This window comes from Marmota flaviventris, chromosome 9 (assembly GCF_047511675.1).
Source record: "Marmota flaviventris isolate mMarFla1 chromosome 9, mMarFla1.hap1, whole genome shotgun sequence".
Taxonomy (NCBI): Eukaryota; Metazoa; Chordata; class Mammalia; order Rodentia; family Sciuridae; genus Marmota; species Marmota flaviventris.
Window position 1 is genome coordinate 102,764,260 of NC_092506.1, and position 138,496 is coordinate 102,902,755.

A 138,496-nucleotide genomic window follows, 5' to 3' on the forward strand; every position below is an offset into this window, starting at 1 on the left:
GTCCCTCTCTGAAGCCATTGCCAGACCAGGCCCCGGCTGTACCACCACTGCCCACCTCCCCCATCCTCTGTGGGACCTCACAGGCCTCCTGCCTCCTCACGGAGACTGGCAGGTTGGAGCCCCTTCTGTCCTCTCCCCAGGGCCCACACATCCCAGACGCCATGGCAGGTTCTCAGATGGAAGAGAGGTGGGTCACCCCTGGTGCAGGGTGGTGGGGTACGAAGTGAGGGGTTCAGGAGGCCCCAGGTCAACCCTGGGGTCCTGCTCAAGAAAAGCACACCAAGAGGGCAGGCAGGGTCACGCTGTACAGGGCAGAGGTGGGAGGAGACAGGACGCGGGGAGGGGCTGCAGGGCGGCTGCCCGTTACTTGGCACCGTCATCCGCGTTGCCCTCGCCATCCGTCTTGCCGTCCTCCTCGGTCTTCAGGTCATCCGTGCTTAGTTTCTGCTCCTTTTTCCTCCTCACGCACTTGACCACCATCAGCACTAAGATGACCACAGCCAGGAACCCCCCTACGGAGGCCCCCACGATCACCGCGACCGTGGAGTCCCGCTCCGGAGGCTCTGGTGGGGGGTGGGAAAAGAAAGTTTGACTCAGCTGGGGCTGGAAAGGGGGCCCCTGGCCAGCCCAGGTCTCCCGGCCTGTGTGTGCTGTGGGGGTCCTGACTTGACTCTCTGCATAGGAATTGAGGCCAAGCCAAAAATCAATTGGGGCAACTGACCTCCAAGAACCACACCAAATCCCAGCTCACCAAAAAGCCCCCAGAGGAGGCAGCTCTTATCTAACAGTGAGGACTTTGAGATCAGACTGACCCAAAATTGAGTCCTAAATATATGCCTTATGAATTGTATGACCTTAGGTTAACTTACCCTTTCTCACCCTGGTGTCCTCATCTGTAAAATGGGGATAATAATAGTCCCTCCCCCAGGAGGTTTTCATGAGGATAAATGCGATACAGCATAAATCAAAGTGTGTTCAGCCCGGTGGCTGGAATATATTTGGTGCTCAATAACCTAAAAATGTCAGGATCATTAAGGTGATAATCACAGTCCACACCATTCTAGGGACTGTATTGACATCTGTTCCCTTGGGAACCAGAAGAAGAAAACAGATGGCCCATCCCCTGCAAGGCCTCCCCATGGTGCCCTGAGCTACTACTACAGAGAAAGGTCAGGGACCCCCACAGCAGCCTGGCTCCCCTCTCACCTTCCAAGAGGACCTGCAGCTGGATCCTGCCATGGCCGCGGTGGCGGTCAGGTGGGTTGGTGACGTAGCAGTTGTAGAAACCCTCGTCCTCGAGTTGCACATTTTTCAGCGTCACTGACACATCGTACTTGCTGGGGTTCCCCGAGAACTCCACACGGTCTCGGAACCTCTCTAGCTTCAGGTTAATGATCTTCATGCGGAACTGGAGGAACTGAGGAGTGGGACAGGGGACAGGATGGGTGGCTGCACAGGCAAGGAACTACGAGGACAGTGAGAAGTGCCCTCCACCCATGCACCCTTTCACCGAGATGGAGAGACAGTTACCCCCAGAAAGGCCACGCAGGTGTGGCAACATGCCTCCCGTCAAAGCCCTGTGCAGCAGACAGCCCACCCAGGTCCTCTGGGTCCAAGCGCACCTGCAAGGGCAGGTGGTAGGAAAGGGGGGCTTCATGCCGGAAGGCTCCTGCTTCCCCCACCCCTGCCCACCCGGGAACTCACCATCTCCTCTGAGCAGTTGTTGCACTCCTGGTAGGTCCAGTTCAGGGAGAACTGTTTGTGGTTCACGGTGTAGCAGGAGTTGAAGGTGCAGGACAGGCGGGCATCAGATCCATTGAGAATATTCAGGACGGTAGGGACTGTGACTTCCATGCTCTGCCCTGGTGGCACTGAAGAAAAAGCCACAGGCTGATGAGGATTCTGGCTGACAGGGCCAGGGGGGAAGTGGAAGAGGTAAGGTAACCCTGCCGTCTGCCCCAGTCTGTTTGGTGCCATTTGCCAGCTGAACAAGGGACTTCACTGTGCTTGCCTCAGCTTCCCCCTTCTTCTTCACCCCTTTAACCATCTTTGTGGGCCAAAACCCTTTCAGCCAAGGCTGCAGCGACCCCATGGGCCAGGAGGATGCATGGAGATTCAGAAGGCACTGCTTGCTCTCCATGCCCAGGGCAGGGTGACACAGCGTCCCAGCCCAGCCTGGCCACCTCATCTTCCCTAGGTCGACAGGCAGACAAGAGAGCGGATGAGCAGTGGGAAGGGAGGGTGCCCCAGAAGAAGAGGCAGCATTCCAAGGACCTGCTGATGGTAAGGGGACGAAACCAGGCCTGGCCACATCACAGTGAAGAGCTGTGAGAGGCTGACAGGTGGCAAGGTGAGAACCACAGGTTCCGCACGGTCCTATAAGAGGCACCAGGGTTGGACCAGGAGACTAGGAGTTGGGGTGTCACAGCTGAGAAAAGTCCCTCCCACACAAGCATTCTAAGTACAGCTGTCTAGGGGAGGCAAGTGAGGAGCATAGGAAGTGACAGTTAAGGAGACTCCTGCTTTCAGGGTCACAGAAATACCTCCATAAAAGTTGTGCCCCAGACACGATGCCTCCCGAGTCCTGGCCTTAACTGCCAATACTGTCAAAACCTCATCCCAAATGAGTAACCGAATATTAACAGGGCTGGAGATGTAGCTCAGTGGCAGAGTGCTTGCCTAGTGAGGCCCTGGGTTTCACTCCCAACATCGCCAAAAAGAATAATAACAGTAATGTGAAGCATCAGTCATTCACTCATTTATCAGATATCTTTAATTTTTTAAATTTTATGTATTTACTCATTCATTTTTGGTACTGGGGATTGAACCTAGGGGTGCTTAATCACTGAGCCACATCCCAGCCCTTTTTTGTATTTTATTTAGAGACAGGGTCTCACTGAGTTGCTTAGGGCCTTGCTAAGTTGCTGAGGCTGGTTTGGAACTTGCGATCCTCCTGCCTCAGCCTCCTGAGCCACAGGGATTACAGGTGTGCACCACCATGTCCATCTTATTAGATATTTATAAATCATTTGCTATGTGCCAGGCACTTAGTCTAGGCCCTGGGGAATGCCGTGGGACAGAGTCACTGCATCGTGGAGCTTGTATTCTGGTGAGGGGGACAGTCAGTCACAAGGAAAAGAATCTGGATGAGACTGTCTGGAGTGCTCCTAGGCCGGAGCCTTAAGGAGTGAACTGATGGGCCGGGAGCTGTTTCATTCAGAGGGTTCCCAATGCTATGACCTGAGAAGCAGCCCTCCAGGCAGGGCCTAACTCAAGTGAGGAAGTGAACCTCTTGATGTCTTGAGGGAATGGAGTTCCAAGGCACAGGGAATGTCAAGGGCAAAGTCTCTGTGGCAGACCAAGCAGAGTGACCAAGGGAGTGAATGGCAAGACCTGAGGTCAGGGAGTGAGATAGGGACCAGGCCACAAAGGGCCAGAGCACAGAGTTGGGCATCTTCTAAAAGTAATAGGAAGACATTAAAGAGCTTGAGGGGGAGAAGGAGAGAGCTGAGGGCACCGTAAGAATTATAGCAGTAATTTGGTGATGGACAAGGGGACCCGATTAGACTTGGTCTACTCCCAGTTCAGACCTCCATCAGCTGCAGAACGCAGGAAGCCCCTCACCTCTCTAATCTTCCTCTTCCTCCTCAGTAAAACACTTGTTATGATAATTAAAATAAGCCCCAAGTATTCAGCTAATAGTGGCTTTTATTATCCTAGATTTTCCTTAGTTCTGTGGCAGGAATAGCAAGGGCTTCAGAGATGGGGCAGCAGGGAGCCTTGAGGCCTGAGAGTACATTGGAGACTGACCCCTCAAGCCAGTCCCTTGGAATTCCCCCAGATCTGGCAAAAGACTCAGATTGCAAAGCTTCCAGGTTTTCAGGTTTGTCGTACAAAGCTACTGAGCCCCACCCTGGAGGCAGCAGCCCCTATCAGAGCTCAGCTCCCATCCTTCTGCTCAACCCATCCGCATGGGTGAGGGACAAGGGCAAGCCACAGGACTGAAGGATAGGAAATGCCCTGAACTACTGGTCCTGGGGGTCTCCACCAAGCCCTGAATGGGGGATAGCCTCTCAAACCTCACCTGAAGGGCCAAGGACTCCAGGTGTGCATTTAAGTGCTCATGAGGGAAGTACCAACTAGAGGGGCTGAACAGGCCCCAATCAGGAGGAGAAAAGCCCAGTTCCCAACTCCTTCACTTTCATAGCCATTTTGAATGGATGTGCCAGGCAAGTGTGCGGGAGATATCAACACCACCCCCACTCTGCAGAGCCTGAGAAATCTGAGGGAAGGAGCCAATGGCAGCTTGTCCTGAGTTCACCTTCTGTCCCAGGAATGCCTTGTTTCTCTAGCCCCTTCCCTTGGAAGGGCTGCCACTTCCCAGGGTCCACACCAAAAAAAGAAAATGCTTTGTGAAGCCTGGCTGGCCCTGTGGGTCCCACCCTCCTTGTTCCTCTGCCTCACCCCAGCAGCCCCAGGCAACATGCAAACTTGAACCCCACTGGACAGCTCCCCACTCCCGAGGGAGCCTGCACTCTGCTGCATGAGAGGGCAGAGCTGTCGGGAGAGATGCCTTTCCTGGCTAAAAGCAGGGGACAGAGAGAGGTGCATTGCGGGCTCCCTGCTCCACCCTCCCTGCGCCAGGAGGAAACAGGCAAGGCGCAGTGCCCTCTAGCGGTCATAGGGGTCAAACATCAAGTCCCATCTACAGAGAGAGAGAAGGTGGGTGGGAGTCACCAAATCAAAGGAATCCAGAGCTGGGGGAACCTCAGGGCTTGGAGATCTAACACCATGGTCTTACCTGTGATTAAAAAAAAAAGGATCACAAAAGAGACACAGAGAACAGGGACAATGGAGGCCAGAATCACAGTTCCTGAATGCTTGTCCAAGATGCTGCCTGAGGCCTCACCAGAACCATACCAGGCTCTGAAGTTTTGGGGGCTGGGCCTCCCCCCACCAATCTAAGACCTATTATAGATCGGAAAACTAATGCTGGAGATCTGGGCTGTGAGCAAAATCCGGGTCTCAGGATTAATTCTGCTGCTTTAGGGAAGTAGCTCATCTAGACCCACAGAGAGGCTTTTATAATAAACACGAACACCAAAAAAGTGCCTCGGTACTCGGTAATGGTTTAGCACTGTGTGAATATTACCTGTCATCACCCCACTTTCCAGATGAGGAAAAGGAGCACAAAGAAGTTAAGTGAATAGTCCAAGTTCACAGCTATAAATGACTAAGTTAAAATTTTCAGGTTTTACAGCCTGGCTCCAGTGCTGAGGGTCCAAGCAGAAGGGGATGTGATTGTCATTCCAGGTTATCTGATGGCTACTTGGTAGGTCCAGCCCAAGCTCCAGGCACCTTCACCAGAAGGGTGTTTAAAGCAACATCTCTGCAAGAGGAACTCACAGTCTTCCTATAGTCCCCCTTGGGGACAGGTCTGAGGCCTGGGTCTCCTGATCTCCAAATGACATAAAGGAAATACTGATCAGCAGAATACAGTAAGGATGTGGCTTTTGCTCTTAGCTCCAAAACATCCCAGTGATGGGCACACCCTTTCCAAAGTATATCTGACCCCCACAGGCCACTTATCATCCAGTATTCTAACTGGCCTATCTTGCTGACACCCTGAAAATTTTGTCATCTGCCAAACACTATCTGTTGCAGAGACTAAAAGTGAATTTTCTTCACTCCTCTTTCCCATCCTGTAACAACCTAAGATGTAGGTTTATTTTAGTCTCAGGTTTCAAAAAAAAAAAAAAAAAAGAGAGAGAGAGTAAGCAAGAAATTGCCTCCTGGGCAGTCCCTGCCTCCCAGGGGTGTGTGATGTCCAGCCCCACCTCCTCACCATTCAGACCCTCCCACCGAGCTCTCCTCTCCCAGCCCTGTTCATTCCCACACAGCCTGTCCTCATCAACCTGTCCTCATCCTCCCTCACTTCCAAACCTCCCATGGCTCCCTGCTGCTTTCAGGGACTGAGTCCAGGCTCCTGTGCTCATAGCTTCCAAGCCCTTTGCCATCTGGGATCAACCTACATCCCAACCTCTTCTGCCAGCCTCCGTCCTTCCATACATCTTTGACTACAGTGACCCTGGAGTTCTGATTTTTCCTGAGACTACCATCTTATTTTCCTCCTCCAGGCCCTAGCTCATGTTCTTGCTTCAGGTTGGGAAGCTCTTTCACCCTCTCTCTGGGGCTCGCCTACGCATCCCTCAGATGCCAGCTCATAAGGCATAGCCCGAGTGACAGCTTCCCCAGTGTTCTTGTCCTCCCCCCGCCAGGCCTGTTCCTATCTCTTCCCCACTACTGGGAGGCAGAATGGCACAGTGGCCAAGACCAGGGCTCCAGTGCTCTTGTCTGATCTTAGGCAACATGGTTAACCTTCCAGGGCCTGTTTCCTCATCAGTGATATAGGGACCATCGGTACAATAGGGTCTGCCTCCTGGGACCATTTTGAGGATTAAGTGACCTCCCCCTTGAATAAAGCTCAGTACAGTGCCTGGCTCACAGCCCTTGACGAAAGGTAGCTACTTTATTATCATTATTGCTGATATTATAGCACATACAATTTTGCATGGCTGTTATTTGTTTATGTGCCTATGGCCCTTAAGAAGCTCTGGGGAACTGATTCTTGTTCACCTTAGTATTCTGGACACCCAGAACAGCAGGCACTCAATAAAACTCTGTTGATAAAAAAGAAGACTTTTTCTCCTCCACATCTAGGTCCCAGATGCCAGTAGCAGATACATGCAGTAAGCTTGAGTGAAGACCAGGTTCTACTTTATGAGCCTCCCCTAACACAGCCCAGACGTCAGAAATCAGGCCAGTGACTGCAGATTCAAGGAACTTGAGAAGAACTCTAAGGAAGAATGTTTTGAGCTAAAAAACCACCCTCCTGTGCTTCTGTGTGGGTACCAGTTGCCCAGTCTGCCCTCCTCTTCACCAGCTCTACAGTCATCCCTACAAGCCCCACCCTGATACAGTCCCCTCATCAACATTTGTGGCATCCCTCCATCCTGGTGATCCAGGCTACTACAACCACCAGTTTTGTTGTTCCCAGAGCCCTCAGCCTTGGAGGTCAGGGGCATGCCTCATCGAAGGTCCAGCCAAGTTCAAGTTCAAAGTCTTTATTCCTATTCACTCAGGACTGTTGAAGCTTTAGCTTCCTCGTGACCCTTCACAACTTCCTCCCCATCTCTTCATCCCAGAGTCCACCTTCCCCTAAGCCAGGGTTCCTTGTCCTGATCACTGAACACTTACTTTCTTCGCTGAGGTATGGTTCTACATTGGCTGCCTTTCCCTGAAAGGAAGCTCCCCCTAACTCCTGAAGAAAGGTGCCTCTCCTCCAGCTCTGGCTCCTCAAATACAGGTTATTCCCCTAACTGCCCCCTTTATTCTGCACTTGAGATTCTACCATCACAGTTTGTACTGCAGTACCATTTCTTGAACATTGGGGGCAGTCAAGCCCAACATTTAAGATGATGTACTGAAGTCAGACTACAGGAGAGTTCAAATCTCAGCTCCCCTTTGGGGGCAAGTTACTTCACTTCTCTGTGCCCATTTCCTCCCTTGTAGCATGAGTATGATAATCATATCTACCTCATACAACTGCTGTGAGAATTAAATACGATACACTGTGTCTGGGCTCATAAAAAGGGCTTAAAAGGTTTTATTGAGGCCCTGCTATGTGCCAGATCCTTAAACCAGCAAGAGAGACCCTCCAGTTAACCCACGAGAAAACTGCAACTCAAAGGGATTGAGTAACTTGCCCATGTCATTAAATAAACAATTATGTTGGCTTCAAACCTCGGTCCAATTCTAAGCTTATTAACAATGTAACTGTACTGTTGTTAATGTGCCAAATAACTCAACAAAGCTAATAGGCCTTATATACAGTCTTACCGGGGGCACTGAATGTTTCTGCTTAGCATTCCTGCCCAATATCATGGTTCAAAGAGAGAGAGGGCGAGAAGGAGAAAGAAACTTGGTGATGAGGAACATTCCTACCAACAATTCTTGAACTTGACTCTGTCGCTGCACCAGCAATGAGTAAGTTTAGGAGCAAGAATGAAACTATCTACAAGGCAGGTTGACAGCTAACTTTCTAGTCCACCTGCTCACCAGGAAGTCTATGAGTGGTTCAAAATGAAATCGACATTTGGGACCAATTTGACAGGGCAGTCCGTGAGACTGCTGGACAGTTCCAAGCCTGGTTTCAAAGGGCCACACCCTTGCTTAGCTCATGGGTTCCATTTATCTCTCTTTCTCTTTTTCTGAATCTCTTCACCTGACCCCTCCTCATTCCATCTGGCCAAAACCAAAGGTGCCTTCTCCATCATCCCCCAGTGCCTGCTTGAGCGGTTCTCCCAATCCAGAGATCATTCCTCAAGCCTGCTTCCCACCTACTCCCACACACATTCCAACGAATCAGTGGGGCAGATTTTCCCGGGGAACCAGACCCAGACTCAACTTTCCACTCCTCACTCTCCCTCACAGTCTGTTCTATACCCTAAGTCCACCAGATTTCAAAAATCAAGGTTCACTACACAAACCTTAAAAGAAGCCATAAGTGCCAGGACCCCATATTTCCAGCAGCTTTAAAAAGATAAAAATTTAAACAACAACAACAAAATCTTCCAAGAGACTCTGCAGATCAGCCTACCGGCTGCCCCACCCCCACATCGGTCCACTTCAGAGAAATTAAAAAAAAAAAAAAAATCACCTCCCTTGATCATTTTCATCCCTGAGCAACACTCAGATACCCTGACCCAACATTTCTGTGACCAAGTTGTCCCAGCATTGTGCAGTCCCAGCAACGTCCCCCCAAGTCCCCAGCACCTCCTTTCCCAAGGACACAGAGGGAAGCGCTAACAATGTCTGCCTTCCTGCCCCCGCCCCCTCCTCCTCCAGCTGCAGCTGCACTTCTGAACCCTCAGGAGCATGCAGATGTGGGTCTAACTTACCCAAAGTGAAAAAGAGACTGAGCCCCGTGAGACTGAAGGCAGGGCGAGGTAGCCAGGCATCCCTGTGCATTTTCAGAGACTGAGATGTCAGGCGGGTGGGCTATGGGAGAGGGTGATTTGAGGGACCAAGGACTACAGGGGAGGAATGGTTAGATGCTAAAAAAGAAAATGCACGGATGTACTTCAAAGACATATACAACATTAAGGAAGCTTTATTTCCATCTCTCTAATATGGCCGACTTGTATGTTGCTGCTAAAAAGAGAGAGAGGGGGAGTGTGTAAGGGAGAGAGAGAAAAAGGGGGATGGAGTAAATATTATGGTTGGTGGATTTCAAAGAGCAGGTGGGAGGGCATAAAAAAGTCTTTCTGGAAAGAACAAAGTTCCCAGAAAGTTTCACCTTTCAAACAAGAACTAAAGCAAATCCTGCCTTTCTGTTTCTCTTGGAGTGCTTTTTAAATTTGAAAACTGTTAGAGGAATACATTTATTCCAAAGCTTCTGTAAGGAGGGAGCTCTTTTCATCATTTAATCCCCCCCCCAAAAAAAAAAAAAGACCAAAAAAGGAAATGCTTATTTTTATGTTGTTTGGGAAGGGTTCGGGGAAGTGAGCTGAAGAGACTTTTCAGGAAGTAATGACTTCCCCGTTGTTCTGGCATTTCCACGGAAAACAGAACATGCAAAAGGAGGCTGGTGCAAAAACATCTAAGAGACCCTATAGTCAGAAGGAGCCTGAATGCTTGGGGACCCTGATGCAAACAAATCAACAGGAAGAAGACATTTTTGAGACAATTTAAAAAATGAAAATATGGACTGAGTATTAGATACCCAAAATGAATAATTCTTTATTTTGGGAGATGGGATAAAAGTACTGCGGTTACGTTCTTTAGCATCTTGGTTAAAGATACACATTGGAGTGCTGATAGGAGAAATGATATGACTAGAATTTGTTTTAAAATATTCCAGGGGTTAAAAAAAAGGGTGGAAGAAGTAGGGGATCAACAGAGTAGACAAGGCTGACGATGGTCCAGACAGACTGGAGACCAGTGTGAGGTGTTCATTAAACAGTTCTCTCTTCTGTTATGGAGGTTTGAAACTTTTTTCTTTTAAAGAAGGAGAAAAAAATAGGCTAAGGACACAAGTAGGTGAACTTAGAGGCAAAGTAGCAAGGTATCCCTAGGGAACATGGTCAAATAGAATACAGAGCCTCATAGGCAATCCCAAGCATTTGTAAAGGGCCAATTATGTGCCAAAGAGGATCGAGGAATATGAATTTCTAAAAGGATATGAACTCTGTGCCAAGTACGTGATATGTGATAGCTCAACTTGATCTTTACTCTAGGAGAGGTGTTTTCTTTCTTTTTTAAATTGCAAATGAGGAAACAGAGGCTGCTGTGGCTTAACCTACCCCAGTTTACACGTGGTAGTTAAGGACCAGGATTCAAACTCAGATCTTTGTGAAGCACTGAGCCCTCCCATGTCTAGATTGCTTATCGCCCAAGGAGGGAGATGGGCCCACATTGAGGTTATTTTAAGAGACACAGGAAAGGGCTGGGGATGTAATCCAGTGGTAGAGTACTTGCTTAGCACGTGTGAGGCACTGGGTTTGATCCTCAGCACCACATAAAAATAAATAAAGGTAATGTGGCCATCTACAATTAAAAATATTTTAAAAGAGAGAGACAGGGAAAAGACTGGGGTGGTGGGGGGCAGATGAAGCAATCATCCTCTGCAGATTTATGTAAACAGAGATGCTAAGGGGCAGAAAGTGGAGGTGGATGTGGGAGTCCTGCACAGTGCCTGGCAGAGAGTAGACAATCAATAAACAGGGGTGACTGACTGCACAGGGGCACGCCTGAAAGAATGAATGAATTTGGAGACTGAATAGGAGAAAATAGACATCATGGAGAAAGTGAAATCTAGCCAGACCCCTGAAGCTCTTCTAGGCAGGGAAGGAGCAAAGGAGGGCACAGCTTGGAGGGAGAGCTGCCAGGAAGCAGAGAGGTGGAAGATCTAGGCGCTCTCTGTGCTTGGCCAAGCCTGGACCATGCACAGACCGTCCCCAGGTGCCTCTGTCTCTTCAGTAGGGTCTGACTCTGGAGGGCTCCCCCCCCCACCCCCCGCCCCAGTGCACAGCCCAGGGGAGGAATTGTAGAGGAAGAGAGGAGAGCTTAGCCCAGGGAGAAAAGTCTCCTCCAGTGGCGTTGCGGCCCTGGCCCCACTGCCCCTCAAGGCCCGAGGTCTCCTCCACTGTCAGCAGCTCACAGGTGTGCCCAGAGGGTCCACTGGCACATGCAGCGCCCCAGCTCCTGCTCAGGCCCGTCCCGCCAAGTCCCAGTCTGCAGCACCGCCATCCACGCTGCCGCAGACACTTTTCAGCCTAGCCCTGTTGCCAGAGATTTTTGGTTTGACGTAGCCGGCTTCCTCCTTTTTTCTTACAGCAGCCAAGGGTGCTGGTGAGGCCCATCTGCTTCCCTGTCTCAATTTGAAATCACACTTAGGTCCAGAAGTTTCTGTCTTGGAGGCAACTGAGGCAAGAAATGGATCCAGAAGTTTTTAGACTTCTATTCAGAATTTGGCTAAAAGAAACTAAGTATCCGGAATTCAAATAACCTTTATCCAACTCAGCTCTCCAGGACCCCAAGGGTCAGTAGAAATCAGATCAGAGGTGAGTGTAGGGGAGATTGGAGAGAGCTGTCTCAGCACCTCCATAGCCCACTTGGGCCTCCAGATTTCCATTTGCTCCAAAAGAGTAAGCCTTCCCTGGAAGCCAACAAAAGCTGAGGAAGCAGAAATTTCAAAGAGGTGTTTTACAGAATGAAGACACCAATATCAAAGATAGGCTTGGAGGGGGGGCGGGGGAGGGGTAATAGTGAAGTTCTGTGGTTTTGGCATTTCTGCCTGGTGCCATTTATCACTGAAGCTTTTATTGGACAACAATCAATTACCTACCCTGCTGAGAAAAGCAGTGTTACAAATAATCCAAAGGAGGGCCCTTTCCTTTTGTCTTTGGAATGTCTAGTCAAGGCTCCAGAGAGCCTCCCAATTTACTTTCGCCTTAGAGTCTAACTTCTCAAAGTATATTCCTAGCCAGCATCATCAGCATCACCTTGGGACTTGTTAAAAATACAGAGTCACAGGCCTAAGGAATAGAATCTGCACCTTTTAGCAAAACCTCTAGGTGATTTTTTTTTTTTTTTTTTTTTTTTTTTTTTGGTGTCCCGGTGATTGCAGCCAGGGCCTCATCCCCAGCCCCTCCAGGCTCTAGGTGATTCTTGAGCATGTTACATTTTGAGAAGCACTACTTTCAACCAGTATTAAATAGCTCAATGTGAAGCTCGGTTTCGGGGCTTGGGGAAAGGAGAACAGTACACAGGAACAGGCCTGGGATTAAATGCCAACATCGTTGATCTACAGAGCACACAGCAGTCTGCTCATGGGTTCAAGGTAGGGATTCATTTCACTCGCCTCTCTTTGCCACCCCTGGTGCATCTCAGGCCTTTCTATACCAAGTACACAATATACACTGCCGCAGTCTGGCTGGGCACAAAATCACGAGCCACTCAAGCAGGAACAAACTTTATTTTTTGAAACTGCTGCCAATGTCCGGTACGCGCCCGGGAAGATTTTCGATCCACCCACGCGGCCTCCTCCCGGACCACAGAGAGCGCTCCTCCCCCAGAACTCCCTCCTACTCTACTTCCCCAACCAATGGGAACTCTCCAGGAGTCCCATAGCCGGCCTAGGTGAACAGCAGGAGTCCAATATCCATATGAATGCAAATCTTAACATAATCATATCATCTCAATGGCTAGCTGGCGTCACCTTTCGACCAAAAATGCCATGCATCATATACTTGGCTCTTAGCATCTCCCCCCTTCTGTTTAAGTAACAAGCAATCTGGCTAGGGACCCTGCCTGTTAGGTTTGTCCAATTCAACATATGGTTCTTACCCGTCATCGGAAAACTGACTTTTAGGCGTCAGCCTCCTGTCTTAGGTTGATACCACTGCAATTGGATCATACCCTTCACTGACTACCGGTCCAGCATATAGCCATACTTGTGGATAGGCCTATGTACCAGTGGGGGGGGTGAGGTTCTTTGCCTCACCTCTGTTGGCCCCCAAATTTGGCCTTGGTGCCGGTGGGGGGGTGAGGTTCTTTACCTCACCTCTGTTGGCCCCCAAAATTAGACCATCACTAGTAGAAGGGAGGAGGATACAGAAATGTCATGACACCAAGTCAATTAACGGCTCCTAGGAAAAATTGCATCACTGGTGACACATCAGCAAAGATACGCTAGCACTACCATAATTCGCTGCATCAACAAATAGATCACAAAGCATACAAGTGATACATAGTCCAGGCAAGTTCTGTAAGCAGTTCAAAGCAGAGGAATCTATCAATATGTCCATATCCTCCCAAAATAAAGCATACAAGTGATATCCAGGCAAGTTTTGTAAGCAGTTCAAAGCAGAGGAATCTATCAATATGTCCATATCCTTCCAAAATAAATCGACTCATTGATTGAGCATTACTTGTTGAGTTATAAATCATTGATGTATCAGTTTACACGGTTTGTTGTGATAACTCTCGAAGAAGTTGTAGTTTGGTTTTATCTTTGTCTTCACCGGCACTGGGATGAAAATAGGAATTTTGACAATGATGCTAAAAAAAAATATGTAACATTTCAACAGGTACTAAGAAAACAATATTTAGAACAATTTACATTATCCTGAACAGAATTATTAAATATAATGAAAAGGAAAGGTGAAAGTAAACAAACAGATCTGTTAACCTTCTATTTGTTCATATATTAAAACAATCCTCAACAGCTGTTTACCCAAATTAAATTAAACTATTAAAATCACGTGAATAATAAAAAAAAATTTTTGGATCCATGTGCATGAGCGCTCCTCATATGTGATATATGGACATACGCACATACAGACATACAATACAAAACAGAAGTGTGCACACGTAACATATAACACATAAGACAATAGTAAAGGCCTTGTAGCTTTACCTAGGTGAAATCTCCATTGCAATGTTCAAAAACTCCACAGTCAAAAAATAAAACTGATCAGAAAAAACATTAACCTAGGTCTGTATGAGCTCAAAAATAAAATAGAACTTTATGATGTGGGAAAAAGCAATAATAAAATAGATATTGAAAAATGTATCCTGGTTAATCACTGTCGCAGATGTAAGAATAGTCAAGCTGGAGATCTGGATATCAGCTGTTATGGATTTGAGTCGAATCATCTTCCTTTTGGTCTGTAGAAATTGTTTTAGTTAGTCTCTCTGGAATCCAAATCGGCTGCTGTTCTTCCTGTGGAAAAACACAAACAGAGCCCCGACTCCAGACTATCACTGGGTCAGGACCTTTCCATTGTCCTGTTAGAATATCTTTCCAAAGTACCTTAGGCTTATGTACATTTTTTGGATACAAATGTCTTTCCACAGCACTAAGCCCTGATGAATCCAAATTTAAAAAGTTTAGAGTAAAAAGGGTTATTTTAAGTTTATCTTTGGGGGATATATACCCCTTTCCAATTCCCTCCTTTTGTTTTAATAAGTACATTTTAATAGTTTGATGAGCTCTTTCAACTATGCCTTGTCCTTGTGGATTGTATGGAATTCCTGTTATGTGAGTAATGCCAAATGATGAGCAAAATTGTTTAAAAGAGGTGGACGCATAACCAGGACCATTATCGGTTTTTAACTGTTTTGGAATGCCCACAGTGGCAAAATTTTGTAAGCAATGAGCTATAACATCTTTAGTTTTTTCTCCGGCATGAAGGGAGCCCATCAGAAATCCGGAAGAAGTATCAACTGTAACATGTAAATATTTTAATTTTCCAAATTCTGGCAAGTGTGTGACATCCATCTGCCAAATATGGTTAGGTATCAGTCCTCTAGGATTGACTCCAAGATTAACTTGTGGTAAAAATGTCACACAATTTTGACATTGTTTTATTATATGTCGGGCTTGTTCTTTAGTTATTTTAAAACGCTTTTGTAAAGTATTAGCATTGACATGGAACCTTTTATGAAAATTTATAGCTTCTTCTATTGTGGAGAAAATATGTATGTCATGTGTAGATTTATCTGCTAACTCATTGCCCAAACTAAGGGCTCCAGGCAATCCTGTATGTGCCCTGATATGTCCTATAAAGAATAGATCTTTTTTGTCCCAGATTAGACTTTGTATAGTGGAAAACAAAGAGAAAACAGTAGAAGAAGGGGAAATCCTACCAGCATCTTCAAGGGATACTATAGCATTAACTACATACTGACTATCAGAAAATAAATTAAATACAGAATCTTTAAACATCATAAAAGCTTGTAATACTGCATTAAGCTCTACCTTTTGAGCTGATTGTTTGGGTACTAAAAATGTAAAAGTTTGATCAGGGGTAACTACTGCTGCTGTACCATTATTTGACCCATCAGTGAATATATTTGGAGCATTCATGATAGGGTTGTTTTTTTTTTTTTTTTTTTTTTGTCATCTTTGGAAAAACTACAGGATGTTTAGACCAAAAAGACAACAAAGGATTAGACGGTAAGTGATTATCAAATGAAACATTAGATTTACACATGATTATTGCCCAAGTATTTAACTCATTAGCTAACTCATCAATTTGATCCATAGTATATGGAGTAATAATTTTATTGGGAGAAATCCCAAACACTCCCTTGGCTGCTTTTATTCCTTTGAGTATTAATTGTCCTACAGCCTCAGGATATCTAGTAAGAATAGTGTTAGGAGAATAAGATAAATGTATCCACAATAATGGACCTTCTTGCCAGAATACTCCTGTAGGAATATTTTTTGCTGGCAGTACAATAAATAATAAAGGCAAACTTATATCAATTCTATCCAAATGCATATTTTCCATATATGTTTCAATGATTTTTAATGCCTTTCTTGCTTCAGGCGTCAACATGCGGGGTGAATTTGGATCTGATGGACCTTTTAGAATATCAAATAAAGGTCCCAACTCTCCTGTTGGTATGCCTAGATAAGGCCTTATCCAATTTATGTCTCCTAATAACTTTTGAAAGTCGTTAAGTGATTTGAGTTGATCTACTCGTATTTGAATTTTGGGTGGACGGACCATGGTTGAGGATAATAAAACCCCTAAATAATTAATTGGAAGATTTAATTGTACTTTATCTATTGCTATCTCTAGATTATAATTTTTTAATAAATTTGTAAGTGTGGCATAACATTCTAGCAATGTGTTTTTATCTTTATGTGCCAATAACACATCATCCATATAGTGAAATATTTGTAGTTCAGGATTTTGATTTCTAAGTGGCTGGATTGCTTTGTTAACATAAATTTGACACATAGTTGGACTATTAGCCATCCCTTGAGGGAGTACTTTCCATTCATATCTCTGATCAGGACCTTCATGATTTAGTGCAGGGATAGTAAATGCAAAATGTGGACTATCCTCGGGATGAATTGGAATTGAAAAAAAACAATCTTTAATATCTATAGCTAAAACATACCAGGTTTTTGGTAAAGCAGACAATTGGGGAATCCCTGATTGAGCAGGTCCCATAATAACCATCTCATTATTAATGGCTCTTAAATCTTGCAATAATCTCCATTTACCAGATTTTTTTTTAATGACAAAAATGGGAGTATTATGGGGAGATACGGAAGGTTGTATATGTCCCTCCGCTAATTGTTGTTTGACCAGGTCATGGGCTATTTGTATCTTTTCTTTAGTCAGGGGCCACTGAGGAACCCACACTGGTCTTTCTGATTTCCAAGTAATTTTGATTGTCTCAGTGGCCCTTTCTGAAAACCCAATCCATGTCTATTTGTTTCTTGATCTATTTGAATTGGTGCTGTCATACCTTGTTCTTGTTTTCTTAATCTTTCTTCTTTCCTAAAGCCTTGTCTAGCCCTAGTAGTGGGCGCATTAGGATTGATGTTATTTGTTAATGTCAAACCTAATTGATCTAGGACATCTCATCCCCATAAATTTATAGGAAGATGATCCAATACATAGGGCTGTATAGTTCCTTCACATCCTTCAGGATCCTTCCAATCTAATACCATTGCACTTCTATGGGGATTAGTTGCCACTCCTAGGCCTTGAAGCGTTTGAGTGGCTTGTTGTAATGGCCAATGTTTCGGCCATTCTTGATGAGATATGATGCTAAGGTCTGCACCTGTATCAAGTAGCCCATTAAAGTCATGTCCTTGAATATTTAGTTTTAGCATGGGGCGAGAATCTAGATTTAAAGACAGCATAGCCCAATCTACACCTGTGGAGCCTAATCCCTTGGAACCTCTTTCTACAGTACGACTGGAAAATTTATCATGTAGGCTGGGTATTATTAATAACTGTGCTATTCTATCTCCTGGTGAAATTACTGATATACCTCTTGGAGAACTAGCTATAATTTTTATTTCACCCTCATAATCGGGATCAATTACCCCAGGACTTATCATAAGTCCTTTTAGTGTTGAAGAACTGCGTCCCAATAATAAGCCTACTGTTCCTTGGGGAAGAGGTCCTTTTACTCCTGTGGGAATGATTTGAACTCCCATCTCTGGAGTTAGTACTGCTCTGGCAGAGGCGCAGATGTCCAACCCTGCGCTCCCTCTAGTTTGTCTGATGAGGGATTTAATGGATAATGCGTCCTGGGCACTACCTTGATGGTGCTGCTGGGTTCCTCCATTGCCCCGTATATTTGTGGTTTTGGGCCCCGGAGCATTGGGCCCTCCAGTCCGTTTTTTGGCAATGGAGCCTGATGTCTTTCTCCACAATATCGTGGGCAAACACTTGGTCCTTGTTTTTTGATAACGGAATACCCTCTATGGTGGTTTGAGAACGGCATTCATTAGCCCAATGCTTCCCTCTTCGGCATCGTGGGCAAATACCCGGTATTCTATTCCTTTGATACCTAGCCTTGTTAAACCCTCCTCCTATGGGGCAACTCCTTTTAAAATGTCCTGTTTGATCACAATTATAGCATGTTTTTGGCCTGGCATCTAAAGCCTGTTGTACTGCTGCTAAGACTTGCCCTTGTTCATTAATGTCTCTACATAATTTAATATATGTGTTTAAATCTTCATGTTTCCATGGTCTGATGACCTCTCTGCAGCAACGATTTGCTTGGTCATAAGCCAGTTGTTTTATAAATGGCATTGCCTGTTCTGTATCTCCAAATACTCTAGAAGCTGTCTGAATAAGCCTATCTACAAATTCAGCGTAAGGTTCATTAGCTCCTTGTATTACCTTAGATAATTGTCCTTGTAAATCTCCATGCCCCTGTAAAGTTTTCCATGCCCTAACTGCATCTACAGCAATTTGTGCGTATACGCCAGGATCATATTCAATTTGTTGCCGTTGACCCTTATAAGGTCCTTTTCCTAATAACATATCTAGATTTCTTTGAGGGTAACTGGCTGCTGCATTTCGCCTAGCTGTCTCCATGCAAAATTCCTCATTGGCAACCTTCCATAACAAATATTGTCCTCCATTTAGCACAGATCGACACATGTTAGCCCAATCTGCTGGCGTCATGTCTAAGTTGGTAATGGATTCGACCATGCTCACAGTGAAGGGTGCTTGTGGCCCGTAGGTTGTTACAGCCTCCTTTAATTGCTTCACTGTTTTGAAATCTAAAGCACGGTGAATTCGTTGCCCTCCTGCCTGCTCAAGTACAGGGCATGCTAATCTTTGGGGTCCTGCCTCAGGATTCCGTCCATCAACTATGGGAGTTGAGGGCCGCTCAGCTGTAGATGGAGCTGTTGGTTGAATTACGCCCTCTGGTGATAGAACGGGGTTAGTAGCAGCCTCCTGTTGTAATTCCCCGCCTGATGGTTGTTTTTCCTCTAAGCTTTCTTTCTTCAAATCTTCCTCTGTCTGACTAGCTTGAGAGACCTTCTCTTTCGCTTGACCTAACATGTTTTCTACCATAGCCTGGACCTCTAACAATTTACTTAACAGTCTTTCGGTTTGTTTTTTACTAGTTTCTAATCTACTATAAAGGTAACGCAACCCAATAAGATAGCATAAAACAAAACCGAAACAGAATGAAACAAAAACAGAACAAAGAATAGTTGTATCAATTTTCTCTTTCTCAGGGCCGAACAACTTCAAACCTTGAGCCAACCATTTTTCCCAGTTTGCCTGAGAAAATTCTAGGGATAGGCAGCTTGAAACAAAAACAAGATAAATCAAAACGAGAACACATTGTTTTTTGAAATGGTCACCCATTTTGTTGCCTTCCCTCAGGGGCGAGCAATTTTACTCACCTCCAAGCTTCAGGCGTTCCCCGTACGGGCCGCCAGTTGCCGCAGTCTGGCTGGGCACAAAATCACGAGCCACTCAAGCAGGAACAAACTTTATTTTTTGAAACTGCCGCCAATGTCCGGTACGCGCCCGGGAAGATTTTCGATCCACCCACGTGGCCTCCTCCTGGACCCGCAGAGGGCGCGCCTCCCCCGGAACTCCCTCCTACTCTACTTCCCCAACCAATGGGAACTCTCCAGGAGTCCTGTAGCCGGCCTAGGTGAACAGCAGGAGTCCAATATCCATATGAATGCAAATCTTAACATAATCATATCATCTCAATGGCTAGCTGGCGTCACCTTTCGACCAAAAATGCCATGCATCATATACTTGGCTCTTAGCAATACACAGCACCTAGCATCTTGTCTTTGCCTTTGCACTTTCCTTGTCTAGGAATGCCCTTCCTCTCTTGCCTGCTCAGAAGGCTCATGGTCTGTCTTCAAACATCTGTTCCAGCAGGGCATGGTGATACACAGCTGTAATCCCAGTGACTCAGGAGCCTGAGCAGGAAGATCACAAAGTTGAGGCCAGCCACAACAGCTTAGCAAGACCCTCTCTCAAAATTAAAATAAAATAAAAAGGACTAGAGATGTAGCTGAGTGGTAGAGTGCCCCTGGGTTCAATCCCTGGTGCTGAAAAAAAAAAAAAAAAAAAAAAAAAAGATCTGCTTCAAGTTCACCTATTCCTGATCTTCACATTACTTCTTTCTTCTGTGCACCTGTGTGTAGCACTGGGTACATTTACTCATTTATAAATCAAGTCACTCATTCAAGAAGTTCAAATATTGTAGTCTCACATTATCTGTGGAAGATGCATCCTAAGACCCTTGCTGATGCCTGAAACCACGAATAAAACCAAACCCTATCTACAATCACTGTGAATTCCATGGCAGTGGATCTGCTACCCAAGAAAACTACTAATTAACTGATGGACAGGTCACATACACATCATGGATTTGCTGGACAAGGGAATCACATGTATGCTTCCTAGGAAGAAACAGGACTAAGTACAAGATTTCATCACATTACTCAATTTAAAACTTATGAATTGTTTATTCTGGAATTTTCCATTTCATATTTTCAGACCACAGTTAACTGTGGCTAATTGAAACTGCAGAAAGCAAAACCAGGGATAAAAGAGATTACTATGCCTATTTAATGGCCCGATGTGCTTAATACTGGGCTAGAAACTGTACACCTGGAAATGACTGAGAAACAGCTTCCCATGAGTGCTCACTTTCTAGACAAGGAAATAAGTGCACAAATTCAGGCACAGTACATCATGATGAGTGCAATCCTGTCTGCAGGGAGAGAACTAAGTTCTCCTGGTGTTGTAGGAGTTGCCATGCTAACAGGATCAAAGAGTATTGTCATTATTTATTTCCCAACTCACTTTCCAACTTCATTCTGAGTATGGGCTAGGCCTCTGATGGTCCCTGAGCAGAAAGAGAATGAGCAATGTCTATGTCATGATCCAGGCAAGGGCAGAAATTCCACCAGCCTGACCCTACCCAGCCAGGGTGTGGGGGAACTGGTCCAGAGGCTTCCTGTGCAGGCTGCTCCACTCCACTCACTAGGACTTCCATTCAAGAAGGATTGTACCTTGTGGAGGTGGAGGCTGCAAGAGTCACAGAAAACACCTAAAGCAGGGTCTCTAAGCGCTTAAGGTCTCTGAGAGAAGATAAAGTGCCACATCTATGAAACAATTAGAGGACAACAGAAGATAAAAATCTGATCAAGTGTAGACATATCGAGGGAGGTGCAAAAACTCAAGAGATCACCCAGGCAGGACTTTCGGAGACTTGGGCAGGCAAGAAGGGAAAGGATAGCTCATGAGGCAAGAATGCACCAAGAGCAAAGGCTTAAATGCAGGATAGACAAGATATATAAAGCAGAAGATTTTATTTAAAAAAAAAAATAAAAGTGGGAGGATATATGGATGGGTAGACAAGATAGCACCCGAACACAGAAGGCCAGAAACATAGTTCCAGCACAGGAAAATCACCAGTGCTGACAAAACGAAAGAAAGGTCTTAGCTTTGGGAGAAACTCTGAGTTCCTTTAATTTTTGATTAAAAAAACAAAAAAAAAGATGTTTTGAGAGTCTGGTTTTACAGAAGTGGTCATGAATTGCCTGACCTCCCTTAAAGAAGCCTAGACCACATCTGCAAACCAGCTGGTCAGAAGGTCAGTGGTCCTGAGAAACTTTCTTTCAACTTAGGAAGAGGCTTACTGGTCTGTGTTGGAATGCAACTTACAGCCTAGGGCTCCTCAGCTCTCAGAAACCACTAATTCCGTGTCAGCATGGGCCCCTCTAACCACACACACACAGAGAGAGCTGGTATTTCACGAAAGGAAATTTCCAATGTAGACATGTGAGCACACTGTGGAGCCAAAATGGGAAGAGGAGTGGAGTTGCAAGGAACAGGGAGAGACAAAGGGTTGGCAGGGTCCTAAAGAAGGACCATCTAGGGGCTAGGGTTGTGGCTCAGTGGTAGAGTGCTCACCTAGCATTCACGAGGCACTGGGTTCAATCCTCAGCACCACATAAATGTAAAATAAAGATATTGTGTTCACCTAAAACTTAAGAATAAACATTAAAAAAAGAAGAAGAAGAAGAAGGACAGTCTATCTGCTAGTCCAGTGGACAGTCTGGCTGTTTCCAATTCCAGTAGCAACATTCTGTTTGTTTGAGGGTTTTTGTTTTGTTGCTCATTGTTTTGGTGTTGTTTTTGTTTTTTAAGGGGGCAGGGTCTCACTCTGTTTCCTCTCTGGCCTAGAACTCACTGGATCTGCCTGCCTCAGGCTCCCAAGTAGCTGGGATCACAGGCTTGTGCCACCAGCCTTCAACAGCCAAATTCTGGAGCTGCTAGATCCTGCATTATTCATGGGCGGCCCACCCCCTCCGGGCTTTCTCTTGGCAAGGACCTGTGTGCTTCTGGAAACCTTCAAATATGGGAGCATCTGGTGTTCTAGGGACCTAACATACTGAAAATTCAAGTAACAAAAGCGCTTGCTGAAGGATCTTCTACACCAGGGGACCCAGCTTGATCCCTTTCCAGCAGTTTTCCTGCCCTTCAGAATGTCACCCCTTGAACCCTTTGCCTAAGCTCAGCTTCCTAACTCTCTCTTTGAGTTAGAGGGACTTAGGTGTCTGAGTTTGTTTCCTGCCCATAGAAATAAAAATCAACAGGAGAGGGGCACTGAGTCACCAGAAGATATTGTCATCCATTCTGCTCAATTTTGTTATTAATGGCACAGACTGGTTAGCATGGCATTAAAAAAGAAAGAACCCGTTTCTGAATAGCAAGAGCTGGAAAAGATAAATCCAACTGAGGGCTCAGACCAGCACTGTTGTCTAAGCTATCTCATTTAGTAATTGCAAAAGAGAGAGAGAAAAAAATCCTACAGTCCCAAATTTACATGTACAGTCCCCAATTTACTATAGTTCAGTTTATGATTTTCAGCTTTTCAATGGTGCAAAAGCAATATGCATTCGGTAGAAACCATACTCTGAGTTTTGAATTGCAATCTGTTCTCAGGCTAGCGATCTGTGGTAAGATCCTCTCTCTCAGTGCTGAGCAATGGCAGCAAGCTGCAGCTTCCAGTCAGCCACATGATCCCAAAGGGGAACAACTCATCTTCCAGTGTTGCTACGTTATGATATTCTGTGGGTTATGCATATTGAATGCATTTTCAACTGATGATAATTTCAATTTATAATGGATATAACCACATCTCAGACAAGAAGCATCTGCATAGGGAAAACAGCCTCAGAGAATCTAAGAAAACTTTGCAGTATTGACAAGTAAGAGCCAGAACCTAGATTTGAACCAAACCATTTGACTTTGAAGCCTACTCCCTACACCGTCCACCTTTATGTTCCTGGATTTAATAGACAGTCCCTTGTAAGAAAATGACATAAGAGAACAAGTAAATCTTTTCCATGGTCTCCTACAGGAATGTGTTAGTTTTCAGCAAAGTTGGTATTTGACAACCATGGATTCCATCCTCAGCAGCAAATTCATGCCTAGGTATGAGAAGAAGGTTTGTGAGAGACAGGTAGGTTTCCTCTTCCTCCTCCCCAGACTCAACTGCTGAACCCAGAATGGAATCAAATTCAAATTTGGGTATGTTCACACTTCCACAATCAAAGTACCCTGAGAGGATGCAGTGGATAAGCTGTCCAGCCCACCCTCCAGCTCTTATTCCAGTGATTCTGTATCTTGAAGGCTGTCCAATGCATACATTTAGGGAAGTAGAAAAGGGCCCCTTAATGGCTCAGGAGGCAGAGGCAGGAAAATCATGAGTTCAAAGCCAGCCTCAGCAAAAAGCAAAGCACTAAGCAACTCAGTGAGACCCTGTCTCTAGATAAGATACCAAAAAAGGACTGCAGATGTGGTTCAGTGGTCAAGTTCAATCCCCAGTTACTGCCCCCCCCCTTATAAAAGGGGCTCCTTAACCCAAAGAAAAAAATGTGGAGGGTGGCCAGAAATGAAACCACTTCTTCCCCATAAACACTCTGGTTATGAAGAGTCCTTCCAGAGTCAAATTATAGTGCCAATATGTGTCCCTGGTATGTCTTGGACAGGATAGCACCTTCTATACGCATGTTGACATACTCCTTATTTAGAGCCAACAGAGCTCTGTCGCTAAACAAGAACAAAAAGAAAACTCTCAATGACTCTTCTTCATGGTTAAACAAGAAAAACTGGTATAAAAGAAAGAGCTCATAATGCCATGAGAGGGCCCCAATACTTGGAGGGCTTGAGGAATCATTCAAAATTGTAGCCCTGCTTGAGACTGGATCAGAAATCAGAGATGTGGAAAAGATCTCTTCTTTATTTGGGCCCTGAATGGCTCAATGTGGGGAAAAAGGGGTGCAGAGAATGAGAAAAGGCCTGTGGTAGCTGAGGAAAGGAGACAGGAGCTGAGTCCAGGCTGATCCCTAGAGACCAGAAGTCAGAGGTCAGAACCAAAGGATTTTTAAGACCAACTTATCAAATCTTACAATAGTAACCAAAAAGTGTTCAAACCTCACATTTCAGACCAAGAATTAAATCAGGGGTTGTCCATTTTTGCATTACTGCAGCATCACCTTTGAAAAAGACACACAAGTTGAGTGCAGTGGTGCACACCTGCAATCCCAGTGGCTCAGGAGGCTGAGGCAGGAGGATCACGAGTTCAAAGCCAGCCTCAGCAACTTAGTGAGGCCCTAAGCAACTCAGTGAGACCCTGTCTCTAAATAAAATACAAAAAAAGGGCTGAGGGGCTGAGGTTGTAGTTCAGTGGTAGAGTGGTTGCCTAGCACATGTGAGGCATTGGGTTCAATCCTTAGCACCACATAAAAATAAATAAATAAATGCATAAAAAGGGGAGTGGCTGGGGATGTAGCTCAGTGATTGAACACCCCTGGGTTCATTCCCCTGTACCAAAGAAAAAGACACTCCATGAGGAATTAGGAGGCCTATGGTGAGGCCCTGCAAGGACCAATGCTAATACCCAGGTGGAAGGAAGAACCACTAGTTCAAATCCCCAATCTGTGCTCAGACCTCACTTCCAACATGTTCCTGCTGTATGTTCCCAGGACCAACACCAGCCCAGCATGCAGAGTCACCATGAGGCTTCCCTCCAGGTGCTACAGTTGTTCCAGGAGTTCCAAACTATGGATTCCTTACCCAAACTCCACTTACCCCTCAGGCAGGGCATAAGAATGAATGATTTTCACAAACCATGTTTATTTAGGCATCATTTATTGATGGAATCATTTGCATTGGTTTTTATCTCTGTGATTCTTCTCAGTAGCTCAACCACAAAGCACATTGTCCATATGACGGGTCTGATCCGATGGAGTGCTTGAGGCCACCACAGTGCCTCAGCCAACTTCCTCTGGGCCCTTCTAGCCAGCCAAGTTCATTCTCTCCCTCTCCTCAGCAGAGCCTGCTCCTCCAGAGCTGTTCAGTCCTTCTGCCAGGCTCCAAACCCTCCATCTTCAGCCCTTTGATAAAAGCCAAGGATACCTGGAGGGCAGGGGTCTGAAATAACTGGTACAGTATCTCAGCAACACAGAGGGAGGACAGAGTCCCTGCCGCTGCTAAATTGAAGGAAACTCTCCTTTCTTCTCAAAAAGCATGCTCTGGTTTTGGAATTCCCCCAGCTGGAACTGACCTCAGAGAGGGCCAAACTGGGTGCTGTGGGGGAAGAGAAGAAAAAAACAAAGCACTGTAAGTAGTTCAGGGCCAGAAAAACAGCTCAGTGACAGTGTTAGAGCACTTGTCTAGTATGTGTGAGACCCTGGGTTCAGTCCCCAGGACAGGGGGAAAAAAAGGAAGGAAGGAAGGAAAGCTGTTTTCATGTGCCTGGCCCTGTACTGAATTTCACATGCATTGTCCTATTTGGTCCTCACCCCTGGGAAGGTAGGAATTATAATTTCCATTTTAAGGATAAGGAAATTGAGGTTCAGAGAGGCTAAATGACCTGCCTCTAAGTTAACATCTTGCTGCTAAGAGTCAGGAGTTGGAGCCAGGTGTGCCCAGCTCCAAAGCTTGTAATCTGAACCATTGTGTGTCCCGCTTTAGAAAGGGAGATCAGCATGGTGCTGGGAATCTATGGGAGATCTGTTCCAAGAATCCACAAATACCAAAATCCAGGGACACTCAACTCCCTCATATAAAAGGAGTTGTAATATTTGCATATAACCTACATCCATCCTCCTGTTCACTTCAAATCATCTCCAGATTACTTATAATACTTAATGCAATGGAAATACTATGTAAATTAGTGTTATGCTGTATTGTCTAGGGAATAGTGCAAGAAAAACCGTCGGCAAATGTCATTATAGATGCAACTTTTCCCCAAATACTTTCAGTCCATTGTTGGTTGAATCCATGGATGAAGAAAACACAGATACAGAGAAATAACTATACATTTAAGTAAATTTAATTGAAGCCAACAACAACAAAAATCAAAGGTTCTTAGTCAGACATAATTGTGCATGTCAGTAATCTCAAAAACTCAGGAGACTGAGGCAGGAGGAAGCACATTCAAGGCCAGGCTCAGTAACTTAGCAAGACCCTAGCTCAAAATAAAAAAAAAAAAAATAAGGGCTGGGGATTTAGCTCAGTGGTAGAGCGCCCCCTGGGTTCAATCCCTGGGAGAAAAAAAAATCCGAGTTTCTGTACTCTTGCTCTCTATAGAGAACACCTCTGCACTTGAGGTCTCATCCAAGTGTCCTGCAATCCAGAATTCATCCACAGGCTTATTTAGTTTGGCATAGAATGTTCTCAATTAACTTGAAGGCCTCTGAGTTTGTGGCCCTGGCCTCTCCTCACCCACCCTCTATTAGATGTGTTTCAAGGAGACGTGCTGTCCCCACAGGAGTTGTGATACATGGGGAAGGCAGCCATGAGAGCATTGTCACTCTTACATCATCTCCACCTTAAGACCTTCTGCAAACACCCTAGTGGGTGACACACCCAGCAGTAGCCACATCAGCAGGTCTGTGAAGGCCAGGGAGGCCCGACCAGTTACTGGAGCATCACATGGCAATAACAGGGGAAGGAGGTAGGAAAAAAAATGAGTCTATTCAACAGCAGCTTCAGAGCAGGACTCATGTTTCACTTGGTGGAACCAGGCCAGGTCCCTGACCTCACACTCCCCTGATCTCACATTTTCTCTGCTGCAGTCAGCTGGGAGTCATGTGTCCTCTGGACAGAATGACAAGAACAAACACAACCCGTCATTCCATAGCACAGGAAGCCAGCCTTTCTGACCCCAGCAGAACACTGCTCCTTCATGGGCCAGGTGCCTATAATTAGTCTACAAATAGCATCGAGCTATTGCCAGCTGACTCCTTTTGTCCCTACCCCTATTCACTGCAGAGCCACAGAAGTCTGAGCCAAGAAAAAGTAGGAATCAGACTCCATGCTATTCTCTGAAATTCAGCATGCAGACTGCATGCCAGCGGAATAGGCAAAAGCATTAAGAAGGCACAGAATTGAAAACTCCAAGGGTCAAAGGACTCTACTTTGGCCTTTTGATAGAAAAAAATAATCCCTTATAGTGTAATACTTGTCCAAGGATCCTAACACACTCTCTTTATTAGGTCTTACTTAATCAGGGCTGTGCTAATGAGGCAAAGACCTCTCCCTGCTCCCAGTGAAGTCACTTGCCACCTCTAGTGATGACTTTAATCCTCAAAATTGGGTATGAAGACAAGTTTGACAAGACACTTTTATCCAGCAGAGTTTATTTTCTCTGACTTCCTACTACTTAGAAAAATCTCTGTCCTCAGCAAACAGCCTCCCTGGGTGATCTAGTCACACATCTGCCACCCACGGTTGCCGTACCCTTCCCAGCCCCTTCTGTGGCCCAGAACCATCCTCACCATGGTCATGTAGGTGGCCTCTGATTTCCCACTTGGTTCTTCTTCCTCCCTCACTTCCTGTGTAGTTATAGAGGAGTAAACATGTTTCTAGAGGGAGAAAAAAGTGTAAAAAATTCCTAAAAATCAAGCAAATCTCATATCCAGAAATAAGTCCACCCAATCCCATTCACAGGGCATCAGCCATCCAAATGCGTAAGTTCAGAGGGTTACTGAGAGCCAGAGAATGATCGTCAAGAACCATAATTCAGCCTTTAGGCTTGAAAGCACTCAGCAGCAAAGGGTTGAGATTCTTCGCTTCACTGGGCATGGAGTTAGCAGCAGGGACCCCTTATCTTGCTAAATTACTTGTATTCTGTGGACATTTCCTTCTAATTAGAGTCATAGCAGAATGGCATTGATTAGCAGCTAATTGTCATCATCTCGGAGGGTTTATATGGCAGGGACAGCCCTCACTGAATCTCACATCTGTGAGGCGGTGGCACTTAGTGATTCACAGTCCTGTCACTGTTTGGAAAAACAATATCATCCAACGACAAATTCTGGGCTTCTAGAGGCTGCTGCACCATGTTGGGAAAAAGTCTTCTTGGGACAAAACTAGCACAAAAGACAGAAAGGTAACTATTCAAAGAGTTTCTAAAAGTTAGGGAAAAGGAAAGGAGAGAGGAAGGGAGGAGGAGAAAAAAGAAAAGAGAATAGTAGTTCAGAGCTATCAATCCATTTCTCAGTCACTCATTTTTGTTTTGGTTCCAGGGATTGAACTCAGGGGCACTCGAACACTGAACCACATCCCCAGCCTTATTTTGTATTTTATTTAGAGACAGGGTCTCCCTGAGTTGCTTAATGCCTCGCCATTGCTAAGGCTGGCTTTGAACTTGTGATTCTCCGGCCATAGCCTCCCAAGCCACTGCCGCTGAGATTACAGGCTTGTGCCACTGCACCTGGCTCTCAGTCCCTGTTTATAACTCTGTTACAGACCAGTATAGAGGGAGATGTTCTTGTTGGTCCTCTTTTTCTAAAGGTTCCTGAATACTTCATCTTAACCATTAACTCCTCAACTACTGAATGTATCATAATTTCCCCTCATATTTACTCAATGCCTCATGTATTATGAAGCACTTTTTTTGGTATTAGAGATTGAACTGAGGGACTCTTTACCACTGAATTATACCCCTCAGCCCGTTTTATTAATTGATTGATTGAGGCAGAGTCTCAGTAAATTGCTGAGGCTGGGCTCAAACTCACTATCCTCCTGCCTCAGCCTCCCAAGTCACTGGGATTACAGACATGCACCACCAGGTTCAGCTGCCTATCATTTTATTTGAGCCTTACAACGACACGGAGGAGGAGGCAGGGCAGATTATCTTCATCCTCATCCTCAACTTGCTGAGGTGGTTCTGGGAGGTGGTGCTGGTTTCTGAGTCCAAATCCAGTGCCCCTTCCTCAGCCTGCTACCAGCACCTGCCACCCAGGACTGGTCTGGCCCAGCCTGCCCAGTCCCATCACTCTTCAACCACCCCTTTTGCAGTGATAGGGCCTTCCTGAGTTGCTGCTGTGTGCAAGCACTGGCCTGTGAGCTGAGACACACAAAGGATAATACATGATTCCCAAGGGAATGACAATGATAAGGACACCCTGTATCAACCCCAGTATTTCATGCTGGACACACATGCATCCAAGTCCCTTTCAGAGAACAAAAGGCAGAATTCTCTTACCTCTGGATAGGCCTTCTCCATGTTCTCCAGGCTTTTAACAAAGGCTGTAGAATTTAGTGAACTGCAAGGCATGTGAAAAGCACATGGAATTAACCAGTGAACACCATTAATTCATGCGTGCCTATATGAGAGCCCACCCCACAATCCCGCCCCACACTGCCTTGTGAGGAAAGAGACTCTGACAGAAGAATCATTCTCTCCAGACTCCTATACTCAGGGCATCTCTTACTGGAGAGCAAGAAACTCTTCTGGGGGCTGGGGTTGTGGCTCAGTGGAAGAGTGCTTGCCTAGCACATGTGAAGCACTGGGTTCCATCCTCAATACCACATAAAAATAAAATAAAGGCATTGTGTCCATCTACAACTGAAATTATTTTTAAAAAAGAAAAAGAAATCATTCTGGAGATGGTTTGGGCTGAAAATCAGCTTCACCTTCTCTATTATCACTCCAACAACTTTCTGTCCCTAATGGGAGATGCAATTTTGAGTGAATGAACTTTCATTCACTCCATTCAACTTTATCCACTTGACTTTAATCATCCTTTGGGCATTTCTTAGGACCAGGAATATGTATCTGAACCAGCAGGGGGCAGCACACACTAGGCAAGATCCCAGTTCCAAAGACTTCTTAGCCTTTCCCTGAGAGCAGTTCACCCTGGCTGTGAGCCCTGGCCACTCATCTCAGATCTCTTGACCACTTGCCTTCTGCAACTGCCACTAAATATACTTCTTTTATTGTTTTGGCCTGAGGCAGAGATTTTAAAAGAAAAGAAAAATCAGGTATAAGCTAGAAAATAAACCATATATATATATATGGTATATATATATATATATATATATATATATATATATATATATATATATATCTGTCTCAAAGTGGAAATTTTTCAATCCCATTTTCTGATTGTAAAGTTGTATATTCTCATTGTAAAATGAATCAAATAATGCATAAATATAGACAGTTGGAAATGTCTATATTTATGTATTTCCTTTATCTTAAAGACCCTACCTACCACTGTTACCATTCACTGAATCATTGCCTTGCCTTTCTGATAGACAGTAATGATGATCCCAACCTTTCATTTATAAACAATGTTACAGTGCTTTTTTTTGGGGGGGGGGGGGTACATTTAACCACTGAGCCACATTCCCAGCCCTTTTGAAATTTCTGGATTGTTAAAAGAAATAATATCTGCAGCCCAGACAATGAAAACTAAAAATGTCAGTCTATAAATATTTGTCTTGGGCCTAAACTCTTAGATGTTTTCTGTCCTTTAAACAGATGCCACTATAGCCTAAGTTTGGAAAGACACTGGTTAACTAGACACTTTTTTTTTCTGGTACTGGGGATTAAATCCAGGGGTGCTTAACCTCTGAGGCACATCCCCAGCCTTTTTCTTTTTCATTTTTTATTTTGAGACAGAGTCTATGTTGCTTAGGGCCTCACTAATTTGCTGAGGCACCTTGAACTTGTGATCCTCCTACCTCAGCCTCCAGAGCCACTGGAATTACACATATGTGCCACTGCACCCAGCTGTAGCACTCATATTTATGCACAAATCTCAGCAGATCAGTTTTAATATTTCATTAAAATAAACTACCAGACAGAGAAATGCTGCCCTTCATCTTGAGGGAAACTGATGAGGGTGAATTAAGCTGATAGTGAAAACCACATGTGTAGCTCTTGGTTCTATGTTCCCAGCTGCCCAGAGGAAAGACCTTCAGAGAGGTCAACCAAGTTCCAAGCCAAACCAGAGAGACCTGGGGATTGCAAACTTAGCAGGCACATGTAATTTCTGTAGAATCCAAATTCTACTGGGAAAGGTCACTCAAAAGTCAGCATTATGGGTCTGGTGGTAGCACACTTGCCTAGCATGTGCCAGGTTCTTGGTTTGATTCCAGTATCAAACTTTTAAAAAAGTCAGCATTACTTGGTCTTTGCAGGGCCCTTTCTCACTGATATGATTTCAACAAGAGAATAAACTTGCCCTACCAACATATTCCAATTGGGTAAACTGAGGGACACGAACCTGCCTACAGTCAATGAAACTCTAGCATCCACATTAGAGCATGTGGGTATTTCTGTGACCCTGGGAGAATTTCTGAGGGTCTTTAAAAACAAAATTTCAGGCCTTTAAAAACACATTTGACAATAATTTATTTAGAACCTAGGGTCATCCATTCAAAAACAGCCTCTCAGAATTAGAATATAGTTCTTTAAATAATACCATTGGCAAAGCTCAAGCTCTAAACTTCAATATGAAGTGTATAGTGGGGATAATATAAGAATCCTTCTTCTCAAGTAGTGAATGATACAGTTCTTGCACAGATTTATGTGCATTTTTTTTTTTTTTTTTTTTTTTTGTAGTGCTAAGGATGGAACCCGGCATGGTAGGCAAGTGCTGTACCACTGAGCCATAACCCCAGCCAAGATTTATGTTTGAAATTATGCTCCACTTAGACCTCCATTTGTAAGGAAGTTTGTAACCTCTGTATAACACCAGTGAGGACGATGTAGGATGTCCAAATCTTTTCAGGTGAGCAAAGGAATAGAGCCATCTATGATGAAATCTAATGTGATAATAATTTGATTCTGTGAAAATACCTACTCCTTTGAGAATGGCACAGGTTGGGTCCTATCACTTCATTTCCATGTTGAGTTAGAGGCAGTCCTGCATCCCCAGCCTCCCAACCCAAGAGGAAAAGCCCTGTACCTCTTATTCCAGTGGGTCCTCTTCACAATCAATATCAAAACAGGGAACAGCAGGAGAGTGGCACAGACAATCCCCACAATGATCACCAGCTGATTCCCGCCCAGGAGCTCAGGTCTAGGGATTTCTGGAATCAGGGCTTGGGAAAGGGGAAAAGCAATGAGAGGTCTCAGTACTCCAGAAAAGAGCTGAGAACCCCGTCAGTTCTGTGCCAAGTAGCAGCAGCTAGGTCAGGAAGCACAGGGAGAAGGCCAGACTCCACCTCACATCAGGACACAGGGACACTGTCCCCATTAGATTGAGAAGTAAAGTCCTACCCACTTGCTTGCCCCTTGATATGCAGATTAAGGTGGGTGGGAGAAGAGGCTTATACTTCACTACTTTCAATTTCCTTTTCACATCAACAGTTCTATTTTAAATTTTGGGTTACAAAATGACCTAGAAATAAGAAGCTTTAGAGGCTCCTGTCTTTTCTATGAGCAAGTGATTATTTTTTTAAAAAAATGCTAGAACATTCAGCTATATAATCATAATGCCAAATAGGGCCTCCAGAGGCACTTCTGCCTGTATGATACCATTCACTCATCTCTATCCACTCTAAATACATACATCACACACTTTCTTGGTGCCAGACATCACTAGGTACAAAAGATGCCTACAAAGACAAATGAAAAATGGTTCCTGCCTCCAAGAAGCCAGACCATCATGGAAAAAGAAAACCATAGACTGCTACAAGTACTAGGACAGATATCTGTATAGGGTTCAGAGGGGCACAGAGAAAAGAGTGCCCAACTCTATGCAGGGCAGAAGGTGAGAATTTGCCAGCACTGTTTAAAAGTTTCATCTGAGTCTTAAAGGAAAGGAAACATCTACCAGCTGGTTGGGAAGACACTATAGGGAATGGCAGAGGGGATGCTGTGCACAAGGTCTGGGGGCATTTAGGAACTGGGAAATGCTCAGCAAGTGTAGTACATAGACTGGATTTGAGGGGTGTGGGAGCATGGGGCTGGAGGGTAAACAGGGTCCAGGTCAGGAAAGACTCAATCAGCTCAAATAAGAGTTTGCCGTCTTCTTCTTCTTCTTCTTCTTCTTCTTCCTCCTCCTCCTCCTCCTCCTCCTCCTCCTCCTTCTTCTTTCCTCCTCCTCCTCCTCCTCCTCCTCCTCCTCCTCCTCCTCCTCCTCCTCTTCCTCCTCCTCCTTCTTCTTCTTCTTCTTCTTCTTCTTCTTCTTCTTCTTCTTCTTCTTCTTCTTCTTCTTCCTCTTCCTCCTCCTCTTCTTCTTCTTCTTCTTCTTTTCTTCCTCTTCTTCTTCTTTTTTCTGTAATCAACGGAGGAACTACTGCAAGATTATAAGCCATAGAACAGAATTTCTGATTTGTGACTTAAAAAGATGGCAGTGGCAATGGAGTTTTATTCAGTCATAATAAAGAATGAAATTATGCTATTTTCAGAAATGGATGAAACTTGAGAGCATTATGTAAGGCAAAATAAGCCAAACTCAGAAGGGTCATATGTTTACACAAATGTGTAGATAATGATGAAATTAACAGGTTGGGGAGATGGGCTTGGAAGAGGTACACAAGGGTAGGTGTGGACATGTAGTATTTGAAGGATCTGTGGAAATTTTTGGTGGAGTTGAAATACACACACACACACACACACACACCAACCCTCCATACCCCTGGGGTCCTCACCCATGGATTCAATCAACTATACATGACTGGGGGGAAAACTGCATGTGTACTGACATGTACAGACTTTTTTAGTCATTATTCCCTAAATAATACAATATAACAACTATTTACATAGAATTAGGTGTCCTAAGTAAGCTGAAGATGAAGTACACAGGAGTAGGTACATAGGTTATATGCAAATACTACAATATTTTATAAAAGGAACTGGGCATCCACAGATTTTGGTTATCTGTGGGGAGTCCTGGAACCAACTTCCCACAACACCAAGGGACACATATATAAGTGGATTAATTACATCCAACATAGAATGTATACAGAATAGAGCATCCAACACTACATGGGAAAGAAGGCTGAGGAAGGCTAGAGTAAAGATAGCTGAAGCCAGAATGTGGTGCAGCGAGGAGTTAATGGGAGATGAGCCAGGAAGATGCCCAGTGCAGCCCCTTATAAGCTAGTTGGCTATGTTCAGAAAGAACTGTCATTGATTATTGTGATGGTTGCACAAATCAGAATGTATTAGAAACCACTGGGTTTTATACTTTGGGTGAATTGTACAGTATATGAAATATATATCAATAAAGCTGCTTTAAGAAAAATAAAGATACAGGATGAGAGCTAGAATAGGTAAGGACTCAGGTAAGATGAAGAATTAAGCATATTTATCTGCTGAAACCAACAGACAGCAAGAGCCCAAAGATCCCTGGTGTGAGGTTCCTGGGAGGGAGAGGATAACAGAAGCACAGAACAGGATAAGCCCAGGGCAGAAGGGAGCTTCTTCTCCCTCAGGACAGTGGGTAGAGATAAGATCAGGAACAGATACTCATGTGTAGAAAGACTTGGAAGTGAATGAGCCCCCACCATGGCTTGATTTTCTCTGTGAAGAGGTGGTAAGAATTCTGAGAGTGAAGCACATATAGAGATGGTAGTTCTTTAAGAGATGCATCTGTCTTATTTCCCTCTCCAGCTGGGACCTTTGCTATTAATAAGAATCCACAGACTTAAGCCCCCAGCCTGAGGTTCTGGAATGTACCATCCTACCCCCACCTCTCCACCCCCAGTCAACCGCAGTCAGCTCCTGAAGGCCCCAGCAAAGTCCACAGGCCACATCCTGACTGCTAAACGAGTTATGGTTTAACGTTAACCCCTCACTATCAACCTCTCTCAGTCAACACAATTGACTCTTTCTTTTCCTACACACCACTGGCCTGGATGCACATTGTATGCCAGAAAACCCCTCCTTTTTGGGCTTGGTACCTTCCTGTTTTCTCTTTGATCCTTGCTATCTCTCACCAGCTCAGGATCATTTTCCCTTCCATAACAGAGCACGCAGTGACTCCCTTTAAGCCAAATAAAAATGGGTTTGGACCTCAATTCCAAGCTGTCTCTGAGCTCTTGAATCTTTGTAGTAGTAGTCTACACTGGCATAGGGTTGGTGGTCTATACATTAGCTCCCTTTTCCTCAGCCCCGCAGCAGTGCCAAAACCAGGGCAAGGGAAGCCAGGCCCTTAAGGAGTCATGGTGAAGGAGGCAGCACTCTCAGGGCGGGGCCGGCCCACAATGAGTACCTAGGAGCAAGCCCCTTCCCTTTTTCAGCCTAGGAACCTTTCTACTCACTCTAGTCCTGGCCCTGCTACCAGCTAAGGTCCCTCAGCCCTCTCCAATCAAATGTTAGGTACTTTGAGACTTTTCCGTAGTCACATGCAGCATAAGAGTTTTCCTGAAGAGCAGGTTCCCCAGGTGGATACTGCAGTTGTAGATTCCTCCATCAGACTCTTTCACTCTTTGGAGCATGATGGAACCATCATTGTGGGAAATGTCTCCCACCAGGTTTACACGGTTCTGGTAGCGACCCTGGTAAGGGAAGTATCTCTCAGGAAACTGGAATTTGAGGTCATAGTGTAAGACGATTTCCTGGAAGGGAAAGGCAAAAGCATGAGCTTTGGAGGACTGGCAGCAAGGGGATGTGGGGAAGCAGGGAGGGAGGACGATCTCAGGCCTCAGAAAGTGTTAGGTAACTCAAGGTTGGGCACACACAGGTGCGTGTTAGTGTTATGCAACAAAGCTGTGTGCACACATGTGTGTATATGTGCTAGATAACAGCAATTCAAGTGCACACACGTATCTATGTGCTTATGAAGAGCATCATGAAATCATGCATGCTGTTTCCTCAGAAGAGAAGGATTTTTTTTTAAAGTGGGAATAGAGGGCTTTTGTTTTTTGCACTTCTCCAGTTAAAAAAAAAAAAAAAGTAAGAGCACATGTTCCTTTTTTTTTTTTTCTTAGTACCAGGGATTAAATCCAGGGGAACTTAATCCTTGAGCCACAACCCCAAGCCATTTTATATTTCATTTTGAGACAGGGTCTTGCTAAGTTGCTTAGAGTCTTGCTAAGTTGCTTAGAGCCTTGCTAAGTTGCTGAGGCTGGCTTTAGAACTTGAAATCCTGTTGCCTCAGCCTCCTGAACCCTGCTGGGATCACAGGCCTGCACCAACACACCCAGCCACATGTTCACTTTTTGGCATTTCCAGTTGGATTTCCAATAGGTACCTGAAACACATTTAAAACTGAACTCCTAATTGTTCCCCTAAGCCAGTTCCTTCAGTCCATCACACTGGTAAACAGCCATGGCCATGGCTTCTTCCAGAGGCTCAGGCTAAAAATCTCAAGGTCATCCTTAATTTCTTCTCTTTCTTGGAGAATTTACATCTAACTTCTCAGCAACTCTGATCACCTCTAACTTCAGGATACATTCTGACCCCAGCCACTTTTCACCTCCTGCTGTCCAAGCCTCCTTCGCATCTCTTACGCAGGTTCCCACAGGACTTTCTTACTGGCCTCTCTGCGTATTCTTCACTACAATCTATTCTCAGCAGATGAGCCTTTAAAAACTTAAGTTACGTCTTTCACTTCTCTGCTCAAAACCTTCCCACGGCCTTTCATTTCTACTTAAAGTAAAAGGCCCTTCACAAACTGACAGTCCCATTTTCCTCTTGGGTTTCATCTTCTACTTTCTCTTCCTCCATCAGCTCCTTGCTGCTCCTTGAGTCCTGGTTTTAGAGCCTTTCACTGCCACTCCCTATGACTGAGACGCTTCCTCCAGACATACTCGTGGTTCACCCACCCCCACTGCCTTCAGACTACTGCTCAAGTGTCACCCACATAAAATAACCACAAAACTCGGCTTAATGGTTCTCTATAGCTCTAACTATTACTCAATGTATTATATATTTTTCTTTGCCATTTTATTATCTCCCCATTATCTTGATTGCAAGTCCTGCATCAGGACAGGGGCTTTGAGTGTTTATCACACAGTAAATGCTTAAAAAATATTTAAGTGAAGGAGTGTTAGAATTTTTTTTTATAAAGGTATGTAAATTTCTTTAAGCTTTTAAGAAAAGGTATTGGGCATACAGACACAAACACATATGGAGAGATCTGGCCCTTAAACCTCCCATCTCCTTCTGCAGTGAATCATTTGATGGACAACATTTAAATGCATAATAAAGCCAGCCCAGTGCAATGACACACACTTGTAATCCCCGCAGCTCAGGAGGCAGAGAAAGGAGGATCTCAAGTTCAAAGCCAGGCTTAGCAACTCAGCAAGAGGCCCTATCTTTAAATAAAATATTAACAAGGGCTAGGGATGTGGCTCAGTGGTTAAACACCCCTGGGGGTTCAATCCCTGGTACAAAAAAAGAAAAAAATGCATGACATGTAATTCCCCCTACTCCATAATGCCATCCTTTCTGACCCACTCAATCAGCATATAGGAATCAAGGGAGTGCAAATTATCTTGCTAGAGGGATGACTACCATATGTTTTAATTTATAAAAGTGAAAGCCTTTATAAACCTTGTACCTTAACTTTTATTAATAATAAGTTACCCAGAATGCCCCTCACACACAGCGTCATCCATAAATATATCACCACATATCATGGTGAAGATCTACTAGTCTAGTGAACTAACTTGCTGTTTATGGCTTTACAGAGTTCCCATGAAATGACCCTCACCCAGCCCCCAGGATCCACCAAATCCCAACACTTAAAAAAAAAAAAAAGGAAAATTCCCTCTATCACATAAAGGGAACAATGGAGCACAAACCAAAACTCACAAAACAATCCCAATAAGAATAAGAAAGTAATCAAATTCTTATATTTATTCCATAGCTTTCCTGGCTAGGCAAGAGAAATCATCCCTTTCATTCTCTCATGAACTCTACAAAGAGAAGAAGGAAACCAAGATGCCTTGGCTAAGTCATGTGCAGAATGCTTTACATCTATGTACTCACGCCAGTGTCTTGACAACCTTAAAAGTTAAACATCATCCTCATTATCTTCTTCTCCATTAGTGTCACGTTTCCCACTCGGAAGCCAAAGCTGCCCAGCCAAGCAGCTGAATTAGGAGCCCATGTTCAACAAGCTCTAAAACCCAAGCTCTTGTAATGCCACCCACCTCATGCATCTGACAACTGACTGTCCCTCTCCCAGCTCTGTCCTGCCACCAGCCACAGGCTTCTACTACATGGTGATGCTTCCTCCTCTTACCTTGGTATGCTCTCCGGAAGAGAACATCCAGTCTACCTGGGTCAGGCGTTTCTTTTCTGTGCTGTGGAAAATACATCTCATCAGAGCTGAATCACCCACATGGACCGTGACCTCTGGGGATAAAACAGTAAATCAAGTTAGGCTCAAAATATAATCTGTAGAAGTAAAAGAATTTCTAGAGAATGTTAGCCAAAGACTCTCAACAGCAAAAATCACTGTCACCGCCAAACACTGTACATATTCCCTCCATAGATAATCCAGATGATTCCATGAGGTCAAAGTAACAGAGGCCCTTCACTCCAACCAACATGGCATCCCCAAGAATAAGAAATACCCTCTAACTGCCTATAAATGGCAGGTCTGAGGTTTCTGCTGTCTTCATACTGCAATAAATTCTTTCTGGTGCCCTTTAATTCCTTTCTCTTTCCTTCTTTTCAGAATTCCTCCCATGAATTCTAACTTCACATCAAGTCTGTACTAAAGGATTTACAGAAAATCTTGAAGTCCCACTTTCTGTTCATCAACTTAAGATACCCACATCTCCTTAGCATAAACAGGAAGTGGAAAGTTATAAAACCTTAATTCTTATGTTTAACCCACTGGTTCTCTGAGCTTAAAAAAATAAATCAAGGGTAACTTTATTCAAATTCTTTTATTCTTTTACAAATTGTCTTAGGACTTGCTTAGGACCAGTTCTGGTTTCAGTATAGGTCACCGAACTTTTGCAAAGTAGGACAAGACAGTAGACAGTTTTCCCTTGACTCTTCATTCTATTCCAACCCTGCCCTCCCCTACCCCTACCTTCTCCACTTGACCCCTCTCTACTGCTTCTCACTTTCCTACTCCTGGGCTCTTTCTGCTGCCTATTTTTATGAGCAGCTGACCCCACCATATGTTCATTGTGAGTCATTTCAAGAGGTCCCTGAAAAGAAAACAATTGACACATGTTTTTGATTTTTCCAAATGCCCTACACAAATCAATCACAAAGTTGATTACGAATTGATTAAAGGATGATTGGATAAAGAAAATGTGGTATATATACTCAATGGAATATTACTCAGCTTTAAAGAAGAGAGAAATTTATGGCATTTGTCAGTAAATGGATGGAGTTGGAGAATACCATACTAAGTTAAATAAGCCAATCCTCCAAAACCAAAGGCTCAATGTTTTCTCTAATACGTGGATGCTAATTCACAATAAGGTGGGGGTCACTAGAGAAGATTAGCATTACTTTAGATTAGGTAGAAGAAAGAGAAGGGAGGGGAGGGGAGAGGATCTGGGGATAGAAAAGATAGACAATGAAAGACATTATTACTTTAAGTATATATGTGATTTCATGACCAATATAATTCTACAACTTGTACACTCAGAAAAATGAGAAATTATATCCCATCTATGTATGATATATCAAAGCGCATAAATGCATTTTACTGTCATGAATAACTAATTAAAACAAATTAAAATTTTTTTTTAAAAAAAAGAATTGATTAAGGGAATATAGGGAGACACAAGCTTAGGTCTTATCTAGAGAGAGTTCCATTGAGAAAAGTCCATGAGTGCATAGCCCACTTTTCATCTAAACCCTTTCCTTGGGAGAACATGATCATCCTGCCCAGCAGGAGATGTGCACAATGGGAGGAAAGCAAAAGAAAATATTATGAATTCTAAATTCAATAGAGGGAATTATTTTGAAAGCAATGAAAATTGATTCCCAAAAATACCAGTAGGGAAGGCGCCTCCCTCTGATTTCATCAGCACATTAAGAGCTGAACTCTCTTTTTAAATAATATTAACTGAACATTCTAAGTCTTTTTAATGCACCAGGCACATGCTAGACACTTTATACCTAGTCTATCAGTTAGTCATACAGTATTTTGGGGTACGTCTATATCACTTCCCATTTTGCAGAAGAGCAAAGTGAAAGAGCCCAAAGCCACACGGCCAGTAAAGGATAGAACCAGCACTCAAATCCAGGCCCAATAAGTGAAAACAAACTCTATGTTCTTTCACTTACAGACTGTACCATCTCACACAAGTAGAAGGGTGGCTGATTCTAGAAAATTACAGTAAATTAATATTATTAATTTTTTATTACTTTTAACCTATCAGTATTTAAAATAACTGAAAAAGTAATAGAATCATTAATAAAAATTATAAACTGAAGGATTACTTTTCCAGAGAAAATTATAGATGACTATAAAAAGGAGTTTCCACATGGAAAAAGACAACCTCCATAAAGCAAGTTCCTACTGGAACACAGGGAAAAATTGTGAGGGGTTGTACATGGTTCCATTCTAACTGGAAGGGAAAGATAAATTCAAGCTGCTTTACCAAGTACTGGGGAAATATCTGACTAATGTGGTTCTAGCATGTTTTCATGGCTTCTTCAACTCTTGAGATTGGCTCCTTTTTAAGCTCCCAATGTATCTCTAAGCAGGATGAGGCACCCATTTTGAAGGCTATGCTTTAGACAAGTGTTTAGGCATTAAATAATAGCACTAAAGAATGAAGACAGAAAAAGGAAGCATAAAGATATCCTTGGGGCCTGGTAGGGTGGCACATGCCTGTAATCCCATAGACTTAGAGGCTGAGTCAGGAGGATTATGAGTTTGCCATCAACCTGGGCAACTTAACGAGACCCTGTCTCAAAATTTAAAAAGTGGGGCTGGGGTTGTAGCTCAGTGGTAGAGAGTTTGCCTGTCACCTGTGAGGCCCTGAGTTCAATCCTCAGTATCACATAAAAATAAATAAATAAAAATAAAAATATTGTATCCATCTACAACTAAAAAAAAATTTTTTTAATTTTAAAAATGCTGGGGATGAGGGTCAGTGGTAGAGCACTTGCCTAGCAAGGGCAAGGCTCTGGTTTCAATCACCAGTACCACAAAAAAAAAAAAAAAAAATTTTTTTAAGAGAAAGACTTTGAGGAATACTAGCATCTGACCTTCCTCCTTTTCTTGAAGAACCATAGCTTTGGAATTAAGAGAAAAATTTCAATGAGAAAAAGTAGGAAACATGAAGGAGGTGCCAGAGACTACCTTCTATAACTCTTTTTAGAAATCAGACTCAGAGGGATGTTTAAAGAATTTCATCTTTACACAGATGTTTATTGATTGCTTTCTCTGTACCAGGTGCTATGCCCAGAGCTGGTCACAGATGAATAGAAACAGAGAAGCAGGGAAGATACAAATGAACAGGTGTTGTGGGTGTTCTAAAAGAGGAAGGAAGGCAGGGTGTTCCAGAGGAGCTCATTGGTGGAGCTGAGTAGCTACGGACCTAAGCCAGCAGCAGAGGGAAACCCAGATCTCCCTCCTTACCTAGATAGCAAGCTTCCCTGAGGCCACAGACTATTCCTTCTACACCACACTTGATAATGAATGCATCTTGTCCTATGACTTTCAAACATTTTAAATTTACATATTTTTGTTTAGAGACCAATACAATAAATTAAATTTTAGAGACATTGAATCTTATTAGTTTGGATATCATTAGTTTATTATAAAAGAGTAAAAAATATTTACATGATGAAAGATTTCAGAATGTTAGTGGAATGGGTAACCACGCATGATGCTGTTCAGTAGTGCTGTATTCTAGTCTACCTTTTTCCCAATAATGTTGCTCTCACTAAATAAGAAGGAATCCTTGTCATTTACCACTACTTTGGTGCCTTCATGCTCTTCTGGAGAAGAAATGAAGCTTCAGCTTCCACCCTACTGGTTGACCCTCTCTACCTCTGCTTTAGAGACCAATCCAGCAGCTACTGCTGCTGCTTAAAATACTTGTCCTTGAGACTGTTCTGGAAGCATAATGCCTTCTTTGATTGCAGTCTCAACTGCATTCCTTCCAGCTAATACCTAGTCAGAGAGAAGAAGGAACTTTCTGAATGCCTGTCTTTCCATGACTTGGGCCACCACAGATCACAATCTTACTTTAAAGATGCAGAATTCTTTCTTTAAACAAAATCTGACCTGGCAGCTCAATAAACAAAACAGGAAAAGGAAAAGGACTTTGGTTGCAATGGAGGTGGAAGCTGGGGTCCTACCTGAGTAGGTTTTCTACCAACCCATGCCCCTCATATAGCACCCTCTGTGCTATCAGTTCCTTGGAGCTTAAGGCATCTACAAAGGAACAGTTTTAAAAAACACCAAAACACTGATCTCCTGAAGCCACTTCCTCCATCTATGAATGGGAAAATGAGATGTAAAAAATTTAGAGAAATCTGTTCACTTCTTTTATAACCTTCAGGACACCTAACATAGGTAGCTATAAAATATGGATTGGCATCGAAGTGGCTAACTGATAGATAGGAAGTGTCAAGGAAAAGTGAAAGGAACATGGACTTTGTTGTCAGAGGCACCAGGGCTTAAGTACAGCTTATGTCATTTAATAAATGTGTCCTTAGGCAAGTCACTTAACCTCTCTATGCCTCAGTTACCACATGAAAAATGGAAAAAATAATATACATTTCACGGGACTTTTGTGAGGAAGAATATGTTTAAAGTATAATTATCATGATTTTTATTGAATAAAATAATTATCATTTATTCAAGACTCACTTGGTGGTAACTACTTAGCCAAAGGCTGGCATTTGCTCCATGAAATCAGTACCCTTGCCCCTTGCCCTCAGCCCCGTCTAAGCATCCCCATACCTTTGGGCTCCTCTGGTAGCACATGTAGCACCACTTTGCTTTTTAACACCTTGCTCTCGCTTTCAAGGCGGATTTCACAGGTGTAGGTTCCCTGGTCAGCCTCTTGCACATCTTGGAGCAGCAGAGAACCATCTTTTTGTAGGAGGTCTCCCGCCAAAAACACACGGTTCCGGAAGCGCCCCACAGGCACACTGAGGTTGCCATAATAGTATAGCACATATTCATCCTGGAGGGCAACACAGACAGTGTTAGAGAAAATCCAAAGAGGAACCAGACCTAGGAGTCTGTAGTCAAAAGACCCCGTTATGTGGAGGTGGCATAGTTATCATCATCATACATGAATAAAGTGTTCTTTGTAGCTAATCGATGGTAATAATATGCCAGGCAACATCCTAGCTTACACAAGCTCTGTGGCTCATTTTCCACAAAGACAAAGGGAGAAATACAGTGCACACATTTTTATTTCTTACAGCCAAAGGAATCAATGCTACACCCCATCTGAAGATCACTCTGTAGATTCAAACTCACAACTCTTTTTGGCAGTGAAGGGTGCTACCAGGGATTAAACTAAGGGGCACTCAACCACTGAGCCACATCCCCGGTCCTATTTTGTATTTTATCTAGAGACAGGGTCTCACTGAGTTGCTTAGGGCTTTACTGTTGCTGAGGCTGGCTTTGAACTCGCAATCCTTGTGCCTCAGCGTCCCAAGCCGCTCAAACTCACAACTTTTGAAAAACACTTCTCATTTCACCCTGTTTTCTGAAGGCCCCCAGATTACATAGCATTCAACTGTATGATGTAATCCCTCTGGTGTTGTGGGCTGGGGTTCCCAGAATGCTGGCTGCCTTTCCTCTCATTTCTGCCCTCCTCTAACACAAAAGGAGGAGTTATGAGTAGGAAATGGTTACAAGCTAAGAGGGGGAACCCTGGAAGATCCTTATTTCTATTTACACCATAGCTATAGCCCTCTCATGATAATAAATAGTAATAAAAATTTGAGTGAGAGTAACATTGCAGGGGTAAAAAAGAATGTGCTCTGAGTTGCAAAAACTATTTCATTTGCAAACATTGGGACTTTATTACTAATAGCAAACTACCTGGGACGTATTTCACAAATGATCCTGACATCCAAGTAGCTCCACAGAATCTCTGATGAAGCTTAATACTGTTTCCTAATACAAAGAGCTCCATGAGAGACCCTCACCCAGCCAGGTGCAGTTGCTAATCCTAGTACTTCAAGCGGCAGTAGAATGCTGAAAGAGTCTGCCCCCACCCCCCACCCACACACATACCCAAAGATAAAAGTGACAACATCCTCATGCCTAGCTCAGAGGTCTTTTGTCTAAGCCACAGGAATTATCCATGTCACCCACCTTTACCGCTCTACAAAGGCACAGAAAAAGGAAACTGAAAGAACTTCACATGCATGTCTCCAATTAGCCCCTCAACTACGTGAAAGTTAAGCATTGCCATTATCATAACTACCTTCCTGAACACAGATCAGGAAGTTGAAGCTTAGCAGGGCTGGGTAATCTGCCTCACTGATTGCACAGCCAAGTGGCCAAGCTAGGAGGGGTCCCAGTTAGGACACCTCCAAAGCCCAAGCTCTTGCAACAACACCATCTCATGGTACTTGATGAGTGATTCTCCCTCCTGCAGTACCACCCTGACAACCACAAATGTGGGGCTTCTAGGACATAGTGAGGTGCGCTCTTCATTACCTCAGCATGCTTTCCAGGTGACAGCATCCAGTCTACTTTGGTCACGTGTTTCCCTTCTAGGTTCTGGAAAACACATCCCATCAGAGCTGAATCACCCACATGGACTGTGAGTTCAGCGGGGGAAGCACTAAAGTCATTCAGGCCCAAGGAACAAGCTATAGAATCAAAGGCAAGAGGATGAATCATTTAGACAAATACCTTTAGTAACAAAAATCAGCATCAGTCACCAAGTACTATCCACCTCCCTTCCCTCGATGACTCAACAGGGACCAAGTGCTCAGAGGCCTCTCACTTGAACCAGCATGGAATCTCTAAAGGTAATTGAGGTATCCTCTAGTTATCTGCATGGCTTAAGTCAGAAGGGTTCCGCAAACTTTGTACTGCATTAAATGCTATCTGGCTCCTTTCCCCTAACTAGGCTCTTGCCCTTTTCTAGAATTCTATCTCCCAATTTTTTTAAAGAAACAAAGGAAACCCTAAAGTCCCTCCTTTTGGATCACTAGTCACCCAATTCACTTACCATAAACAGGAAATGGATATTTCTTGTTCTTAAATTTCCTACTAGTTCCCTATCTGAATGGCCAACTCACAGTATTTTGTTTTCTTCCTCTTTTCCCTTTCTTTAGCTCCTTCACAAAAGTTTACCTCTGCATTTGTCGGCTAATTCTGACTGGTGAGCAGGCCCTTGTAAGTAAGCCAATGTGGAGCACAGCTTTCCCCTTGAATTCCTTTGTGTTTGCCTTTTCCCCACCTCACCCCCTCCAGCTTTGCCATCATCCCTAGCTTTTCCTCTTTGAGGCATTTGCACACGTGGACTTACACCCACCCACCCACACATACAATCATCTGATGTTACTCAAGGAATTCCAAGAGGTCACTAAAAGAGAAAACCATTTTATGGATATTTCTGTTTTCATAGGACATGCTCCATGCATAGAGACAACAAAATCAAGAGAGACAAATTTAGATGCTGCCCAGTTTATATCAAAGAAGAGCCAAGAGAACGCATATGGGAATGAACAGAAAATGTGCCAGTCTTTTCATCCAAGCTGTTTCCCTGAGAGAAGACAGCTAACTTCCTGCCCAACAGCAGGCTCACACAGTAGGGAGGACAGAAAAGAAAACATGAACTCTAAACCCTTTGGAAAGAGTTATTTTGAAAGAAATCAAAATTAGCTCCAACAACCATTTGGAATTTTCCTGTGAGGAACAGTTCAGCAATTGTACTTGTGGTTAAAGGTACAAGAAGTGAATTTAGTTTAATTCAATATTATGTAGAATTAAGTGAAGGACAACTAGAAAGCAACTGAAGCAACCAAAGCAAAGGGAAACTACTGTCTGGAGGTCTGAGGGGTGATCTTAGTAGAGGAGTAGCTGAAGAGAAGGAGATATTCTTAGGGAGGGAAATCTCTCCACACAAAAGTACAAACCCCATGATGCCTTCAAACCACTACATGCAGGGGTTGGCTTGGAAATTTACTGGGAAGAAGAGCAAAAGTCTGCAGGTTGTTTCATACATCTCTGTGGAAATATCTAAGAACGCTCTGAGATACTTATAACACTGTTTCTGTGAAAAAAATTCTCTAACACATATCATTTGTGTGTGGGGGTGTGTGTACACATGGGCACATACCTATTTGTGCACACTCTGTGTTGCCTAGAACTGGAGCAAAGGCAACCTATTTGTGTTCTTTGCTAAGTCAGTGTTTAGTTCACTGGCCACAATTCAAAAAGTAATAATAGAAAAACAAAAAAGCAATGAGAGCAAAGCACCTAATTCATGTATTTCTTCCTATAGAGTTATAGCCATGGAATAAGAAGAAAGGCATGGGGTAAAAGGGAACTTTAAAAAATTAGCAGTGGAGATGAACAACAGGAAGCAGCCCTGAGCACCTGCCTAAGGTATAGACATGGCCTGAGACCATTAGCAGGCTTCACAGAAGAAAATGGATCTTAATGGGAAAGGGAGCAGGCTCACTAGTGTGAGGTGCCAAAGAGAGGAAGGAAGCTTCCAGGCAAAGGAAACCACCATATTGGGAAAGAGCTCAGGCATTTGAGGAACTGCAAGAAGGCTGGCGCTGGCATGGCTACGAGTGAAAACAATGAAAAGGATTCTGGCGTCTCTGGTCATTTCAATTCTGGATCAGAGACTAGCTGTGGTTTTGAAGACAATTTAAAGTGCAGGAAGGCCATAGAGAAACTTTTTTTGTACACACAAGAAGGTCCTAGAACATCCAGGATAAACCCAAGACATTCTGTGACTAATAGAAACAGGAAGTTTCAGCTTCCCAAGAAAGAGCCCACTACCTGCTTCCAAAACAGCTGTTTCAGTTAAACCATGAAGTTCCAGGCTAGGGTTTTCATTTTCCAAAAATCAAAGGGAATTAAAAACTACCAAAAACAAAACAAAAAGGTTTTTAAAAATGCACAAGAGTTATGAGAAATCAAATACCTCCCATGGTTCCTTGGCTTCTACTTACCCAGTAACGTTGGGATCAGGACCAGCTGCAGTGGGCAAAACATGCTGCTCTCGACTTTTCAATCTAAAGATAAAAATCAGAAAATTATGTCCAGAGAAGTTTATTAATTTAACAAACAAACATTGAGTACCTGTGTGGGCAAGCCTCTGAGGCACTGGGGCGCAGCATTGCTCAAGAAAGACATGGTCCCAGCTCATGCAGTTTACATGTGGGGCAGGATGGGCAAAAAAGAAGCAGATGAATGTGCAAATGAGAAACACCAGCTGTTGATAAGGGCTGCGATGAAGCAAAACAGGGTGATGTTTGGAAAGACACTTGGGGGCTGCTTTAGATTGGCTATAATGAAAGATTAGATAAAAGTTGATGTTCTGGAAAAAAAATAAAAAGCAAATGATTGCAGGATTGCCCTGGAGATGACAACCCCAAACGTACCACAACTGGCACATTTAACACAAACAAAAAATTACAAGATATACAGCCTGAAATTTTCACCCTCCTTCCAACTAAATCAGAACTACTACTTTGAAATATAGGAAGAATATTCAGTGCATGTGGGAGAGGAGATACATAAATATGGGGAAAGTTTAAACTCACTTAAGGAATTAACCAAATTTAGGACATGAAGCTACATGAAAGGTCCGTGGTGAGGTTTTTTGTTGTTATTTTAAAAGCAGAGCAGTGTGAGTAGAATAAGAACTGGACCACACTGGGCAAAAGTATTTCTCTGTTTATATTATCTCTGTGGTATTGATTTCACTGCACTCACCAGTTCCTACGAAAGGACTCACTGTTCTCTACATAATGCCCCCACGTTTTCTCAGCTTAACAGAAGAACCCTAATGCCAACAAGTTACAATTCATCCAGTTTTGGGTTCCTATCTACTACTGTGCCTAGTCTCAGCCATAATCCCTGAACACCTAGCCACCTGGCACTGTAGAAATTCCACCTCCAAATCTGTAAAGGGGAGAGGTCTGTTGTTGCACTAACAACAAGATAGGCCATCTGGCACATAATGGTGGCCATTTTAACTTGTAAAAACCAATTGAAGAGATTCCTTACCTGTATTCTAATCAACAAAATCCTCCACCTGGAGAATCTGGATCCAATTGCTCAAGGAGGTTCCTGCCTTAGGTCCCACTTGATCTTACTGAGCCTCGGCTTCCTCGTCTATAGCACAAGGATCAAATATGACAAGGTAGAAAACAGTGCTTTGAAAAATAGGAAGCATTACCATAGAAGATCCTATTTTTTTTATACCTCAAGAGTCAGATGGAAAATGATTTGTAGCTTCAGGGAAGATTTGGGTTCTTTATAAGAATGGCAAATGATGAATCAGAATGAACTGAAACTTTTCAGTTTGCATCTTGAACCCTCTATAACAATATCGATAATAATTACACTGAGTCAGATATAAAGGGAGTCACACTGAGTTCCCCTAAATAGAAGTACCTCTCGTGAAAACACAGTCTCTCTATAGCCACAGCCCTATTCCTGCTCCACACCACCCACCTCATCTCACACCTACATGGATGAGGGTCATAAAAAGAACACGTCTTAACTTCAGTTCATCCTAGTGGGACATGAAATCTTTGTCACCCTCTGAATGTATCCTTTTCCAAAAAATCGGTTGTGCTCCCTCCTCTGCCCAGCAAATAGCACTCAGCACTAGAAACCCCCCCCCCACCCCGCCCAGCAGTGCACCACCTATATGAAAGAGAAATGGTTGATTTCCATGTCTGTCACCAGGTCTGTGTATTCTCAAAGACAAGATCATCCATGTCTTGCTTATATTTGGGCCCCATTCCTGCACTACAACAGCCGTAAAGTGTCTGGCACATACTGGAAAGATGTCTTCACTGCCAATGTGACCATTACATGGAAATCAACTGCAAGGCATCCTACAACCTCATTAGCAACTCTCAGAACCACACCCAACCACTTTCAAATAAATTATTTAAAAGGTGCAAACAATCTGATAAATAGAATATACCGATTTTCAGCCCCAAATACTCAAATACATCATTAGTGTTCTGAGTGAATGAAGAGAAAAGCAAAGATCTTAGCAGAAGAGCACTAAATTATAGTTTAAAAAGATTATCTTCTAGGCTCAGACCTTCCATTGACTAACTCTTTGATCTTCGGGAAAATCACTCAACTTCCTGAGCAAAATCTTTAACATTAAAGAATCATACTTTTATTTTCCCAGTTAATGAATGCCACAATGGAAATCAGGAGTTGATATGCAATAAATCAGACAAGGCTATATATCAGGTACTGTCTGAGCAACAAACATGTTCACCCGCTTAATCCTCACAATCTGAGAGATCTAAGAGATAAGAAAACTGAGGCACAGATTGGTGAGGTGACCTACATAAGAACACACAGCAGGTGGCAGAGCCAGGATCCAAACCCAGGCACTCTGGACCTGAGCCTGTACCCTTGTCACACTATACTGCTTTTCCATGTTGGTGAAAGTAATCAGTATGTTAGAGGGAAGCGTCCCTGAACTTAATATGTCAAAACAATTCTCACAGCTGGTGTGATGGTACACACCTGTATTCCCAGCAACTCAGAGGACTGAGGCAGGAGGATCATACGTTCAAGGCTAGCCTCAGCAACTTAGCAAGACCTTGTCTCCAAGCAAAAAATAAAAAGGACTGGGGATGTAGCTCAGGGGTAGAGCGCCCCTGGGTTCAATCCCTAGTACCGAGAAGTGGGGGGACAGTATTTGTCTGCTCCCCCTGAATAAATCCCTACTGCTCATACCTTCATCCCACTAACTCTTTTAATCTTTCTAATGTCAAGTGAAATGTCATTTTCTCAGTGAAATATCTCCTCAATCGTCCATCCTAAGTCAGATCCCCAGCCACATGTCTTAATAGTACAATATATCTTTTCAGGGCACATGTCACAACTTCTAATTATTTATTAGCATGCTTATGTGGTTAAAGTCTTGCTCTCACCATATTCACCAAGACTACAAGCCCCATGAGGCCAAGAGCTGTGCCTGTGTGCCACTAAACCTCCAGCAGTAGCATGGTGCAAGGTGCAGAGAAGCACTCAGTAACTACTCACCGTATGGGTTCAAGACACCTTGAACAGTAACCAAGAACTCTTGAGTCAAGTTCAATTTCCTAGCTAGAAAATGTCCAGACATTCTTTCATATACATTTATTCATTTATATACACACGCACACATATATACACACACATAGACACATGTATCACTTCACAATGGAGATGCATTCTGAGAAATGTGTCACTAGGTGATTTATTTCACCATTGTGAGGAGAATCATAGAATGTACTTATACAAATTGAAATTGCTACAATGCAACTAGGCAGTTTAACCTTATGGGACCACTGTTGTGCATTGTCATTGACTGAAATGTTACTTGGCACATGAATATATATCACATACACACATGCACATATATATGTATACCCATACAAATGTATTCTGAATACATATATACCTGAACACCAACATTCTGAAATAAATATACATAATACATATATTTTTAAAATGATTATCTACTCATAAATCTGTTTTTAAAACTCCCAACAAAAGCATTCAGAAACAGCTTGATAATAGATACCATTAAACTCTTACCTCCACCCTACTTCCTTCTCTTTCCAGATACTGATTTATCTTCTGCAGTATAATTCTTGAGATAATTCTGCATAGGAAATTCATATGTTGACCAAAAATTTGGACCTGAACTCATGGCTTTTTCACAATATAACTCCTAAATAACACCTCCTGTCACTCCTTGGGCAGGGTGTGTGTGTGTGTGTGTGTGTGAGAGAGAGAGAGAGAGAGAAAATATCAGGATCCTTTTCCTATTTCCTAGTGTAGGAAATCATATATTAAATGCATGACCAATGTAATTCCACATCATGTACAACCAGAAGAATGGAAGCTGGATTCCATGTATGCCTATCTAAATACATTCTACTGTCATGTATATTAAAAAAAGAACAAATTAAAAAATTGACTTAAAGAAAGAGAAAATATAGTGTAGGAAAATTGTTATCTGTGGCATAATTATGACAGAAAAAAAAACTTTGGAAAAGAGACTTATGACAATGAGATTACCATACAAGACGTGAAAATGACCCCCAAATATTGCAATATTGTTTGACCCAAGTGGGCAACCCACCACTGATCAAGCGACAACTGTACATTCTCCCCTTGCTCACAGCCCACTCTGCCGTGATGCTAAGACCCCTCAACTTCCCTGCATGCTCCTGTGTACCTCAACAGGCCTCTTGAGTATTTGTAGGTATACAAGTCCACATAACCACTCTGAGACATGAATCTCTTAAAATATGCCCTTGTTTTCCCCTCTGAGACCATGTAACACAGTCTAGGCTACATCAGCCAGCCTTGTCCTCGAATGGGACCTTGGAAGTCATTATGTACTCCTGCTCCCCACTTCAGACCACATTATACCTCAACCAGCTTGCATCAATCTTTTCCAAGGTCAGGGCCATGCCAGGTTGTGAAAAGTCAGGACAACAGCCTAGCCCTCTTGGGAGGTTTGAATTCCTGCCTTTGAAAGGTTAAGTATTGGCTTGTCTAGAATGGGGAGAAAAAAACAAAATAGCAAGGAAAGAGTCCTGCCAAAAGCTCAAGGACAGCCACTCACAGCCCTGCTCTAAAGCAATTTAACAGTGGAAGCCTTGTCATTTCCCTCCTTGCTTACTCTCTTATTACCCACAAACTCTACCCTTCTTCTCTCTAAGGATCTTAACATAAATTACAGAAACTAAAACTGCACTCAATGGACTACCTTATGGCAGTCCCCCTGCTAAGAACAAGAGTTCTGCAATTGGCTCCACAATGATCCTGAGGTCGCCAATTAAACTAGCTTTCTTCTGAGTGAGAACAAGCTTTCTGAGAAAAGTTCCAATAACAGCTCACAAAATACAAAGCAGTATCTTACCCAAGATGAAGATACCCAGGACGAGCAATGCACTTAAATCCTCCACTGCTGCAGGTCCCACACCAGACTGAAGAGACTTCTGCCAACACACTACGTCAAGCTCTAAGCACATCACAGCAAATGTGCATGCATGCATACATGTCCCGGGGTGGCTGCAGAGACAAACAGGAACCTCCAAATCAAGGTTCTTGTTTCAGTCATCTGGCCCATTACCCACTTTTAATTTGTATTTTCATTCTAAAAAACATTCTTAATTCAACTTACTGAGGTGGGCCTCACATCCCAGATCTCTGCAGGTGTCATCTCCCCTTCCACATTACAAACTTTCTGAGGGTAGGATCTTGAGTGGCATCAAGTAAACTTGCTGAAAAAGAAATCAGTTTCATGAAAACAAAATCAATAAAGATTGACACAAAACATCTGACTGAGCCAGGCACACCTGACATTACAGTAGCCTGGGAGGCTGAGGCAGGAGGATCATGAGTTCAAAGCTAGCCTCAGCAACTTACCAAGTTCCTAAGCAAGTTAGACCCCGTCTCAAAATAAAATATAAAAAGGGCCAGGGATGTGGCTAGTTAAGCACTCCTGGGTTCAATTCCTGGTACAAAAAAAAAAATCTGTTTTAAGATATAGCAACCTCTCATTTTTTCTCTCAATACAGAGGTGCCACATAGCCAGTCAATTATCCCATCCCTGCTCAGTCCTCCAACTCACCATCTAGCCGTGTAGATTTCCTGTGACGGTGAGTTATCAGCATTTCCAGCATACAGACAGTCAGTTATTCTTCCAGAGAACCACTTGGGTGACTTGGACATCCCAGATAAGAAGTCAAGTTTTCTTCAGTGTGAGGGCTCTCTCAGTCTAACTCACTACTTTAAAATAAGCATTCTCAATGTAGCCTTCAACCTGAACTCAATTGACTTGACCAATTGGCCTGAGTATACTTGCCTTATGGAACTTGTCCATATCACATGAAAGGCTTGTGAATGTTTGCATTCCCCAAGGACCATGCTGCATGGTCCTTGAAAAGTGATATGCTGGTAAGGCAGCAGTCTCTGTAGGATGAATATTTCCACCATTAGGCAATTTCAAGTCACCATCAGCGTGGCAACCAGCTCACAGATTTTCGGAAAATTTATTATCAGCCCTGCTATGTGAGCTGTAGGTTCTTGCTGGGTTTCAGCTCAGACAAATCTATTACTCAATGCTGAAAACCACAAACCCCCCCTTTTCCTCACATAACAACTCTCATAAGTAAGACATACACCAAGAGGTAGCCAGAAGGTACAAAGAACTTTATTAACTGTGATAGAATAAAGATACCAAGAGTTACAATTGTGTGCACATGGCCTAACAGTGCATGCCCTCCTACAAAACAAATGAACAAAAAAGGCAACCAGGTATAGCAGTTAACAGTCCAACACTGCAGACAAAGGAATGCAGCTGCCTCTTCTAAAAGTTTTGAGTTGTGTAATTAAGTAATAGTCTTGCTCCATTCCAATGGATATTCTTACAGTTCTCCTTTATGACAACAGCTGAGTAGTTCATTATGCAACATTCAAGTTCAGGATATGGTCCCCAGAATTTTGTTGTTGTTGTTTTAAAAACAAGCACGTGCAAGCTTCTCTCTTGAAGCAATAGCACCCAATTCAAGAGAATTAAGATGTTTCCCACGTGACCTGCAGTAACAGCTAACAGGGGAAACACAAAGCACTTTATAAATTTACATTGTGTAACAGAATTAAGAAACCTAATGCATAAAATTGGTAAGATAACATAACCACAAGAAAGCTTGAGAATGCAAAGAAAAAATCTGAAGGTTTTTAATGCCTTTTTAATGAAACTCCCTCTCTAGATAAGGCTAGTCACCACATGGTGTGATAAGTGCCCACAGAGCAGCAAAAGGAAATAAATAGACTAAGACCTTAGAAGTTATTAAAACAGTACATTAAACAAACAAAAAGAAAACACTTTATCTTTCTTCCATCCTCTAAGAAGGCACGGGTCTATACACTTTTCTGCTCCTTTGGAGGTAAAAAGCAGCAACTCAAGTGTCAATACACAGGAAGGAAACAGGGCAGCCTGGACTGGGATGTGACCACAAACCCATGAAGCAGAATAAAGTACCAACTTATTCCTTTACCATGAAGGATTCTACTGTTCTGTCATTTAAAATAGAGGGACTGGGTCAAATCATGATAAAGGCTACAAAATAACATGTCTGAGTATTCACAGAGCACCATTTACCTAAAGCAGCAAACATCCAAGACAGACTAATCTTTGCAAGAAAACCTAACCCAAACTCTGGTTCCTCCTTCAATGGGATGTGGCTTCAAATGGGTTCCTGTAACGTGATCTCTTCTCTCTCTCTCTCAGAGAAATGAGACCCACAAAAAGTCCCCCTCAGTATTTCATCTCTATTTTTAAATCTTCAAGATCAGCTGCTCAAATTTTCCTCTCTTTTGAGGCACCAGAATGGTCTCATTAAATTGACCACAGAGAATCACATAATTAACAAATGGTGAAAAAAAAAAAAGTATAAAATTTAATCACTGGAAATGTAAACATCAGTCCTGTCTTGGCCTCTGCAACAGACTGATGTGACCAGAAACAATTCAAAAATATCTATCAAATAACCAGATTTTCTAATCTGTGCACTAAATTAACAAAAGAGACCAGGCCAAATCATTGGGATGGAATTAATGGCACAAATTTTAGAAATTAGATCTTGGCAGAAAATGTAGAACTGATTTTTAAAAAACATATATAGTATATAATACTACCATAGGAAAGCCTCCTGAGCCACCTAGGAAAGAACCATGGAAAGGGACCATTCTCTGCTGAAACAACAAAGATGGGAGAAGGGATAATCAAAAAGTGAAGTAGGTTGCTGTAGAATGGAGGAATGTGTTTTGAGGTATAGAGAGAAGAGAAAGAAGACATAGATGTTGTGCATAACCTTACTTCCTCCTCTCCAATATTATGCAAAATAGCTTGCAAATACCATAGTTCACTCATAATTGGTGTATTTTAGACCAAAAAAGTTTTGAAGAACAATACAAGTGAAAAGATTTAATTTCAACTAACTGTTCAATATATTCTATAAGTCCCCACTTAAAACCTTTTGAGGAGTTTTTCTTGCCTCTGACCTGAAAAGTCAAGAAGGAAACCACAAATTAGTCAACTATAGGAAAGTAGAATGACAAAGCTCCTTGGCCCAAATTGCACCTAGCAAGACAAACAAAAATAATTCCTCTACCTCACTAGTCCTTTCCTTAAGTGTAAATGATAATACTTTAATAGTTTAAAAACCCAGTCAAAGCAAACCAATGACTCCTGGTCCTAACAACTCTAAAAAAATTAGGGGCTCATTCCAAGTCACCCAGATACAACCAATGATTATATCATTGAACCAAGTAGTGTATGTTGTAGACTCACAGCTGGAAAAGTTCATGGCTAAAAAACAATGGACATCTATCCCAAACAAGCCTTTTGTCTGGTAGCCCATCATCAGGAGCTGCAAGCTTTGCTTCAGTAAAAAATAGCACTTTGGCATCAGCAGTGTGGCACACATTTAGGATTCTCCTTCAAACAATTGGAAGAAAACATAATACATTCAAGAGCAAAGGTAAACCAAAAAGTTATCTTTCTCTTCAAGGAAAGAATTTCTTCATTCAATTAGAGTGTAACTTTTTAAAAAGGGGAAGTCATGAGTCTCTTATGAAAGTTTCTGAACAGTTTATAAATACAAAAAGAAGATTTCTTCAATAAATAAATGGTTCATAGTCTTTACTGAAGACCTCCAGAATCCTCCGTCACTGCTGTCCTGGCCAGCTCCCCTCCTTTGGAAAGGCTACAGCTGCAGCAGAATGGATGTTTTCTGTTGTTAGGTGACTCTTCTTACATTCTGCCGACTTTCATCAGTATGTCTCTTCATAGTCTGAATCCTACAGAGGAAAGAGCAGCATGGGGGGTGTACACATGAAGTGCAACACCACAGTTAGAATCTAAGCAAAGATCACACCTTTGGATCCTCCAGTGAAAGCTGACTTTTACAATAAGATCGAAATGCCACTGACTCAACCCACCTAAATTCCCATGAAACTTCACAAGACCTCAATGAAATGTGTTCATTGGGATATTTTCCTCCTCAAAGCCCTAATGGCTCCCTTTTCCTTGGTGAATATTTTTTGAAAACCACAACACACAAGAAAAGGTGACTGCCTTCAGCAGAATGCACAAGACCAGGGTTAGGAGTTTAGAGTAGGAGTCGCTCTAACTTTGAGTTCCACCCTTTGCTGTCTGTGTAACTTTGGATAAAGTTCTTTGTGGTTTGTTGTTGTTGTTGAGGATTTTTGTTTTGTTTTGTTTTTTGGTACCAGGAATTGAACTCAGAGTCACTTAACCACTGAGCCACATCACCAGCCCCTTTTTTATATTTTATTTAGAGACAGGATCTTTTTTTTTTTTTTTTTTTTTTTTTGCATTTATATAGACCATCCATTTTTATTTTTTTTTTATTGGTTGTTCAAAACATTATAAAGCTATTGACATATCATATTTCATACATTAGATTCAAGTTGGTTATGAACTCCCAATTTTACCCCAAATACAGATTGCAGAATCACATCGGTTACACATCCACATTTTTACATAATGCCCTATTAGTAACTGTTGTATTCTGCTACCTTTCCTATCCTCTACTATCCCCCCTCCCTCCCCTCCCATCTTCTCTCACTACACCATCCACTAAACCACCCTAAGATACCATCTCACTCCAGTAAGATTGGCAGCCATTATGAAGTCAAACAACAACAAGTGCTGGAGAGGATGTGGGGAAAAGGGTACTCTTGTACATTGCTGGTGGGACTGCAAACTGGTGCGGCCAATCTGGAAAGCAGTATGGAGATTCCTGGGAAAGCTGGGAATGGAACCACCATTTGACCCAGCTATTGCCCTTCTTGGACTATTCCCTGAAGACCTTAAAAGAGCGTACTACAGGGATACTGCTACATCGATGTTCATAGCAGCACAATTCACAATTGCTAGACTGTGGAACCAACCCAGATGCCCTTCAATAGATGAATGGATAAAAAAAATGTGGCATTTATACACCATGGAGTATTATGCAGCACTAAAAAATGACAAAAATCATAGAATCTGCAGGGAAATGGATGGCACTAGAGCAGATTATGCTTAGTGAAGCTAGCCAATCCCTAAAAAACAAATACCAAATGTCTTCTTTGATATAATGAGAGCAACTAAGAACAGAGCAGGGAGGAAGAATAGGAAGAAAAGATCAACATTAAACAGATACATGAGGTGGGATGGAAAGGGAGAGAAAGGGAAATTGCATGGTAATGGAGGGAGACCCTCATTGTTATACAAAATTACATATAAGAGGTTGTGAGGGGAATGGGAGACAGGATCTTTCTGAGTTGCTTAGGGCCTTGCTAAGTTGCTGAGGCTGCTTTGAACTTGCAATCCTCCTGCCTCAGCTTCCTGAGCTGCTGGGACTACAGGTGTGTCCACTGCACCTGGCTAGATAGAGTTCCTCAACTTCTCTAAGACTCAGGTTCCTTATCTATGAAATGGGGATAATAAAAATACACCTCACAGTACCATTATGAGAAGTGAATGAGACAATAGATGTAAATTACTTAGCTGTGCCTGCCACCTTTAACACTCATTCAAGCTTAGCTCCTATTACCATGATTCTTATTCTTATTACAGAAACTCACATACATTACTTCTAACTTAAGTTGGGCCATGAGCATTACCTGGCATTTCACAGGTCATTAATTCTCCTATTCTCCCAAATGTCTATTTCATAACTTAGCCTCTTTCCCTTATCTTCTAACACCTCCTCCCATCATTCTCAGCTGATGGTACTGCTTTCTCCTATCACTGGGAATAGAGAAGCAGTCTCCCATCATCGTATTTACCACTGACAAGCATATGGCCCCATCTTTTTGGCCTTCCCTACTCTTCTTTCACACTCCTACTGCCTTTGCCTCAATCCAACATCTCCACGTGTGCACTAAATCCTGGCATCACCCCCAACAACCCTCCTCCTCTCTTCTGCAGCATCAATTTTTCCTTCTTGACTGGATCATTCCCATCAGCTGATAAATTTGCTCAATTTTTCCCATAATAAAAAACAATAATTCTTGACACATTCCTCCTTCCATGTATTGTCTATTTCTCTGAATCGGGCTACAGCAAGGCAAGCTGTACACACCCACATTCTCCAGTGTCTCTTTGGAATCTTTCTTGACCTCCCCGAGTCAGGCTTCGACTCCACCGTTCCACTGGAGCCACTTTTACAAAGGTCACCGATGGCCTGCACATTATCAACCATCAACAATCACTTCTCAGTTCTCATTTTATTTGCCCTCCTTGAAACACTTTCTTCCCTATCTCCCAGTATGCCAAATTCACCCAGTTTTCCTTCAACCTTATTGATTATGACTTCTCAGCCTCCTTGGTTAATTTTTCTTCATCTCCCCAATCTAGAAATGCTCCTCCACAGTGGCCATATGGCTTGCTATCTACTTCTTTTAGGAGTTTGCATAAATATCATCTTACTGAGGGTGTCCCCAACCATCCTCATACACCCCTATCCAGCCGTCCCATCTCCCTTTCCTGTTCTATTTTTCTTCATAGCATTAAAACTACCTGGTATAGTATATATTTTACTTATTTTTAAGATTAAGTCAGTGTTTGTACCCCAGTTTAAGCAAAGGTGACATTTCAGCTGGATCTGGGAGGATGAGAAAGTTTATCAGGAAAAGAATGTTAAGTTCTTTCTTTGAGGGCAGAAGTTTTTGTCAGTTTTTCTTCACTGCTGCTTCCTAACCACCATTCTACTGTTTCATAGCCACCTAGAATGGTGGTTAGGAAGTGACATGTCCTTCCCTACAAGAAGGCATGTGACATGTGTCAGACGCTCAACAAATAATAACCATAAGAACACTAACTTATTTTGTGTTATAAAAATATTCAAAGCCTGAAGAGTTGGCATCAGGTACTCCCTCTTCCCTAGCACTAATAATCTTTCCCTCATCTTAATATGTTACTCAAGGGCTGGAGAGAAGCAGAAACAAAGATTACTGCAATAAATAATTAGGCTACACTCATGTGACCAAGTGCCGAGCTTGGCAGTAAGTACAAAGAGGGCTCAAGTTTGGACCTTGAAATGACAGGTGTGTTTCACACTAGATCACAAGTTGCTTTTGACCTATTTCCAACTGTACCACATCAGAGAGCCTTCCCTCCTCCTTCGATCCTAGGATAGCTACACATGCCTATTAGTCACAGCAATTGCCCAAAGGGGGAAGGATGATAGTTTTTTGAAATTTAAATGAAAAATTGGGCCTTCCAAAATAGTGTTTCTTATTGATAAAAGACATTAAGTTACCTAAAACTCTAACTCCCTGGAAAATACCAAAGCTCAGCCTAAAAGTTAAATTCAAGGTTCTGGATCCAGTGAGTTGAAGTGTCTTAGTATGAATTCAATGGCATGAGACATTCCTCTTCTAGCCCCATTCCTGACCTAAGAATACCACTCTATGCCCATGAGGCAGGAAAAAAAAAATCATTCTTAGAATTGGTAGAGATCCCTAGAGGCCAAAATGCTTTGGGGAAATACTGGTTCATACCTTCTTTGGACCTACCTGTATATTCTCTGCTGCCTTTGAGGACATAGAGTCCCCTTAAGCAGGGAGGAAAGTGAGACACCACAGTCAACAGAAGAAATGGCAAGGACTTACCAGACACTCGGCACAACGGACACAAAGCCTTGCCATGCACTCATCTTTCTCCTCCTGGTCAGTGCTGTGGAAAGGGTACAAACCAAATCCCTATTGTCACTATCCAGTATAGTGGGCCAGTTAAAAGCTCAGGTCTTAAAGTCAGACAGGTCTGGGTTTAGACCCCAGCTCTTCCACTTACTAGCAGGATAACTGGACAAATCACTTCAACTCCAGGAGCTTCTTTCCTCATCTATGAAATGTAGATATTACCACTACATGCCCAGCATATAGTAAGTGCTCAATAAATAGCAGCTAGTCATAACCATTCATTCATTCAAAAAAGTACTAAGCACCAACAATGTCTGGGGCATTGTGCTGCACTGGGGATAAAAAGATAAATAAAACCTGGTCCCTCGAAGAGCCAATGATCTCATGGCAGGGGTGAGGGGTCTTCTATAACTTAACAAGTATTATATCATACAATGTGATAAATGTCTTAATAGAATTAAGGTGAAACTGCTGTGGCAGTAAAGGGCAGAGAGTGACTGATTCACCCTTCAGAACTCAGGAAGAGTCAAGAGAAGGGGATATTTCAGCTGTTCTTAGAAGATAAGAAAGAGTTTCCCAGCAAAGAAGAGAGGGAAAGGGCTGTGGGGACATATCTCACTTGGTAGAATGCTTGTTTTGCATGCACAAGCCCCTGGGTTCAATCCCCAGCACCACTAAAAAAAAAAAAAAAAAAAAAAAAAAAAAGCAGAAAGGAGGCAAGGAAAAATAAAAACAATATGTCTATACTTAAATGTAGTATGTCTAGTGGGAAAAATAAGCTCACTATAGTTGAGGTGGGGTGAATGAGAAGAAATTATAGAAAGCAGTGTGTGACTTAGGATCAGTTGATGAAAGGTTTTGTATACCATATTTTGAAATAGACATTGGGATTTGGGTCAATAGTTCTTTATTTTGGGGGAACCACAGATTATTTACTAAGGGCATTCTCTCTCCACACACACAGAGAGAATAAAAATTTTGGACCCTTTAAGGGTCAGACTTTCCTCCCCATGTTAAAGACTCCTAATACAGATAATAAAGAACTCACAGGGTTTTTATGTTAATTTTTATTACTTTTTTTAGTAGACATCTTTTGAAGGAAAATACTGGATCATGGCTGCTCACCGGCAGAATGATGTTTAATAAATGCTTTTGATAACCACAATCCACTTAGCCCTTTGGAGCATCTGCTGACCAAGAATAGATCTTGCTTATTTAAATTGTCCTTACTCTCCATGGCTATTCTTAAAGCCTCCCTCATTGCACATGTATTTTCTTTCTGTCAGGAGAAATCAGCTTAGTGCCAAAAAGAGAAACAGAGAGAGAAGGGGGAAAAAACTGACTTGGAGTTTCCCCTAAACTTTGAAAAAAATGAGATATCTACTTTTAAAAAATGTCAGTGCTGGGCATGGTGGTGTACGCCCATGATCCCCGTAGCTCGAGAGGATGAGACAGGAGAATCATGAGTTCAGAGCCAGCCTCAGCAAAAGCAAAACGCTAAACAATTCAGTGAGACCTTGTCTCTAAATAAAATACAAAATAGGCTGGGGGTGTGGCTCAGTGTCGTTGAGTGCCCCTGAGTTCAATCCCCAGTACCCAATGGGGAAAAAATGTTTAGAACCACAATATTGCACAATCTGATTTCCAAAGGAGAAGGTGAGGAGAATACTATCAGTCCCTCCAACTCCCTCCAAATCAATATCCACAAGTGTCACTTTCAACCAGAACCATCCTGTCCAAAAGGAAACTCCACCAGCAGAACTAAACTCAACATGATAGAATTCTGGATACAGGGGTGCAGGGCCCTGAAAAGAAATAGGTTTACTAGGGCTGCAGCTGGACTTACTCATCTGAAACTTCAATAGATGACTTCTTATAGCCAGACTTGCTCCTCTTCTTCAGCCCCGCAGCCTTCCTCCCCATTCTCAGCAGCAGCAGAACCACCACCACCACTGAGGGAATGAAGACGAGAATGGAAAGAAGGGCCACAGAGGACAGCATGGTGCCAAAACCTAGAGGGAAAAAAGAAAAGGTGTAAAAGTGCTTCTTCTGACATGAGAGAATTTCTGCTTTTGCACTTGTACTTTTTATGATTACAAAGAAAATGAATTCATTGTGGAAAATGTAGAAAATGCACAAAAATGCAATGAAGAATAAAAATTCTCCCATAATTCCACTACCTAGGAATAACACATTGGTATTTACCGATTCAATCTTCTTTCAAGGGGTATTGTTTATGGGGGTGCATTTGAAGGTAAGGTGCATATTCGTAGATCTAGAAATCATGCTACATATTATTTTAACATTTTTTTGCTAAATATAATAAACATGTTTTCGTGTCATTAAAAATCCCTTCTAGATGTGATGTTTAATGGCTGCATAGTATCCTGCCATATTGAAAAAATTTATTAAATCAATCCTCTAATGCTAGGCATTCAAGTTTATTTCAAATTCTTTTGAGTTCGAAAGTCACATTAGGATGAACATCCTTGTACATAAATCCTCATGTTTACCTCTATTTCCTTAAAATTAAATTTTGAAATGAAATTACAGGATCAAAGGACATATACTTCTAAGAATCTAATTCCTATTCTCAAAATGCCTTCCAGAAAAACTTAATCAGTTTCTAATCATTCCAGCATTATGAATGTGCTCATGTCTTTGAAACCTGTCAGTTATTGTTGAAGAAGATAAAGACAAAAGACAATAAAGAGGAAGAAGGAATTTGAGGAAGAAGAGAAAGGGAAGAAGGGAAAGAGGGAAGAAGGAAGAAGGAAGGCAGGGGAGGGAAGACCCAAGAATGATAAGGTAACGATGATGAATCATAATGTATCTCTAAATCTTTGGTTTAAATTCAATTAAGAACTAGAATAACCACTTAATAGTCACCAAGGAAAAATGTAGGAAAAAAAGGTCAGTCCTCAACTTCCTCTCAAACTGTTTTATACTAAAAGGAAATTGCTGCCCTTGGTAACATAAAAGAAATGTACCACATCCATCAACAGAGGAAATACCCTTTCAAGACATAGGCAAGAACACTGTCTCATAGCTGGGAATGTGAACGTATTAGGAAAACCCGAGTGACTTCTGTTTCACAGAGATGCTAACCTTCCATTTACTAAAGGGTTTGTCATCTATTCCACAAGACCTTTGGTTACCTGAGGCTAAAATGAAAAGGGGATAATGGAGAAACTATGACAAAATTTGAAGAGAAAATTCAGTTTTCAGAATAAAGATGAAAAATTCATCTTAACAGGACAGCAAGATAAATCACTTTGTCACAATGATCCAATGACTCAACTGGATCCAATGACCCAACTCATTGCTTTTTCAATGAGCACTCCAGAACAATCCCAAAGCACTGCAGAAGGCTGATGGCAATAAGCTTACCCCTTTCTGTGACCGTTAGCTCTGTCAGGGGGATATTATGGTGCACGTCTGGGGGATTCTTCACAGCACAGCTGAATGTCCCATTGTCCTTAAGGGTAGGATTGCTTATGCTTATAGATGCATCCCCTTTGTACACATTTCCAACCCAGGAAATCCGATCCCGAAATGTGCCTGCTGTGGTTGGGTACTGGAAAGACTGATAATGAAAAATCTAAGAAAGCAACACCATGAGAGAAAAATGTTAATTTGGAAAATGTTAAGCTAAGTAGTTCCAAAGTAAAATACAACTATATAAATGGGTTCTTGTAGTTGGGAAAATTTTTAAATGCTTTTTTTTTTTTTTTTCACCTTCATCCTCTGGTTCATCCTATTATCCTAACGGCCAATTCAAAAAAGGAATAATGAAAGAATCCTGGGATCCTAACTCTTGAATCTCTTCTAAATTCTTAACATCCTAAAGTAATAGCTTTAAACCAGGGCAACTCTGCTCCTCATAAAACATTTGGCAATAGTTGGAGACTTTTTTCCATCTTCAAAACTTATTTATTTATATTTAATTGACAAATAATAATTATTATATTCATGGGATACAATGTGATTTTTTTTCTGACAGTGTTCTACCACTGAGCTATATACCTAGCTATTTTTGTTTGTTTGTTTAGTTTTTTTTCAGATGGATAGAATATCTTTATTTTATTTATTTATTTTTATGTGGTACTGAGGCTCAAACCCAGTGCCTCACACATGCAAGGCAAGTCCTCTACCACTGAGCCACAACCTCAGCCCCTATTTTTAGTTTTTTAAGAACCTCCATATTATTTTCCAAAATGGCTATACTAATTTACATCCCCACAAACAGTATACAGGGTTCCCTATTCTCTAATCCTTCCTACATTTTTTATAACTTGTCTTTCTTATAATAATCATTTTAACAGATGTGAGGTGATATCTCATTGTGGTTTTAATTTGAATCTCCATAATAATTGAGATATGGAACATTTTTCATGTATCTGATAGCCATTGATAGCTCTTCTTTTGAGAATTATCTGTTCAGATCCTTTGCTCATTTTTTAATTAGGTTCTTTGTTTTCTCACTGTTGAGTTGGAGACATTTTTGTTGTCACAGTGGGGAGATGAGCCTACTGGCATCTAATGAATAGAAGCCAGAATTACTGTTAAACTTCCCACAGTGCATGGGATGATGGCCCCCACAACAAAGAATCATCTGGCTCAAAATGTCAACAGTGCCAAAGTTGAGAAACCTTGCTCTAAAGTTATGTCTCATATTGTTATAGCACTTTATAGTTTACAAATGACTTCCACATATTTGTTCACTTTAGCCTTATAATAACACTAAATGATATGTGTTATAACTAACACATAACTAACTATTCCAAATTTATGGAAAGGGGAACAAGACCAAAAACAAACAAAAAACTGACTTACTCAATGGTACCTATTATTAAGTAACAAAAGGGAGATTTTTGTTTATTCTCAAAATCACTGGCATAGTGTAATATAATCCAGTCTCTCTCACATTATCTACCCTGGAAGTTAATATAAATCCAAGTCAAATGCATAAAAAGGACTCAATGAATGTATATTGAATTAAAACAGTGCTGGACTGGACTTGGTGATCAGACACTTCATCATCAAAAGCCCCTGATTATACCTGGAGGTGGGTCAGCCAGGTACACAAAACAATGTAAGTTTTCTCTCTTATGCAAGATTCAAGATACAAACAATTCCTTTGTTTTCTTGGTAACTTCCCACTTAAGCAACTAGGCATTTATAACCACTGAATTTCCCAACTGAACAGCAATTTCTCAGAGAAGATGCTGAATCACTTGTTGGTTCATTTGTTCAACAAATACTACATGCAGAGTGCATTCTAGGCAGTATGTTAAAAAAAAAAAAAAACAGTACACTGGGAGCCACACAGGCACAGTTCCTACCCTCATGGAACTTACATTCTAGTGGTAAATACAGTTATCAAGAAATAATATGTGAGATGAGTGTTCCAAAGGGAGGTAAAGAGAGCCTACCACTGATTACCAGCATCAGGATAAAAGGGTTTGAAAGTCCTGATTGACAAAACAAGGCTGCGCTGTATCTTCAAGGTTAATCTAACCAATAAGTTCCATACTAAATTAGTGATACTCAAATCCTTACTAATTGATCAACGCAGTTACACTAACTGTGTAACTGCAACATTACATTATGTGACTTTAAAGGTCTACTGAGTCCAACTTGGGTGGGTTTGCTGGTTTTCTACCAGTCTCACAGAGATCCACTGTTTGTCTATAAGGTTTCTGACCCAAGAAGCTCATTGCTTGCTCTGTCCTACTTTTGGCCAAGGAGGTTGAGCCAAACAAGGGCAGCCATGGTTTCCTGAATACTCAGAATAAAGTTAACTGTTTTAAAGAAAAAGGAACCACGAATGCAGTCTAGCTTCCTTCCCTAGAATTAACTGCCTAGCTCCAAGCTACGTGGCACTGAAAAATGACTCCAAAACAGAATTCAAAGCTTACACATTAAAATGAAAGGGAAAGTTTTCCCAACGAAGGAAAACAGCATAAATAAGTTAAGAATACTTTCAAAAAACTAATCTTACATATATGGTTGTGAGATTCACATTGTTGAATAGCACTTATACTGAGCTAAGGATACTGCTGGAATCATAAAGAGAAAGGGTGTCTTATAGTATCTAATCTTCAATTAGATACCCGTAATGGGATTTGAACCATAAATGGTTTCTATATGTGTGACTAAAGTATATTGCTTCTAATATAGCAAGACCATCTGTCACCAACAACATCTATCACCAACACAAGGTGCCACCACTTTCTTCAAAGGCAGCTATATAAATCACTGCAGATGTTTACCTGCTGGGAGAAGAAGCCAAGATAAATCTACAAAGTATAGCTATACAAGCAGATACACCCACTGAGACAACTTTATTTAACAGGAAATGAGCAGCTAGTTTTAAGAGAAAGGATGTCTGTGACTGGGACCCATAGAACTGTTTTAGTCAGTGGTCCTGGAGATACACTTCTTAGTAGATCAAATGTGAAAATGAAGCTATAAAAAAATTAAACCATATTTCCTCTAGTTTTTTGGCCATTTTATTCCTGCAAATTATATGCAAGATTCTCTCCCTCTCTCTCTCTCTCTCTCTCTCTCTCTCTCTCTCTCTCTCTCTCTCTCTCTCTCCCGCTCTCTCTCGGTATTAGGGATTGAACCGTGGGGCACTTAATCACTGGGCACATCCCCAGCCCTTTTTAATTTTTAATTTTGAGATAGGGTCTTACTAAGCTGCTTAGCGTCTCGCTAAATTGTGAGGCTGGCTTTGAACTTGCAGTCCTCTTGCCTCAGCTTCCTAATCCCTGCTGGGATTACAGGCATGTGCCACCACACCCAACTTATATGCAAGATTCTTAAATGGAAGAATAAAACGTCCTCTGTGATCAAATAAATGTCACACAGGGCAGAAGCTCATCTCCTTCCCTTTACATAGAAGTCCATCTTCTATTCTAAGAGGAGAAGGCTTCATGAATGCCTGTTATTTGCAATAAAAAGATTTCAAAACTGTTGACCCAGAAGACTCAAAGCAGCTTTCTGAAAAGTACACACTTACAGACTCTGTGCGACTGCTGCTGGGAGGGCGGTATGTCCAATCTATGGTCAGTTTGTCAGTGACTTCCGAAGTTGACTTAAAGGTACATTTCAACTTGATCTTTTCTCCAACATAACCTCGGACATGAACATCTGCATTAATCTCCAAGGAAAGGACGATATGAACACCTAATCAAAGCAAGCCCAAACATTTAAAGTGTATTAATTTTGGTGGAATGTACAGATGTCAATGAACAACACAGGCATGCTATTTATCATTTTCATGGCTCTCATCAAAAAGTCAGGGCAATCAATGTCTTCTCAGGCAATCCCACAAGGGACAAGGACCTGATATCCCCATTAATCTAAGATAGCATTTTTATCATTCTGTAATCTTAAATCATAGATTGAATACTTGGGTAAAATTTAAAACCTAGTCACACAAGCATTTTTTCCAAAATGCAAGTTTATGGTTAAATTAAGTACAAGTGAGCAGGGCTGTCCACAGTAGGCAAAAAGGCAACACCATTCACCCTTTTCCATTTCCCAAACCCCAGAGCACACACATGCTCTGGGAATATGACAGTTTTCGTGGGGTCTAAGGGACTTACCCCAAGTACAGCATGAATGTAGCAAGAAGCTGTCACTGTCTCAATCACCAGTAAAATGAGAATAGGAAATAAGAATAGGAAAAATTTTCAAAGAATTTAAAAAAACTATTCCGTGGCCTATCTGGTTTTCCCCTCTTTATTAAAGCTAGTTAATTAATCACACATTTGTTCAAATTTACTTATGGGGAGGAAAACAGAAAAACTGGATGCATTCTACAATGCAAAAATAAGAGAGCATTTTTAAACCCTGCAGAGACCTACTCATATTCGCTCATATTCAACTTTGACACGACATCTCCCCCAAAAGAGCTGGCATTTTTTTCTTATTAATTTCTGCTTTCAGAAAATAGTAGAAACTTATTTTCCACTAAAGAGTCATATTTTAGAAAATTAAGTCTCTAGCACTTTGTTTTTCCTGCTTCTTTATCCACCTCAATGAGCCATGATTCTTCTGTTAGCCAAAGACACACAGAATGAAGAGGGTTCAAGTCCCAGTCCAAATCCCAGTTCAAATCCCAGTGATACTGCTTGGCCCTCAGCAAGCTACTATATGTGCTCCATCTCCTCATTCTTACAAGGACCTTATGGGAAGGTCACTATGAGGATTAAATGAGTTAAAACATGTACAACACTAGAAGCTTACCAAGAGCTACTGAGTTATCGTCCAATTCATCTTAGTACCATCAGTATCAACATTCACCTATTCAGTTCTTCTACACTGTCTCGATCTTTCCTACCACAGACAGCTCTGAGTCATCAGTTCCCCTGCCTCTACCTCTGCCTGCTTTGAATCATTTTTGTCACTCCTCTCTAGACAATCTAGTTTGGTCACATTCCTCTTAAAAGGAGGAGACCAAGATTGAGCTCACTAATAACAACTTCAATGACACATTAATGTGGAAAAATCCTTACCTAAGTCTAAAAACTGGAAGGCGGAAACAAATGGATAATCTGTATTGTCCCCTCATCCCACTCTTTTATTCTAAAGCACAAGTATTACAGGTACAGTACAGAATTTAAAGCATGGATTAGAATTAGCCAGACCTGAACTTAAGTTCTATCTCAGCAACTTTCTGTCTGTGAGACCATGATCAGTTACCCAACCTGTTCAAACTTTAATTTCCTCACTTAGTATGTAGGAATAATAACCAAATCTGCTTCATTGGATTATTGTGAAGATTCAATACAATTAAAATGATAACACCTAAAATGCTTAATAATAAAATTTTTCAATAAATATTATTATTAAAATGAACATTATATAGATTAAAAGCCTTCAGTAATTCCCTGTTGCATCATGGAATAAAACCCAAACAACAATTTGGCCCCAAACTTCTGCCACTCTGCCACCTACCCATCCCATCCCCTTTACCATGCCTAAAATGTCTTTCCATTTCCCAAAGGCACTGTGTCCTTTCATGACCTGTGTCTTTCCTTGAATATGTCTCTGTCTGGAAGGTTGTCCCCATCTCTACCAATCCTGCCTGGGTTTTTCTCCATCACACCGTACCCTCAACAATCACACTTCTTAAAAAAACACACACATATTAGCCCCTTTGTGATGCTTTCCTAAATTTTCTGATAAAGTTCATCACTATTTCTTCAACATTCTCATAATACTTAGTACACAGAGCTACTCTAGTACATATGCCATTGATTGCAAGTTAATTTAAATGCTATTTATTTCCTCCATTAAATTCAAGCACCTCTGGGGCAAAAATTCAGACAGAGGGGGTCAGAAAAAGAGAGACTGAGAGAAAGAGATGAATGAGTCTCCATAAATTCTAGTACAGGAACAAAATATACTCATTAATAACCCACCCACCCCCTATCACCTTCTTTACAGTATTTTCAACACTCTTAACTCCCCTATTCTTCTGTCTTTCTATTGCACCCATTCAGGAAAAGCCTAGCTCTAGATGACCACTTCTAGACTGAGCTGGTATAACCTGAAGGAGAAAAATCACATAATTGCAACATGAAAAATTAATGTAGGGAAAGGGTGGTGTCAAGAATGACACCACCTGACTTGGTGATGCTACTCACTAGAGAGGGAAGACTAGAGATGTACCAGACTTGGAAGTGGAACATGAATTTGATTCTGGATGAATCTGGATGTATGTGAGATACCCAAGGGATACTATCAAAGGAGCAGTTGGTTTAGGTTAAAGGTCAGCAAACTATGGCCCATGGGCCAAATGCAAATGGGTCTCATGAGAGGAGCAAACTAAGAAAAACTAGCAACTAATCTTACCCTCTGCTCTGTGGGTTATCCAGATGGAGGTAAACCAATTATAATCTCTAGAATTATCCTGATACACAGATAAAAAATTCAACGTATTTATGTAAACAAGGTTTTATTAAAAAACAGCCATATTGGGCTGGGGATGTGGCTCAAGTGATAGCACGCTCGCCTGGCATGAGCGAGGCACTGGGTTCAAACCTCAGCACCACATAAAAATAAAATAAAGATATTATGTCCACCTAAAACTAAAAAATAAATATTTTTTTAAAAATAGTCATATTCTGGGGCTGGGGATGTGGCTCAAGCGGTGGCACGCTCGCCTGGCATGCGTGCGGCCCGGGTTCGATCCTCAGCACCACATACAAACAAAGATGTTGTGTCCGCCGAGAACTAAAAAATAAATATTAAAAAAATTCTCTCTCTCTCTCCCTCTCCCACTCTCTCTTTAAAAAAAAAAATAGTCATATTCATTTGCTTACGTATATTGTCTATCATGGTGTTTTGCACTTTTTGCAGAACCAAGTAGTTACAACAGAGACTATGTGCCTGAAAAGCCCAAAATATTTACTCTCTACCCATTTATGGAAAGTTTTCCAAAGAGCAATGAAGAGACCTGGATTAGAGTTATAAATCAGAATTCCTTTATTCTCTCCCCAACCAACACCCCACACTGATTGTGCTATATACACACAAACAAACATGTAAATTTCACATCTCTGACAGTCCCTACCAAATCCCCTTCTAAGTCTCTTCCCTTGTAATCCAATATTACATTCATTCAGAAATGTCTACCTTAGACTAATGACTTTGCAGATATTTATTTTTCTACCTGAGTCAAAGAGCATTCTGGACAGGTAAAAACAGTAAACTAAAGAAATATCCATAAAAAAAAATTTTAATTGGGGAAGAAAACAGAAAAATCATATTTAACATAATTTTATAAATGGAAGAAATTAAAGAAATATGACAGAATAAAGTTCCTAATTTTATAAACTTGATTTTCCAAAATATGCATCTGCCAATCTTTTGTTCATATAATGGCACATTTACATGGAAAAGAGAAGACTATATTACCTACTCAATTATTTCTATACATTTCAACAACTGCTATAATAGGATTAGACTTATAACTTAAGGAGAATTTGAACAAACTAATAATTAAATGTGTCCTATCTGTGAAGAGGAAAGGCAAATAAATATTGGTATGAAAACAAAGTCTATTACCTAACAGATTCAAAAGTCAGGCCAAAAAAGAAAGAAAGACAAAGATGAAACATCAAAAACACACTAAGTGAAAGAATTCAGTCACAAAAGAAAATACATTGTATGATCCCATTTATATAAAATACCTAGAACAGGCAAATCCACAAAGTTACAAAGTGGACTGGTGGTTATCAGGGGTTGGGGGAAGGTGGGAATGGGCTTAGGATTTCTCTTTGGGGTGGCAAAAATATTCTAAAATTGGTTGTGGTGATGATTATGCAACTGTATGACTCCTGTAAGCCACTGAATTGTACATTTTAAATGGATAAATTGCATAGAATATGACCATATCTCAATACACCTGTTATTTAAAAAGATATAAATCTCCTCAACATACAAGAAGATGATAAAATCAACTTTAATGTTTGAATTATTTGGTCCACTGAATTTGAAGCAATTCTTCAATGTGAAATGGCATTAAGTTCAAGAAAACACCAATTATTTCTAGAAAATTTTTTTCCTTGATAGAATATTTGACATTTCGTGTGTGTGTGTGTGTGTGTGTATGTGTGTGTGTGTAAGAGAAAGAGAGAAAGAGATCTGGGTATATTTGAAGTGACAGGTCAAACTAAATATTATATTGCAAAAGGAATTTAGATGAAAAACTGGACACTTATGATGACACAGGCAGCTGGGAGGAATTGGGGAGTGTGCTGGCAGCAATAATATTAGTCACCAGATAAATAAAAACTTCCCAGTCTTACCTGCTGAGAATTAGGGCACCTGATTTATATTTATATAATATTAAAGGTTCATTTCAGAAATATCCATTACTTACAGGGAAGATTTATGAAGTCAAAAATTCACTCTAATGCTGCTGTAATTATATTTGATTTCCCCAAAAGACACACACACAAAAAAAAAAAAAAAAAAACAGGAAATAATTACACCCTAAAATGAAATTAATTAGGTTGGACCGAAATATACGCAATTTGAAAATTACATGAAATCAAAACATACTCAATTTTTACAAGTGTTATTGTGTCCGTATGTATTTCTGATATCACTCAGACGATTAAGAACCGACATAACCTTATATTTTTAAAAATGTTTTTTTAAATGCTAAGGCAGTTGCTGCTTCTTCAACAATATACTTCTGTATAATAACAAAATCACATCATGACCTGTGACAAACGTTTTATTTCATAGCCCAAGATATTCATTTACAAAAAATAAAATTATCAAGTAACGATTTTGTTTCCCAAAACTAAAGGGACCCACTATGGCCACTAGAAATTCCTTTCTGTCATCAGAGTAACAGCAGACTACCACAGATTATCTCATACAAGATAACCACGCGTTGCCCCCAAAGCCTGAACTTTGTGGTTCCACCTAGTCATGTCATCACCAAAATACAGCGACAAGGTGGTCGAGCTCAGGAAAGGACTGACAAGAGAGCAACTCTCCTCTGTGGGTGGCGTGAACCAAGAGAACATCCTCCGCGGCACCCTCCCTTCCTTCCTTCCCAGAAACCGAGCGGGGGCTTTGATGAGACCCCCCCACCCGGAACCGGAAAAGCGACCATCTTCCCTAACCCCCCCCAGCCGGAAGTGGGACACAGCCAGCCGGCCAACTCACCCTGGAAAAATAGGATGCCCAGCACTGAAAAGAGCGCGCAGCCACGGCCTCCAGCCGCTCCGCTCTGCTGCATCCCGACAGCTCTTCAGATACTTGTACACCTTGTTTGCGGCTCCCGGTAACGACTCAGGTAACCCCGGAAGTGACGTCAGCGAGAAAACTTAAAATGGCCATCCGGAGATGCCGTAGGCTGTGGCTACCTTCCAGAATCGCACCTGGTTTCACTGACCAGCGATTCTTTGACTCTTAAGTGAGAGCTCGTTGCTCTTTTGCTTGAAAATGAAATCGGTTACAGACTTAGGAAAATTTTCGGTTTTATTTTTATAGAATTCTGCACGACTAAATAATCTTGAGCAGCTGTGTTCCAGATGTTGTCTATACGTCTAGAGATTTTAGTGGAACTCTCTCGGAATAGATTCTCATAAATTTAGAGTACAAAGAGACCTGGGAGCATATGCAGGGTCAGTCAGTAGATAAATATGTATTAGGCCCTGTGGCCAATACTTGCCATAGTCTCCGATTTTTGTCTTTTTCAGTGTAGCTATTATAGCATCCAGAATTGGATGTTTATTAAATTACTGTTTACAGTCTTAATGATGGTCACATAATTACATCATATATTAGGGGTGAAGAGGAACTAGGATTTTGTATCTTTTATTTGGAAAAGAAAGCTTTGCTATCAAAGTACTTGAAATGAGATGGCATCACATCCTTCTGAAAAAGATGGTACAGAACCTTGCTTTAATTATGCTATCCTAGTCTGGAATCGCACATGATTAATGAAAGCAGGAGAGAGCCAAAAATATGCTTCAACTTTTGGAAAGATTTAATAACTTGCCACTATCTCTTTACTAGACCCGAAAGCTAGTAGTTTTCTCTGTTGAGCGAGTATTGCAGGAGTACCAAATAGAATAGTTGATACCTTTCCTTCAGGAGTCCACAAACTAAGTAGTGTTGTTATGCCCAATTCCCAGTTATCCAAAGCAGTGTAACAATTGTGTGGAAATCCATATACTTTTACTTACCCAGTAGAAACTAATTCTATCCATTATTGACTCCCAGGTTGTCTCTACTAAGAAAACTTTTCAGTGAAGATAAATATATACCTCTGTTTTGTTATCTGCTATGTAAAATTTCAAATTTGGAATGTAAGCAAATCATTTCATTTATAATTCTTTATTACTAAAGGTTTATTTACATGGTATTTAAGGCATAATAAAAAATAAATTACAATACAAAAGTTCTCTTTAGGAAGGAGACACTAAACAACATGCTATATTACTCCTTGAGTATTTAGCCAAGACACAAGCTACAAGTTTGCTGGAAAAACTCTCCATGAGTTTTTAACTACTTTTTCATTATAACTATAGAACATGCAGTCTGTCTGTTTAAAGAAATATCCAGTTGTAATATTTTCAAAGTTTAATTATGAAGAAAAATGTAAAATGTGAATTAAAGGTAATATAGACTTCAGATCTAACTTTTAGTTTCAAAATTGACACTGGCTGTCTAGACACTTTTTAAAAGAGACCTCTATTTCCATGGCCCACTTACAAAGTTTGTTTTACCTACCAACATAAGGGAAAATAATAAAGTTTGTTTCATTCAGTTAAACTAGTTTTGATATTTCTTTGCTATGTACCCAGTTCTCTCTTCCTTAAAATAAGCAAGTGACTTACAACTAAAAAGAAAAAGAAAAATTTAAATAATTTCTTCCAGTTCTCAGAACTTTGCACAATATTGTACAATATTATCATCATTTAGTGTTGACCTTTCTTCACCATCTTTAAATTTTAAGAATTGTAATAGACTATTTCAAAATACATCTATTAAACTGCTTAATGATTTCAGTCTGCAAATGAACTTAGCTTTGCTCTATTTTAATATTTTAACTGGGGGTAAAAAACATAGTAAGCAAAACAGTCATTGCTCATGAAAGACCTAGACTGTTGAAAAAAATTGACAAGTGATTCATCCTGAGGTGGCATTTGCCAATGTATTAGAATTTATGTAACTTTTTGTAGTCACTGTGATTTAGACTTGTACTATTGTAAACCTTGGATTAATTACAAAAACAAAACAAAATTTTTTTTGTATTCACCTGGAATACTGAAAGAAATTCAACAAAAGCAAGATGTGTCTCATACTTAAGGGGAGCCATTAAAAACAAATCAAACTTAACAGTTTGGATTTGGGATTTAATGTTAATCAAATGTAGCTGGGAGACCTTTTAATTAAAAATGTGAGAAGGAAAGAGAATAAACATTAACTTTGGTAGCAAGATTACTGGTCTAAAAAACAAGTGCTTGAAAGGAAATGTCATGACAGGCAGATTGGCTTCAATATATGTGGATATAAGTCATACTCAGATAAGGGGTGTTTAAGGGCAAAAATATAGCTTCTTAGTTTATAAAAGCTAATGCTCATCTGAAAAATATTTGCACTCTGAAATTAAATAAAACCTTAATAATAAGATTGTATGTGAGTCTGATGGTATCTGCTCAAGAGGAGTCTTGTGTTGCCTGCAGAAGATGTTGGATGGGTATGTGCTGCATAATTGGTGGAAAACAGGTCACAACTGGAAAAGCCAAAGAAAGGTTTCCATTAACTTCCATTAACTTCATGTATCTAGGGTTCTTGTTCTTGAAAATCTTGTTTCCTATAATAGAAAACAAAAGTTTAAATGGATAATGTATTTTGGAAGAATGCAATAGGAATACCTAGCCTTATGAATTATATACATATTATTAAATGAATTCTCCCTTTTTTTTTTGGTATTGGTTATTTAACCCAGGGGTGCTTAATAACTGAGGCCCATTCCCAACCCTATTATTTTTTATTTTGAGACAGGGTCCCACTAAGTTGCTTAAGGCCTCAAACAAAGTTGCTGAGACTGACCTCAAACTTGCAATCCTTCTGTCTCAACCTCCTGAGTTGCTGGGATAGCAGGCATGTGCCACCATTCTGGGCTATTCTCCATTTCTTAAGGAAAATATTCTTAAATTTAATACAAGAAGTTTCCTGATTCTTAATACATGGTTCTCAAAGTCAGTATCCTTTATTCATAGCATCCTAGCGCTTTAGCATGGACACTTGGAGGATCCACAGCTCGCTCACATACATACGTTTTCTACCCACCCTCATTATAAACAAAATCAAACATATAGAAAGGTAAAGAAGATGGTGTATGGAATTCATCAACCATCTAATTTTAAAGTATTCTTTTTTTATTTACTTTTTTTTTGGATGAAGTTTTTAAAGGAATTTACTGGCATTACCCCTGTTTACTCCTATATGCATCTTTTTAAATGGGGACATTTTCCTATGTAACTACAATATCATTATTGTACTTTATAAAATCTAACAATTTCCTGATATTATCCATATGCAACATTTTCATATTCAAGACTTTCCCAATTGCTCCCACCAAACTGTTTTACATCTAGTTTGTTCAATCTGTATCCATCCAGGCAGGGATTACACATTGCGTTTGATTGTGTTAGCCTCTTAAGTCTCTTAAATTTCTTTTAATCTAAAACAGCCCCCATCTTTATTTTCCATTACCCTGACTTGTTAAGAATCTGCTTGATTTTAAAAAGACAAATAGCCTTTGGGAAGAACTCCCTGATACCAAATTTGGATTTTTGCAGGTTGTTTTGTTTTGTTTTGGTTTTGCAGCACTTCGCCATTGAGCTACCTCCCCCTTGCAGTACTCCACCTCAGTCTCCCAAATAGTTGAAATTACCGACATGCACTACCACATCTGGCCAGTTTTGTTTTTTCAATCCAATCACATTTATTCATATTCTATTTTATAAATCCGTGAGGTTTTTCACTGGAGCTATAGCATATAAAATGTGACTCTCTTTACAACTAATAACAGTCTATAAAAAGTTCCTGCCATGTAGATGACCTGAACTGAGTTTCACAGGTTAAAGTAATTAATGTCAAAAATATTCTGATAGTGTAAAATTCAGTTTACATTACTCATTTTACAATAACTAGAAATTAAAGGTGTAGTCCTACTTTAGAGAATGGGAGAAATTCTGAGCATAGGAAAAACAAATAATCCTACCTTTTAAGCCTGATAAACCTGAAAGTTGGAAAAATAAAGTTATTCACTAAACTAGATTTATAGAGCAATAACTAATTTAGAGGAGTGAAACCAATTCCAAATAATACAAAGTTTCTCCAGTCAAAATACCAGGCAGATCTTTTAAGTCACTCTCTTATTGCCATACTGGTTTACAATAAAAGAAAAAGAAGAAGAAAAATCTAGGGCTGGGGTGGTAGAGTGCCCACCTCACACATGTGAGGCACTGGGTTTGATCCTCAGCACCACATAAAAATAAATAAAGATATTGTACCCAACTGCAACTAAAAAAATAAAAATAAAGACTAGGGCTGAGGATATAGCTCAATTGGTAGAGTGCTTGCCTCTCATGCACAAGACCCTGGGTTCAATCCCCAACACCACACACACACACAAAAAAGATTTATTTACATGTTGATAGTTTATTCTTGGTAGTGATAAATATAACCCCAAAGCTTAAAAAAAAAAAAAAGAATTCTTTGAGCTTTAATGGCAATAGAGTCTAGCTTCTTAATCCTTTGTACAAAATTCATAGCCATTCATGAGACTGGAACCCTGACTGGGAACCTCTAATTTCATATAGGAAATACCTAATGACCATATAAAGTAATCTGGGCAATCCATGTTAGAGGTGGACCAGACAGGTCAGAAAACTGAGAAAAGAGAGAACCCATTTTGAGCCTCACCATCTAGGAAAGTTAGTCTGTGTCTTCTAAATAAACAGAGACCTTTTCTTGGTTGAGCCTTTCTTCTTCTTTTCTGTAACAAAAAGCAGGAAAAAAATGTCAGGTAAACAAAATTGGGAGGGAGGCAAATATTTTTCAGGTAATGTATTTTCTCCCCCATTTTTTGAGAATTACACTCAACTGGAAGTAGATTAGTTTAGCATTAAACAGCTACTGCCATCTGACTAGAAATACTTATGCCTCCACCTGAACCTGGGTAAATGAACCAAGACTCTTCAGAATATGAGGGAATACAATTGGGGACCTGATTTGGGAACTCCAGAAGCTTAAAGCAAACACCTTACTTTACCATTAGAATGCTAACTCTTATTTCTACTCCTGTTCATAAAAGAAAAAGTTTTATGTTGACCTAAAAGTTATCTTTATTAATTATGTTCTATTCAAACCAGAACCTCAGAGGTGGGTTTCTTAGATTCCTTAAAATCAATTATATTTGTTTTAGCAAATATTTACTGAGGAAAAGAACCAAATGATTCTGGGACAACTATATGTCCACATCCAAAAAATGAATTGGGACTCCTACCTCAACAATATTCAAAAATTAGCTCAAAATGGATCAAAAACCTAAATGTAAGAACTAAAATGATAAAACTCTTAGAAGAAAATGTAGGTGTAAATCTTCATGATGTTGTTAAATCTTCATAATGATGATTTCTTAAATGTGACACAAAAACCCTAGCAACAAAAGAAGAAACAGGCAAGTTGGACTTCATCAAAATTTAAAAACTTTTATACCTTAGGACCAAATGGTTCAACACAGACTGAGTGAGATATTATGGATATCTCCACATACACCTTCATATATTTTCAAGTTCCACATGGTATCCTGTACTGATTCCTAGGAACAGGTACCAATCTATAATGTTAAAAATGTTCCTTGCATAACTATTACCTGTCAGACAGGCACTTCCTGTTGTCCATAACTTCTCAGCTGTGTTCATTCAATCTTTTGTCTGACCAGAGGGGGTTTTTCCAGGCCCATAGAACTGTGGAACATTTCTGCTCTGAGCAGAAAGTGCCCAAGAAAGTTAAAAAAAAAAAAAAAACACATGGGAGAATGGGAGAAAATAACTGCAAGTCATGTGTCCAATAAGGGATTAGTTTCCAAAATTCAAAAAGAACTCTTACAATTCAAGAATGAAAAGTAACCAGCTGGGCACAGGGGCACATGCCTGTAATCCCAGCAACTGAGGAAGCTGAGGTAAAGACAATAGCAAGTTCTAGGTCAGTCTCAGCAACTTAGTGAGAATTTGTCTCAATAAATAAAAAATAAGAAAGGGATGGAGATGTAGCTCAGTGGTAAAATGCCCATGTGTTCAATCCCCAGTACCAAAAAAAAGGTAGCCAATCCAATTTTAAGGAGGACAGACTATCTGAAGAAATATCTCCAAATTAAATATGCAAATGACCACTAAACACAGAAAAAAAATTAACATCATTAGTCATTAGGAAAGTTCAAATCAAAATCTTGTGAGATACCACTTCATGTCCACTAGATGGCTATCATTAAAAAGACAATAACCCATGTTAGTAAAGGACATGGAGAAATTAGAATCCTCGTGTATTGCTGATAGGAATGTAATATGCTGCTGTTTTGAAAACTGTCTGGCAAGTCCTCCTAAAATTAAACAGAGTTCCCATATGACCCAGCAATTCTACTCACTCCTAGGAGAATTAAAAATATATATCTATGAAAAAAACTTATAGATGAATGTTCATAGCAACATTTATTATAACAGCCAAAAAGTAGGAAAAAAACTAAATGCCCATCAGTTGATGAATGAATAAACAATATGTGATATACCCATTTCAATGAAAAATCATGCAGCCATTGAAAGGATTGAAGTACTGAGCTGGGGTGTGACTCAGTGGTAAAGTGCTTGCCTAGCATATGCAAGACCCTAGGTTCAATCCCTAGCACCAAAAAAAAAAAAAAAAAAAAAAGGAATGAAGTACCAATATGTGCTATAACACAACATGGATGTACTTTGAAAACATACTAAGTGAAAGAAGCTGGATGTAAAGGCTACATACTTTATGATTCCTTTTATAGGAAATGTCCTGGATAAGCAAACCCCCCATAGACAGATAATAGATGTCAGGGGTTGGTGGGAGGGGAAACTAGGAAGTGATGGCTTAAGGATATGGGGTTTCTTTGGAGGGATGTTTAAAAGGTTCTGGAATTGGCAGTGATTATTGAGCAACTTTGTGAATATTAAAAGGGTGAATTTTATGTCAATTTTAAAACAGGTCTATTGAGCACCTACTATCAGCACAGCACCCTTTCTAATGCACTGATTCATAGTGACCTTTTATTCTTAAGCATTAATGCTTCACTTTAAAAATAAAGGATATTTTAGGAGTTGGAAATGTAGCTCAGTGGTAAAGCATGTGCTGAGAATGCTCAAGGTATTGGGCTTAATCCCTAGTAATGCTAAATTAAATGAGTAGGGGATATTTTAGAAAAGTTTTACATAAGCAGATTTTTATGATGTGAAATTCCACATAGTAAAGAAATCCTATGATGAAATCTTTTTGTAAAGATCAAGAAAGCTTTTGTCAAGTTAATATTCACAACCTAATTTATCTGTCCTGTGACTTAGAAGTCTTTTACGTAGGATTTATTCAACAGAAAGAACGTGTGTTCAACAATTATTTAGCCCCATTTCGAAATACCAGGAGTCACCATAAGAAGGTGTTAGAAGGAGACTTTCCCCTAACTTCCCAGTCTTACGATTTTATCTCCACCACTTTGTGAGCTCTTTCAGCCCATCGCTTTTTCCGGAAATGCTGGAAGAGGACCACCACGATTACTATTATCACCATCAGTGCACAGGCAGAGCCAATAGCCAGAGCCAGGAAGTAGATCTCCGAGAACTGTACTATGAGGAGAAAAAGATCAAGTGATCAACTGAGGATTCTAAGAATAGAACTGTGAAGAAATCTAAAGACATAATTGGGATGCATTTCATCATTAAATGGAATCTTCCTTTCTCCTACCTTTATGTAAAAAATACCCTATGACCTTGTAAATTCTAGCAGCAGTGGGAAAGTCACATAGTCTACTTTAGTGCTTCTCAAAATGTGATCCTAGGAATAGCAGCAACAGTATCACTTGAGAACTTTGAAATGAAAATTCTCAGGCCCCACCCCAGGCCTATTGAGCTAGAAACAATAGGGGTGGGGCCCAATAGTCTGCTTTTTAAGTTGTCCCCAGGTGATTATGATACATACTATAGTTTTGAGAATCACTAAGTCAGCTAACTGCCTAATGGGATTATTGCTAACCTAACCAAATCTAGGGCCCAACCCATTTCTCCCCACCCCATCTCACCTCTGCCCTTCAGTCAGTCATTTATTCAGATTTATTAAGGTCCTACTGTACTCCAGGTACTGTGATACAAATGAAAAGCCAAAAAGGACATTACTCTCAAGGAGCTCTTGCCACCCCCTCAGAAGTCAGGCAAGTAGATCAGTAACTAGTGGATAAATGGTGAAAGAGGGAACCCAGGGGAAGGAACCCCTAAAGATCATAGTCTGTGAAACCTGGTTCTCCTGTTCCTTAATTTGATTTCTAATTGAAACTTCAATAAACCATTAGATCCAGAAAGGACATTAGAGAATGTATAGCTCAGGAGTTCTAGCCTGGAGCCCATCAAGAAGGATGGGGAATGGAGAGATGATCCACAGTTACCAAAAACGTGTGTTTTTCCCACTTTTTGTGGGAAACAGGGCCATGACTTTCATTTGATTCTCAAGAGTAGTGATTCTAATAAGTTTAAGAACAAATGATGTCTTGTCTAATCTGAGAAGAAACTGAGGTCCAGAGGCATTATATTACTTCTTTCAATATTCAAATGACTTCTCCGGGTTACACAGCTCTTTCTTGTGTGATTTGGGGTAATTAACTCTCTTTAGCCTCAGTTTCTTCCTGTATAAAATAGAGGTAACAATATCCATTTCTTGAATTCTTATAAAAAATAAAAACAATACATGTAAATCATTTCATGCTGTGCCTGCCCATAATAAGCACTCAATATATGGTAGCTATTGTAATTTTTCAGTACAGGTCAGCATTTAGAGATTTTCACATTTATTATCTCAATTTGTCCTCACCATAATCATCATATTATTACCTCCAATTTGTAGGTGAGGAAAATAAGATTCATGTACGGTTGCAGTTGGTAGCCATGACTCACACACAGTTCTACAGCAGTTCAAAACTGTTGTGATTTTTGTTCTTTGTGACCTGCCACTATTTTCCAGGTTGTTCTTCACAGGGGTGCAGGCAATACAATGCATTAGTTTACAGTACAATTCTAGAGTCAAAGATGGTTGGGTTTGAGTCCAAAATTACTCCAGTTTCCAACCACATGACTTTGGGCAAGTGACAACCTCTATGAGCTTCAATTTCCTTTGTTGGTAAAATGAGAGACATTAAGTGCAAAATAAACTGATGAGATATGTAAAACACAAATAGAATGTGTCATGTAAGGACAGGTGGAAAGTACTCAATAAACGTTAGCTACCATTATTGATATCTGTCTCTGAGGATGGCGTGAGGATGAAGTGAGATAGGACATGTTGAGCACTTTGGACAGTGTCTGGTACACAGCAGGAACTCAATAAGTATCTTGAATAAATGAGAGAATGAACAGACCTATTGTTGGCCTTTTATCAGAGAGTCGCTTCCTCTCCCTTTTACCATCTCAATGCCATTTTGTTACACATTCCCTGGATCCTTTTGCTTTACTCTGTTTCTTTCCACAACCAAACAAAGCCTTTCTCTTTTTACCCTAGGACTCCTAGTCTCCCTCTGCAGTTCCCAGCACTAGGCCCCCTCTCTACCCTTTCAACCATAACAAGAGATTGCCTCTCTTTTCTACCAGCTCTCTCACTCCCAAAACCCCGTTTCCCCCCCCCTCCCCACATAACCTACCAGTGTGCACAACGCTGAGCCGGACCGTCCCTACCAGCCCATCAACATCAGGTGGGTTCTTCACCTGACAAGTGTATGTCCCATTGTCATCAAACTGCAGTTTCCAGAGAAGAATGGAGACATCGTACCGCTCAGGGTTCCCATCCCAGACCACCCGGTCCTTGAACCGCCCACTCATGGGTGGGAAGGGATCCACATGGTAGTAGAATACCTGGAGGGGGGAAAAGCAAATGTCACTTATTCAATACCCAGGCAAGGAGGCTGCTATGATGGGGGCAGAAGAGAAACAACAGCAAGCCCAGCTGTCCCATCCACAGCTCTCTCATAGGAATCTTTCTTCCCCCTCCACTGGCCTCTGTCCAGTTCTGTCAGTCTCTGTCCCAATAATTATTTCCCAGCTTACCCCTGTGCCTATTGCTAAGAAAAATACAGGAAGGGTAAGGAAAAATACACTGGTTTAATGCCTGACCAAGGGTCCCCTAGAAATTAATGACAATGATTTACTTACAAACTGTTCAGGCCCCCCATCTCGAGGACGGAAATTCCAAGTCACTGTTAGTGCATCACCCACAGGAGCAAAACTGGAGAAAGTGCATTTTAACCGAGTATCTGTCCCGTTCATAGCCTCCACTGCCCCAGAGGTGTAAATTTCCACAGCTGTTGTAGGCCAAAGAGCTGCAGTAAAAGGAGTAAGAAGGGTTAACAGGGGATGTGGGCTTGAGAGGACTATGACACTTTCAAAATAAATGTCTGAGTAGGGAACAAGGCAGAACCATGATGCCCAGCTCTCAAGCTTACTCACCCACAGTCCCACCCACCTACAGGCAGCCCAGAGCTCCCATCCCCTCACAGCTCAAACACCACATGGGGAACCTTCCTAGTGCTTCCAGGGCCTCAGGACACTGACTTCAGAAGTGCTATAACAAACTACAAATATTAAAGTCAGGAGCCCAGAATTAAACTTCATAGCAGATAAGTTTTCCAGAGAGTTCTCATGATGTAGGTTTCCTACACTGCAGAAGTTGTCAGCTGCCGGCAGCCTGTGTTTGCCTGCACCCGGGGACCTTTATACCACGTGGCATATTTTTACCATGATATTGACGTTCAGAATGTGTGTGTTGGGGCAGTTTCAAAACCGCGGTGGGTCTCTAACAGTCTTGGTTTTCCTGGTGCTGCGCAGAGTTCCACACAAGACTCACACACAGAAATCAAGTGCCAAGTCCTACCAGCAGCAGGAGGCTGAGAACAGCCACACAAAAATGGTGTGTAACCTGAGATTAGAAAGCCCTCTCTGTACCTGGATCACTGGCAGCCAACACACCGAAACTTATTTGTCCAAAATAATTCCCCCCAAACAACTACAGTTTCAGTAAAGTCCAAACCAAAACCAACTGCAACTGTGTCTTGGGCTCCCACGCAGAACTCCGGCGATTTCTTCTACAATTAACTATCTCTGTTGTGTGGGCAATAAAGGAGGAAACGGGAGGAGCCGCCAGGTCTTACCTGTGAGCTGTAAGCCAAGGAGGAGAGGCACCAGGCGCGCAGGACTCTTGCCATACATGAGGGAAACCCAGCCCTGGTCCCAGAGACCAGACCGGGCAGACCCAGGGCTCTAGCACCTGCCAAGATCCGTGCGGGAAGAGCGGGAGCCGCGTTTTCCCCGAGAGGGGAGTCTCGGTCCCTCACCTACGGGAATCTGAGCTCCGGAGCAAGCCAGTCGTGACTCATCCCGCCCCGCCGGTGCACTGTGCTGGAATGAAAGGTGGGGCCTCCTCTCAACGCCCTCCTTCCCTTCCTCCGTCCCACCCTCCACACTGGGAACACGTCTGCACAAAGGTCCCAAACTCAGCAGTCCTCTCTTGACTTTTCAGTTCATCTGACCGGGCCCTGGCCTCTGGATGGCCTCGGAAACAGCCAGAGGAGGTGGTGCCAGTCTGCAGTGTCCCAGGCTGCTTTGGGCTTGGTCCACACACACCCTTTTAAAACAGGCTTGAGGCCGCCCTGGGAAGTGAACCGTGAAAACACCTTGCAGGGATTCCACATCCCAAAGCACCGCCCCGGGGCCACCTTAGCCTAGAGCTGGAATCGCAGCAGCTCTTCAAAACAAGAGTCCGAATTCCTTAGGACCCTGAGTGGACACAGAGTCCTAACAGTAGTGACACCCTCAGTTTTAGCCAAATGTTACCACAAGGATTTCTGCACCTTTTTTTAGCTTGTAGTTTTCGTTGATACCCAGCAGAAGCAAATCTCAATATTTAATTTTCCTTTTAACGATTTAAAGAAGAATCAGGACAACAGCCCTGCTCATTTACTCCACCGTCTCAGTACAGTTTGCAAAGTGTTTTCATGCTCAGCCTTTCATTTCCACAACTCCCCACAAAGTAGTCCCATTTTACCAAGGAGGACAAGAAAAGCCCAGGGAAGGTAAGTGATTTGCCTGAGGTTGCACAACCAACCAAACTTTTCTAATTCTCAAGTGTAGTGCTCTTGCCACAAAATTCCAGCTGATATGAATAATCAGAGATTCTCAAGGGAACATCTTATAATACCTTTTTGTGCTTCACATTTCATCTGCCATTTTTAGGGCAGCCATCTGTCTGAGAAGTCTAAAGAGTTGAGGAATTAAAATGAGAAAAAAAGGCCTCCTTGTCTGGCAAAGAAGCAGTGCTGAACTGGGAGGATGAAGACTCACCTGCAGCGAGGAATTCTGCTAGATCAAGGGTGAAATCCTAGCAGAGTTGAGTTGCCCTTGCGCCCAGATTAGCAGTCTGGAAACCAGTGATTCATCAAGTCTCCTAGCTGAACCCCGGAACAGAAAGGTTGCCAGGAGAGGGAGCAAGGAGCAGGATATGCAGAAAATAAAACTTGGGGCTGGGAGTGTGGCTCAGTGCTAGAGCACTTGCTTAGCATGCAGTGAGGACCTGGGTTCAATCCCCAACACTGAAAGAAAAAGAAAAACAGTAAAACATCATAAAGAGAAGAGAAAATTTCACGAAAATAGGCAAATTATAGAAATTAAGAAAAAAAGATAATGGTGTCGGTATGGAGGAAAAAAAAAAAAACAGGTGTCAGTGTGGAGAAAAACCAGGTAGACACCAACAAAAATCTATTATGTTAGAATCAAGAAGCCCAGGGGCTGCCTCAGATGGAGACTAGTCATGTGCTAGCATGAATGTGTTATTGTGATGTTTCTGATAAAGGAGTATCTGCCTTCTTTATCAGCTTCTAGGTCATTCTGAGCAACCTAAACTCAGAATGCTGGCATACTAGTGGACCTTTAAAAATGGTTCTAAGTAAAATACAGCCCTTTGGTATGTAGGTCAGAAGAGGTCAGCGATGGAGACTAAATAAAAAAGAGATAAAAGAAACTTAATCTTCTTTGGTTGGCTTTTAACTCTACAGGAATATGCAGCCCTGGAGGAAGGAGAGGTAGAGGGATTTGAAATTGCAAAATTTGGTGAGAGGTAGAACTACCAAAGAGCTGAAGGACAGAGTGACACGCAGAGGAGAGTAACCAGGGCAGGAAGATCTGAACAAGCTGGCCCGTTGTAAAGCAGAAGAACCCCTCCCGCAGCCAGACACCCTGAGAGCTGGCTGCCAGCCCTGCTCTGAGGGCACAGCTGCCCAGATCCCATTCCTCGGCAGAAGTCAGTTTCCTGGCTTGGTGCTTGGCAATGCCCAATTCCTTCCAGTTAACAGGAGAGGATCCAAGACACCATCCCCTCCCTGAGTGAGGAAGGAGGCCAAAGGCTGAACTCGTCAACAGAAAATGCTACATAAAAAGGATGATCGGCCCTCAGAATTCCCAAGATGCCAGTCAGCAAGGCTTTAATCAAAACTGGAGGCATCTACATACAGCTTAAGTAGTATTCACATCTAGGCAAATGAGAGAAAAGGAGAAGGGATTCTGGAGATTTAAAAGAAGAAAACTGAGGGGCTGGGGATGTAGCTCAGTGCGATAGTGCTTGTCTAGCCTGCACGAGGCCCTGGGTTCAATCCCTAGCGTGCGCGCGCGCGCGCGCGCACACACACACACACACACAAAGTTCAATTTTCAGAGACACCAGTTTTTTTTCCACACTTTACCAGAGAAAAAATCCTTATTGTCATTTAGATTTGTGACATACCCATAGCTTTGAAAGCATCTCATAAAGGATATTACAGAGGCTACAGATGAGGAGATGTGTGTGGCAAGGCAAGGGGAAGGGGTGCAGAGCTTCCATGCCCCCTCTTGCTGTAACATATTAGCCAGCCTCAACTGGGATTAGTCAAGAACAAGTTCACACTCCTTAGACGACTAATAGGGGCCCTGCCCACATGGGCCCAATCACCCACTGGCCTGCTGCTCCTCCCAGTAGAGGAAAAAGTAGAGGGTTTTGAAGCCCACAGCAGATTGCAAAACTTGGTGAGAGGTAGAGTTACCCAAGAGCTGAGGGACACAGTGAAATGCAGCAGGAGAGTAACCAGGGCAGGAAGATCTGAACAAACTGCCTGTCTGGAGCAAATCCCCTCCCGTCACCAGACCCCCTGAGAGCTGGCTGCATCTTCCACCCATGCTTTCAATTGAGGGTCCCTGTGGATACTCATTTGCCTACATTTCCCAAAAATTTTTCTGATGGACATCTAGACCTCAGACAGTGCTAAACTCACCAGGAGCTCAGCAGACATAAAGGACAGTTGACTCAAATCAGCATTTGTAAAAAATTGTCTTTTTCAACATCCTATGCAAAATGTTTTTTGTTTATTTGTTTTTTACAAGATGAAATCAGCACTCTGCAAAGCAAGGAAAACAATTTACCTTTTAGTGTAGTTCAAATAAAGCACTTGTTTACTCAAAAGTTGCTGATCACAGGTCCAGCATATTAAGAAAATTTTGGTTGAATGTCTGATATATGCTGATGAGACATACAAAGTAAAATAAGGCATTTCTGCTGAGGAGGAAATCAGAGTTTAAAAGAGAATGGAGAGAAGGAGTGTGTGTATAAACAACTAATTACCATATTTGTGACTCTTGAATTCAGTCCTACAAAGATAAATAAGAATCCTGGCAAGAGGAAGGAGAAACAAAGGCCTTCCTGTCAGGGCAGATGGGTGGGCAAATAGGTATTCACAGGGACCAGCAATGACTCTCAAAGCTAGAGCATGGAGAGAAGCAGCAGGCCAGTGGGTGGCCAGGCCCATGTGAGCAGGATCTCCCATTGGTCACATAAGGAGTGTGGACTTGGTCTTGACTAAGCCTGGTTGAGAGTGGCTAATATGTGACCTGATGATTCATTTAGCACAAGGAAGCTCTGCACCCCCTCCCCACTTGCCTTACCCCATCTCCTCCTCTGTATCCTCTGCAATATTATTTATCATAAACCAGTAAACGTGAGTGTGTGCGCCTTTATGCATGTGTGGGCACACATGTGTGAGTGTATATGTGATGTGTGTATGAACCAAGAAGAGTCTCCCTAGGAATTACTTTGGAATGTCCCAGAACCATTAAAGAAAAATGAAGAAGGGAAAGGAGGAGGAGAACCCAGAGATTTCTACCATCACACACTCTCCTGGCTTTCCCATGGGCCCCTGGGCTAGGAGCCAGTCAAACTACAGATTTAATATCTGTTTCAAAAGATTCGGGAACTCCCAGCCTTCCCTCATCAACAGCTCCAATCTGCAGCATCATTTTTTGGTTTAGAGAGCTTGTTAAAGACAGGAAGGTGAGGATGGCAGAGTTCCAGCTGAGAGGAAAGGTGTGTTTCCTGTGGTCCTCCGCCCTTGCCTCAAGTTTCCTAGACATACTGCAAATCAGATCTGGGTTCTATGAGTTTAGAGGAAAAAAACCCGTGGGAGGAAACACTCTCCTGCCTCCTTACCTCATGGCAGCTTACACCCACCTCTCCAGTAAACCCTGGGGCTCCTCTCCTAATTATAGAGGAGAGGTGGCAGCTCTCATTTAACAAACCCAGGGAAGAGACTCTGAAGTTTAACACTTCACTTACTCTCAAGGGAAGCTAGATGGATTGCACAGGGCTGGAGATGAGGTATTTTTGAAGATAACTTTGAAGAATTTCTCAGAGACTAAAGGTACTTTACAGATGCATATGTCTATCTTCCTGAGAACCATACATGCCACACCCCAAGTGATAGAGCACAATTTACATTTATATTATTTATTGATGAGCATGGTATTTCCTGTTATTCTATCTTGTTATCTCTTGTTAAAATTGGTTACCATGACCAGTTTTCCTTCTTAAAAATTTATCTCCAAAGAATAAAAAAAGTCTTATTATTTTTTCTTACTATATTCTAGGAGGCATGAGCCATAGAAGCAGGAATCTAACCTGCCAAGATCTAAATCCAAGCTCAGCCACTTACTAGCTGTGTGACTTTGGACAGTTATGGATTTCTCTATGCCTCAATTATCCTTTGTGCAAAATGTAAATAATAGCATCTGCTGAATATGAGAATTCGGTGAAATACTGTATTTGAGTAAAGTTCTATGCACAGTGCTCACAGAAAATATTCAGTAAATTTTAGTTGTTTATGGTTATACTTAGTTAAGACATTAAACTGTTCCCATGACCCTTTGGGGAAAGATCTGGCATTTTCTTATATAGCTAAATATATAACCTCCCTAGCAATTCCACTACAAGGGATCTATCCAAAAGAAATGAAATCGTATATCCACAAAGAGATTTGCAGGATAATATTCATAGAATCTTTGTTCATAATAGCCTAAGTCAGAAATAGCCCATCTGTCCATCAACAGAAGATTCATAAATACACTACAGAATATTCTCAGACTACTACTCAGCAATAAAAAGGAATAAACTGCTGATATGTACAGCCATATTGATGAACCTCAAAAATATGCTGAACAAAATTAGCTAGTCACAAAATAGGGCATATTCTTTGGTTCCATTTATATAAAAGTCTAGAACAGGCAAAACTACTCTTTGGTGGCAAAAATCATAAAAACAGTGTTCGCCCTTGGAGAATGGGGGCAGGGATTGACTGGAAGGGCCTAAGAGAAGATTCTCAATGATATGAATGTTCTGCATCTTGACAGAAGTTTGGGTTACACAGACTCAACACAATTGTCAAAACTCTTTGAATGGTATTCACTATAAAATTTTTGTACATTTCATGCACATTTGAAGTTTTCCATAATAAAATATTGGAGAGTAATCTTCTCTGTCATTCACAAAGTTTCTTTAGTATTATGTAAATGATAATACCAAATTCAGTAATAGTGTTTGAGATTTATTATTTTACATCATTTTTATTAGAACACTGGTAATATTTATTTATTTAGGTACTGGGGATTGAACTCAGAGGTATACCAATAAAGTACATCCTTAGCCCCCCCCCCCTTTTTTTTTAACCAAAAAGTAATGTGTAGTATGCAATGGTGCATGCCTGTAATCCCAGCTACTTGGGAGGCTGAGCCAGAAGGATCACAAGTTCAAGACTAGCCTCACTAGCTTAGCTGTCTCAAAATAAAAATTAAAAAGGGCAGGAAATGTAGCTCAATGGTAAAGCACACTGGGTTTAATCCCTGTCCCTCCCAAGAATGAGTAATGTGTCTATTTCACTTTAAGTCTTGAAAATAGGGGCTGGGGATATAGCTCATTTGGTAGAGTGCTTGCCTCACATGCACAAGGCCACGGGTTTAATCCCCAGCACCAAACACACACAAAAAAAGTCTTAAAAATATTTTTTAATTTCTTTTTTTTTTTTTTTTTTGGCAGTTGTCACACAAAATGTCCTAACAAGTTAAAAAAAAAAAAAAGAGCCTTTAAAAAGTAGAGTATGACCGGATGTGGTGGCACACACCTGTAATCCCAACAGCGTGAGAGGCTGAAGCAGGAGGATCACAAGTTCAAAGCCAGCTCTCACCAGCTGCCAGCACTGGCGAGATGAGCTGGGTTCAAACAGAGCTGGCTGCAACATTAAACTAAGAAAACAGCAAGAAATCACCCAACACACGGTCATGAGTTTCTCAGGTCGAGGGTAGGACTGCTCAGATGTGGAGGTGAATGGTGTAGCCAAAGAAGGGGAGAATGGAGTTTCTCAGGTCGAGGGTAGGTCCTCTTCCACTCTGGAAGGCAAGAGAGCAAGAGAGCCAGTGCACCTGGTACCCCTGTATTTATTAGGGAAAAGACATTAGATAGACTGTTCCACCCAAATAAGGCAGGGGATAATGTTTCCAAAGGCAGGTTGTCCAATCCCATCAGGAAATGCTCAAGCCCAGAGCTGAAGCATTTCCTTGCAGAGCGAAGGTAAGGGCCACTTGCTTCGCACAGCGTGTGGTGTGCAATGCCAGTCCAACACCCCTTTTACTCAAGGCTGAGGGGGTTGCTTAGCTCGTGCAGGCTCAGCAACTTAGTGAGGTCCGAACTTAGCAAGACTGTCTCAAAATAAAAAATAAAAAGGCCTGGGGATGTGGCTCAGTAGCTGAGTGCCCTTGAGTTCAATCTCTGGTACCAAAAAGAAAAGAGTATGAAAAAACACACCCAAAATGTTAAGATTTTATTTACATAGCTTTTTTGTTGTACAAAAAGTAAAAATGCTGTTACACCCTTGGTAACCGGTAGTCACAAACGGTTGACTCACAAGTCACAGCTAGCCATGGTACAGCCAGAGTCTTCCATAACAATGTTTACAATCTTCTTGGGGCAAAGTCCCTAACCTTGGTGGTGAATTACCAAGAGGGACTCAAAGGAGGAAGGTAGAATGTCACAGGAACTATTCGTTGGCTCTTTGTGTGGGCAGATGTCCTGGGGTTTGTATGACAGCTACCTTCTGTTGTTTTGTTTTTTGGGGGTTTTTTTTCCTATTTTTTTTTAGTTGTAGATGGACACAATATCTTTATTTTATTTATTTATTTTTATGTGGTGCTGAGGATTGAACCCAGTGCCTTGCAAGTGCTCAGCCCCGCCCCCGTTGTTTTGTTTTGTTTTGCTTTAACAGATATCAAATCCACAAGCAGTCCAACAGTTACTGAACAGACCTGTTCTAGCAGTTTATTTGGTATCCTAATCATCTTCTCCTTCATCATCTGCTTCTCTTTTCCTCTTTTCACCTTTTCCACTTTCTTCTTCCTCTTCCTCTTCACCTTCTTCATCAACTTCTCCATCACATCCAAATTCTTCTTCCTCCCCGCTGACTTCATCTTCATCTTTTTTCCTTCTACATCTTCTTCATCTTCATCTTTATCAAAGTCTTCCTCCTCACCATTCTCATCCTGCTGGTCCTCATCTTCCTCCTCTGTCCTCCCCTTCTTCAGCCACACCATTCACCTCCACATCTGAGTCGGTGGCTTCCCCGACTTCTGGATCATAGGCATCCAGGTAGGTCAGCGGGGCAGGAGTCTACTACTCTTGGTAGTCATTCAGGTTAGTAATCTCACAGTTGAATAGATCCAGGCTTTTCTGATGATCCAACTTTTTCAAAGGTTCCAAGGTGCTGATGTCCTTCAGTTTATTTCCACTTAAATTTAGAGGTGTGAAATTCTTAAGTTTTTCTGCTAACATATCTAGAATTCCAATGATTCACTGAGCTCAAGCTTTTTCAATTTAGGTAGCTTGGGAAGAGGTGAAACTGAAATCAAGCCTATACTTATTAAACCAAAGAATTCTAAGTTCACAAATTAAGCTGTTAATCCCTCATTTGATTTGCAATTGTCCTAGAAAAGTTCTTGAACAGCTTCTGGGGTCCTGTTTCTAAGCTCCAGCTGGATCCTCCTTTCCATGTCCAAGTTTCCCTCATCCAGTTCTTCAAACTTTACTTTCAGTGGTAGAATGGATCAAGGAGAAGCATCCTGTCCTGCACAGTGAGGGCCATCAGAGGGTGGTTTCTACCAAGGGAGGTCCTGTGTGTCATCCCAGCAGACCACAGCTAGCCATGGTACAGCCAGAGTCTTACATTTTTATTTTTTATTTTGAGACAGGGTCTCATTAACTTGCTGAGGTTGGCCTCAAACTTGCAATCCTTTTACTTTAGCCTCTCAAGTTGCTATGATTAGGGCTGGGGATATAGCTCAGTTGGTAGAGAAGGCCCTGAGTTCAATCCCTAGCACCACAAAAAAAAAAAAAAAAAAAAAAAAATGCTGTGATTACAAGCACAGTGCATCCAGCCAGTATTTTACAAATAAAAAAATCGCCATTAATAAGTGAAAATTGCCATTTATCAAGTGTTTACTATGTGCCCAGCACACTGTAGGCATGTTACATGCATTGTTTGTGTAAGATAAGCAGGTATCTCCATTTTATAGACAAGGAAATTGAAGTATCTTGGGGGAAGTATCTTGATTTCTAGAATTCAGTTTTGTTTGTTTGTTCATTCGCAGTACTGAAGATTTACTCATTCTAATACCCACCGAACCCTTTCAGTAGATATTGTGCTAGGTGCTAGAAAAGAAATTAGTTTTTGGCCTCAAGTTGCTGTCTGTTGGGAAACACAATCAAATAAATAGGTGATTACAATACAGTGTGACAAACTAGTTATAATAAGAGAAGCACAGAAGAGGGACCCTCTGCCAGCTTCGGAGGTCCCTCTGGCAGCTTCAGAGGTCTAGGGAAGGCTTTCCAGGAGAGAAAACCTCCAAAGTAGTTGGTGGGAACCAAGGAGTCTGAGGTCAGATGAGCATGAGTGTGAGTCGAAGGTCTGCATCATTCATTCATTTTTCCAACAAGCATGCTCCAAGCATGCCAGGCACTTCCTAGGCACAAAGAGTACAATAGTGAATGCAGGGGCATGGAGGATCAGAGAAGGCCTCTCTGATAGGAGGATGCTTAAAAAGATCTGAATGAAGTGAAGAGGAAGAATTTTTCAAGCAGAGGAAACAGAAAGTACAGAGGCTCTCCTGAGGTGGGAGCATACTTGGAGTTTTTGAAGAAAAGCAAGAAGGTCACTTGTGCCTGGAACAGAGTGAAGGGGCAGTGGCTAGGAGTTGAGAACAGAAGGACCCAGGGAAGGCCATACCAAATGGGACCTGGTGGGCTCTAGAAAGGACTTTGCCTTTAGCCATTAAAAGATGATGAAAGGCAACTCACAGAGTGAAAAAAAAATATTTACAAATATATTTCTGCTAAAGGTTTATTGACCAAATCATATAAAGAGCTCCTATAACTCAACAACAATAAAATATAAAGTGGTCAAAGGACTTGAATAAGCATTGCTCTAAAGAAAATATAAAATGGCCAATAAGCACAGGGCATGGCTGGGAAGGAATATAAAATTATTACAGCCACTATGGAAAGCAGTTTTGGCAGTTCTTCAAAAATGAAACAGATTTACTATATGATCCAACAATTCTACTCCTGGATATATATGCACAAGAATTAAAAGAAAAAATTCAAAACAGATTTTCATACACTCATGTTCATGGTAACTTCGATCACAATAGCCAAAAGGTGAAAACAACTCAAATATCTACCAAAGTATGAATGGATAAACCAAATGTGGTATGTGCATACAATGTTCATCATTTGGAGATGAACGTAGTATACACATAAGATCAGTAGTACAGGGATGTGATCTAAGAGGGTCAGCCTTAGAAAAGGAATGAAGTTTGGGCACAGGCTTTAACATGGATAAACCTGAAAACATTATGCCAAGTGAAATAAGCCAGTCATAAAAAGACAAACATTGTATTATGACTTTACATATGTGGGGGTACCAAAAGTGATCAAATTCATAGAGAAAGTGGAATGGGGTCAGGGAAGTAGATTGTTTAATGAGTGTAGAGTTTCAGTGTGCAAAGATGAGAAAGTTCTGTATATGCATTGTGGTGACATTTGCACAATATTGTGGATGTGCTACCACTGCTGAACTTAAGTACCGGACTGGATTTTTATTACAAGAAAAAAAAAATAAGTTCTTAGAGAGTAAAGTCATCAAACACATGTATAAAATGATGGCTCTGACTACTATGTGGGTCTCTGGGTCTCGGTCTCGTCAACTCATCAGTAAGGATAATGATGACTCCATGGGGCGGTTATGGGATTGGAGAAGACAATTCCAATACATCACTTAATAGCCACAGTATTACCAATAGTTATGCCATGTTCTGAATGAGGTAGGTTAGAAGAGAGAGGGATAGGTAGGAAGGAAGCATACAGGACAAAACGAGAGTGGCCTTGATTTCAAGTCCACTTTCACATGGGAAAAAACATATGTAAAAATCACTTTTACATATGTTGATCTCAAACAGCACTATTAAATCAATTACTAGACCTTGTCCATAGGTTCACCAATGTAGTACTGTGTTCACAAAGCAGAATGCATCAAAAACAAAGAAGAAAAGAACCCCTATCCTGATAACGGCCAATGCATCAGCAAATGACCCCCACTCCCATCCTGGTAACTTGCGCAGTTACTGACACAAAGGAGAACTGAGCACCCTCTTAGATCACATCCCTGTACTACTGATCTTATGTGTACAGTACTATCCCCAAAGCCCATACTCTGCCCTGTCTCTCCGAGGATGTGCTTCTATTTTCTTTCTCTCAATAAATTCAATCTGTGCCTCACTTTGACTTATCCTTAAATTCCTTTATGCACTGAAGCTAAGGATCCTCATGGCCTGAATTAAGATCCTCCTCCCTTTCCTGGGGATGTGAAGGTATCGAGGGAAGCAATGGTGAGGGGAGCATTTGAGAGGTAATGCCAGGTAAGGGACAGAGTAGGTGCGACACCCAGGAAAGAAGAGAAAACGGGGCCTTTCTGACAGTTGAAAATGTGGAGAGTGGAAGGAGAGAAAAGGGTACAAAGGAGAGTAAATGACCAGAGATGGAAGCTGGAAACCTCATCAGAGGTTAGACCCTGAAAGGCCCCTGATAAGGGTTAAGGAGTTTGCACTTTATCTTGGAGACACATGGAAAATGTTTAAGCAGAAAGTGACCTCATCAGATTTGTGCATTGAAAAGATCACTCAACTGCCGTATGGAGAAGACAGGGAGAGGAACAAGGGAGACAAGAGGTTACCTCTGGGAGCAGCAGCCCAGCAGGCTGGCACTGCCACCTCAACAAACGGAGAAGCTAAGGACTGCAAGATATCAGGGAGGTGGAAGGGGAGGTGGAATGGAAGGGGACTGGCTCATGATTAGAACTGGAAGTGAGGGAGAGCAGGTGAAGGACACAGTTTTCCAGGTTCTAGCACAGGTAACTGAGTGGAAAGCAGCTGCCTTTCTCTGAAATAGAGAAGCCAAAGCAGAGTGGTTATATTTGATGCTCCTGTGGGCCAGCCAAGTAGAAGTATTCTAAGTTTATGAGAAGCCAATATTTTGGACTGGCCTCCTGCACTACACCGCAGAGACCAGAACAAACCAGAATGGAGTTGCTTCAGCAAGGTGCCATGTAATCAAACTGAACTCTGAAATGAACCTATTTTAAAAGACCAGTCCAGGCATGGGGGCTCATACCTGTAATCTCAGTGAATTGGAAGGCAGAGGAAGGAGGATCACAAGTTAAAGGCCTGCCTCGGCAATTTGAGACCATGTCTTAAATTTTTAAAAAATACAAAGGGGTAGGGGCTGGGGTTGTGGCTCAGCGGTAGAACATTTGCCTAGCACGTGCGAGGCCCTGTGTGAGGATGGCCTTAGGCCTGAGCCTAGCAACTCCATTTTTAAAACTCCAGTTAGAAACATGCAGTCTCACCAGGCACACCCACAGAGCCCTCCGGGATGGCCTCAAACAAGTTACTTCCCCTCACCCTGATAAACAGAGTGAAGCCCCTGGCTGGCTGTCCTCATCTGATTAGAGGGAAAGGCAAGAAGATCAGGGTGGAGACCACCAGATCAGATGTTTCTGACCCCAGGGTAAATGATGTCATGGAGAAATATGGTGGGAGCTGATAAGGATTGAAAGGGGGATCAAAAGCCCCAAAACTTAGTATAAATAATAGAGCTGATGAACAGGGATTCAGCCAGCCGAAACAAGGATGCACTCGAGCTGGAGAGCCTGATGAGGACCTGACATCCCATCACTTGTCATTATTTCCTGAGCCTCTGTGTGATCCTCACCACTCTCAAACTCTACCGCCTCATTTGGACCTTGAGCTGCAACTTCTCCCTACGACCCTCTCCTCAACCGGTCGTCCACTCCATGCCAGGAAAAGCCTGCCTTGGTTCCAGACCTGATCACCGTGGTCTGAGTGAGTGTGCATCTGCTGGACATAAAGCCTAAGGCTTAAGACTTCTGAACTTAGCATGCAGAGGGAATGTCTGTCATTAGCCTGTCATGATTAAGTGTGTTCTGCAGTGCTTAGAATTAATCTAAAATTGCTGTGAATTGATTATGTCTATTGCAGTGCCTAGCATTAAGGATTGTTGTTTTCTTGATTAAGAACTTATAAAATGAAACTGTATTGAGTAATTTGAGTGAATAAAGCATTGAAAGGGGCAGAAGCACGTGGACATTCTTTATTTCTCCCCTGGACTGCATACCTCGCAATTTTGCCGCCTCACGATACTCTGGGTTCAATCCTCAGCACCACATAAAAATAAATAAATAGGGTTGGGGCTGTGGCTCAGAGGTGGAGTGCTTGCCTACCATGCATGAGGCACTGGGTTTGATTCCCAGCACCACATATAAAGAAAATAAAGATATTGTATCCACCTGTAACTAAAAAATAAATATTTAAAATAAAGAAATAAATAAACAAAATAAAGATATTGTGTCCAGCTTCCCTGGATTCCATCCCTAGGACTTAACAAACAGAAACCCAGCAAAAACCCAGGAGATTAGCAGCAACCAATCAGAAGGGATACAATTTACCTGAGTCAGTATAAGTAAGTTCCTGCCCAGACCAGGTTCTAACCCTATTAGGGAGCAACCTTCAAAATGACCAAACTGCTTTCTGTTTCTACTTTGTTCAGCCCTTTTCTGCCTATAAAGCCAGCCTATCTTCCTCCTATGTGGAAGCAAAAAGTCAACTTGACTGTAGGCAAAATAGATTACTAGAGCTGGGTGCAGTGGCATACGCCTATAATGTCAGCAGCTTAGAGACTGTGACATTTCAAAGCCAGCCTCAGCAACTTAGTGAGAAACTAAGCAACTTAAGAAGACTATGTTTCAAAATAAAAAGGACTGAGGATGTGGCTCAGTTTTTAAGCACCCCTGGGTTCAATCTCTGGTACAAAAAAAATATAAAGCAAACATACCCAAAAAACCCACACAGTTATTACTAGAGGTTGCAAAAGGGTGATGAGAAATAAAGGGGTGCTGGATTTGATTAGTGCTTCCTGTATACATGTGTTGAAATATCACACTAAACTCCATTAATATGTATGACTAATACACGTTAATAAAAAGTAAAGTTTAAAAAAAATAACTCCTAAGATGTCCCACTTCAAGAATCTCAAATAAAAACCAATTATAGGGCTGGGGTTATGGCTCAGTGGCAGAGTGTTCGCTCGCTTGGCATGTGTGAGGCACTGTGTTTGATCCTCAGCACCATATAAAAACAAATAAATATAATAAAGGTATTGTGTCCATCTACAACTAAAAAATGAAAATTAAAAAGCCAATTAGAACTTCGTTGTAAAGTTGCTTATCATCTTGTCTTTTTGACAGTATTCAATTGCACAAATGGATCTAGTTTTTAAAGACATCTCTGGGCTGGAGATACCAGTCCAAGATCTTAAGTTCTTCTAGAAGATAATTGCAGGAATGAGAATAAATGAGTAGACTGGAAAAGGACAAGGTCCCAGGACAGAATCTAGAGATTGCACAATTTTTAAAGAGGATAAAAAAAGAAGATGTCTCAAGAGACTGGCTAAGTATGTCCAGATGAATGGGAGGGAGAGAGGAAAATCAATTAATTACCAGGAGAAAGTGCTATCACAGAACCAAGGAAAGAGGGGTGTTTCAAAGACAAGCAATATATACAAAATGTCAAATGCTGCTGAGAATCTATACAGCCACTGAAAGTCCTCAATATTGGAGACCGGAGAAAGCAAGGTTCCAGAAGACTCATGAAGGCAAAGCCATCTCACAGGAGGTTTGGGGAACAAAAAGAGGTGCCAAGGAAATAGTTTTCTCTTTAAAGCATAGACCTTTTAAAGGGGAACAGAGAAGGTAGTAACCTGAAGGAGACATGGATAGGGAGAGATTTTCTTTAATTTTTGTTTCATTTTTGGTGTTGGGGTATACCCAGGGATTTGCTTATGTTTGGCAAGTGCTTTACTGCTGAGTTGTACCTCAGCCTTTATTTGTTGATTTTAAGACAGGAAAGAAGCATGCACAAAGCCCTGGGTTCAATTCCCAGCAATGTAAAAATAAATAAATAAATAAAATAATTGGTGGTGGGGGGAAGGATAGGGAGAAAGAAAGGAAATGTTAAAATTCTCACATTTGGGGAATGAGATTGGATCAGCTGATGTTACCTGCATGCACAAATATGGCATAATGAATCACACTGTTAATGGATAATTATAATGCACACTTTTTAAAAGTGCTTACAAAGATGATCCAGTAGATGGGAGAAAGTGCCTCTTTATTGTTAGCAAGAGGTAAAGAAGGCTAGGATGGTCCTGACTTGTACCTATATTCCATTGTCATTTTTAAAGTACCTCTTTCACAGTCCATCTGTGAGTCTGTCTGAGGTGTCACAGTTTGGAAGATAACTCATGTGGCCAATGTACATAAAAGGTATCTGAGGATGGGCACAAATATGGCTAACTTTGAAGGCAAAATTGTTGGGACAGAAAGTTGAACTCTGTGTGTATTTGTGTGTTTATACTTTTCTTCCTCCTCCATGAGGGCATTCTCATCTCATCAGAGGTTTCTATTTTCTTAGTAGAAATCTAATAGGAAGAAAGTTCCAAGAATGAGGGAAGGAGATGGGGAGCAGAAGTCTTGAGGGAAGAGGAGGGCTGGTACAACTGCTGACAGGAAGGAGAGAGGAAACCAGCCCAAACCTAAGCCTTGTAGATCAAGTTACATCATCATGACTACATAGCTAGTGACACAGGTTCAAAACCAGGCCTGCTGACTTGCAAGTCAACTCTAGGGCCAACTTTGCTCTTTCTCTGCCACCAATCTCTCTTCCCCAATGGCCTCCACCAGTCAGGTGATGCGTTGACCAGCAGCACCTCCCCTCCCTCCTCACCACTGCCACCTCCACCATTTCTAAAGACATCTGAAGCAAAAGTAGATGAAATAAACATTAGGAGAAATTTTCTTCTCAGCATCTCTTCCAAAAGAAAAGGTTTGGTGGGAAAACACCTGGAAATTTTGTCTCAAAATTTAGATAAAATTAAATTCTGCCAACATATCATTTTGTTCCTTCCTCTTCCTAGTATATTTTTTGTTTAAATAGGTTTGAGCAACTACTGAATGTCAAGCACTGTCTTTAGGAATTCAAGGGTGAAAAATAATAAGACCTTAATCTTCAAGGAGCTCTTACACTAACAAAAATGGTGATTAAAAAATTAGTCATATTTCCAGGTGATGTGAATAATGAAGTACATACCAGGAAGAAGTGACAGCACAAGAGGAAGGACAACTCTGTTTGAGAGCAGTGGGACACCTCCTCTGAGAAGGCTACATGCATATGCATCCTGAAAAATGAAGACTAGCTGACAAAAGAGCAGGACCTGGGTCCAAGTTCCAGAATTAGGGATGAGCTTGGAGGCCTGTGTAGGAACTTCAGGTGCTATGTTAGAGCATGGGAATAACATTCACTACCAGTTGGTTAAATAGATTCCTTTTAATATCTTTACATCTCACAACAACTTTAGAAAGTATTTTATTAATCTTCCCATTTTACAAAGGAATAAAATGAGAGAAGGACATTCAAGAACTTGCCCCAGATGACATACCCAGGAAGTAGCATTTAACCCCTACAAAACAAGCTTAAGATGCAAGAGGTTGTGGGGTGTGATGGCACACACCTGTAATCCCACCAACTTGGGAGGCAGAGGCAGGAGCATCACAAGTTCAAGGCCAGCCTCAGTAACTTAGTGAGATCCTGTCTCAAAAAAAGGGGTGGGGGGTCTGGGGATGTTGTTCAGTGGTTAAGCACTCCTGAGTTCAATCTCTGGTATACACACACACACACACACACACACACACACAATGATGCAAGAGGTGGAACAGCCAAAAAGAGATGAGAGTCTTTTGTCTCCATTGTGTTCAAGGTTTTTCATGAAATTCTAATAATTCCAAGGAAAATCTAATAAGTAATGAAAACTTTTAACAAGAGTGAAACAGGAAGGCACTAGAAACTTGTCAGTACTTATTTCTTCTAAAGGTAATAGGGATTATTATAGGGTTTTCCATATAAGGATTTCAGCCTAGGTAAGCACAAGTGGTTGCATGAAGCAGTCACTGAATCAGATCAGTAAGAGGGGTGGAGGAAAATGTTGGTTAATTAAAAGATAGAATCTCCGCAAGGACCACACCGTGCCAGGCTGAGTGGGGAAAAAGCTTCATCTTTTCCAACACCATCAAACGCCTTGCTCTGTAAACACCACTGTGACGGTGTACCTACCTCTGAAAACAATTAGACCACTTACAGACTTCCAGCAAGGGGAAGCGTGCTGTTCCAGCAAGACCTGACTTGCATCTCACCAGCAATTCTGTTTTCTCTGGCTCCACCTCAGCAGCTCTGTGTGCAGGGTCCTTGATTTACTGGAACTCCTCCTCCAGTTCTTTATTTTCACAGCCATCAGGGAAGAAAAGGGTTCCAGACACACTGGTTTATGGTGTCATGGGCAGGTTGACATCACAGGTGGGAGAAGCGTGGAATATGACTGAAGCAATAGGAAGGGGAGGGCTGTTCCCTGGGGTAAAGGTGGGCAAGAAAAAGCACAGAATCAGGGGTCCAACTCTTAGAACTACAGAAAACCTTGGGGACCTGTGACACTAATGTCCCCTAAGTTGGCACTGGGACAAATGCCACTCCTTGAATGGGAAAAACACAAAGATTCCAGACTCAAGAGGAAATGCTAGATTAAACAAAATGAAACAGAGCTTTGTTTTGTTTTTAGCCACAGTACATCTCAGAGCCTTTCGTATGCTAACCTGGAACCAGTTTTTCTACACCTTCCCTATTAATCTTTTCAGAACTTTCTGTCCACTGAAAAATTTGGGACAGTACATCTCCAAGTATTGTATGCAGACTACCCAGGAAGTGTCTCTGGTCCTCAAGAGATAAATATAAAAGCTGAGAGTAAGAATTTAAAGCATTTAAAGGAGGCACATGGAATGAGTCTCACAGTCCTCATGCATCTTAGAACCACTTATCAGTCTACCAAGAGTGGAAACAAAATTAGTCCTACACCAGAATTTGCTGAGCACTGGTGGCCCCTACCTTTATTATGCACAGGGGATGATGCCACCCACAGAGAGAATGACTTCAAAGCCAAGGTCACAAGCTTCAGTAGCAAAGGGCTGACCCTAAGGGTTGCCAACTGGCAGCAAGATGGAAGAATAGCCAGTTAAGGAATTAGAAAAATAAAAAACCAGGGTCTAATGCCACTGAAAATGATTTATTGATGGTGATTCTGATTTTAAATGGCATCCAGCTACCAGAGCTCCATCCAGCCCGGCCCACGATCCCTACAGAGATATAAAATGAAAACCAGAGTCAAGTAGACAAAGCTAATGCCAAAATCCGGTGAAACACTCCATGCTGAAAAATAAAACCAGATTGAAGAAATCCAATCCTGAAATAACACATAGATGAAAAAAGTGGAGATACAGTTTGTAAAATGGGTGTGGTATTACAGGAAGCTAAAGTGGGAGGATTAAAATTTGAGACCTGTCTCAGCAACTTAGCATGGTACTGTCTCAAAAACACTTTTTTTTTTTAAAGAGCTGGGAATGTAGTGGTAGAGCAACCCTGGGTCCAATCCATAGTACCGCAAAACAGAAAATAAAAAGAAGTAGTTTGTAGCTCCCCACTGTATCTGGCATTGACTCAGACCTGAAAGTAGGCAGGTAACAAATGAGCTGTGCTTAGCCAAGTGTGTGACAATAAGTGAGTGGGGACTGTAGCAAGTGAGAGAGCACATGTCACCATCCACAGACTGTCAGCTCCAACCAGCTGTTGCCATGAGAAAAGGCAAGCCTAGTATTTTTCTTTCTTCCTTCCATTTTTGTTTTGTTCTTTAGTATGTTATTTTTCGTTTTAATTAAACTTTTGTTTAATTAAACTTGTATCTTTATATGCAGCTATTAGAAACAGGCTGGTTGTTATGGGGATTGTGAACTGAAATTGAATTCCAGGCATGTATGATTTTGTCACGATGAATCCAACTACTATGTACCAGTATAAAGCACTAATTTTTAAAACTAAGTAATAAATAAAGGAAAAAAGAAATCAGCTAGGTGTGGTGGCACATGCCTGTAATCCCATCTACTTGGAAGGCTGAAGGAGAAAGATAGCAAGTTCCTAGCCAGCCTCCACAACTTGACAAGACCCTATCTCAAAATACAAACAAATTTTTTTTTTTTTAAATTTAAGAGTCAGAGTGTAGCTCAGTGTTGGAGTACTTGCCTAGCATGCAGGAGGATCTAGGTTCAATCATCAGCACCTGAAAAGAAGGAGGAGGAGGAGGAGGAGGAGGAGGAGGAGGAGGAGGAGGAGGAGGAGGAGGAGGAGAACTAGAGAGGAAGAAATTAATTAATTCAGATATTCCCTGTGCCCTTTACCCATTTCCCCCCCAATGATAACATCTCATAAAACTCTAGTGCAATATCAAACAAGAATGTTGACATTGATTTAGTCAAGATACAGAACATTTTCATCACCAGAAGGATCCTGTCACATCTTTTTAAAAAAGAAACAGAAAATCTGGATTTTTATGTGAGAAATCCCACTCTGTAAATACTGGCAATGAATTCACATGTTTCTAAAACCCTGTGAATATTCATTATGTGATGTCATTTATATTGACTTCAACATAAGCTAAACTAATTTCTAATCAAAAAAGGTAAGATAGTGGTCATCCTTGGTGTGAGCACAGTAACTGAAGGGGGGTACCTGGGTGCCTTCTGGGGTTCTGGACCTGCTATTTCTTTTATTTAATATATTTTATTTTATTTATTCTAATTAATTATATATGACAGCAAAATGCAATTCAATTCATATTACACAAATAGATCACAATTTTTCATGTCTCTGGTTGTACACAAAGTAGAGTCACACCATTCATGTTTTCATACATGTGCTTAGGATAATGATGTCCATCTCATTCCACCATCTTTCCTACCCCCATGTCGCCTCCCTTCCCCTCTCTCCCCTTTGCCCTATTTAAATTTTGTCTATTCCTCCCATGCCCCCCCACCCATTCCCCATTATGAATCAGCATCCTTATATCAGAGAAGACATTCAGCATTTGGTTTTTTGGGATTGGCTTACTTAGCATTACATTCTCCAACTCCATCCATTTACCTGCAAATGCCATGATTTTATTCTCTTTTAATGCTGAATAATATTCCGTTGTGTATATGTACCACATTTTCTTTATCCATTCATCTACTGAAGGGCATCTAGGTCAGATCCACAATTTAGTTATTGTTAATTGTGCTGCTATAAATATTAATGTGGCTGTGTCCCTTCAGTATGCTGTTTTTAAGTCCTTTGGCTATCAATAGAGGAGTAGGATAACTGGGTCAAATGGTGGTTCCATTCCCAGTTTTTCAAGGAATCTCCATACTGCTTTCCAGATTGGTTGCACGAATTTGCAGTCCCACCATCAATGTAATGTCCCCACATCCTCACCAACACTTATTGTTGTTTGTATTCTTGATAGCTGCCACTCTGGAGTGAGATGAAATCTTAGAGTAGTTTTGATTTGCATTTCTCTAATTGTTAAAGATGTTGAACGTTTTTTCTCATATTTTTTTTGATTGATTGTATATCATCTTCTGAGAAGTGTCTGTTCCTTGGCCCATTTATTGATTGCATTATTTGTTTTTTTGGTGTTAAGATTTTTGAGTTCTTTATATATCCTAGAGATTAGTGTTCTATTTGATGTGTGTGTGGTAAAAATTTGCTCTCAAGATGTACGCTTTCTATTCACCTCACTGATTGTTTCTTTTCCTGAAAAGAAGCTTTTGAGTTTGGATCCATCCCATTTATTGATTATTGTTTTTTTTTTTTTTTTAAAGAGAGTGAGAGAGAATTTTTTAATATTTATTTTTTAGTTTTCGGCGGACACAACATCTTTGTATGTGGTGCTGAGGCTCGAACCCGGGCCGCACGCATGCCAGGAGAGCGCGCTACCGCTTGAGCCACATCCCCAGCCCCTGATTATTGGTTTTAATTCTTGCACTAAAAGGAGTCTTATTAAGGAAGTCAGGGCCTAATCTGACATGACTGAGATTTGAGCCTACTTTTTCAGGTGTAGGGTCTCTGGTTTAATTCCTATGGACCTGCTGTTTCTTGATATCAGTTCATGTCACATGTGTGTGTTCACTTTGTGAAAGTGCATCAGGCTGAACACTTTTGATTGTGTACTTTTCTGAGGTATACAAATAAAAACCTGACTAGAAAAAAAGAAAAGATGCCATCTCTACAGTCATAACTTTTTATTTTAATGAAAGTACACAGGAACAAAGAGAATTCCAAGCGATGAGACAGATGTGACATTCTTATAAAACATTTATAAGAGTTTGCAGAAACAGTTAGTCATTAGAAGTTCACTGGCTTCTTGAAAAGAGGCGTCCTTGTCTCCCTGGCTCCACACAATACTTGACACCCTGAAGGTATTCAGTGAACTTGTGTGAGGGAGGAAGCAGCTCAGCTCAGCAGAAGGGAGCAGTTTTATAACAGTGGAAGTGGAAGTTTTGCCTAAAAATGCTTTCTTCTTGACAAAGTCAAACTCAGGTTGTTTCACCAAAAAGCCACTCCCATTTTGGTTTCCACCTCCTTTATTCTTTAATGTTTTTACAAAAATAGTTTGTAGTGATTTGTTCATAACAGCCAATGGAATTTAACCATAGTATTTGTAATAGGAAACCCCAAATTAACCAAGATTTTTAAATTTATGACTTTCCCTAGCAATAACCTATGAAAGACAATGGAATTTAGCAATAAAATCATTGGAAAAGTCTGATGTGCTAAGTTCATTTATCAATGTATTTTTTCATGCTGTTTCCTTCCTCTAATATTTCTTTCTCATAGATTTTTTGTTTGTTTGTTATAAAGGATTTAACCCAGGGGTACTTTATCACTGAGTCACATCTGCAGCCCTTTTTATTTTGAGACAGGATCTCACTAAGTTGTTTAGGGCCTTGCTAACTTGCTGAAGCTGGCTTTAAATTTTTGATCTTCCTGTCTCATCCTCTCCAAATTGCTGGGATTGCAGGCATGGGGCCACCACACCCAGCCATACACTTTTTTTTTTTTCTTATGGTAGGGTGTGTATGACCTTATAATTTATTGTCCAAATGGGGGCATTTTGAATATGAAAAAATAGCATTTTTACTTTGGGGAAAAAAAGAAAAAGAAAAAAAGCATAAACCAGGACTGTCCCTGAACATCAGGATGCAATATCACCCTATTTTAAATATTTAGGTTCTCATTTCCATATTTATAGAATGATGGGATAGAACCTAGTGACTTCTAAGGACCCTGCCAGCCCTTTACATTTTTAAGAATCTATTGTTCTGATTTAAAAAGCTTCACAGTAGCAATTCGGGAGACTGAGCCAGGAAGATTCAAGTTGAAATTCAGCCACGGTAACTTAGCGAGACCTTGTCTTTAAAAAGGTGGGAGCGGGGGTGCTGGGGATGTAACTCGGTGTAGAGCGCCCCTAGGTTCAATCCCCAGAACTGGAGGAAAGGAAAAAACAAAAGAAACACACAAAAACAGCTTAATAAACAAGAAACCCCTATCACCTTTGAAATCCAGCTACACTCAAATCCTCAGAGGGCACAGTGAGCACTGAGCTTCCTGGTGGATCTGTTGAATGTTGCAAAGCAGCCAGGTGTTGAGCCACAGCGTCCCAGCCTCGCTGCCCTCCCCACCTTTTCCCTCTGAGGCCCTTGCCTTCGGGGCAACAAGCAGGTTGGACTCGTCGGCTCCGAAGTGCTATGAGGTGGAAAGGGAGCCATCTGGCTGTCCCAGCGAAGGAGGTGTGAGTCCTCTTAGGTGAGTCAGTGTGAAAGAGGGAAAGCCCTCGGGCAGGCTCCGTGGGGGTCCAGCCCAGCTTCGGAAAGAGAGAATCAGGAACCGTCTCAGCATCAGCGCCCAGTTCTTCCACTTGTTCCAGGGGTACATGTCCTCTGAATGTCAGCATCTGCTGAACTACCCGTTACAGTACTAGCACAAAGGAAAGCGCGGGAGGAGGGGGGGGCTAGGGTTGTGGCTCACCTTTCGAGACCCTGAGTACGATCCTCAGCACCACATAAAAATAAATAAGTGAAATAAAGGTATTGTGCCCAACTACAACTAAAAATATTAAAAATAAAAACTTTAAAGAAAAGGAAAGAGGGAGTTTTAAAGTTAAGTGTGGGGAGGGGGAAGTTACTTTGTCACCTTAGGAACAAGCTTTTATTCTAATGATGCTGACACTATTTCGAACATTGCTAGAATGACTCTTTTGAAAATGCCCTAGAAGCTTGATTTTTTTTTTTAAATCCTTCATGATGGCAAATCTTCATGCTTTGAAAGTGGGCTTGATTTTGTGACACATTGAAGTCAGATCAAATCCAAAGCAAGCAAAAAAAAAAAATGACCAAACTGGGCACTTATTATAAAATCTTAAGAATGGTGACCTTGTGAAGTATATTAATGGTTCTGAATGATTATTTAAAAAATAAATGCCCTAAAACTTATTTTGTGCATAACTAAGATTAGAGAATAATCCCCCACAGAGTTATCCAGTTAGAGGTATACATTAATTGGCACTTTTCTTTTGGAGGATTAAAGCCTTTTATGATCTGGCTGCTGCCCACTATTCAGCTCTTCTTCCCCTATTTTCCAGGCTCTTGAAACTTTATATATATATATTTTAATCATGCCAAATTAATTACTTGCTTATGGTTACCTCCACGTATTTGTACATATTGTTCTGTCTACTCTGTCCATTTGGTAACCTTCATTTGTTTTTCAAAGTTGAGCTTCCATTCAGAGAAATATTTCCTGACCCCTGGAGCCAGAGTTAATGGTTCCCTTAGCACAGGGCCACATTTTATTATAGTCCTTGCTGCAACACTGTCATTATTGTTTACATGTTTGCCCCACTCTAGGCTGAGTCCCTTAAGGGCAGGACCCATGTCCTTTTCCTCTGTGTACCTCCAACACCTAACACTGATATGCTCACAGCAGACTTTCCCAACACCTGTAAAATAAAGTAGTAAGAATTAAGTGATGTCATGTATTCCACTTCTTTGCAGATGGAAAAGTCCTATTATCCAGACTGTGAGTCCTTTATAGTCAAACATGACATCTTCTGATGTCTTTTCAACACATGAAAAACAGCCTCAGTTTTCTTATTCAATTAAAACAGTATTTGTCAAATAAATGAATGAATGAGCATGTCCCAAATTCTAGGTTTTATACCCCAACACAGCACCATTCTTGATTGATTCAATGATTAAAACGTAAAGTGAATGAATCAAAGTAGGAGACACATTCTGAAAATTATTATTTAAAATATATGGTATACATTATAAATAGTGTATATTACAGATTCTCTTTGCTCCCCTTCCTTAGTGGCTTCTCCTAGGCTGAAAGCAGTGGAAAATGAGAAGGTCTTGTTCCGTAGAGGTATCTCAGTCCTAAAGACAATCTTGCATGCAAAAATAAAGAAACCCTCTCCTGTGTACCCCACATCTCAGCGACACTAGCAGCATAAAGCGCCCTCTGGTGGAATCTAGAAGAGCTACAAGGATAAATACAAAAACAATCCAGTTTTCACTTGATTTATTTTTGCATGCAAGATTGTCTTTAGGACTGAGATACCTCTACGGAACAAGACCTTCTCATTTTCCACTGCTTTCAGCCTAGGAGAAGCCACTAAGGAAGGGGAGCAAAGAGAATCTGTAATATACACTATTTATAATGTATACCATATATTTTAAATAATAATTTTCAGAATGTGTCTCCTACTTTGATTCATTCACTTTACGTTTTAATCATTGAATCAATCAAGAATGGTGCTGTGTTGGGGTATAAAACCTAGAATTTGGGACATGCTCATTCATTCATTTATTTGACAAATACTGTTTTAATTGAATAAGAAAACTGAGGCTGTTTTTCATGTGTTGAAAAGACATCAGAAGATGTCATGTTTGACTATAAAGGACTCACAGTCTGGATAATAGGACTTTTCCATCTGCAAAGAAGTGGAATACATGACATCACTTAATTCTTACTACTTTATTTTACAGATGAAGAAAATGAGAATGACAAAGATGAAGCAATTGACCCAACCAACTCAGCTCACTTTGGCTAGAAAATAAATAGAAAAACGAGGGTTTAATGTGGGCCCCACAGAATCAAAGCAAAAAATATTTTAGCATACATGTAGTAAATGGAGAAATTCCAAACAAACACAAAAATAGACAAAATAGTATAATAAAACCCATGTGCCTATCACCTACTCCTAATTACCATCAACCCCTAATTTCCATTTATAACTTTATCCACCTGTCCAGCATTATTTTTAAACAAATTGAGGATGTCATATCATTTTGCCCATAAATATAACTTCTGTTAAAAGATAAACTTTGGGCCAGGTGTGGTGGTGCAAACCTGTAATCCCAGAAGCTTGGGAGGCTGAGGCAAGAGGATTCCAAGTTCAAGGCCAGCCTTAGCAACTTAGCAAGGCCCTAAACAACTCAGTGAGACCCTGTCTCAAAATAAAACATAAAAAGGGCTGTGGATATAGATCAGTGGCAAAGTGCTCCTGTAATTGCTAGTACAAAAAAAAAAAAAGATTTAGCATTTACTAAACCAAATTAGTGCCAAAATTACCATTTATAGTCCTCAGTATCTGTCGGAGATTATTTCCAAGACCAAAATTCATGGGTGCTCAAATTCCTTATATAAAATGGCAAAATATTTGCATATACATCCTCTTATATTCTTTAAATCATCTCTAGATTATTTATAATACATAATACAATGTAAATGTTATGTAAGTAGTTGTATTGCTTAGGGAATAATAACAAGAAAAGAGTCTGTACAAGTTTAGTACAGATGCAATTTTTCTTTTAAATATTTTCAATCAGCAGTTGGTTAAATCTGTAGATGCAAAACCTAAGAATACTCATAAATGTTATAAAATATTTTTAACCTACTCATTTGAATTAGGATCTAAATAAGGTCTAAAATGTGCATTAGGTTGATATATTTCTTCTATCTTTAGTTTATGAGTTCTCCCTTCATCTCTTTTATTTTCTTGCAATTTATATTTATTTAAAGAAACTAAGTCATTGTCTGATAGAATATCTTAAGTATGTTGGTTGGTTTGTTTTATCCAATTGTCCTATGTTCCTCCATATTTTCTATAAATTGGCAGTGTATTGGCACTGAACGGTTCTCAATCATTAGTGAGTGTTAGAATCACCTTATGTTTGCTAGGACAGGTTGTAGGGCCCCACCCTCAGAGTTTCTGATTCTTGTCTGAGGTGAATCCCTAAAATTTGCATTTCTAACAAGTTTCTATGTGACACTGACCACACCTTGAGAACCACTGATGTAAACTAGACTGAGGCCCAGTCACATTCTAGCTTTTCCAAAGCATGACTACCTCAGATGGTGTTGCGTTTTTCCTACGGGGGTGGCGGGGGGGGGGGGGGGGGGAGGTTAGTGTGATGTTTTTGTACATACCGATGTGTTCTTTGTGATGTTAGCAACCTTTGATGCTCAGTGCCTAGACCACTCATTCATCAGATGTTGCAGAATGCTGTTATTCTTTCATTCCTGCTTCATTTACCAGCTACTTCTAGGAAGAAAAACTTGCTCATCTACTAAATTCTCCTACATCCCACAGCACCACAACAAGAATACATGTGTCTAGAGGATGTGGGGGAAAAGGTACACTCATACACTCATACATTGCTGGTGGGACTGCAAATTGGTGCAACCACTATGGAAAACAATATGGAGATTCCTTTAAAAAACTTGAAATGGAACCACCATTTGATCCAGCTATCCCACTCCTCAGTCTATACCCAAAGGACTTAAAAACAGCATACTGAAGGGACACAGCCAATCAATGTTTATAGCAGCTCAATTCAATAGCTAAATTGTGCAACCAACCTAGATGCCCTTCAATAGATGAATGGATAAAGAAACCATGGTATATATACATAATGGAATATTAGCCTTAAAAGAGAGTAAGATTATGGCATTTGCAGGTAAATGGGTGGAGTTGGAGAATATCATGCTAAGTGAAGTAAGCCAATCCCAAAAAGCAAAGGCTGAATGTTTTCCCTGATAAGTGGATACTGATACATAATGGGGGTGGGGAGGCTGGGAAGAATGGAGGAACTTTGATTGGACAAAGCAGAGGGAGAGGAGGGGAGGGGAGGAAAGATGGTGGAATGAGACAGACATCATTACCCTAGGTACATGTATGACTGCACATATGGTGCAACTCTACATCATATACTACCAGAGAAATGAAAAGCTGTGCTCCATTGGCATACAATGAACCAAAATTCATTCTGCTTTCATGTATTAACTAATTAGAACAAATTTTTAAAAAGAATACATATGCCTAACTGAGATGGTGGTACACACCTATAATCCCAGCTACTCGGGAGGCAGAAGCAGAAGGATCTAAAGTTCAAAGACAGCCTTAGTACCTTGGCAAGGCCCTAAGCAACTTGGGGAGACCCTGTCTCAAAATGAAACAAAAAAAGGGCTAGGATGTGGCTCAGTGGTTAAGTGCCCCTGGGTTAAATCCTCAGTAAAAAAAAAAAAAAAAATACACGTGTCTGATTTCCCTGTCAGTTGCTTCATCCTTCTGTTCATTTTAGGAAGAAACTGGAGGCTGGGTCCAGTGAACCAGGAAGGAGGAAGGCTTGAGAGTAATGATTCCCAGGTGAGAATCTCAGCTATTCACTAAAATGTGTTTTGGAAATGTGAGGGATTATTTGCGTGGGATGCTAAAGCAGCCAGAGGCTAGAAATGTTGGCATTTTGCAATGCACTAGAGCAGTTCAACAAAACAGAATTCTTCTACATGACATTCAAATAGTCCATGGGACATGACATGCATGGAGCTCATAGATGGTTTTAATATACATTCTATTTTCCAGGAATGCAACTCCCATACAATTTGAAGGAAGACTGATTCGTTCAGAACTTCATCAATAGTTGTTGATCATTTTGGAAAATTACATCTCTAGACCATCTATGGTATTTAGGTCGACAGCCTAACCCAGCATTGTGCATTTATTTGAAGTGGAGCATTCACATTGATTACACATACACAGATGAGCACCTGACCCTTTTATTGTCTTCTAAGGTAGTCTTGCCAAAGGATTTATTTTGTTACGTCCTCTTTTCTTTATATTTTTCTCTATTTAGTGCATCATCTGGACCAGAGTAGAAACTATGAGTATAGGTGGATTTTATTTTCTATGATTTCCTTTCAAAACATTAAAAGATACCTTATTAGATAGTTGTTATAGAAAGGGACAATTGAGTGGAGAAGTCAAATGCCCCTTTTGGATAGCCACTTATTATTCCAGGCTGTGCTATCCCAAATAACTGGGAACTATTTGGTGCTGGAGAGGAAATGACCCCAAATTAAGAAGAGACCTGGGTACAGAACTATGAAAGATAAGGAAAGCAAGATGAGTATGTCTGCATGCTGATATTAAAAATACATACAAATTAGATGCATACCTATTTGAAAATTAGTATCAATTATCCTTTTCTTTGAAAACACTTGTCTTTAGCTGGTTATATAAGTTATACATATTCATTATAGAAAAATTTCAAATATGTAGAAAAATATAGGAAGAAAATTTGAATTGCTCTATTTATATTCATGGGGCATCTTTGTAAGCATTTTGCTATAGATTTTTCTATAAATTATGCACTCATAATTTATATGGCAAAAATTCTACTGAGAAACTCTATGTTACATTGTTAAATTGAATTGATCATGAAATTTTACTTAAATTTAACTTGTAAATTCCTTTTGGTTTTATAATTATATAAGAGATACATAATGGATTCATGCTTAGTTTTATGTATTATTTTAAAAATAATTCCCATGAAATCACATCACTTCCAAACAAACCAAAGCCCCACTTTCTGCTCTCCTTCATTGCAAAACTTCTCAAAAGAGTTATCTGCATTCTGACTCTGCCTCCTTTCTTGCCTCTCATTATGTCAATATTCTTTAGTAAAGAAATATAAGGCCAGACACAGTGGCACATGCCTGTAATGATTCCCAGGTGAGAATCTCAGCTATTCACTTAGCTGAGGAGGCTGAAGCCAGGAGAACTGCAAGTTCAAAGCCAGTCTCAACAACTTAGGGAGGCCCTAAGCATTAGCAAGATCCTGCCTCAAAATGAAAAATAAAAAGGGCTGGGGATGTGGCTCAGTGGTTAAGCGCCCCTGGGTTCAATCCCTGATACAAAAAAAAAAAAGGAAATACACACACACACACACACACGTATACATGTTTATGGCTTTTTAAAAATCGATTTGCTGAAGGCTTAGAAAACCCAAAAACCAAAAACCAATCCTGCTCCTCTTCTCTTTGTTCAATCTATTTTCTTTTACTCTAACCCTGCTGTATAGTCATTTTACTGTGTGGTATGTATGTGTGCATTTCTTTTTTCTTTTTCTTTTTTTCTTTCTTTTTTTTTTTTTTTTTTGGTTACATCCCCAGCCATTTTGTTTTATTTTATTAGAGACAGGGTCCTGCTGAATTGCTCAGGGCCTCACTAAGTTGCTGAGGCTGGCTTTGAACTCACGATCCTCCTGTCTCAACGTCCCAAGTCACTGGGATTACAGGCATGAGCCACCGCACTTGGCTGAATTTCTTTTTTAAAGCATGATCTACATACAATAAAATGCACCCATTTCAACCATACAGTTCACAGGAGTTTTCACAAATGCATACACTCATGTAATAACCACCACCCCAATTAAATTACATAACATTTCTATTACCCCTAAAATTCCCTCCAGGCTCTTTGCAATCAATCTTCCACCTCAGGCCATACATAATATCCTTTCTAGAGCTATACATTAAATTTTGCCATTCTAGGATTCCATATAAATGGAATTACATAGCACATGCTCTTGCATCTGGCTTCTTTTGCCTAAAATAAGGTTTGGAGATTTGCCCATGTTGTTGCACATATCAAAGTTTTGCTCCTTTTCATTGCTTAGCATATTCTATTATGTGAACATGCTGTGATTTGTTTATTTATTCATCTGTTGTTGGGTTATTTTCAGGTTTGGGCCATTATAATAAAAGCAGCCATGAACAATAATGTGTGGATCTTTTTCTGGATACACATTTTTATTTCTCTTGGGTAAATGCAAAGGTATACAATTGCTGCTCTGTCAAAATAAAGCATATTCGCTGTGTAAGAACTGACACAGTTTTCCCATTGTTGCATCGAGTAGCATTGCACACTCCCACCAGCAACGTACCAGAGTTCCAGTCACTCCATACCCTCTCCAACACTTACTGTTGTCAGTCATCCTAAATTTTAGGCATTCAAGTGGATAAATAGTGGTATCTCATTGTAATTTGAATTTGCATTTCCCTTAATATAATGATATTGAAAATATTCTCATATGCTTGTTGACTATTTATGTGTCTTCCTTTGTGAAATGTCTATTTATATCCTTTGTCCAATTTTCTTTGTCTTTTTCAGTACCAGGGATTGAACCCAGGTCCTCGCACATGCTAGACACCTGCTCTACCACTGAACTTCATCCCCAGCCCTTTTTATTTTTATTTTGAGACAGTCTTGCTAGGTTGTCCAGGATGGTCTTGAACATGCCATCTTCTTGCCTCAGACTTCTGAGTTGTTGGGATTTCAGGTATGGGTCCTTTGCCCAATTTTTAATTGGGTTATTTGTCTTATTATTAAGTGGTAAGACTTTTTATATATTTAGGATACAAGTTTTTGTCAGATATATGAATTGTGAATCTTTTCTCAGTCTGAGGCTTACCTTTTCATTGTCTTAAATCTTTCAAAAAGCAAAAGTTTTTTTTTTTTTTTTTTAATTCTGGCAAAGTCTAATTTATTCTCTTTTTTTCCTTTTATGATTCCTATCTTTGTGTCCTAAGATATCTTTGCCTACTCCAAAGTCATAATGATGTCATCATTTCTTTTCTTCTCAAAGTTTCATAGTTTAAGCTTTTACATTTAGATCTGGCTCATCTCAAGTTAATTTTTTTAAAAATATTTTTTAGTGGTTGATGGACCTTTATTTTATTATTTATTAATATGCAGTGCTGTAAATTGAACCCAGTGCCTCACACATGCTAGGCAAGCGCTCTACCACTGAGCCACAACCTCAGCCCTCAGGTGAATTTTTATACATGATTTGAGATAAGGGTTGAAGTTCATATTTTTTCCTTACAATATCTATCTAGTTTTTCCAAGACTGTGTGTTGAAAAGACTATCTTTTCCCCCATTGTACTATCCTAGCACCTTCATTGAAAATCAATTGGTTATATGTGTTAGGACCTATTTGGGGCCTTGCAAAATTGCTGAGTTATTCAGCTCTATTAAATTCCATTCTTATGCTAATTTCAGCAATACACTTTGAAATATCCCAAGGGTCAATAACAAATCAATGGAAATGAGAATATATTTTAAATGAACAAGTAAAACAAGCATTCTAAAATTCATGGAATGTTACATTTGTCTAATCCCAGTGATTCAGGGGGGTCACAAGTTTGAGGCCAGCCTCAATAATTGAGTGAGACCCTCAACAACGTAGAAAGACCCCATCTCAAAAGAAAAAAGAAAAAGGACTTGAGATATAGTTCAGTGGTAAACTGTCCTGGCACCAAAATAAAATTAAATTAAAATTAAAAATTCACAGAATATACTCAGAACAGTCCAAATGCGTATACAGATGTTCTTTAATGTATGTCCTGACAACCCCATTTTGAATTGAAATATCTCTAGTCAAAAATACATTTAAAACACCTAACCCGCCAAGCACCAGGGTAAGCCTAGCCTGCCTTAAACATGCTCAGAAGATTTGCGTTAGCCTGAAATTGGACAAAATTTCTACACAAAGCCTGTTTTATGATAAACTGTTGAATATCACACTATCCAAAAACCACCAGGAACACAGTACACTGTGCAGTTGTCAGTGGGTCTGGTACTCATTTCACTGGCTCAGGAAGAGATCAAAATTTTAAATTTGAACCAAGTGCCCTGGAATGTGGTTGTAATCCCAGGGACTTGGAGGCTGAGGTAGGATGATTACAAATTCAAAGCCAGCCTCAGCAATTTAGCAAGGCCCTAACAACTTATGGAGACCTTGTCTCAAAATAAAAAAAGAAGGGCTGGAGACTTAGCTCAGTAGTAAAGCCCACCTGGGTTCAATCCCCAGTACAAAACAAAATTGTTTGTAATTTTAATATGGTTGCTACTGAATATGTATTGCTTTCATATTATCCTAAATTCAAAAAAATCATAACTATAATAAGTCAGGGACAGTCCGTATTAGGAAGTGGTTTTCACATGGAGAAATCCAAGGGCCCACATATCCTCTCCAGTAATTCAATTAATTAGTGCAAGCAACAACCTCATAAAACCTTTCCATACTTTAAGAAAGAGCATTTCCCCAGTAATTTTATGAATCTAGTGCAAACTTGATACCAAAACTAAACAAGGATATTCAAGAAAAGGAAAATTACAGGCTAGTATCACACATGAATGTACATGAAAAATGTTAAAAGAAATATTAAAAACAAAACATAGTAGTGCATAGAATTTATTTATAGGATTTATTCCAGGAATACAAGGTTAGTTTAACATTAGAAAATCAAGCAATATACTTTACTAATTCATAGAATAAAGTAGAAATATCATTGATTACCTTATAGCAAAATGGCATGTAATAAAGTTGACAACTGTATGTGATTAAACTCTTTGCAAACCAGAAAGAGAATGGAACGTGTGTGTATGCACACTAGGGATCAAATCCAGGAACTTGTGCATGCTAGGCAAGTACTCTGTCACTGAGCCACATTCTCATCCCTAGAAGTGACTTTCTCAATATCCTAAAGATATTTCTACAAAAAGAAGAGGGAAAAACTTACATCAAACGTCATATCTAATGATGAAATAAGATCTGAAATGCGACAAGAATTCCTACCCTAATCATTTTATTCAACATGTGGTATAGGCAAGAAAAAAAATTAGACTGGAAAGTTTCTCAGATGACATGATTCTGTATATAGGAAATCCAACATCATTTAGAGGTAAACTATGAGAATTAGTAGATGAATTTAGCAAAGTTGCTATATTTAAGGTCAACATATTAGAGAGAGATTTGATCATTGTTGTGGTTTGGATATGAGGTATCCCCCAAAAGCTCATGTGTCAGACAATGAAAGAAGGTTTAGAGGCAAAATGATGGGGTTATGAGAGCCTTAACTTAACCAGTGCGTTGATCCCCTGGATGGTAACTGTAGGTGGGGGGTGTGATTGGAGGAGGTGGATGCCTGGGGACATGCCTTTGTGGTATATATTTGGTCCTTATTGAGTGGAGCTCTCTGTCTCTGCTTCCTGGTGTGATGTTCTGAGCTGCTTCCCTCTGCCATACTCTCCTGCCATGATGTTCTGCCTCACCTTGAGCTCAGAGCAATGGAGCAGCTATCTATGGACTGAGAACTTTGAACCCATGAGCCCCAAAATAAACTTTTTTTCTTTAAAATTTTCTAGTCAGCTGTTTTGGTCACAGCAGCCAAAAAGCTTATTAAAACAATCAGAGAAGAAAAGCCATAGGGATGATATAGAATAAAGGATTTATTTTAGAGGTTTGACCTTACACAATTGGGAACTGATAAAATAGTGTCTATTTGGCTGCTTCTTCTGCAACTGGTGCTGAGAAGGTGACCAAGAAGATGGACATGAACTGGGAAAGAGAAAGGACAACTGGAACCCACAAGGATATCTCTGGAGGCTATTTTTTTCTTGCTCTCACCAGAACTCACATAAGCCTTATCCAGTCTCCAAGCTTCCAGCCTCGATGCCATAGGTGGCCTGCCGTGGAACCAGTTACTTTGGCCCAGTATATGAAGGAGCCAAATAAAAAGATCCCTCAGAAACTTAAGCAAATGTGCGTCTAGCTGCTGCCCAGACCAACAAGGCAAGCCAGCAGATTTGCAAAAACTAACTTGAGCTACAAAAATTCCTCACCTATGTCAATCTTTTGAGTAAGCATAGCTACTACTTTACTTTTGCCTTGGGAAATTGGTGCAATGTTTTCCCATGGCTGACCATAACCAGAAATCTTTACTCGCAGTATGCAGAACTTCAATTTATTTCTATACAACTTTTATCAAATAGGATATGAAAAAAATTTAAATATCATTTATAATATCATCAAAAACATAATATGCCTAGGCCTTATTCTAACAAAAGGGATTTAAAAGCTCTACACAGAAAGCTATAAAACATTAAAGACATGAAAGACTTCTAAATAAATGAAGGTTCTAGGTACCATGACCATGGAACTGAGGACACAATACTATGAACATGTCAATTTCCCCCAAACCTATTTTCAGATTCAATGTAATATGAATAAAATTTCCAAAAACCAAATCTTGACAACTATTTTAATTATTGGAATGTGACAAGCTGTTTCTAACTTTAAATGGAAATGCAAAGGGCTGAAAATGCCAAAGGAGAACAAGAAAGAGAAGAAGAAGAAGGGGTTGAAGAAAGAGAGGAAGAGGAGGAAATAACAGGTTCAGATCAATTAATCACTAAATTGCTTAAGAGCTTGAGGCCCTCCTTCCTCAGCAGCATGTAAAGAAGACCTCATCTTCTACAGTCAGAAGGCAGACTGAGCCCCCATACAGGTTTGTTGTTGGTTTGTTTTGACCAGGGATTGAACCCAGAGGTACTTAACCACTGAGCCAAAACCCCAGCCCTTTCTATTTTTTTCATTTTGAGACAGGGTCTTGCTAAGTTGCTCAGATTGACTTTAAACTTTTGATCCTCCTGCCTCGGCCTCACAAGCTGCTGGAATCACAGCCATGTGCCACCACATCCAGCCCCACACAGGTCTTAATTGTAAAAGTAGAATTTCAGAGGAGAGATTCAAATATCAGCCTAGAAAAGTTGCTTATGCCAAAGTCAGAGGCATAATAAGGAAGAACAAGGACTCTGAGACTGGTCAAATATGATGAAAATCCTTGATCCTCCTGATTCCCCTGAACCTTTAGCCCTACAGAATTAGCTCATTTATTCAGAGGCCTCATATAAGTAGCTGATTTGTAAGACACCATTAGCCCTCCTTATGATCTGCCCTCACTCCCCTCTTGGCCATCAGATCAGTCACTAGAGTTAAATCTCAGGATGACTCTACTGAGGAAGTGCTGGACCTGTTAGAAGAGAGAGATTAACGTGCCAGAGCTTGCCAGACCTGGCTGACATGTAGTGGCAAGAACTGGGAGCTTCTGCCTGTGAGTGGCATGCAGATCAAGTTGGGAAGAATGTAAAGTTGGGTAGAGGAAGCTTTATTACTGTGGGCCACTTTTATGAACCAGGATGCGACTGGGAGGCTGATCTAATAGCTGCTAGTTAGGCTCTTAGGAAGTTTGTTTAAAGTGGTAGCTCATATTAAATGAAGCAGAGAGTCAGAATTGCTACAGCAAATTGTGGACCAAGTACTAAAGAGGCTCAGAGAACAGACCATGCTAGGATGAATCCTCTGTATAAGACCAGAAAACCCACCATCTATCTGACTTTGTCCCTCAGGGGGTTACCTAGGGAATTTGCCAAGTGCATTCCAGTGAGAGGGCACTAGTATTGTTAAAAGGCTCAACACTGGCCATGTTCTGTAGGCCAGATGCTCTCCTAGGCCTAGTTCCCTAGTTTGCAATGGGAATGATAGGGTCCCGAGGAGAAGAGGCCAGGTGGCAGCACTAACTTCCAAAGAAAGATGGCCAAATTGTCTAACTGCCAGCCAGGAGGCCTGATTCACAAGGATCTATGGAAATAGCTGATGGGCCATGGTAATCCTAAAGTCAGTGTGTCAGATTTAGCAAATAAAAATTTAGGCCATGGATGGTGGTGTGTGGTAGGGCACTTGCCTAGTATGCCTGAGGCCATAGATTCAATCCCAGGACTAGAAAAACAAAACTAAACAAACATATATATGTATTTAATTTGTATAAAATATTTGAGTATTTAATATAGTTAAATATATGTTTAATTTCAGATAAACAACAAGTAATTTTTTAGTATAATGACATTCCCAAAAGAATCCAAGAATGGACAAACAGATGGCTGAGGTGAGTTTCCCCAATGGGAAGTCACAATTTCCTTTTGAGTGTCCAGAACTGAGTCAATTCTTACACCAGGACCCATCAACAAAACTAAAGGCCAGATCCCCATAGGTCACTTCAACATGATGGCATGTGTATAAAATATAGTAGTGATCCCACAGTGTCCTCCCCTGCCAGAGGACCTAGCAGGGTCCATATACTGGTAGAAGCTGAGTGACTATGGGACATCGACTAATCATTAATCCAGAACTGCCTGTTATTAACCGGGCACTGTCAGATCCATCAAGTCATAAGGTCAGATGGGTGGAGTGATAAGATGGAGTGAATACAACTCAGATCAAGCATGAATGAGGGTAGAAGCTGTAGCACTGGAGTAGCTGGTCCTGACCCCTGTGCTGCACCACTGCTTCACCCTTGGCCCCGCCTTGTGGTGGGCTGCACCAGCTGACAACAGAGAATAAAGCCCAAGCTTTGCCAACAGATCAGCTCAGTGTGTGGATGCAAGCCAAAAACAGAATGCTATAGGCCCGCAGCCCCCACCCAGGGATGGCCTTGAAGACAGCAGTAAGGGGAATTTCTCCCAAAGGTCAGAGTATCTAGCATCTCACCTGGTCATCCACTTTATTTGGAAAGAGAAGTAGCCTAATGTTAGAATATATAGATTCATGGGTTGTGGTAAATGACTTAATTTATCAGTCAGGAGCCTGGAGCAAATAACTGTAGAAGATTGGGGACAGAGACATATTATGAAGTGTGAAGGTCTTTGTGTCACATGTTAGCATCCACCAGAAAACATCTATCATGGAAAATACCTACAACACGAAGTAGAAGAAAATAACTTGGCAAGTTAATGTCAACTAGCCTCTGTCCAGAGCCATCTCAACACTGGAACCACGGGAATAAGAATGTAGTCACCATGGTGGCAGTGGTGGAGGTTATGCCTGAGGATGGCACTGTGGGCTGGCCAAATCTGACCTAGCTACTGCCACTGTTACAACTGTATCCAATGCTGAGTCCCTGATTTGGCATCATCCTGGAGGAAAATAACCAGTCGCTTCTTGGTAAGTGGATTATAATGGATCCTTTCCAAAGAAAACCTGGAAAAATCTCAATTCATTTGATGGGACACATCAATTCATTTGACATAATCTGGGTATGGGTTTGACTTTCTTGCCTGCAGTGCCTCAGCTAGCTCTACAATCCAAGAGTTCACATGCTGCCTGATCCAACATTACCGGATCTTGCATACATCAAAACAGAACAGGGGACCCACTTACAACAAGGTGTCTGTGGACATATGACATGGGATCCTCTGGTGCCATGCTGCATTGAAGCTGCCAACCCAATAGATCAGTAGAATAGCCTTTTGAAGACATAACTAAGGTATCAATTCAATAACACCCTTCCAGGATTGGGCACTATCCTTTAGAATATGTTATCCTGAACTATCCATCTTAAACTAATGACTGTTGTAAGGTAGTGTGTCTGCAGCAGGTAGAATACATGTGTCCAGGATCAAGGGTCAGAAGTAGAAGCACCCGTGCTCACCATTACTCCCGGTGACCCACTTAGGACATTTATACTTCCCATCCCATAACTCTAGGCTCAAGTTTCTAAAGGCCACGGTTTCCAGAGGCAGATACTTGCACCACAGCAAACAGCAAGATTCCTAATAACTTTAAGAGACCTGTAGAAAAAAATTTTTTACCCTCTCAATAGAGTATATCTCTCCTTATCATCAGGAGGAGGCAGGGCCACAGGGATCAGGGGAAATAGACAGCACCCAAGGGTTCTCTGGGACATGTCTACAAAGTTGACAGTAAGTGGGCAATCAGCAGCTAGAACCTGAAAGCCTGTGGGGACCAGGGGCTCAGACGCCTCCATGTCTTCCCTTAGGTCAGCGGAGGTGCCAGCTGGGGGCTGGGAATCATCCAAATTGGATAACAAAGAAAAGAGGTAACAAGGATCAGATGGAACCCCCCCCCCCAGCGCCCGAACAGCTATGGGAGTACAACTGTAGCTTGTCCCACTAACTGCTTTTATAAGCTTCTCCAGCATAGAGATCAACCAGGATTCTTGAAGGGCTGTTTATGGATGGAGTAAAATTATTATAGGAGCAAATGGCTCTGAACAATGCAGGAGTGAATCATGGGGAGATGGTGTGGCACCACCCAGGCTCCCCTTTAGGACTGCCCCCTCCCCCATATGCTGGGATCACTGTGCCGTGAGAACTCACAGGTGAGCCTTGTCAGGTACCAAACTCAGGAGAAGCAGCTGCTTCGCCCCCCTTCACATCCATCTCTGGGAACAAACAGCTCCCATCCAAAGACTGGATGGTGTGCTCCTCACCCAAACCCAGGACAGCTTTAAAAGGTCCTCCCAGCCTGAGAAGCCATCCTGTTCTGGACTCGCCTTTTCTCTTCCTCATCTCCTGGCTTCGGACATGACGCTTCCTCTGGACATTTGCCTGTCCTCCTCTCGACCTGGTTCATTCCTGTTCATCCTCAAATTTCAGATTATATGTCACCTGCTCAGAGAGACCTCGACCCCCGGACCCTCTTGGGTGCCCCCTTTCACCCCCACAGCACCAGTGTGTCCTCTTTCTTAGTATCATTCTCCTGAAGTGATCTGTTTCCTGATCACCTTACTTTCTTCATCCACAAGGACTACAGATCTCATTCCTGCTGTCTTACCATCACCAAGCACAAAACAACAGCACAGAAGGCACTAAATATTTACCAAGTGAATTTTGCCAAAATGTTTTCTAGTGTCCTAGCCTGCAACAAGTTAAATGATCTGCTTGAGACTAGGTTCCCTCAAGTTTGAAATGGGAATATAAAAATAATACCTACTGCTGGGCGTGGTGTCGCATGCCTGTAATCCCAGCCACTCAGGAGGCTGAGGCAGGAGCATCACAAGTTCAAAAGCCAGCCTCAGCAATGGTAAGGTGCTAAGCAACTCAGTGAGACCCTGTCTCTAAATAAAATACAAAAATAGGGCTGGGGATGTGACTCAGTGTTTGAGTGCCCCTGAGTTCAGTCTCCAGTGCCTAATAATAATAATAATACCTTCCTTGGAGGGTTTTTGTTCTTGGTGCTAGGGATTGAATGCATGGGCACTTTATCACTGAGTACATCCTCAGCCCTTTTTGGTTTGAGACAAGTTCTCACTAAGTTCCTGAGGGTCTTGCTAAGTTTCCCAGGCTAGCCTCAAACTTGCAATCCTCCTGTTTCAGCCTCCCGAATCACTGGGGTTACAGATGTGTGCCACTGCACCCAGCTGGAGGGTCATTTTGAGGATTAAAAGAGATGTATCAGTAAAGCCCTGAGCATAGTGCCAGGACATAGTAAACAACTCACACTTAGACAAGCAGATTTTGAGGCTGCTACTCTTTACTCTTTCTAATATTGAGTATTATGTTTTATTGTTGTAAAGGTAACACAGGGAAACAGGGTTTATCATGATTTCACACCAACATGTATTTTCAAGCCGAAAGCTCTTGTTATAATGGATGGCTCCATCCTGCAACTCCATGCCAGGGACACCATAAAGAAAGCAAATGTTCGGTGCTTCTCTCTCTTCCTGTAACAGTTGGTGGGTGGGTGGGGCAGATATCTGAGAAAGGCGCCCTGAATGTGGAGGTACTCCACACATGGCCCAGGCAACTAAATGGCAGGGTTTCTCACAGCTCCTTCAGGATTTGTCTCAAGTCCTCTTGCTCAACCTTAGGAGAAGTCTATGAGGCCCAGCTTTTCTCGGCCAGTCCAGGTGGAGGCCTCTGCCTCCAACATTTCCAAGTGACGTAGAACCACAGACCCAGAGGCCCCTCTGCACTTCCTGTGTGGTGTTCAGAAGCCCGCCTCCCCTCTCAGCCTCAGGTGCTTGCTTCAGAAAATGGTGAGTCTCCTCATATAGTGCCTCCCTTTTTCATCCTGGCATTGAGAACAATGACTCTAGGGCCCTTATATCCAGCAGATGTTTTGAAGACATCCTCTGGTTTCCTTTTCAGAAGTAATAAGCTGACTCTTCACCGTCTCAGTAGAGTGAGTGTCCAGTGAGAGAAGGATGCAGTCAAGCACTCTCTGGGGAGTTCTGGGACTCTGCCTCCTATCAGGTAAGTAGATTGGAATAAAGAAGGGTGGTGTTTCTCCAGTCCACTGGAAGCCTCAGAGACTTACTCGTGCAGCCCAGTCATACCAAAGAGCCTCATTTACCAGAAGATGTAAGGGACTGTGCTATCGGTTAGGGTTGGGGATTGAGGTCGGAAGCAAACAAAAGAAATGTGCAGGTGCCTAGGGCATCATTCAGGGAATAGCCAGGGAGAAGCAGTTGACAAGATCATATCAATTGAGAGCAAAAAGGTCTCTCTGCCACCAAGAAGAAGCCCACCCCAGTTCTTACTAAGCCCTTAAGAACTAACACAAGACATTAGAAGAGCTAAGCCCCAGCCTTTGTTTTGGGGAAATCAGACAGTTAAACCTAAACTCTGCACATAGTAGAACAAATTTAGTACCTTTAAAACAAACACCTCACAATTTTCAGTCCTTTTTGGATGCCCAAGAGCTTTCAATTAGTTTAGTCTTTTTTGAAACAAGGCAGGACATGAATTGATAAATAACTGAGAGCATTTGCATATCTCATGAGATAAATAATACAAAAAAAGTTGCCATTTATTGAGTGTCTGTACTATACAAAGAAAACTCCATTACATGCATTAACTGATTTAATCCTTACCTCCACCTTGGAGGAAAGATGTTATACCCTCTATTTTATGAAGAAATTAATACTCAAAGAAGTTAAATAACATTTAAAACCATACTGTTAGTAATTGCAGAAGCTGATCCAAGAAATCGGGACTATCTGTCCACAAGGCCTGTGCTCAGAATGGCCGCATTGCATGAGGCAAAATGGCTCCTGATAGTTTTATTTCAAAAGCCTAGGAAATACTGTCTCAGCTTGGGCTCCTAACTCAGAGCCACAGCCATGGTGTCTTCACTTCCTGCTTCATCTTGGGTTGTTTTCTTAAGCTTGAACACAAAAATCACCTGGGAACCCTGTTAAATTGCAGCTTCTATTTCAAGAGGCCTGGAATGGAGACTGAGAATGTGGGCATTATGAGAATGTGCCCAAAATGCTCTTGTTACCGGACTGCTGGGCCATAGGCCCAACTCTGGGGGTCCCAACAAATCAGATCTGGCCACCTGCCCCAAAAACCAAATGGAAAAAGTAATGACGAAAAGCAGAAAAGGAACTGTAATCAAGATGGCCATATTGGGGGCTGGGGATGTGGCTCAAGCGGTAGCGCGCTCGCCTGGCATGCGTGCGGCCTGGGTTCGATCCTCAGCACCACATACAAAGATGTTGTGTCCGCCGAAAACTAAAAAATAAACATTAAAAAAAAAAATTCTCTATAAAAAAAGATGGCCATATTGGGAAGGCAAATGAGATCAAGCTTCCCAGTCCTGTCTTTGGGATACTGATGTGTTAGGTTTAAACAGAAGAAAAACTGAGGCAGTGGACAAGTAGTATGCAGAATTAAATAATCTTGGTTAAACTGTGTCCTGGTTGATTATTATCTCAGTTCTGGTTCTACAAGGTGGCTCCAGGGAAGTCCTTGTCTCTTGAAGAGACAATCTCCCTTTGCTTCACAGGATGTTTATCAGACCTGGATCCTGGTGGGGACAATTCAGCTCCCAGGAGATAATTGCTCTTGCTTCAGGGTAGGGGGATGGTCTCATCAGGAAATTATCTGCCTTCAATTTTTCACTATTCCTGGAATGTCTAGGAGAATGACTGGAGACTTCTACGCATTGCTCGAGGGGGTCTGGAACAGGAGCTTTTTAAAAGCCAGCAGTTGAATGTCCCTGAAAATCTTAAAAATACCTTACTTACCTTTATTTTGGTGTCTTCAGTCTGAAGGGGACAGAATGCCAGCTTGAGATGAACACTCCTTAAATGATTAACATACCTATGTGCAAAATTGAGCAGGATTCTAACACAAAAGTTTAAGTTAATAAATAAAACTGGAGCTGGGCACAGTGGCACATGCCTGTAATCCTAGCAGCTGAGGTAGGAGGATCACAAGTTCAAAGTCAGCCTCAGCAAAACAAGACACTAAGCAATTCAGTGAGACCCTAAATAAAATACAAAATAGGGTTAGGGATGTAGCTCAGTGGTCGAGTGCCCCTGAGTTCAGTCCCTAGTACCAAAAAACAAACAAACAAACAAACAAAAAAAAATACTGGATACTAAATGAAGGTAACTTTTAGTTACCCATAGGGCATCTGTAGGCCCAAGTGAAAAGTCAGTACTTTTTAGCAAAGGCAACCTATCTAAGTACCTGTTATTCTCTGGGGATTAAAGAGTATCTCACCCAACATAGAGGCTATTGGTGAACAGAAAACTCTCAGGCAGTGCCAGGGAAACTGGTCACTGTAATGAATCTAAGTCATGCTTAAGTGACGGGATTTGGGAGAGTCCAGAGGAAATGTGATCAGGCTCTTTAACGCATAGGCTCTAGGTTATGAGTGACTGGGGTTTCAAATATTTCCACTTGTCTCTAGCAGAAAACAAATGGAAAAACTGAGCCATCCAACAAGCAGAAGCCAGAAATGGAACAAGAATCCCGACGTTTGTAGCCAAACAAAAGCTCATTTTTTTTTTCCACAGTCAGAGACCAGTTTCAAAATGGAGGCTTAGTTGCAAAATTCTTTTGCTATTTCTCTTGTCAGACAAAAAGCAGCCCCAACTTATTCTAACTTCTGTTTGTTGAATATTGTGTTGTCATGTTTAATGCTGTACGGTTCCTTTCTCTTTCTTCCCAAATTGATTGGATCAATCCCCAGCAGTAAAAGGCACTTTTCTAAAGTGTAGAAGCCACTGAGATCATACAGTGGCTGGAAAGAACTTTAGATGGTCATTAATATAATTCCATTATTTGGAATTGCATGCACTCACAATATTTTCTAACTCTTTTTTTTTTAACTATTTATTTTCCAGTTGGTGCTTGGGGGCAGGAAGGTAAGATATGCTCTCTTCACTATGAAATCAATCCAGGATTCTTAGTACAATCGTGTACTGACAAACAATGTTTCAGTCAACAACTAACAGTATATACAATAGTGGCCCCATAAGATTGTAATGACTCTGAAAATTCCCTATCACCTAGTATTTTTGCTATACATTTTCTGTTTAGATGTGTTTAGATACACAAATACCACTGTGTTGTAGCTGCCTATAGTATTCAATAGAGTAACATGCTATACTGGTTTGTAGCCTACAAGCAATAAGCTACACTTTATAACCTAAAATGTATAGTAGCTATACCATCAAGGTTTGTGTGACACTCTATGACATTCATATAATGACAAAATCATCTAACATCATATTCTCAGAAACCAACTGTATTTGTGAGTGGAGAGCTTCCTCTTGGCCTCCCACAGAGCTTCCTCAGAGACCAGTGAAAGGGTTTTCTACTATTCTCTTTTGCCTTTTCCTGATGAAGCTAGCCCAGAATAGGGAATCAGAGATTATAGTAAGAAGCCAGTCTTGATTCCAAAAAAGAATTGAGACTGTTAAAATAAGTTGAAAGTACCAACAGTTTTCTTTTGCTAGCCTCTCCTATTTGATGTGCAATTTTGTAAAGAATGTGTGGCTGGCCAGAATGCATGCTCATGGTTGCCTGGATCAACCTCAGGGCAGCATTTTGCTGCACATTCAGAATCACATCTGAATACTCTGAATGTGTGTGCCAGGTGTGTCTTTGTGTGCACATGCATACAAGTGTACCGGGCCTGGACTTACTTTCTCAACCACAGCAATAGAGTCCATAGTGTCCCAATACTGGAAAAGTCTATTCAATAGCTCCTCCAAATTGAGGGAACAGCTACTATGTTCAAAAGCAGAAATTGTGCCAGTCTACTTTCCACTGGGCTGCCTGACTTGTGGTGTCCTTGGCAGTTATTTTTACAAATGGCCATTAGGTATTTAAGGTAGAAGTAAGATCCAAGACAGCTTGTGATACATAGCTGAGAGACTTGAAGATCCTTTGCTTTCTGGCAATTGAGGGAAGAGTCCTAACCCTTGAGGTCAGGGCTTATCTTAGTTGCTGATAGGAATGTCACTCATGGTTTTTTATCATTTCTTTTTCAGATGATGAAGAAAATGGTAAGGGCATTTTTCTTCTGTACAACCTCTTTTCAAATGTGAAACAACATGGTCATAGAGAACACTCTCAGTAGTAAATAGTGAGAATCAGAACCAGTAGCAGGAAAAATACAATCACCTTTCAATGGGATCTGTATGAGATATGCCTGTCTTTGTTGCTAGCTGTCATGCTGGACTATAATAGCTATGCATGTATATATCCGTCCCTGAACTTACTGCTACAGAAAAACACACATCTGGGCGTGGGTTGGAGCATCCATGGATTTTTGTACAAAAATTTATCCATGAGTTTGTTTACCTGGTCCAATGTCTAGTCCACAGAAGGTGCTCAGTGAATATTTTTTGAATGAGTAAATGAACAAAAATATAAATGCTTTGCTAATTCCTTCTCCTCGGGGATCCACCTGTCTTGTATGAAAGACCAAAAAAATGATATTAAAGTGTGTTGTATGCCATGATATGGGTAGATACAGAGTAAAATGAAGTATAAAGAGAGGAATGGTCAACTCTGCAGAATGTAATTGAAGAAGGCTCCCTGGGGGTGGCAATTCTTGAGCTGAGTTTTAAAGGATGAACTGGTATTTTGAAGAAAAGAGAGACTTTAGGCAGAAGAGAGAAGGGCATACAGTGTGAGGTTAAAGGTCTAACTCTGAAGCTGGATGGCCATGTTTGAATCCTGGTCCAACTCCCTAGTTGCTATATGTCTGAACAGTTAACTTCTCTTTGTACATCATCATGTATAAAATGGAAATAATAATGATACCCATTTTATGTTATTATAAGTGTTGAAAGAGTAATTCTTTTGAATTCTTAGACATTACCTGACCTATAGAAGGCAGTATGTGAATTTCAGCTATTATTATATAGAAAGCACACTGAATCTAGATAATAAGCATTAAAGTGTATTAGATATGTGTGTTCTAGATATTGCCCTAAATATCTTACCCAGATTTCCTCATTCACTTCTTCTAACATTCCTTCTCTACAGATAAGAAAACAAAGACTTACAAAATGGATAGATAACCCAATCATAAGGCATAAGTGTAAATTTATAAGATACTGAAGTTCATTTTCTTAACCATTATGAAATACCATGTGTTTACAATCTTTGTGAACATACCTATTTGTAGACATAGACACATCTAAGCCCTTGTATGAGCACATGTAAATCTAAGCTCTGCTACTGAATTTGTGCGAGTAAGGGTTGTAAGCAATTTTTTTTTACATTTGTTTTTCAAACAAACCCACCAAGCCAAGCATACTGTCTATTTACTTTTAACTTATTTGCGATTTCTGATTCACATAATATTTCTAAAAAAATAAGTGCTGAAAAATTTTTAAATCAAAATAATACCATCTATTGTCATTATATTCAACTTCCAATTTATCACCAGATGGAGAAGGATTTGTTTATGTTGTGTACAGTCACAGCCAAATGACTATCTGGGTGGCAGAGTCAAAGCTCAATTCTGTTCTCTATGGTATCAGGACCCCAAGAAAGAAAGGAGAAAAGAAACTAACATTTTTCTTTTTTTTAAGTTTTAAAAAAAATTTTTTAGTTGTAGATGGACACAATACATTCATTTTATTTGTTTATTTTTATGTGGTGCTGAGGATTAAACCCAGTGCCTTATATGTGCCAGGCAAGCGCTCTACCACTGAGCTACAACCTCAGACCCCAGAATCCATTTAATTCTTACAAATGGAGATTTCCCTGATGAAGAAACTGAGGTTCAGAGATGTTAAATGACTTCCATTGCACACATAGAGTAGGGCAGATCTGAGATACAGACACAAGATTTATGTCTCAGAGTCCAGTGCTCTTTATCCATTACCACAGTGTCTCTGAGATAATATAAAGCCACTTTTTATTGGGAGAATAATTTCCTTAAAATGTGTAGAGTGATTCACATCATTTAAAGGCAATAACAGAGAAAAGTACATGGAATAAAAAGAAAGGTATTTGATTTCTATTACAAAAGACTTTGTTAGTTATAAGAAAGAATTTCTGGCTGGGCACAGAGGCACATCCTTATAATCCCAGTGGCTCTGGAGGCTGAGACAGGAAGATCATGAGTTCAAAGCCAGCTTCAGTAACTTAGCAAGATCCTAAGTGACTCAACAAGACCCTATCTCTAAGTAAAATATAAAAAAGGGCTGGGGATGTGGCTCCATGGTTAAGCGCCCTAGGTTTAATTCCCAGTACAAAAAAAAGGAAAAAAATTTCTGGGGTTGGGGCTGCAGCTCAATGATAGAGCACTTGACTAGCATGAGCAAGGCCCTGGGTTCCATCCTCAGTACTGCAAAAAAAAAGGGGGGGGGGGGCGGTGAATTCCTAAATAAAGAGACATAGGTAAGGCCAAGAATCAGTGACCCAAATATGTGAAAGATTTTTTTTTTTATCTCTGAGAAGATCCTTTGATATTTATCTGAAAGATAATCTAGCTAATGCAAGAAGATAAACCTGAAGTTTTTAGACTGAGTTGCAGTCCTGGGCCTAGGAGCACATGCTGCCACGCTTGCAATTTGCTGTACGTGAGTCATGTCAATAAGTGTATCTCAGAGGCTAAGTGCACACATCATTTTCAAGACTGGGGCTCCCCTCTCTGGGAACTGATAGGGAAAGTGTTTAGACCCATTAGAAAAATTTTACCTCAAATTTAAACTTAAGCTGGGCATGGTGGAACACGCCTGTAATTCAGGAGACTGAGGCAGGAGGATCACAAATTCAAAACCAGCCTTAACAACTTAGGGAGACCCTGTCTCAGAGTAAAAAATAAAAAGGACTGGGAGTGTGGCTCACTGAGAACACCCCTGGGTTCAATTGCCAGTACAAAAAAAAAAAAAATTAAACTTAAACCAGGACTTTTTCTTTCTAATCTTTCTTTTTTTTTCTATTTGCAGATGACCTAACACAGATACGTGAGTTTATGGTCCTTTAATTATGCTTTGTCTGAAGATGCAATTTGGTGGATTGTAAAGAAAGTAATTGAGAAAGATTAGCCTCAAAAACTGAGGGCCCCCAAAAAAACCAAACGCTGGATGTTTTCTTTGATATAAGGAGGCTGATTCATAGTGGGATAGGGAGCCCGAGCATGGGAGGAATAGACGAACTCTAGAAAGGGCAGAGGGGTGGGAGGGGAAGGGAGGGGACATGGGGTAATTAATGATGGTGGAATGTGATGATCATTACTATCCAAAATACATGTATTAAGACACAAATTGTATGAATATATTATGTATACAACCAAAAAACAAAAGAACTGAGGGCCCCTCAACATTATGTGCCGAACTCCCATTTTAGAAAAGTTTCAAATAGGGACCTTCGTGGGGTTTTCTTTACTTCCATCCTTCCCTCCCCAAGTTCCAATGTTCCTGCCTATAACTGAAGCCAGCTTTCAGAGGGTGGTCCCTTCCTCACACACTCTCTAGCCAGTAGCGGGTAAAACCAGGATATGAATTTTATTGATTCTTTTGTCATTAGTTTGACCTTTGGAGAATTTTTCTGGTTTCTCCCTCCGATTTCCTTTCTCTTTTCTCTCATTCCTCAGAATACAAAGTCTCCATCTCGGGAACTGATGTGATGCTGACATGCCCTCCAAAAGCTCTGCAGGGCACAATAAATTGGGAAAGAAATAACAAAAAACTAGAAGGCGAAAATGACGAACAACTGTTACTGAAGAATTTTTCAGAAATAGATAACAGTGGTTATTACGCCTGCTACACAACCCCAAGACAAAAAGAGAATATCCATTTTCTGTACCTGAGAGCTAGAGGTAACATTCTCCATGACTTCTCCAACCCAACTCACAGTCCTCTGATGTCCCAGAGCTTCCTTGTATACTCAACCCTGGGAGTGTCCAAGGCCACACAGCATCAGTATTTTCTAGAACAGATTAAAAAACAATTTGGGGCTGTTTGGATAATCTCAGTCAGCTCTTGTTCTAAAATAGCAACTTCCCAAGGGACAGGCTTGGGTCATTTGGATTATGTCACACCCAGAATTACAATATGAGTTTATCTGATGCTTTATCCAGAGATACATTCTTTAGAGGGACTTGCAAAGGAAGCCATAGCCACTGTTTTTAAACCGTCTAAACTAGAGTATAATAATGAAATCACAAGGAGAGCTAACATTTATCGAGTGCTTATAAAATTTCAAGCACTGAACTTGCCAGGGATTTTTTTTCCATGTATTCCTCTCAAAAGCCATATGAGTTAAGTACTACTTTATTACCATTTCGTAGATGAAGAAACAGAGATTTTGTGAGTCAAAATTACATTGCACAATTCCCATAACTAGTGAGTAATGAAGCTAGGACTTGAACCCAAGACCGTTGAACTATAGCTTGCTAATTGTTATCGTTGTTATAAACATATTGAAGGGAAGGGCCTGTGGCAAGTGTGTGAGTATTGAGGGGAAAATCACCTTCATCTGTTCCTCCCCCTTCTCCAGTGCCCTGATATCTTCCCTTCTCTGTCATTTCTCTTCTCTCTGCCCCTGTAGTGTGTGAGAACTGCGTAGAGGTGGATCTGACGGCTGTGGCCACAGTCATCGTAGTCGACATCATTGTCACTCTGGGCTTGCTGATGCTGGTTTATTACTGGAGCAAGAATAGAAAGGCCAAGTCCAAACCTGTGACACGTGGAGCAGGCGCTGGTGGCAGGCCCAGGGGTAAGAGCTGTGTCAGAGAACATTCCCATCAAGGTGGCGTCCAGCCTGGGACAGGGTGGGCAAGTCCCCAGGAAAGTTGAAACTGCTTCCTTAGAACATTTACTGTTCTACCAAAGTCTCCTTCTCCAAGACCTCTCCTTCCCACCCTAGAAAAGTGTGACCCCACTTAGGAAAATGAAGGGCTTCCTCAAATGCTTATCAGTGCTCTGCAGTAATCAGATCCCACCCCCAGGCTGTGAGAAGAGAGACTTTGGGGTGTTCCTGCCTTTTCCTTTCTGTTCCCCCATGGAAAGAAATGATGGGAGGACTTGGGCTAAGGAAAGTCACAAAATGATAAGAACAGTGTGGGGGTCCTTAGGGATGGGATTGAAGAAAGAAAATGAAAAGGGCACTGGATAGAAAATGGGAGATTGTGGAGGAGAGACAAAGGGGACTGTCAACCTTGAGCTGGGTCTCACTGGGGCACTCAGCACTGCAACATTGGGGTTCCCCCTGGAAATGAATACTTCTCCCTTCCCTCCTCTGTAGGACAAAAGAAGGAGAGGCCACCACCTGTTCCCAACCCGGACTATGAGGTAACAGGGATGGAGTGGACAGGGAGAGGTGGGGAGGAAGAGCATGCCCTTCTAGGGGGAGGGAACAGGTAGGACTGTCCCTCTCTCACCTGCCAGATACTTTGAAGGCCCTCATTCAGGGTTCCTAGGACAACTCACCATGAGACCACTTCTGCCTCTTTCATGGCAGAACAGACTAAGAGGTTGTGTGGCTTCCACACCCATGAAGGTGGGAATATACCTCTCTCTCTGGTTCATTCATTGGCTGGGATATAGCCGTGGAACATCACGTATGTGAGGTCTAATATGATAAATTCAGGACTGATGTTGCACTAGCATATACTAATGTAGTCAATCAGTTATTGAAATATGATAATGGTTTCATTGGTAAGTAGCCCCAAGCCTCCTGCCATCGCACCCACACATACACTCTCAGACATCACAGCCCATCCCTCTGCCTCTTGACCTGGTGACTAAGCAGCTAATGCCTGGCATAGGGGAGGACCACCAGAATTGTTCTCATTGGTTGGTGGGTGTGCACTAATAGTTATCACATATTTTTATTGTCACACTTGGACTCATTCTACAAATATTTATTGAGCACCAGCCAAGCATGTGATATTTACTTTCCCATGAGTGACTTCATTTAATCCTGACAAAAGCCCTGAGCACTTGCCTAGCATAAGAAAGGGCCTAGGTTCAAAACCCAGTATTTCTCTCTCTCTCTCTCTCTCTCTCTCTCTCTCTCTCTCTCTCTCTCACACACACACACACCTGAGAGGTGAGTCTTTAGACTCCCATTTTTAAAATAGGAAAGTTGAGGCTCACAGAAGTACAGAATCCATGCAAGTCTACTACCTGTAAGGACCAACTTGGAATTCCCAGGTGCCTCCTGACTCGAAGCACAGCATCTTTCTACTGCACTACAGCTAGATCTCCAGAGCCATTCTCCCCCATGAGCTACTTCCTCCACCCCTCTAGCCACCCCTCTCTGTTCTACCCACAGCCCATCCGGAAAGGCCAGCGGGACCTGTATTCTGGCCTGAATCAGAGAGGAATCTGACAGCTCTGGAGGATCGCCTACGTCTGCCTCTCCCTAGGCACCCTGCAATTCCTTGTTCCCTGGACAAGTTTTGGACCCTACAAGAGAATTGTTCTTCAGTCTCACGGTGAACTCACAACATCCTGCAGAATTGTCTTTGGCTCGTTCCTTCCTGCCATCTCTACCTGCCGCCCAGTTCTAGGATTTTTCTGCTTCATTGTCCTTTGAAACATCATGGCTATTCAACCCCTTACACCCAGCCTGCCTGTCAGGATATTTCTGCCTTCAAATCCCTCCTTTCTCTGCATATAAATTGTCCCTCATTCTGTAATCACAGTGGCTTGGGAGGCTGAGGCAGGAGGATCTCAAGTTCGGAGCTAGCCTCAGCAACTTAGTGAGGCCCTAAACAACTCAGTGAGACCTTGTCTTTAAATAAAATATATAAAAGGGCTGGGGATGTGGCTCAGTATTTAAGTGCCTCTGGGTTCAATTCCCAGTACCAAAAAAAAAAAAAATGTTCCCTCATTACTAACAATTTCATTTAACTTTCCATTTTCCCAGCTCTCTCTCTCTGCAGCCTTCTTTGTGGGGGACTGGGTAAATGTTGGCAGAAGCCCTGTCCCATTCACAGATCCTGGCCCAGAGTCAGCCCTGAGCCCCCTTCCCTGGTTCTTACTGCAGGCTACTGGATGATCATTCGCAACTCCATGAATGCATGTAAGCTCCTCTCTACTGACAGAGAAAACAAATAAAGTGTGTTTGGCTGAAAGAATTGCTGTCTCTCTTTTCTGGCATGTCCTCAGAGGCTACCTTGCTTCACAAGATAACTCAGGTGTTCCCCACCTTTGGTTCCAGTTAGTACTCACATTTAATATTCCATTTAGTACTGCAAGTACTACCTGTTTTTCCGGCTGGTAGAGGTATTATCTGAAGCTCTCTTTAAAGAGGGAAATAGAGGCAGAGATGGGGAGGTGCAGATACAGAAAGTTTAATTCCTCTTGGAGGAAAACGCCAAAGGTGGCAGAGAGTGACTGATGGGTCCCTGATGGAGAAATCAGGTCATAAAATGGGCAAGATAGAAGTAATCCCAGCAGCTCGGGAGGCTGAGGCAGGAAGATCATGAGTTCAAAGTCAGCCTCGGCAACTTAGCGAGGCCCTAAGCAACTCAGTGAGACCCTGTGTCTAAATAAAATATTAAAAAAGACTGGGGATGTGGCTCAGTGGTTAGGCGCCCCTGGGTTAAATCCAAAAAAAAAAAAAGTCCATAAAAAGGTAGATCCAGGTAACAGAAATGAACAGTGGAGGTATAAGGGGGGCCTTGGGGATGGGACACAGGTTTCTGCAAACTGCCAGGAAGAGCTGCTGAGCTGGGCTGGGGGCAGTGGAGGAAGGAGGTACCCCTCCCTCCTGCTCTAGAGGCAGCTGCCTGCAGCTAGAAGCGCTGCTGCGGGTAAGCCGCACAGGATGTGGGCTGCACTGGCATGGGGGGGTGCAGCAGCCGGGGGCCCAGGCCAGTGTGGGAAGGCTTTGTTCTCAGTCTCCCCTGGCTCACAGTCAGCTTGCTGAGAGAGGAAGCCAGAGCATGAGCAAACTGTGCTAGTCCAGCTCAAACCAGCGTACTCTCTCTGCACTCAGAAATCTCCCTTGACCAAAGAGCTAATTACAAATGTGACCACAGCTAAAATTACCTTTTGTGAATAGCACAAAAGTGTGAGCATCCTGCACATGCTCAGCCTTGGGCTGTGGCTACAAGATTCTGATTGTTGGCCCCTGATGAAGGGTCACTTCTTTCCCTGTAAGCATCAGCACTTAAGCTCAGAGCCTCAGTGACCTTGCCCATCACTAACTGTTGATCAGTAGGCTGGCCCAGGGATGGCAGGTGTTGTCCCAGGTATATTTGATTATGCACAGTCAAGGGAAGACATAGCTCAGCATGATAAAGACAATAATAACAGCTCACACTTATTGAACATTTACTATGCTCCAGAAACTGTGCTTGGCCCTTCTTCACAGCTGTAATCTGATTTAATCTTTAGAATGACTCCACAAGATAGATGTGTTGCTCTTGCTTTACAAATGAGGATAGTGAGGCTCAGAGAAGTTAGGTCTTTTGCTCAAGTCACAGTTAGTGAAGGGCAGGGCTGGAATCAGTAGCCAGGGTTATCCAACTACAATGGTCTCAACATCTACCCTACTGACTACGATCTAAGAACTGCTCTCCATCCTGTCAAATGTCCTTGGAAAAATAGATGGACAGGTTGAATGTGGAGTTAAAATAGAGAGCAGGGTTCCTACTTGGGGCAGAGACAGGATAAAGGTGAGGAAGATAAGCAGGATGCCAGGGATGCAGAAAGTAGGAGGGTTATACTTTTTAGAAGAACCACAGATTGCAGTAGGATTACAGTAAAGGTGGGCACAGTGGAGAGGGGTAATGGAGAATAAAGGAAAGATTAAAAAGAGAGAAGATCAATTTCTGACACTGGCCAAGATGGAGTAACAAGAATTGAATTTACCCTTCTGCCTAAACAATTAAAACATGAGACAAAAAAAAAAAAAAGTTAAAACAATTTTAAAGACATCGGACAACAGGCAACTGTGGACAATGATTCCTGAGAAATGGGAAGCACGGTGAATCCTAGGATTGCTCCAGTTTATGGTCTAGAAATAATTTCATCTGTGTGGCTCAAGGAGGAAGTACCTAAGGAGAGCCCAGAGATCTCCCTGAGGGCAGGCAAGGAAGATGGGAGGCCAAGGAGTCTTGGAGGAGATTTTGCAGGAGAGAGTGTAAGAGAAGAAAATTCTTAATAAGGACACCAGAGATCTGAAGAGGACCCCTGCAGTCTTCAGCTGAATAGTGATCAATATACGCCAGAGAGGAAACTGCAAGAGGTCCAAGAACCACTTGAAAGAATTAGAGACAGGGTCTCACACAGCACTAGAAATAACTGCTATGACCTCATAATTCAAGGGAGGTTAGGAAAAACTGTGTGCTCACATGACAGAAGAAGCAAGTGATCTCTCTAGAGTTTCTTCCATAAGGCCAATAATCATGTTCATGACCTGCTCACCTTCCAAAGGTCCCACCTCCTAATACTATCACCCCAGTGCTCAGGACTTCAACAAATTGCAGGGTGGGGGGGTGATACAACATCCAGGCCATACAGTTATGAACAATTTTATGCCAATAAATTAAACAACTTAGATGGAAAGGATACACTCCTTGAGAAAGCTCATTGAAGATGAAATAGATATCCTGAATAGCCCTTTATTTATTAAATAAGTTGAATTTGTAGTTAAAAACCTTTTCACAAAGAAAATCCCCAGTCCAAATGGTTCTCTAGAGAAATCTATCAAAACTTTAAGGAAAAAATAATACCAGTTCTATGCAAACTCAGGCAGAAAATTGAAGACTTATCCTATGGAAACCAGACTTACTTGTATTGATTAGTCTAGTTGATTTTATATGTCAACTTGGGCAGGCCACAGTGCCCAGATATTTGATCAAATATACTTGAGTGTAGGCAATAACTTTCTCAATAGGACCCCCAAAGCTCAGGGAATAATGCCAAGTGTCAATAAATGAGAGGGCATCTAATTAAAAAGTTTCTGCCCAACATAGGAAACAATTAAGAATGTGAAGAGAAAACCTGGAGAATGGCAGAAAATCTTTGCTAGCTACTCTTCTGACAGAGGATTAATATCTAGAATATATAAAGAATTCAAAAAACTTTACCCCAAAAATCAAATAACTCAATTAATAAATGAATTAAATAGTTTCTCAAAAGAAGAAATACAAATGGCCAACAAATATATGAAAAAATATTCAACATCATTAGCAATTAAAGAAATGCAAATCAAAACTACACTGAAATTTCATCTCACACCAGTCAGAGTGGCAGCCATCAAGATTACAAATAATAAGGGTTGGGGTTGTGGTTCAGTGGTAGAGTGCTTGCCTAGCATGTGTGGGGCACTGGGTTCAATTCTCAGTATCGCATATAAGTAAATAAAGGTCCAACAACAACTAAAATATATATATTAAAAAAGAAGAATACAAATAATAATAAGTGCTGGAGAGGGTGTGGAAAAAAAGGAACACTTTTACATTGTTGAGATTGTAAATTTGTTCAATTACTAAGGAAATCATATGGGGGTTCCTCAAAAGTTTCTCTACCATAGGATCCAGCTATACCACTTCTCAGTATTTATCCTGAAGAATTAAAGTCATCATA

General features: G+C 41.4%; 5 protein-coding genes and 1 pseudogene across 10 annotated transcripts in view; 1 reads left to right on the forward strand and 5 right to left on the reverse strand.

Annotated features, from left to right (window-relative positions):
• The window catches only part of Scn2b (sodium voltage-gated channel beta subunit 2), a 12,317-nt gene extending 3,134 nt beyond the window's left edge, over positions 1 to 9,183 (reverse strand). The window contains exons 1-4 of the mRNA XM_027930459.3: positions 8,961 to 9,183; positions 1,705 to 1,871; positions 1,207 to 1,417; positions 1 to 563 (exon numbers count right to left, since the gene is read on the reverse strand). The exon at positions 1 to 563 is cut by the window's left edge and continues 3,134 nt beyond it. Of these exons, the coding sequence (XP_027786260.1) occupies positions 364 to 563; positions 1,207 to 1,417; positions 1,705 to 1,871; positions 8,961 to 9,030 (648 nt within the window). The 5' untranslated portion in view covers positions 9,031 to 9,183 and the 3' untranslated portion in view covers positions 1 to 363. The remainder of the gene's footprint in view (positions 564 to 1,206; positions 1,418 to 1,704; positions 1,872 to 8,960) is intronic.
• Positions 9,184 to 25,017: 15,834 nt separating this feature from the next.
• On the reverse strand, positions 25,018 to 53,231 carry Jaml (junction adhesion molecule like). Of its 3 annotated transcripts, XM_027930499.3 has the most exons (13): positions 52,842 to 53,231; positions 52,392 to 52,491; positions 52,128 to 52,279; positions 48,239 to 48,346; positions 47,179 to 47,241; positions 44,699 to 44,853; positions 42,977 to 43,202; positions 38,327 to 38,439; positions 35,459 to 35,693; positions 32,093 to 32,228; positions 29,380 to 29,440; positions 27,668 to 27,754; positions 25,018 to 25,472 (listed from the first exon to the last, which is right to left on the reverse strand). In XM_027930499.3, exons 5-13 carry the CDS (start codon positions 47,219 to 47,221, stop codon positions 25,404 to 25,406), a joined length of 1,125 nt encoding a protein of 374 aa, XP_027786300.2. In that variant the 5' UTR covers positions 47,222 to 47,241; positions 48,239 to 48,346; positions 52,128 to 52,279; positions 52,392 to 52,491; positions 52,842 to 53,231; the 3' UTR covers positions 25,018 to 25,403. The 3 variants fall into 3 exon arrangements, with proteins under 3 accessions (XP_027786300.2, XP_027786301.2, XP_071472837.1); XM_027930500.3 differs by lacking the exon at positions 48,239 to 48,346; XM_071616736.1 differs by lacking the exons at positions 52,392 to 52,491; positions 52,842 to 53,231 and having other exon boundaries at positions 52,128 to 52,280.
• A 170-nt stretch (positions 53,232 to 53,401) lies between these two features.
• Mpzl3 (myelin protein zero like 3) lies at positions 53,402 to 72,744 on the reverse strand. Of its 2 annotated transcripts, XM_027930501.2 has the most exons (6): positions 72,632 to 72,744; positions 66,957 to 67,123; positions 63,320 to 63,530; positions 61,776 to 61,941; positions 59,900 to 59,963; positions 53,402 to 56,074 (listed from the first exon to the last, which is right to left on the reverse strand). In XM_027930501.2, exons 1-6 carry the CDS (start codon positions 72,702 to 72,704, stop codon positions 56,048 to 56,050), a joined length of 708 nt encoding a protein of 235 aa, XP_027786302.1. In that variant the 5' UTR covers positions 72,705 to 72,744; the 3' UTR covers positions 53,402 to 56,047. The 2 variants fall into 2 exon arrangements, with proteins under 2 accessions (XP_027786302.1, XP_027786303.1); XM_027930502.2 differs by lacking the exon at positions 59,900 to 59,963.
• Positions 72,745 to 73,788: 1,044 nt separating this feature from the next.
• On the reverse strand, positions 73,789 to 84,403 carry Mpzl2 (myelin protein zero like 2). 2 transcript variants are annotated; one of them, XM_027930741.2, is made up of 6 exons: positions 83,913 to 84,400; positions 82,918 to 83,084; positions 82,410 to 82,620; positions 80,205 to 80,352; positions 77,411 to 77,483; positions 73,789 to 75,290 (listed from the first exon to the last, which is right to left on the reverse strand). In XM_027930741.2, the coding sequence occupies exons 1-5, from the start codon at positions 83,968 to 83,970 to the stop codon at positions 77,423 to 77,425; spliced, it is 645 nt and encodes a 214-aa protein (XP_027786542.1). In that variant the 5' UTR covers positions 83,971 to 84,400; the 3' UTR covers positions 73,789 to 75,290; positions 77,411 to 77,422. The 2 variants fall into 2 exon arrangements, with proteins under 2 accessions (XP_027786542.1, XP_071472838.1); XM_071616737.1 differs by lacking the exon at positions 73,789 to 75,290 and having other exon boundaries at positions 77,410 to 77,483; positions 83,913 to 84,403.
• Positions 84,404 to 91,432: 7,029 nt separating this feature from the next.
• Positions 91,433 to 92,302, reverse strand: LOC114088998 (acidic leucine-rich nuclear phosphoprotein 32 family member B pseudogene; annotated as a pseudogene).
• A 31,194-nt stretch (positions 92,303 to 123,496) lies between these two features.
• On the forward strand, positions 123,497 to 135,036 carry Cd3e (CD3 epsilon subunit of T-cell receptor complex). 2 transcript variants are annotated; one of them, XM_027930547.3, is made up of 9 exons: positions 123,497 to 123,724; positions 123,837 to 123,941; positions 126,827 to 126,847; positions 127,979 to 127,993; positions 130,898 to 130,915; positions 131,545 to 131,769; positions 132,501 to 132,668; positions 133,197 to 133,243; positions 134,229 to 135,036. In XM_027930547.3, the coding sequence occupies exons 2-9, from the start codon at positions 123,893 to 123,895 to the stop codon at positions 134,283 to 134,285; spliced, it is 600 nt and encodes a 199-aa protein (XP_027786348.2). In that variant the 5' UTR covers positions 123,497 to 123,724; positions 123,837 to 123,892; the 3' UTR covers positions 134,286 to 135,036. The 2 variants fall into 2 exon arrangements, with proteins under 2 accessions (XP_027786348.2, XP_071472839.1); XM_071616738.1 differs by lacking the exon at positions 127,979 to 127,993.
• The last annotated feature ends 3,460 nt before the right edge of the window (positions 135,037 to 138,496 follow it).

Bases quoted from the DNA above. Each gene is read 5' to 3' on its own strand.
- Cd3e (XM_027930547.3), top strand. From the start codon at position 123,893: ATGCAGTCAAGCACTCTCTGGGGAGTTCTGGGACTCTGCCTCCTATCA. The intron at 132,669-133,196 runs GTAAGAGCTGTG...CCTCCTCTGTAG, and splicing joins CGCTGGTGGCAGGCCCAGGG to GACAAAAGAAGGAGAGGCCA. The intron at 133,244-134,228 runs GTAACAGGGATG...TTCTACCCACAG, and splicing joins TTCCCAACCCGGACTATGAG to CCCATCCGGAAAGGCCAGCG.
- Mpzl2 (XM_027930741.2), bottom strand. From the start codon at position 83,970: ATGTATGGCAAGAGTCCTGCGCGCCTGGTGCCTCTCCTCCTTGGCTTA. The intron at 83,085-83,912 runs GTAAGACCTGGC...CTTTTACTGCAG, and splicing joins CCTTGGCTTACAGCTCACAG to CTCTTTGGCCTACAACAGCT. The intron at 77,484-80,204 runs GTAAGACTGGGA...TTTTTGTTACAG, and splicing joins AAAGTGGTGGAGATAAAATC to AAAAGAAGAAGAAAGGCTCA.
- Jaml (XM_027930500.3), bottom strand. From the start codon at position 47,221: ATGTTTTGCCCACTGCAGCTGGTCCTGATCCCAACGTTACTGG. The intron at 27,755-29,379 runs GTAAGAGAATTC...TTCTCCCTCTAG, and splicing joins TGGAGAAGGCCTATCCAGAG to AAACATGTTTACTCCTCTAT. The intron at 25,473-27,667 runs GTGAGGATGGTT...CTTCCCCCACAG, and splicing joins AGGCCACCTACATGACCATG to CACCCAGTTTGGCCCTCTCT.
- Mpzl3 (XM_027930501.2), bottom strand. From the start codon at position 72,704: ATGCAGCAGAGCGGAGCGGCTGGAGGCCGTGGCTGCGCGCTCTTTTCA. The intron at 67,124-72,631 runs GTGAGTTGGCCG...TGCTTTGATTAG, and splicing joins GGGCATCCTATTTTTCCAGG to GTGTTCATATCGTCCTTTCC. The intron at 56,075-59,899 runs GTAAGTCCTTGC...TTTCCTCTGTAG, and splicing joins TCCGTTGTGCCGAGTGTCTG to GATTCAGACTATGAAGAGAC.